The sequence below is a fragment of the Trachurus trachurus genome, assembly GCF_905171665.1.
Source record: "Trachurus trachurus genome assembly, chromosome: 5".
In the NCBI taxonomy this organism is placed as follows: Eukaryota; Metazoa; Chordata; class Actinopteri; order Carangiformes; family Carangidae; genus Trachurus; species Trachurus trachurus.
Window position 1 is genome coordinate 31,458,805 of NC_139896.1, and position 132,979 is coordinate 31,591,783.

The following is a 132,979-nucleotide window of genomic DNA, read 5'->3' on the forward strand; positions in this document are numbered from 1 at the left end:
TTCTAGTCTTTGCTTATGTGAGGCATATGGCCGGAGTAAAATAAAGTTGTTGCATTCTGTGACCATATAAAGCATTTGGATATGGAAGACACAATTGCCCAACAGCCAAACTATAGGCAGATTAAAGAATAAACAGTATTAAGCCAATCACTAAGATTAGTAAATTAGTAACTGGTGCATGGAGCGAGAAAAAAAAATTGTTAGAAAACATTTTCTTTTGCAGTGACACATTAGAAGTAAGTTTTGTATAAGACACTCACAGAGGTTTGGCTGCATGTGGACATGCAGGAGTTGGTGTGATACAATGAGCTTTAACCAGATTATTTCAATGATATATAGTAAAGCAAGGCAAACTTATTTGTATAGCCCATTTTTTATGAACAAGGGCACCACCCTCTGCCCTTAGACCTTCACACTATATATAATTGGTATAGCATTATCACAGTATCGATAGAATAATATCACAGAGGCACCAGCAACACATGCATTGCTCTTAGGGACTAGACTAGCTGATTGGGAGAGATGCAATCCTGAGCTAAGACTATTGAGCTGATTGGATGGACCCAGGAGACTGTCGGCTTTAACGAAAACTGAAGCAGCAATAGTTGGTTCATCTCAGTCAAACACTGAAGTGACAGCTGACAGCAGATACTGAATTGATTTTATATTTTTGACAGCAACGATTGATTTATAGATGTTGTGAATTGCGAGAGATTGTTTTAGCAATAATAGCTTGAATCAGCTGATTTGGCTGGGACTGACAAAAGGAAAAACATAACTGAATTTTTGTTTAGTTCACTGTATAGGAGGATTTTTGAATGAATCAAATGTGCATTTGATATGTTTGACATGTCTGGAAGTAAAGCCCACTCGAAAACAAGGACCCAAAGTGACAGACAAAGGACAACGTCATAACTTCAGCCAGATCTACCATTCAGTGTCCTGCAATGCAAATGCGTCGCCAAGTGTATAAACCTCCAGTTCAATAGAGACACCACCCCACATCTTCATATCAACAGCAATTTGCTTGAGCAATTCAACAAGACGCCCCCAGAACATTTAAACACGGGTCACTTCACTGAGAAAGCTTTAGACTGCATTGATGCACAATTTTCACCACCAACAAAAAGAAACTGCAAGGGAAAGTGAAGAGAAAAGAAGCTAGGGGAAATGCAAGACAAAGAGCCCAGCGCAACAGATCCCAAACTCAGGTTCAACAAACTAGCTGCAGCCAATCCACTGCATCTATTCACTTCACTTGAATTCACCGTTTCTTTCATCCCCATGCAACAATTAGTCTGGCGTCCCACAAAAGGTAATATTTACATTCACAACAATAGTGTGACAGTATCAGATGACAGTAGAAAACATTGAGAGTGCGACAATTAAGCTTGAGTCACAAACATGCGCGTGGGCGTTCATATGTACAGACACACACACACACACTAGTACACACACACACACTCTGACCCCACCTTACTGCTTTCCTTGGAGAGTCCAATAGCTTTCTCTGCTTGGCAAGAGAGGAGCATTGAGTAGCTACCAACCAGGCCACCCAGTAGTGAATGAGACCTGCCAGCTACAGCCCCGGGCACATGCCAATAGACTGAGAGGGCTGATTCTGGTATGCTGAATATTAATATTATCAGAGTCTATAGTGCTCATGTGTGAGAGCATGCATTGAAATAAAGCTGCAACACATGCAGATGCTCTGCAAGGCTTAACTCTTCACTGGATACTCAGTTTTCACTAATTATGTGGTAACAAGAGTAAATCAGTTTATTTTCATAATGACAGTTGAATGCATTTCTCTGCTGTGAATGGATCTCTGTTACATTGTTTTGTTTTGTTTTTTAACATTGTTCAGCTTTTTTTCACATTGTTACCTCACTTCCCAGAGCATTTGGCACTCATAGTGTAAAGACGTTGTAAAATCCAGGAACAGAGGAGAGAGAGAGCTTCATTTGCTCATTTTGTTTGAGTCAAGCAGTCACCTGTTTGTTCTGTTTGAGTTGTTGACAAAGTATCCGCCTGACTCTAAATGACAAGCCCTTCCTTCAGGATGTGGCAGAGGAGGTAAACACTTTGGTATACTCAGTAGAAGCTGCTGAATTAAAGATAAAAACATCACAAATCACAATGTTGTCGCTTCCATTTGACAGGTTGAAAGTGGGTGGAGCTATGATGGGAATGATGTACCATCACCACAAACAATGATACAAATGTTACAGTATGTGTGGCCACCCTGGCAAGTGCGAAAAGGTGAACAAGAGAGTGAGATGGACGTCAATCACTTACCATCTGTGCAAACCCACACATTCCTGAGTTAGAAGATACATGATAAGAGCTGAGTGGGTGTGCAGGGCAACGAGTGTGGTCAACTGAAGTTGAGGAATAATAACACATTTAATTAAACTCCACTAACACAGTAACAGTATCATAGCGATAGTGACTCATTGCATGATCTTTTTTTGCTGGATGGAAACATTTACTATTTTATCTTGGTTCGTAAATATTATATATAAAATATCATCCAGACTAAACCATCCCAGTTGGTGGTGTATGCACAAGCTTGCTGATGATAGTGGATACTATAGTGGATAGTGACTAGCACTCATGGCTCTGAATGCATTGGAGAGGCTAAAAGAAAAAGCTAAATAATTAAGTAAATCAATTACTGACTAGGAAAAAGAGCAGCAGCTGGTAAAAGGGAATGGAAATTGAAAAGGGTATCCAGGTATTATTTATATCCACTATGAATATATGCATTCAAACTGAATGTTTTATGCTATTATTATTCTGAATCAGTTTTTATATCATAAGTTTATTGATTCATCATTCATTTAATAAATTATTTTTGCAGTACCCATTTTTAATACCTCACAATATGAAATGAAGGAAATGCTTGGTTACTCTCCCTGTGACAGCCCCAGTCCTCCATAGTAACAGACAGACGAGGCAGAATCGATGGAGTTAGTTTAGAAGGATTTTGAGGGTCACTTAAATCCTGAGGCCTTTTTTTTTTATCGCAGAAGTGCCAAATGTCAACTACAGTATCAGTATTGATAACTGTCATTTTCAATCCCACAGTCACTGGCCTGATAAGCAGCCAGGTAATCATTTTCATTCAAGCCCTTCACCTTGCAGATTTCTCATGGGAGACTGATAATATTAAACCTGATGTGCAATTATACATTCAGCTATTATTAGTACCAACTGTCACTATACTCACCTGCCAGACTTTTCTTTTTTGCATGAGCTATTATAGTGCAACCTAGAGTGCAATGGACCATGGGTGATGAAGACAAACTGGAGATATCATACAAATAATGGCTGCTGGTGGTCCAGTTCTCTCTCTCTCTCTCTCTCTCTCTCTCTCTCTCTCTCTCTCTCTCTCTCTCTCTCTCTCTCTCTCTCTCTCTCTCTCTCTCTCTCTATCCCTGTCATCCATCTCCTCCCCCTATTCAGCTCGTCCTTACCTCGAGATGAAATGTTGATCACTCGGGGAAATACGACGCCCCCACATCCTCCTCTGAATTTGTCATTTCACTTATCACTGGCTGACATCTCAGTATCGACACAATGAGTGAGGGAATGGGCCCATTATACCTGTGAGGTTTAGAGGTGGGACGGTAATCACAGACCTGTCCATCTGCTGTTCCCAGAGAATAGAGTATGATTGTGTGTGTGTGTGTGTGTGTGTGTGTTTGAGATTGTGAGACAGAAAGGCAACATGCTTGTGTGTGAGTATGTGGTATGTAACTGTGTCAGGTTTTCCCAAGACAACCAATTTGATCCTCACCCAGAGTTAAACAAAGAAACTCTTTGAAGATTTTTTTTTTCATCCAACAGTTGTTTAAATCATCCATCACCCAAACCTGAGAGGCTTTTGTTCCACACAACAATTTCACCATGATCATCAGTTGTAACCCTAAAACAACAACAACAAAAACAGAGGAAATCTTGACATTTTGACCCTTTGTTGAGCCCCAATATCAAAAATAACAGCACCTCTTAGTGATTTTCTTATGGCAAATCTCCTGACCCTATCAGCAGATGGAGCTGCTAGGTTGTGATGGAGATGGATTATAGTTTGACATATGGAAAATAGTCCAAACAATATGGGGTTAAAGCATCCCCATTGGCTTAAAATTGTGTTTATGTTTTGCATTTGGAGATAAATGTATTTGCAACTGCACTCTTTCTGTATGAACATAATAAGGATATGCTGTTAATTTATCCATCTGGCAAGTTGCTAATTACATTGACACTGAAGACATCAATAAAATGTTCACGAACAATGTGTTTTATTTCCACTTGCTGTACAGTTTCTAAGTAAATGCATCATTATTCAGCTTTTTTATGGTCACAATAGGCTCACACTGGTATAGGTACAGTAATTGATGAAGGTTACAGAAATATTGTGGTCTGGTTTAACACATAAAAACTCTGTGTCTTTTTTAAATTTTAATATTGTAACTGTGGACCCCGGGAAAAATAATTGTTGCTGAGGCAGTGACTAATGCCGGGATCTATACAGTAATAAACAAAACCACCATTAGTCCCATGCTTAAACAAAATGCTTTTGGTGCTGAAATGCTAACAGCCTGGGGCCTCATTTATCATTGTGGATACACCTTTTTTTACGCCATTTTCCCCTCGTTTTGTGCGTACGCACTTTTCTCCGCCAAATTTGGGATCTATCAAGCCAAAACCTGACGGGGAAAAGTGCGGACATTTACACCCATTTTGACCCTGGCGTACGCCTTTTTTGAGGAACAGGAGGAATTGGCGACACCGTTGCTGAGTCAGAGAACTGCAGTGTGAGAGGGAGAGAGGAGCGGAGTACATTTAGAAGAGCACAGTAGGATTTTTTGAAGTAGGCTAATTGTGGTAGTGGTGGACCGTTGATGCTGGCAATCCAACCCGCTCTATAATAACACTAGGCTATATTAATTGATAAACAGAGCGGATTGTGGATTTTGCTTTTTTGATTAGGCTATGTGTGACGTCCGACAAGGATCAAACCATCCAAGTTTAAAAACACATCGGCAGCAGCGCACACTGATCTGCAGCTACTGAGACTGTTATTATTCTGTCACCTGAGTTAACGAGGTGCACGTGTGTTTGGAGCTGAGAGAGGAGAGAATAAAGAGTGAGACAACGCGGCCCTGAGGAGGAACTGTGAATGGGAAATGACCCAAACCGAGTCCAGTAGAGCTGTAACTGTGTAGTGGAAAGGCCTGCAAAATAATGGTAGCTATCGTCCTGCTTCCTACATTATTTTAACATCTAGGTAAAAAAAAAAAAAAAAAAGATTTTCTGGGATAAACGGGCAGATTACATAAGATTCTTCTTCTTTCTGCTCCCTTTTGTTGAGATTTGGGAGGTTTTTGTTTTTATTGTAGCTTATTAAAATGCAAGATCATTTTTCTGACTGATTTATTGCCCGTGTATCTGCTTTCGGAGAAGCGGAGAAGTTCCGCTTCTTTCCCCCACCCTCCGCCCGTAGTCTCCGTTGTCACTTTGTTGTCACAAAAGTTGCTGCGCCACAGAGCGCACATGGCTAATTAAATATGCACGTGCTGACCATATATAGTTGTATATAGGCGTTCCGGGGGCAGAGTAAGAGGTGTGTTCACGTGTGCACCATTCTTGAGTCCTGTGTGATTTATTGCGCAGAGTTGTGCTTACGCACAGTTTGATTGATCTGAAAAAGGTGTAAATATTTAGGGTGTACGCCATTTTCGTCTTTTCGCCGTACGCAAATATTTAGTAGCAGTTTTACACCCTCTTTGATAAATGAGGCCCCTGCTCTTTACTGTCGATCTCAGCTGCCTTCTGATAGCACCACTACAGTCCATAAACGTATTATATTGCATTATTCATTGAAACAAAGACACTGAACATAATTGAGCCAATGATTATGTTATACTGCTCTAAACCTCTAAACTGAACCTACTGTAATCTGATTGACAAACGAGCACCTCCATCCACTGAAGACTCAACACGGAAAGCCTTGGAGAAACTTAGTAACTGGACCTTGTGATAAGACTTTTATTTTTATTTTTTTAAGTCAAACTGCAATTTTAAAGGTAACTGCATCTTCACTGAAGTGAATGGTTGAGGTGTCATAGGAATCAGAACAGGAGTTGATAAGTATAATTTAGTATGCCTTTTGTGGACAACAGGAAAACAAAAAAAAAGTTGCAATTCCGATGTATTTTTATAGTAGTTGTCACTTTTGTCTCCTTATTAAGACATGACTTCAGTGAACTGATGAAAATGGATAGCTCAGTGCTTCCCAACACACAACATCATTAAGGCAGTAAGAAGGACAGATGTACATTTATCATACAAAGGATTAGCTTTGTGTATTAAATCTATCAGTTAAATTACTGATTGTAAAATAATGGGTAGATTCCTCACTTACGGCTTCTCAAACTCTGTCACTGTCAGAGCTGCTCACAACCGATTATAAGTGGATATCGATTTGTTTTCGGGGTCTCAAGCCAAAAAGGTTGGGAACAATTGAACTATTAGGTTTCGTGGCATGAAGGCCACAGATGACCCCTACTGGTCAGAATTCATTATTGCAGCACTTGTCCCTCTTGTCCCTCATTCATGTCTAATGACTAATGTCACTTCTTTCATTCTCCTTATATGACTCTTATCTTTGCATTTGTCTGTGAAATAATCGGCATCACCGAAAATATAAAGCACTTCATCACTGTGTATGCACCACAACACTGAGCACATGAGTCACCACAACTTTTTTTTTTTTTGGATCATGTTTGTGTTCTGTTTTGCAAAAAAGAAAAAGAAAAAAAGAAAAGTTTCACCCCGGCCTAAAGGTTTGTCATATCTTTTTTTGGCCAGAGTGCAGTATATTTCCAGCCCTGAGGTGTGTGTGGGAGATAACAAGTCACCACATATCACCTTTGCTTTGAATCAACCAACAACTCAGCTGTTAGTGCCATGAAAGCAACGTGTGTGTGTGTGTTTTCCCATGTCATTCCCACAGTCCCATCCCTCCAACAGGAACCATAGTTTCCCCTTATCCCATTAAGACAATTGCCAAGACTGGCATTCAAACATGTGCACGTGTGTGTGAGTGTCTTTGTATGAGTGTGTAGATGTGCGCAAAACACAAACACACAAACCCACATATACGGACCAATGCACACAAATATACCAACCTATATACAGGCTGGGCAGAGAAAGAGTAATTTCAAAATCAATCCTTTTGGAGAAAAGAAGAGAGGGGGGAAAAAGAATGAGAGCCCAAAACCTCCACCAGTGTTGGCTGATTGTAAAGGACTGTCAGTTACTGCAGCCTTCTATTGGGCCAAAGGGAAGCAGCAGGATTCAACTTGGGGCCCAATAAAGGGCTATTCTTCCTGGAAATCAGCCCTTGCACATGGACTTGAATGCACTCGGGTGCTAATCTTCCGAGCTGTGGGAGCCCACTCTATATTCACAGACTGTGCCACCCCAGAAGGCACAGCCGCGCATGTTGATGCTATCACACACACTGCCAGGCCAGTGCTAAGGCTAACACAGGGTTAATACTAAAGTAGTGGCATCTCTGGATGGGATGTGGGATTTGTCCTGTTCAAACCCTCACACTGGATGAGACAGTATTTCTATTGTCTGTGTCTAGACCTGCAGCAGCAGCATCTAATATAATGATGTTTTACACTGTATACTGTGGGCAAGAGCTTTGTACATCTTATATAACAAGTGTCTCCAAATGTACAAAAATAGAAGTGTTTTATTTTGTGGGTCCAGAATTTTGCAACTTATTTTGTTTTAATTTGTACTGAAAATGTAGTTTGTTTGTTTCTGTTGTCCAATTACATTACATACACACATTTGCTACTAAGCATTAGCACAAGCCTATTTCCTCATGTCTAGTGGAGCGGTGTCTTTTTTCGGTGCCCACGCTTTGAGATTTGTCTTAACTTTCCCACTCCTCTCTCAGCACTGAAAAATTCAACAGGAACACACCAAAATCTCTTGACACTCCAGCTAACTCACTGAACATTGTGTCAACAATTGTCATGGGGATTGTTTCAGTGCCACTGAGAACTAAAGAACACCATGTACTGCAGAGTAACCAGATGTGCTACTGCTACTGATGAAATTTACTTGCTCATGATGTAAGCGCCACAAACGCAATCCCATTCAAAAGTGGAAACCTCACACATAAATATTTCAAATCAAACCAATATGTTTTTTATGGCTTGAGTGGCACAACCATTGACACAGTACATTATTTAATCAGGTTCCCAGACCGCATCATAAAACTTGCCCATATTTGGGTCAGATGCTTGTTGTCCTCTGGCCCACGCTACACCTGGTTCCACAGCCTGACGATGGCCCATTTACAGCATCACTGTAAGATGCTGCTCCCACATCTGGATCAATTCTGGCACACACACCATTCACCATGCTTCTTACTCAGCTAGTTACTGCCTTGCCAAATATAACCAAACGCAAGGACAGTAACAGAGTAACTGGGAGTTGAATAGTAATAGGACAGTCAGTTATCTCCATACAGGGCAGTCACCTGAAACAAATGTAAATCTAGACATAGATTATTTTACAATAAAGATGTGAAGTGTCAACTGTTCTCAAATCTATGTGAGTAAATCTACTTTTGCTCATTTTTGTTTGACTATTTGTACTGTATGCTTATTGATATTCTTGACAAATTCAGATTTGTGAAGTGATATTCGCTGCCAGTTGCAGCCCAGACAGAAGAATGGTCACTTTTCTATCTGGGTTGCTACTGGCATCAGGTATCATGATTAATACCTAACAGAGACTAATAAACCACCACAATTATTGAACCTTTGTTCAACATGTGCTGATGCAACTGGCACAAGAGTGAAAAAAGACACAAAAGAGTTAGTATACAGTATACTCTAAGTATGCAGAACTTTCACAGAAAACATGTCATTACATTGAGACCTTTATTCTTGAAAATACTCGTTCCATCAGTGTAGGGAGCACTACACAACTTTTGATACTGTAGTGAACAACATTAATGTTAAAACTAATCAACTCCTGGACACTATGACTGATGATGAAATTAAATTAAATTAATAAACAGACAAATGAGCTGACAGTTAGAGGATTACCTGCTCCACTGCCTCTTCTTTGTACCACTCAAATGAATATTAAGTTGTCTGAGTGTTTTACACTTCAAACATGTTAAAAATGACCGTTGTCCTTAAATAAAAGAACACTGATGCTGAGGAGACACTTTTCATGGATCTGAACAGGGACACATGGGTGAATTCATTTATCTTTTGTGAAACACTGCCCTCCAGTGGACTTCAACATTTAGCTTGAACTTCCTCTAAAGCCTTTCTGTTATATAACAAACCCCTTCTAAAACCATCCATCCATCGTCTATACCGCTTATCCATGCAGGGTCGCGTTGGGGGGTTGGAGACAATCCCTACTGCCACAGGGCGAGGGGTGGGCTACCTGGAAAGGTCACCAGTCAGGAGGACACTGGTGTTTCTGTAGAGAGAACCCAGGCAGGAACAGGGAGAAAATACAAGCTCCACCCAGAGACCCAGGCCTGAGAGATGAACCCAGAACCTTCCTGCTTGGAGGGGAGGGTGCAAAACCACTGTGCCTCCCCCTCTTATGCCTTACTGATGTCTAAAGGACTAAACTGACAGATTAACAAAATCAAAACAGCTGCACTGTATTCAGCACCAGTGCAGCAGAGCTTGTGGTCATTTTTGGAACATGCAGTCATATTAATATGCTCATCATATTTGTGTTCTTTTGAACAATGCTCATCATACCCGTGGAAAACTCATACAGGTGGACATCGTCCTGTTTTAGAAGATAACTGCAGTATGTCGGCTGTGTGATATTCTCCCCAGTCCCACCAAAGGAGGAAGTCTGTGATTTCAAGTCATGGAAACATTGAGTAGGACAGACAAGTGTGGAGTGATCAGCTTCAGGACTGTCCTTCAACTGACCTTCACTATGATCACTACTGTGTAGAGATGTGCAGCTTGCTACTGGAAATAGGTGAGAAGAACGGTTTGGCCAAACCCATCAGATCAGACTGCTGTTGTATGGGCTGCTGCTAGACAACTGAGGGAATGTGAAATGACTGTTCCTGAAAAAAAAAGAGCTGCTCTAAAAAGAAGGACAAAACAACCAACAACAACAACAAAAACTACACAAAGAATAAAAGTAAAAAAAAAAAAAGACATACAGTATATATTTATATTTATATATCTCTCCCTCTCTGTGTTGATCCATGGACTGTTTCTAAAAGTTTGACATTTTCAGTTTAGAATGAAATTGCATCCAAAACATTAGATGGATTTGATCAAATGTTTCTCAGGATGAGCTGTACTTACTGTGGTAATCCCTGAACTTTTTTCCTCTAGTGCCATCACCTTAATCACATGTGCCCCCCAAATTGTAGCATGCTGACATGGTAAACTGCTGATGAACATCGTGAACATTACAACATTATCAGCTACTCTGTGTGTTTGCTGCACAGCAGCACTGTACAGAGCCGGCTGGAATTTAATTTAAATTTAAAATGCTTCTTCCTTTTTCAGCTTTTTTTTTTATGTCTGCAGTGCAGGCCAGAGAAGAACGTGGGCCAAGCAGCCTCGTCTGAACCTGGGGTATTGCAATTACTGTCATCAGTTTAAAACCCTTGACCAGCAGGATACCACAATATTAAAGTTGTGTTACATCAAGGCCTTATTATGATTATATTTTCATAACCAGTGAAAGCCCGACATGTTTGCTGTGAGCAGAAGCTTTTGAAACAGATCAGTAAAAATGGAAAAACAAGCCGAGTCGGAGTGGATGGTGAGGTACAACGAATCAGAACAGGACATGTGACACGGGGCCAGGACACACCATGCTGGGTCATGCTGCTCTGGGAGATTTATTTAGTGATTTTTCATTTTTTTGTTTTTATTATGTTTTTCACTTGCGCTCCTGTCAGGAGTGTGGTAAATGGGACAGTCAAGCAGCAAGAGTCACAGTTCATCATTATCATCATCATCATCATCATTATCATCATCAGCATCATCATCATCATCACCACTGTCACCACCATTATTATTATCATCCGCCTCATGGTATAATAATAATTTTCATCATCATTTAACTTTTTCCTCAAGCTAGAAAATAATTTACATCACATTGTTTTTACTGACTTTTGAGACCATAAACATTCCAGCAACACACTCAGGATTAAGGGTGGGTAACAATCAGAAAAGCATGACTTTTTGCATAGTATTAAATGAACAAAGACATTGAGTTCTTTATTTACAATTATTGTATAGATAAAAAAAATATCATAAAAACAAGATGAACACTTAAATCACTTACCCATAAATGGAATGCCAAAAAGTTATCTGTTGGCATTTCTCTTTTTCTTTGTTCCACAAACTGCATGCTGCTAAATACAGTACATCGAGGCAGGTGAGAGTATATTGCAAGAAGTATCATTGATATCATCATTATCATTATCATCATCAGCATCATCATCATCATAGTCATCATCATCGTCATCATCATCATCATCATCGGTGTCATCAACATAATTATTGGTTGTTACAACAGGTGTTATCATTTGGATGTAATCACGATGTTTGAGGTTTCTGACAGGAGCAGTGATTGATTACATACAGCCAAACAGCTGTGTCGGCAGTATGACTTCGTTGTGGTGCATGATGGGAGACGTAGTCAGGAAGAGTTCCTGTTTTTCACACCAGTCTGCGTGGAGTTTCTGTCCTCAGCGGACTCATTGCTGTATTTACAAAGATTATTTTTAAACTCCACGTCTTTGCGTCCTCTTAAAGCTGAATGTCCTCCTGGATGTAAAAGTGGTTTGAGAATGTTGTCGGCTTTAAGTCTTTTTTTCTTTTTTTTTTTCTCTTTTTTTTAAATTGAAAATGCTGTTGTTGCTGTTGTGATGTTTTTGTTTTGTTTATTGTTTTTAATTTTTTACAGACAAATAAACAAATAAATTGTCAAGTTAAAACATCGGGAAAAAAAAAACAAAATAAATCAGCAGCTTCTAAGCAGAATATCAGAATCCAGACTGTTCTTTTTTTTTCAACTCAAATAAGACAGATTCATAATTCAAATGGTCCATGTTACGTTTTCAACACGCCTGAGCTGACTGGTAAAGCTTGTGCACCCTCTCCAGATGGATGGATTGAGTGGGAAATGACAGAGGAGGAGGATATAAAAAAGAAAAAAAAAGATAGAACTGCTCAGATAAATGATTGTACATACTGTAATAGTGTATAGGATTTTTTAAAGTAGAAAATTATCAATTTTCTCAAGTTGCATAATGAGCCTATCACGTCATGCTTGCCAATGACTTCGGTTAGTAATAGAAATAACAATAGTACAGGCTAGTTAAGTGGCCTTGTCCTTCTGAGTGCAATAAGACTGGGTAAATGTGCCTTCTGTATTTAACTTCTCTCTGGTAATGTCTGATTGGTCAAAGCACAATAAATAGTTCACAACTAGTGAGTACAGTTGAGATGCTAGAGTACTGTATATTCTGTGACGGCAGGAAGACAAGCTTGGTTAAAACACACAAAAGCACATCTAGAAGTACACCACGGAAGTTTTCATTCATAACCAGATAGTGCAGAAAAGGATCATTTTTTTTTATATATAGAAAAAGAGTCAAAGCAACATTCCATTTTGTTGTATTTCTTTTTTTTTTTGTCAGTTTTCCATTTTTTCAGATGTTAAAAATGCCAACAGCTTTTGCATGTGTCTCTCTGCTAGAGGAAAAGAAACTCTTTTTTTAAACCAAAATAAATCAAAATTAAATAAAAAATAAACAGCACAATATATTCCAAATTTTAACAAAAAAAAAAGAAAAGAAAAAAAAAGTCTGATTTCCGTGCGGTACAGATAAGCCAAATATAACTTTGTAAGTTTCTAATATGACTCGATTGCAGCCATTTGATGGTCACACGTATTTTTAAAACACCAAGTCCTTCGAACAAGCAGGTTTATCTAGTAGACAGTTCACTGTAAAGGTCCTGACATCAGCCATTGGCTCGAGCGCTGAGCTCAGGCCAGCGCTGAAGCACAGAAAAAAAAACAAAAAAAAAAACAGAAACACAATAAAAAAAGAGAGGAAGTAGAGAAAAAAAGATTTAAATATTCCCCCTCTGTCACGAAAAGGAGGCCTCCGTTTAGAAAAACCAAAGGCAAGCCACTCCAAATTGATCCCAACAATCATATAGAGTAATACTAAGATTCCACATTTACTATGTATCCCACCATATTTTGGTTTCTTTTTGTTTGTTCATCTTCTAAAAATATCTACAATATTTGACAAGATAGCAGGCAAATTCCAGCAAATGGTTTTTCAGTAATAACACACCAACACAGCTCTGGACCTTCTGAGTTTCAGCTTCGCCTCCCTCTCTCTAGAAACCAGGAAGTTTATCTCTACGAGGTTGTAAACAAATTACATTCTCTTTAAGACATAAATAAGTCAAAGTATTTTGAGCCATTGAAGCAGGAACAAGGCAACATGCCAACAAACAAAGATAAACTCTCTCTAAATATATTTATATGAATTTATATTTATAGAATATATCCCATAAATGCTATCATCATCAACATTACTTTGTGTTCCTCTTTTCTGACAGGTGCAAAACTACTGTGCAAGTTGAGCCCTGCCACCTCGTTAACACATTTCCGTTTATGGATGAAATAAATTTTTACAGTCGGGTACATGTTCATGCCACACAGAGGAAGGAACTTTGCAGGCCAGGAACTCAGAGAAGCTGTCTTTAAATTAGTAGTTCAGCGCGAGGCCTAGCCCATCAGAACGAAAGAACTCCAATAAAATTAAAACCCTTTTAAATAAAACTTGGGTAATGTACATTCATGCAGGAGCAACAATAATAACAATAATAATCAGAATCAGAATCAGAATAATAACAATGTTTTTCAGTTGATTTTAAACTATCATCAGTATTGACAATGTTATTGTTGAGGAGAGGGAGTGTAAGGGGAGTTTCAGAGTCTGTCCTGTTTTGCAATTTCTACCCCTCAGCAGTGTCTGTCTCCTTATCGTCCTCCTCCCGGTGCCACTGAAGACACAGTTTATACATATGTGCAGTCAGCAGCACGCTCAGACAGTACATGCTAACACACACACACATATAGTCATACACACCACCGCTGCCGCCACCATACACATACAACCATAAAAGCAGGATGGCTGTGTAGGATTTGTGGCTTTGTTTTGCGCTTTTTTGATTGTATGTAAGTTTGTTTTTCTTTTCACCTTGCAGTATTACTTTAGATTTTCTCCATCTGGATAGGAGCGGGGGAGCTTTAAGAGCTCAAGGTTAAGGGGGCAGAGACGGACATGTTGCCACAGGACCTGTCCTGTGTAGGTGGGAAATTGGTGTTTTGGCGGGGAGTGGGAGTGGGGGGAGTAGGGGAGTAGGGGAGTAGGGGGGGCTGGAGGAGAGGAATTCAGCTGGACTGGGTGAAATTTTGGGGTGGACAAGGTGTAAGGTTGCAGTTAAAGGTCCGGAGGGAATCGGAGGAGGCACACCCAGATTGCAAGGAAAGGAGCTTAGAGGTTTAGAGCTGAGGTGAGGTGAGGATCAGGGTTAGAGGCTGGTCTCCAAGCTGTGCAGAGGGCTGGCGGGGCCGGAGGAAGCGGCTGATTTACTGGTGTCGATGGTGAGATTAATGCCACTGTCGATGGCGTTGTTGTTCTTGTTGGGGGACGAGGGCTGGCTGGAGTACTTCCCCCTCCTCCGGGCAGACTCTTCATCCGTGTCGTCGATGAGGGGGATGTTGGGCGTGGAGTCTTCTATCCTAAACTCGGGGTGTGTCATGAAGTTGTGGATGGATGATCTGGAGTCTGGTTTTTCCAGGCCTTCATAGAGGGAACTACGGAATGCATTCACAACGCGGATCTGTCGTGAGAAGGGAGGAAAAACAAAACAAAAAACAATGAGAGAAGAGGTCAGAGATGAAATGGAAGGGTTGGAGAGACCCTCGGGATGAGAGAAAGGAGGGACGTGGAGGAGAGGAGAGGAGGGGGGCGAAGAGGGAACAAGGGAACAAGGGAGCAAGGGAACATCTTAGTGGAGAAGGAGGAGAACGTGAAGGAGCAGCAAGAGAGAAGGCAACTGCAGTCAGTGTTCTGCCTTTCACAAGGTAACTACAGTTCACAAGTCACTCAGTTTCAGCGTGCAAGGAAAACCGTGAGGAAAACAATCGTAAAAATAAATAAAAAATACAACCAAATCATACATTTCAAGAAAAACAAATACCAAAGCAACACAAACGCTCGTTGTAAGTATACGCTTTAGTCCAATGTGCTGTATACCTAGAAACAAGCCACGTTAATAAATGGAATGCTCACAGAAAAAATTAAAGGAGAATATCACATGCAAGTTTGAAGAAATCTGGTGGACGAGGTCAGTAAGAAGGAAGGAGGTTAGATCTGAGAGATCCAATCAGGTGGTTTAAAAAACCTTCTGCAGGTACCAGAGCACGGTCTGGTACATAATCCACACAGACTCTGAATGGGTCACACAAACACACACGTATAGCACAGGGTGGGTAAAGCATGGCTCCAAACAGGGCGATGGAGAGAGTCAAGTCTGCATGAGGAGGCTGGTTCAACACAAGCATCGCAGTGTGTGAAACTCACAACAAAACAACACATTCAAAAAATAAAAATAAAGTGTCATTTAGACAACAAACTAACACAGCATGTTAAGATATAATGAATACAGGGAGTAAAAAAAACAAGAGGTGAACACAAATCACATGCACCAAGACAACAGGGTGGTGAGGGTAGTGGACACCAGCACACAGACTGCTGACACAAAACACATGAGAGTGAATGGTGAAAATTATAATTTCACTATCAGAGGTCTGACGGTCAAAGCATGTTCTCAACTCCATGCACGTCTAAGTAAACACTCAAGTATAGCCCCCAAACATCTACGTGAATCTTATCTGAGGTTAAACAATCGTCTTTGTGTCCTTTGTCTGCTTGAGCAGCGTCATCATCAACGTGTTGAGGAATCATATGAAGCTTTAAAAGATTTGATTTGATGTATTTTCATCAGTGCTCTGGAGGACACAGATGATTCATAAGGGATATCATGTCATTGTGGTTGCATTGATAATGTTCACAAAATCATCTCTACAGGACTATTCTATAGAAATCCCATCGTATTTGTTGTTACTCTGCAGTTCTAGGATTCGCTATAACCACTAAATAATATGTTATGCACCCCAGTGTTTTATTATTGAAATACAATACATTACCAGAGCAGAAAAGCCTCAAAGCTATGTGAATAGTGTAAATACTCTAACTGTGGCAACGTGGGGTATAAGGAGACAGAACAGCAAAAAAGAAATAATAAGAGGAGCCTGCCTGGATGAGTGCAGGTGACAGGATGTCTGACAGGTAACACTGATGGTGGTGTCAGAACAGGGTGGGGGAGGGGGGAGTTGGATTTAAGTCGCTGGTTGGTGCTGCAGAGGATCTATGTATGTCTGTAACTATGGCAACATGACAGTCGACTACACTGACAGTATGGAGCGACAAGACGGGATGAATTATTGGTGCGGTGCTGCTGCGTGGAGTTTCTCCAGTCCCCTCCATTCCTCTGCCCAACACACACTAAGCAGTGATTTTCAGTAATTAAACTGAGACAGAAAAGTGTGTGTGTATGTGTTATAGAGAGAGAGACAGAGAGAGAGAGAAGAGGACAAGAGAGTGTGTCCCCATGTGGATATTTGAGTTCCCTATTTCACTTGTTTGCAAGTTGCAATTTTGTAAAGATGTCACGTCTCCACATCGTGCAGCATCACTGATGTGTTTTCATCATGGCAGGTGAAGTGTCAGCAGCAGAATACATCAATTAGCTTCAGGTCAATTCAGTGTGGTATGCCTCGTCAGAAGCAAACCCACGGGAGAAAATACGACAACAGTGCAACTTATACTTGAATGTTTACCCAGTCCCTTGGTGAGTTGGTGGAAATTAGTTTGTATTAATGTCCGTCAATACATAAAAATGGGAGGACTGAGAGATGGGATGATGGATGGGGGAGGATGAGCAGAGGGAGACAAACTCACAACCTGAAATGTCACGCCGTGGGTATCACCCTTAGTCCTGCGCTCCTAGCACTCTGGGGAAACAAACACACATTCACCAATGAGAGGACAGTACACCCAAGCATGGGACGAGATATCAAGATGAATTTGAAATCCAGTATGAACAGCAAAAAGACAGAAGAGAGAGAGAGAGAGGAAATGAAAAAAGCAGAGAGCAAGAAAGAAAAAAAAAAAGACAAATCTTCAGAGATGCCAACCTCAAATGGTCACAGCGATTGGGTTTAAGAATAATAAAGCAGAAAATGTGTGAAGAAAAATTTACATTTTCTTCCCGACAGGTTGGCACCTCTGAAGCAAAGAGAGAAGAGAAGCAGACTGACAGAGTTCTGACTCACGGCCAGTAGTGGGAGGAGCAGTAGCAGCAGTAGTGCTTGTAGGAGAGGAAAGGGCATTGGACAAGGACACGTGACTAGGACTAGAAACATTGGTTACATCCTGGGTCTGGCTGGTGGTGGATGATTGGCGTCTCAGAGCCCCCGCCCCCTGAAAGGAGGTGCCACTCTTGAAGGTGTTGACTACGTCAATCTGTGGGAGGAGAGCAGGACAGGAGAGGACAAATGGCTGCTCAGAGTGACACAGACCAAATGGCAACACAGGTTGACTGGCTGGGCGCGATGGGGAGGGACAGCTCGCGGTCAGAGTGTAGCATCCCCTTAATCCGAATGGTAAATTTAACTGGAAAGCTCAGTTCACCCAAATTAAAAAAAGAAAGAAATAAAAGAAAAGAAATAAAGAAAGAAAAATCTATTAATTCTACTGCTGCTGAGGTTTGTATTTCTGCACCAACCTTGATTCAATTTAAAACCTTTCATTTCTGACAATGTATTGATGTGAAACCAAAACGCTGTACATACTGAACTGAACAATACTTAAAAAAAAGAAATAGTCAAAATTATCTACGAGACCATAAGCCGCTTGAGGTAGATGAGAAAATTAGCTTTTTGGCAATTTGGGTGATATGAAACTTTAAAGAGTGGCTAGATGATGTGTGATTTCATACTATACAGATGCAGCCATTTATAGCATTGAGAGTCTATTGTTCTGTGGCATCTCCTATGACTTTGCCTCAGGAATTAAAGGAAAACTACAGTTTATTCCATTTTATTTGTGGTTCTTTCCACTGGTCTTATGAAATCTTTCCAGCCTCCAGGCCTTTCTCCTCTGGCTGAACCACAGTGGTTCAGACAAATCAATGAGAAGCTGGTTGTAATTGTTTTATAGCTGTTGAAAATGTTAGCACAGATGCTGCTACCCTGTAGCAGATGATAATACTGTATACTAAGATTTCTTTTTTCACTTTTGTGCACCGTGGCCTTATCTACAGCACACTCTCAAGATCAACACACGCCCTGGGCAATTTAAGACGACCTCTGTGAGCAAATGTTTTCCCTCAGTGTGCTCCTCTACTGAATCTAAATTCTATGTAACAACAAAAGCATCACTGCAGTCGAGGGAAACCTCAATGATTTTCAAGGCTTAAATAAATAAATGAGAAATAAATGAGACGGACAGATGGTTCATGCAATCACCTGCCAAGTATTTTCTGAAAGCGCCTGCCCTTTTCCAAACAGTTTCCAAAGAGGCCTTCCCAGATGGTTCTGGGTTACAAACCATCTGGTATGTCAGGTTATAGGAGAACTGGAAGTGCACAGCTACAGCAAGTGTAGTGAGTCAAAGTTGAACCAGGGAGATGGCCTTTAACTTGTGATGGATATTCACCATGCAGTTTGTGATGTAGCTTTACAGTTTGTCCTTTTCCGCTCTACATAGAATCTAAATAACCTTAGGTGTCCAAATCTCAGCAACATTTGATTAAGCTGAGGTGGTGAGGTGAAATAAAATGTAGTTTTACTTCAATACAGTAGGAAAACTGTTTCTCTTCTCTCTTAACCTTGATTGGCTGCTTCTGTAGGACACGGGTCAACAGTACCGTGTCGTGGGATAGCTCCACCCTGGACCACCAGTGAGATGAGATCGTTGAACACACAGGCAAAACTCTCTTGAATATCACAGTGAATGGTCTGCACAGTTTGTCACACTACAAGTAACATCGGTGACTATTTCCAGTTGGATTTCACTCAGAGGTTTGACGGCCGATCGTCCACAGGTCCGAGCTGGTGCTCACATCGAGTCCGACGAGAGAGAGAGCGGCGTCTTCGTGCACCTGAATGAGTTCTCTTGAAAGAAATAACTTGACTAACATGTACAACATTTAACGCAACCTAGCATTTCTGCTTGGGGGGGGGGGGGGGGGGGGGTAAGGTAACTTCTGTTGTGGTGCAACTTCCTACAGGAAACTGATTATATGACAAAGACAAACAGTGAAACAGCAGATGCATTTTAAAAAAACATCACATAAACTTGTTGGTGTAAAATGTTTCTTAAATAAAATCATACGTTTGATCACAGTAGTGTACTGATACCAGCGTCTTTTTAATCCGTATTCAAAGCAGCAAAATCTTTCCTCCAAATGACACGGACAACTGCATCATGGGAATTGAACCTTGTTGTGTCCTCACCTGAGTCTGAATACGGTTGAGTCCTCTGAACCACAGTATCTGTCCTCTCCTCAGCTCCCTCTCCGCGTGGTCGATCTCCTCATTGTCCTCGTTAACATCCTCTTCTGGTAACTCGTCTTTCTGACTCAGCTGGCCAGCCCTCCGCAGGAAGCGCAGCCTGCTATTGGGTACACTGGCTATGACCTGGCCCACAGAGAAGACACAGCATTGGGTCAAATGGAAAGGTGGGAGGCGGCTTACAGTGGAGATGTAGAATAAAACGCTATGAACTAGAAGAAAAACAAGAAAATACATGCAGTGGGAGAAAATCTAAAGCAGATGAGTTTGCATGTTACCTGCCCCCAGACGAGTTCTCCCAGCCCGAGGAAAACACACCACATCCATTTCTCCAGGTCCAGCGGTTGACAGCTGAATGGCTTCCCCCCGAACTGCACAATCACAATCTATGCAGAACACAGCGCAGATTAAACTCAAACATGATGAAAATATGTAGAGTAGAGAAGATGTTATTCATAGAAAAGTTATCTCTCAGCAGTCTGGATATTAAATTGAACCATTTGCATCAGCTTACCTGCATAGCAAAGGTGCCAAAGACAATAGAGCAGAAGATGGGGTTCCTGAAGATACCATCAAACACGTTCCGCTCACCGTGGATTTTTCGAGCATTTATCTCGTTGAAGAGCTGCATCATGACGAAGGTGTTGAAGATGATGGTGTAGTGCTCGGATGGAGGAGAGTGGAGAGGTGCATCACGGCCGCTGTCAATGTCAAAGATTTTTTCACCTAGAGGAGAGGGAAAGATTTGTTTGAACCAATGTTATGTTGCATCAGTCGGGCGCAGAATCTCTGAGAGCAAAAATGACGGTCCGTACCAGCAAAGAGCAGCGTGAAGATGATAATGAGCTGATAGACTCCGTGTCCGAGGATGTTCTTTGTCATGGTGCTGGAGATGAGAGGCTTGTTCCGGCCGTATGGCTTCCTCTTCAGCAGAGACTCTGTGGGAGGCTCCGTTGCCAAGGCCAGGGATGCAAAAGTATCCATGATCAGGTTTACCCACAACATCTGCACTGCCTTCAGGGGAGAGTCCTGAGGAAATACAAGAGAGATTGCAATAAGAGTCAATCATTTGTGCCATTATTTTGTATGTTCTGCACTGCACAATAGCATTCAGTTAAGGGATGACAATGCAGTTGTGCTAATATAACTCAGTCAGGAGAATGTTTTATTCTGATGCATTAATGTCAAAAATTGTGAAGTTGTTTTGGAAGGCAAGTGAAATCATCCTTTGGCCTCATGGTGAATTTTGCTTTGTAAAAACATGGTCATAGTTACAATTTTCATTACGGCATGTTGAACATGAAAGCAATGACTCTCCTGTGCTGTTCATTTAAGCTCTATCGTGCATTTCATGATTTGGTGCTCTTTTTCCCTGTTCTTTCTAGTTTATTTTGTCAATTTTTAAAAAAAAATATTATCATATCAGATCATATCACTTTTATCTTTCATATTTCAACAATCTTAATATTGTTCTTACCTGCCCAGGGAGTACAGGTGAAAATTAGCTACAACTTGGCTCAAGGCATCTTCTCTTGTCTCAGGAGATTCATGTTTTTGTGCATTGTCCCTGTTTTAAATAAATAAAATTCCTATCCTAACAGCTCAGGTGGAAATTTGAATGGTCTGTTGTTGAGAAAACTAGTGAGGAAAAAATGCTCACAGCTTCAGACGGCACAACTAAACTAGGGAGGGATTTGTTGAAATGGCACAATAACATCAGAATACACGATGGCCTTTTCACTGTGACCGTACTGTGTGACTCAGAGCGTTCCTGAAAAGAGCAACTGTTAGTTATGTAAATTTGTTTTTCTTTTACGAATACATTTACATTTAGTTTTACTAATATTTATTAATGCTGTTTTGTTCACCCCTAGCAAAGATTTTACTAGGGCAGTGTCCAATATTAAATCTTAGTCGATATCTATATTCCATTGTATTTTTCTTGTAGTTGCTCTGTATTTACATACAGGAATATGGTGTTGCATAACTGTTAATGTTAAATCTGTTCATCTAGAGTTCATACTGTACACCCCCACGCTCTGACCTGTGTGATGCAGGCGCCGGTGAACGCCACTATGACAGCCACAACGTTGACAGTGAGCTGGAACTGAAGGAACTTGGAGATGCTGTCGTAGACGTTGCGGCCCCACATGACCGCCTTGACGATGCTGCTGAAGTTATCATCAGTCAGAATGATATCTGATGCCTCCTTGGCCACATCTGTACCGGCGATGCCCTGGAAGAGTGCAGATACGGAGCAGTCAGGAGGGAAACCAGGCTGTGTTACGTAACTATGGTAATTCTATGCTCGCTTATTATACATTGCACCTTGGTGCGTTATTCCTCAACATACCACACGAAGGAAAGAAGGAAATCTGACTCAATGAACTAACAGCACTCGGGTTGGTTTTGATGATACTGTACAAGGCTAATTAAGCAGTCAAGTGTGTGTTGATGTGTAAAACATGGAGCAGTGGCCCAGGAAATTTCAAGAAACAGATACAGTATTATGATTTGTGTTTACAAAGACAATAAACACAGAACTATGATTTGATATTGATGTGATGCTCAGTGTTTTTACTGTCACTATATCTATTTAACAAACAGCTGTGACTAGAGAGGACACACCTATCAGAAGAGAATCCAAATAGATGTACTGAGGAGCAGAGGGATGGTTTGTGAAAGACAGCAGAGACAGAGAACGCAACAACCAAACAGCTAACACACACGAAGCTGTGATTTACATAAAGAACAGAATCTGCTGTCTGCAAAGTGTGAGGAGTCTATGCTGCAGGGAGAGTGTAGAAGCTGGGTTATCCACTAGGGGGAGCATGTAGCCTGCACAGCCTGAGGCAGAGTGGCTGTGATGGAGCCCTAAATACTGCAGAGGTGAAGGAGACATCTGCAGATATTGTCTCGTACGACGGAAAGGGAGACAGAGAAAGACATATGAGGGGGGGAAAAAATAAAAAAAGAGCCGATTCTCACCATGGCAAAGCCAACATCAGCTTTCTTCAGAGCTGGTCCATCGTTGGTCCCGTCTCCTGTCACAGCCACCACCTGCCTCTGATCTGTCATAGTGCTGTCAATAATTCCTGTCAAGCACACATACACATGCAGCAGTCCATGTGGGTTTATTATAGCATTGGGGAAGAAGACAGGCAACATAACTCCATGTGAACTCTGAGTACAGGGACAACAGGCGTGACATCACAATAAACTGATTCGAGGTTTATTTAGTAAAATGCACGTTTTGGTACAATGATGAATATCCTCAAACAATTTGAGTTTAATTTACAACAGTGACTCTGAATTTGAAAGAGTGCGGCTGATTTACCTTTGACGAGTGTGTGTTTGTCAGTCGGGGAGGATCTGGCCAGAACTCGGAGTTTAGGCCAAACCTTGTCAATACGTTCCTGCTCCACCTGGACACGCACACATACAGACGCACAGACAGACATGGAAATACACAGGACATGTGGTTGTGGTTTAGGCGTTTTCTTTCTCTTTTCTAGTCTCAAGTCTCTCCTCCTCTCAGCCTGACAGTGGTTACAGTACAGTACCTCTCCTTTCTCGTTGCGGATCCTCCTGTTGAACTCTTTGCCGTCGATGCAGATGAAGTCCTCTCCGGGGTGGATGATCCCACACTTGATGGCGATGGCCCTCGCTGTGTTAATGTTGTCTCCCGTCACCATGCGCACTGTGATGCCCGCACGCTGGCACCTTACGATGGCATCAGGCACCTAACATGTGATTACAAGAACACGTGCTTTGGTTTTTTTTTTTTTTTTTTTACCAACTGTGAGCAGTGGAAACAACTGACACTGTAGCATCTTTTAAATTGATATGACACACACCATCTCAACATTATCTCCACTTGAGGTTTAGGCCAGCTGATGAATTCACATTCAGTTTTTGGTTGCAGTTAACTATTTTGGTTAATATGGGTCATTTAAGCTGCTAAATGCATCAATGCTAACTAGTGAGAGTGAACCCAAAAAGCACAGGCAGTTAAACAATCACTTTTTGCAGCACAAAGAAGAACTGCAGACTCGACAACTGTCTTCATCAGTTAGGGCAAGTTTCCCATAAAATTAGTTACAAACATGTATCATAGTTAGTTGCATTAAAAACATACTGATAGCAACAGTTATAGCTGCTTTTCCCCGTAGTCTCGCAGATTAACAGGGAGGTATTACTGCATGGAGATTGATCTGTGGTAGAACAAGTGAGCAAAGCCAGAGTATGAATTCAGAAACATGTCTTCTTCCTGACAAAGGTCAGTGTGGGCGAGCTCTGCTCTCCAAACCCACACATAAACAAATGTGTGCACATACAGTCACAGAAACTCACATCTACTGGCCTGCACTTTCTCTGACACACACACACCACACACTCAGAGGCAGGAATATGCATACTTTCCACTTCACACTCGCAGACACTTGGGCATATTGCACATACACAGGGGAGCATGTGTGTACTCATAAACACACGCAAACAAACAGTATTACATAGATTGGAAGACTAAACGAATCCACCACCGCAGTGTGTGCGCATGCTGAAATTGTACAATAAACTACCAAATCAAGCTGCTCACGCATGTAAACATGAAGCGTTCGACTCGTTTAAAGGATTATGAAAGTGTGCAGTGGGTGAGGGCAGGTCGTTAATGAGCTGGAGGTCAAACCAGCAGAAACATATAATTTCGTCCGACTTGTAATTTTATCACAATTAGTTATCAGTGTCTTTAAAGTTTGCTTGCATTAGCTAGAAGCAAGGATGCAGCTGTAAAACCCCTGCAAATATGTAGTTCAGACAGAGCTGCATCTATTTATTTATAATTGTGTCAGAGTAAAAAGAAAGAACATGGACATAATGGACACATCTGATTTGCCTAATATAGTTATAAAAGAAATTAAATCCTGCCTGTAATTTCCCAGCAATCTCCAAATAAGGCAAAGGTCAAGTAGGTTTAACTAGACAACGATGTTATTCATGAATATAAAAGGTGTTTAATCATCGGTGCTTGGTGCTGAGCTGATAATGTGTGAAAATATTTGTACAACAACGCAAAAGCACAAAAAGAAATTAATTCATCTGTGGTAATTTCAAAATAATATCATCTGACAAGGTAAATAAGTTCTCACAGTAAATAATGAAACAGGTTTGTGTGATGTTCTGCCTTCTCTGATCGCGCTGATTCATTTTTCTCAAGATACTGTACCAGCTTCCACTCTGCCTCACTGTCTGTTTAACTCTCCTTTCTTTTGGATTCCCAAAGCTCTTGTTGACTGGTCATCAAAAAGAGGAGGTGGAGAGAAGAGGAGGAGAGGAGAGGAGGAGAGCGAACGCTTATTAAAAATACAGCCTGGCCCCGACAGAGGTGGAGGGTAAGAGGCTAGTAGGTGAGACTGAAAAACAAGCCTCTTGTGTCCCTAATGTGGATCTGGTTACACTCTCACTTTTCCTCCGTTTCTCTCCTTACCCGTCTTCCTCCTCCTGCTCTCGTTGTGCCTCTGACATGAACCTGATTTTCAATCTCTTTATCTTTATATCTCGTTCCCTTTCTCAGTCTCTCTCTCTCTCTCTCTCTCTCTCTCTCTCTCTCTCTCTCTCTCTCTGTCTTCTCTCCTTGTTCTTTCTATTTCACTCCTGTCTCCTCCGGTCTCTCTGGGGGCAACCCCACAGAGCAGCCGGTTATTAAAAGAGCATTGCATTCTGCAGGAAGAAATTAGAGACTAATAAACAAACCAAAAACATGTTTATCACTCTGTGTGACCTTTTTAGCAGAGGGGAGAGTCATCTAATTTCCAATATTAGCCAGTCTTATAAAGAAGCCGGGAAAGATATTATTGGAGAGCAGCTGCAGTGTTCGGCGCACAGCTTTTCTCTATTGGTTATTGGAAATGTCAGATGTTACAGTAAATGAGTCCTTTTGTGGAAATAAAAGGGAAATTCTGCAACCTTCCAGAATCTGCATAAACCACATTTATTGCAACGTGCAATAGTTGGTTCTTATTTTCTTGTTATTTTAGAATAACTCTAGAGTTGGTTCTTAAAAATATGGCAACCTGAAATAACACTGTGATACATCATTTTATTCTCTTTAACTTGTCGGGTTGTTTAGAAGATGTTTGCTCGTTTTGAGGATGACAGCGTCGCTTTTTCTGCTTCTTCCCTCCGTACGTCTTTTTTTTTTTTCTTCATCTACCTCGGTTCTGATGCTTACATAACTCGGCTCCAGACGCAAAAGACAGAGAAGGCATAGTGAGTGAGAGAAAGGAGTGTGAAGAGAAAGGCAAAAGAAAAGGAGCCATCAGAAAGGTGAAATTCAAAATATGGCAAGAGAGAGGTAGAGGAGAAAATATGATGGGTGAACTTGTTAGAGAGTGAGGAGGGGGGTGTGGAAAAAAAAGATGAAAGGAGGAAGTTGAATAATGCAGCAGTGAGTTTCCTGCTTCCCTATACCTGCGCTGTGGCTGTCAAGTGAGGTCAGTTTTCCTACTGTACTCAGATGCTTCTTTCCACCAAGTTCTCTCTCCCAATTATAGCCTCTTTTCTTTGAAGTGAAATTGATCATCGAAAATGTGTGGCACTGAAAAAATAATTTGTTGACGAATAACTTATGCAAATGCAAAAGACACAGAAGTGAGACATTCAGCTCCGAGTGTTATTTGGCTTGTGTGTGTGTGGAGTTTTGACTCAATGAGCCAATCCTGAAATAAATGTGAGAAGTTCCAATTGCAGAAACTGGAATAATGAAAACCCTATCTATAAAATACAGGATATACAATAATCTGTAACACTGTAACCTGTATGTTGATCAAATCCAATATCAGTATGGTAACTGAGCAGTGCACAATCGGCCAGAAATCTCTAGCAGGTTCAAGCTGATTGGCCCGGTCTTGAGTGTGCGTTTCATGAATCAATAATCATTTAGTGAGCCACTCATCAGTGAAGCAATTGATCATGCAAACACCCTAATGTCAGGCCTCTCAAATGACACATGATCCCTCCCTGTCCTCTCGTTGTTCAGGCTGCTACTGTGACCAGGTCCCCGCTGCTTTGTTCACCATCTGCCTCCACAGCCACACCATTAGACCATGTCTTGATCAAGACAGACATATTGTATTATATTTATTCTAAAGCACATAAACAGAATAAACTAACAACGTGCCAACTCTAAATCGGCACATAAATAAATAAACATGATTTTATAGGTGTTATTCCAGGATCTCAGCTTTCTAGGAAGACCTGATCTAACCTGCTCAACTGAATATTAGCAAATCCAGAAAAAATAGTAGTTGGCAACATGGCAGCTTAATAACAGTTAACATCAGTCAAACTACCATATTTAGTATATGCACAACACAGTTTGGCAAGAAAGTCTGCAAACACTTATTTAATTAAAAATAACAAAAAAAACATATTTGTAGTTTTGTTCCAGCCTGAGGCCATTTCTGAACTTAACTTATCAATATAAACATTTCACCCACGCCATAAATTAATATACTGTCTATCTATTTCTACTGAATTAGAGGGGGCATCTTTATACACTGCTCAAAAAAATAAAGGGAACACTTAAACAACACATTGTAACTCCAAGTATATCTCACCCGTGTGAAATCAACCTGAGATGATAATTTTGATTTACATTGATCATTTTTATGTCATTTTGTTCTCAACACACTCTACTATATATTGAATAACGATTTTAAACTGCAATATTTCATTAATTGAGATCTAAGATGTGTTGTTAAGTGTTCCCTTTATTTTTTTAAGCAGTGTATATACCAGTTTAATACCACAATATTTATACATGTCTCAATATGTCTCCTCTAACAGAGGCCAGATATCCTCTCTGCTAACCACTCTTCCACCATCATTTATTAGCACCCTTGTCGTGCTGATAAGGACACACATACAGTATAGACTGTACAACACGGCACAGTGTTGACATAGGTGTAATTAGATTGTTCTTTGGGTTGGCCATTTTCTTTATACTTCTTTTTCTGCCTACTTTCCGCTATTTCAACAATTCAAATATCAAAACGTGTAGCTTTTTCTGGAAATTATCAGATGTATTCAACTTTTTCATACTATTTATACTTTTTAAAATGTTCAGATTTTTTTTGTCCCATAGGAAATACAGTGAAACAGTCTTCAAACTCCTCAAATCTTGTGCTTCTTTGAACCTCTAAAACTTCAGCATAGTTTCTGCTACAGACTTCATTCGACTTCTAAGCTGTAGACGAACTTAATTTATTCCTCTTTTACTCAGCTTATTTATATCTTAAACAGTTCTATACAACTGGCACGTAAAAGATACTGACAAATAAAAACAATAACGATCGAAGGGACTCGATTTTGCGAGAGTCTGGCGCTCTCCTACCTCTGGCCTGACGGGGTCCTCGATCCCAACGACACAGATGGCTGTGAGGTCACTGAGGATGTTGTTCTCATCGTCCCACAATGGCTCGGGATCGCCGGAGAAGTCACGGTACGCCACGCAGATGGTCCTCAGGCCGTCACACGCCATGGGCTCAATCACCTTCTTCACCATCTCGTCCTTGTCCCGTGGGCGGAACACCCTTGACTCCCCCACCTCGTTCAGAACATGGCTGCACCTGTGGTGAAGAGTGGCGTTGAGTGGTGGGAAATCGAGGTGTTTGCGTGTGTGTCCTGGTGCTCTTCTTTTTTTCTATTACATTTTTTAAATCATGACCCTGATGATCCCAGGCACAAGCCATGAGATATTTACATATGAACTACATCGAATGGATTTCTAAGGGTAAGCTGAATGAACATACAGTACAAATGGGATATTACAGTAAAGGGATAGTTCAACATTTTGGCAAATTGGCCCATTGCCATCAAATACACAATCCAACAACTCCAAAACGCTCTGGTGGACAAGTTGTGACCTGCACATTCACCACGCTATGAGATAATAATGTAATGTTACGAGACAGAGTTGTTTTCGAGGTAAATTCATGCAAAACCGCTGATGCACATTCCTGTCGAGAGCAGTTTTTCTGCAAGCAGTCTCTGCATTTGCCTAGAAAATAACTCTGTCTCGTAACATTCAGTTATTATCTCATATCTCAGAGCGTTTTGGAGTTGTTGAATTGTGTACTGTATTTGATGAGAGAAACCAAGAAATCTCATTAGCCTCCGTAGCGTAGCTCTGAGCAGCTCGCGGCTCTGTTCTGCCATTCTAAAAATAGCTTGCACCGACAATTAAAGGTAACAAACCTACTCCTTAAACTATAGGGGCCAATTTTCCAAAATGTTGAACTATCCCTTTTAACCGTGTGGGACCTGACGTAATCATGTCTGCTCTTAGTCATTTGTGTAAATGCAATTTGGACTCATCGGTTTGTATTCGTGTTTTCATTATAATTTGTATTTTACCTTATGTTCACCCATAAAGAAGGATATATGTACCAGCTTCCTCCGTACTAAATGTTGGATATTAAAGATGTTGGCAGTCTATCAGCATACAAAGCTAATTATGTTACTTTAATGCTTTGATTTTAATGTTGTTCCATCTCTAAAGAGAATTTCTGCCTCCTCCTTAAGTGGGTGAAGGAAGCTTCAGAATTGCCTCTCATGTTTTTTTTTCTCAGAGTTACTCATTTGTTGCTGTAATGTCACAGTAATGTACTGTAAAATGTCACAATTAAGTGACCTTCTAGTGGAAACTCCCACTCTCACTGCTTGGAGAATGTGCAGTAGGTCGTGCCCTCAGATACATTATGCTCTTCAGAATGGAATCGCTGTATATTTGGTGGAAAAATACAGAATGTGATTATATAACTACATATATATGTACAGTATGTGTGTGTGTTGCCATATAATAACGTGTGTGCTATGATCACAAGACCAGACTCACTTTTTGAGGACGATCTCAGAGGCTCCTTTGCTGTACATGCGGAAGCTCCCATCAGGCAGTTTGATGACGGTGCTCATGGACTTCCTGACAGAGTTGAAGGTGTAGACTTTGTAAAGCTTCTCCTCAGGGATCTGGTTTCTTATTGGCTGGTAATCCCGCTTCAGGTCCAAAACCAACCCCAGCAGGCCGCACTCTGTCTTGTTGCCCACCTGCTTTGGCAGACCGCCTTCCTTATCTGGGGGCTGGAGAGAAGCAGAGGAAGAGATTTTTTTTTTCATTTCTCAGTTCTATATTCAGACCAATATTTCCAGTAATAAAGACAAATTTGTGCTTCTTATTGATCTGTGGTTGTTTTATTTCAGACTACATCACCTACAAACATCAACTCACTCAACTTCTTCCTTCTTCTTTTTTTTTTTTTTTTTTACTGAACTTACTGTTGTGCTTTCACATGGAGACTTTTCATGGAGTCTCTCGTTGAGCAAAATCTAGGAACAGACATCACTGTTTGTTCCGTGATCTACTCTATTCAATGATATTCTCTTTTCTTCTGTGCAGTACGACTAATGTAAGGCTTGAAATAGCTGCTAGTGATAATTAACCAGCTAGCAGGTGAAAGGGTTGCTCTGTGTGGGAGGGTAGGAGATGAGATGGATGGAATCAGATTTGGATGTTCTTCTTTCAGGCAAGAGGCTCAATCCTTTCCAATCTATAACTGTGGATTTAAAACTGTGTTTTTCTATGGTTCAGTAAACACCTCAAGATCCATATGATACAACATGACTACATGGATTGTGAACGATAAACACAGCATGTGTGTGTGTGTGTGTGTGTTTTTGTATGGTTTAAAACGGTGTGATTGTTAGTAGTTTGTTTCTTAGGGCCACAACAATTTTCCTCCATTTTGTGATGATTAATTTACTTTGCAGAAAACATATTGCTGATGAATGTAGTCATGACTAATTAACATGTTTACCTCTTAGTAACAGGGAAATATTATATGATGTACTGTAAGAGAAGCAATTCCTGTGTGTGTTTACTGTCAAAATGTTGAGCCTTTTATCATATTGTATGTGTGTGCGATCTGTTCCAATATGTAGACATGACTGTTCAGGTGCCGTAGCTTGTGTGCTCAATTGTGCACACACTTATTATGAGTAAGCGTGCATGTGGTCAGACTCAGCGTTGCCATCGCAACACTGGGCAAAGCACACAGATCTGGGAAAAAGACAGGGTGCTCTCTCTGACACTTGGGAATTCTTGCTCTGTGGTTGTGATTCTCACTCACAACTCTCACTCATCTCAATGTTCTTGAATCTTGCCGCATTTCCCTTTTCATCTTTTTTCTAATCCATATTTATTAGCATTTCCCAAGCCACACTTCATTTACTCAGTATTCCCACACGCCTAGTATCCCACAGAAATACAAGCAATAAGGCGTGCAGCATGACGATCCATCTCTCTCTGAAAATGCACTGTTTTCTGTTTCTCTCAGTGTGACAGAACAAATCTCATTACCATCAATATCCTACAGACACATCCTATCCGCACACACACACACTGACCATTGTAGTGACACTGATGCTCATGAGTCCAGACACATTTGAGAGAGTGCAATCCTTACTGTCATTATTCATAACATGCCTCCTCACATAATCACACATTTCTCGAGCTGATGGTCATTTCAGTCCGATAATAGACGAGTGGGGACATAAAAGATGTTCAGAAATGCTGATCAAGGAAGTAAGTGCTGCGACGTACAGTTCTTTTCATTATTGGTGATTCTGCCAGTTGTTTTCCTGATTTACTCTGATTGCTCAGGAAATGTGACAAAATATGCTGAATAGGATTCCTCAGAGCTCGAGGTAGACCAGTGTTTGTCAACCTTGGGGTTGGGACCCCACATGGGGTCGCCTGGAATTCAAATGGGGTCGCCTGAAATGTCTTGTAATTGATAGAAAAAAAATGAATGATAAAAATGTTATTTTATCTAATTATTATTCTTTTTAAAATTATGATTAAAAACACCACACACAATCTTAAACAACCTTATCTATACTTTCACTTTCTCAAATATAAATAAAATACAAATAAAATGCAGCTATATCTGAACTGACGCATGATTGACATGATTGGATCGCCAGAAATTTGTGATGTCAAAATGGGGTCACGAGCCAAAAAAGGTTGGGAACCACTGAAGTAGATGCTTGAAATTCTCAAGATATTCATTTTTACCAGCATTTATATCAATAATCACAATTCTGGTTTAAATAAATCACTTGATTAGATGTAAAACTGTGTAAGAACAATGACAAGTGAGTGTTACTGTGTGCTCAGTATAATCAAACCAGTGCTGTTTGGTTGTACAACATATTAAATTTGGTCCATTGGAGTTGTTATTAGCTGGCACTCAGGCGACAGCCGGGCTCCCTGGGGTCTTACTGTATGGTACCTACAGTACATTTGACACCTACACTCACAGCTAAAGAACAGCTTGTTTTCAGGTTCACTCGCTGTCGCTAAAATGCACACATGAGCACATGTGAACACACACACACACACACACACACACACACAAAACAACACTGTATGTCAAAAGCACACAGAACATAATGCTTCTGACTTGCCACTAAGCAGACACCTTCAGTCTGTGCTATTTGCCCCCAAAATAGATTGACTGCAGGCTTGCTGTTCTGCTTCTAACAAGCCTCCAACCAAGATTAGATTTAAAAGGATATCTTGACATTTTGACATTTTCAGTTTTACTTTCTTGCTGTTGCTTTATTTTCCCCACTTGGCACTTACTGCCACGTGTTGAGAAAGACTCTGTATTGGCAGCACAGTTAATTACATTAACGGCTTGCTGTAGTTGGTAAGCAAACATTTTCTTCATAATGACTGTTCTTGTCCACCTGCTGCTAACAAGGTTTTGAGAGTGGATGCTAATAAAATGTGTTAATGTTCTTTATTTTGGTGACAGGTGAAAACAAGCTCTGTTCTTTTTCTGTCTTATCTATACTTGTATGTAGAATCCAGTATGTCTGTCTGTTTTAAAAGAAAGATCGCTCTGTGTTTCTTTGCTTGAACTGAGCATCTAAGGATAGACGCTGTTGCCATACAGACATAAAATTTCTTGAGCCTCACTTTGGTTTGTGATTTTAGACTAAATAATGTTAACCTGACTTGACCAATCTTAGATTCTTGCTTATGATCAACTGCAACAAAGTTTAATTTTCATTTTCCTGTTTGGAAGCGTTTGATTCCGTGAGTCTGACATCAAACTGGTAGAAATCTGATCAATCTGTGGAAGTTTGCTTTATAATTATAATCTGTCTTGAGAGCTATCAATGTTTGCTTATTTTGAAACCATAATTTCTTTAGAAACAATGAACAGCAACTCATTCTGTCTCAGACATATTTTACATATCTCCTTAGCTGCAGCTGCATGGTCGTGGGTTTCCAGTTGAGAGGTTTACAGAGAAAGTCATCAGAAATGTCATTAATCATTAAAACCCAATCAGAGTGCTGGCCCATGTCCACCTAGTAATTGGACATATCTGGTTAATGTTCAGCTGTGTGTCTCATAGACACACAGAAGAGCATAAATACTTTATACTGAGTTTGTGGTAAATAACAGAATTAATGCCTTTTCCTAATGACCAATGATTACATCAGGAAGACACGGCCTGTCATTGGCTAATGAGGGGATGGGACAAATGGCCTCATCAGCACTGTTCTCTAAATGTTTGGGAGAAATAGCTCCCGGCAACAGACCAACAACATGCTAAACACGTTAATGTAAATGAGCACCTGAAAACCATACAGGAAGTGTCATTGATTTAAATAAGAATTCTAAACGCACAATGTAGTTAATAATTTATGTTTGCATTACAAAACATTTATTTTGTCTTACTACAGTAAAGCTAACTATCTTACATCTTTCAGTCTCATATTCAGCCTTCAAGCCTTAAAGCAGATATCAGCTTCACGGCCGTTTCGGCTAATGCTGCGTTCAAGGCAGGCTTTTGAAACCGTAAGTTACAGCTTCAAGTCACAACTACGACTTGGTAGCGTTCCAGGCAACCCGTAGCTCGTGTTTTTACCATCCTGTTGTCTGTGAAAGTTCCCTATAACGGCCACTCGTAACTTCCGACCCGTGAACTCGTACCAGATCGAACTGGTATGACTTCACAGGAAGGAAAAACACAAAGTACGAGTTTCTTTGAACGCACCATGAGTTAGCAGCCCCCGCCCTTGTCAGGCATCAATTGGTCCTCGTGCTACGTCACCACATTCACGCTCATCCCTTGGCTGCACACACAGCCCTTCATGCCGTTCTCTCTCCTCATTGGATAACACTTGTATCCCACAAGGAAAATTTTCTCCTCGGGTTACAGCAGAGCAGAGTGACGGAGAGACTCGTGTTTAGGCTGAAATACTTCATGTAAGTGATTGCTGACGGAAAATAGGACTATTTAGGACTTATATTAACAAAAACATTCCACTGATATCTGCTTTAATTTGATGAAAATTCTTCAACTTTATAACAATAAATGTTATATTATTTCAATGTTTAGAAATCAACATCATTTGCAGCATTTAAATGTAAAAAGCTAGTAAAAGTTATTTTAATTTTGTATTAGAAACAAACACAGCTAAATCTCATTTGGCCAGGTTTCAACACTGAAGAGAAATACAGACACCGGCTGCTCCAAAAACTGAACAAGGACAGAAGAGTGATGAATCAACAGAAGACGAACAAAGGGCAGACAGCATCACCACTGCCTTTTATTGTCCCGAGATTCCGCAGAGGTTCAGCTTGACGTGGGTTTCTACGCACAAGGACAGTTGCTGGCATGGGAAGCCCGGCGTTGGCACGACTCGGCCACTGTTGGCATGTCCTTGCCTGGACGTGGCTGAGGACCAGCTGCCCTCTCCCTGGTCCTTGGGTGTTCCCGCAGGCAAGGACATATGCCAGAGGGAGAGCTGGCAACTTTACTTCCTATACCACCTGGGGCTCTCCTTAATCCATCCCTCCTGTTCCTTCCCTTCCTCTTCCCTGCCTCTCCATTTTCTTCCTTGGTTTCTTCGCACCCCACCCTATCATTTCACCACACTCAACAGTTTCCCCTCATTTTTCTCTATTCTGTTCTTCCTCACTCCTGATGATGACCCCTGAGGACTTTCTCCTCTTCCTCACAATCAAATTCACCAGTCTTTCACCCCCCCCACCCCCACCCCCACACACCTTTGCCATCCCTTCTATTCCCTCTTTTCATGTAGGAGTGGATGATATTCTAGCTCTCCACATGACTGTAACAGCCAACTGGGCTAAGGCCCGGAGCCGTGCTGCAGGGCAATAATACAGTCCTCCAGTCCATGATGAGGACACTTGTCACGCGAGTATTCTCTCTCCTCTTCTTGTATAATTTTCCCATCTTCTTTCATCCTTTTTTTTTTGCAGCAATCATTGCTTTACCTCCCTCTCCTTCTTTGATACATCTTTTTTTTTACCTCCACCAACCCCCCACTTCCATTTGCTTTCAGCCTCCACCTCTAACCCTATTTCTTTTATTTATATCCTTTTGTCTGGTAATGCCATTTACTTTCCCTTCAATTGCAGACATTCGATTTTTCCAAAAACAATAAGATGTACTGTAAGCAGGCTACGTCTCCATGGAGCTGTGAGAACTTCTCAATATAAAAAATTGTATCTATATAGATGGTAACAGTGCTGCTGCTCTTGGTTCACTGATGCTTTTTTGGATTAGTATATTTTTTCCCTTGTTTTGCAAATTGTTTTGTCACATACAAAGCTCCTGATATGAAATATTGCTTTAACCTATAGGTGTGCCACTGGCAGGTTTATACAAGCTCTTCAACACTGAGGACAGCTTTGATTTGGTGCTCGTGACTTGGTCTCATATCATGGCTGTATTGAGAGTGCAGCTATCAACAATGTTATATTTTGGCTCTAAGGTGAAGTTTTAGATCAGGTGTTCTCAGTAAAGGCTCATCCCACAGTCCTTGACATTTCACATGGGCAACATCATTCTTCTTTAACCTTGGTAAGTCAACTTTTTTTATTTACTCTTGAGTATTGGTCAAAATGCTGCAACAAAATCAAGCTTACAGTAAACCACACATACTGACTAAGCACTGGAGAAAAAAAAAGGAAACTGGTAATACAACTGTCACAAAATAGCGGTGATCTTAAGTGCTAATGTCATTGTTGGCTGAAATAATCTTGAATGTGATCAGTTGCATTATCATTGACCTCACACTCCAAATACATCTTTGTTGTGTTTAATTGATGCTGGTCTCTCAAACCAACAAAAACACGGTCAATCAAAGCATGAAATCTACTAAGTCATGTGTGACGGAAATGCAGGGAACCCATTAAGCTTTGTGCCTTTGAAACATCAAAGCATTGTCATTCTAATGTGATGACAAGTTCTCTTCTCACTGCATCTCGACAGCACTGTCAAGACTGTATAGCAGGAGCTTAAACACGAGAGAAGAGAAGAGAAGAGAAGAGAAGAGAAGAGAAGAGAAGAGAAGAGAAGAGAAGAGAAGAGAAGAGAAGAGAAGAGAAGAGAAGATCAATGCATTAGCTTGTTGTGGATGTCCAAAACTTTTCCAAACATTGGGACACTGGGTGCTTCAAGCTACGGACACCCAACATACTCTCATCTTGTCTCCATGTTGTGCAAACAAACACGCAACGTCCAGATGACAAAAGCACTGTGAGCCAAAGCCAATTACATCACAACTTCACTGCTCACGACACAACAGAAATGAGGCTGTTCATTTTAATTACAGTACTTGTTATAAACCAACATAGGAAAAAAAATATATATATATATTTAACATGATCAGAATCTTGTTTTTCTCTAACAAATGAGCCTGTTGAATCCTTGTTATTGTAAATGTGTATTTACTTCCATAAGCCATGAAGCCATCTATGAGTGTGTCTGTGCATGTGTGTGCGGGGTGTGTTTGTCATCTACCTCTCTGGTCCCTGACCGGAATAATGACCTGAGCAGGTGGTTGAAGCAACATGAGGCTGAGCTCCCAGGACACTCACACAGCCATGCTAAACACACACCACTGTGCTGTGAGAACATGCACCTGTGATCTGAATACCTCATACAGTGTCAGTGTGCCTGCTACGACGACAGATGTGTGCGTCTGAGTGACATTTGCGTGTGTGCACCTGCATATAGGGTTAGACACACCACGCACACACACATACATACACTGCTCTTATGGACAATGTTAATAAAAACATATTGAAAGATGATTAAAAGAGAAAGAAAAGAAAGAACTGTATGGAGATGCTTCTTGCCACTGGGGATGACGCACGTTCCTCTGATATGACGTCACTGTACGACGTTCTTGTTGGCTAACAAGCATGATATGACTGCAGAGACTAAGCGATGTGTTGTGGATACAGTGCATGTATGCTAATTTGTATGCACATGTGCACGTGTCCTTTTCAGAATAATCAATGTGTGTGCGCATGGAGTGTCTATGAGCATGTGCGGGTGGCGAGTGTCCATACGCTATATGGGTTTCACTGTATAAACGTATGTGGATTTCCCCCTCAAGGATGAAGCCTCTCTACTTTAGAGTGTGTATGTGCTGACAGAAGAAGCGGAGCTATACCAGTGGCTGCATTATGAAGCCAGAGAGGCAGTAGAGGGACTGATACGGGTATCAAAGCCTGCCTCTTTGCCTTTGTGTCTTTGTGTGGTGGCCATCAAAGACTTCCATAGCCATCCTGGCATCCCACAGGATTGGCCTCTTATATAAGAACACACCAGCCAGCATACTGCAGGAGTGGCGCCGAGGGAGTGGGGGTGGTTGGTGGAGGAAGGAAGAGATGCACTAAATATTCCTCAGATATTTCCCTTTTTGCATCTTCCTTTCTGAGTTCATTTCATGCCTTAATTATATCTGTCTTTCTTCATCCTGAGTTCTCCCTGTTCCTTTACTTCATTCTAGTAAATAAATAAATAAATAAATAAATGGAAACATGTCCTGGACTATCCGCTATTTATGTACTAGATTTCGTGTTCCATCCTTTATTTATGTAAGTAAGTACTTTGCGTATTGATGCATGGATGAACTGATGAATGCGTATGAGAGTGTATGTTCATGTCAGTTGGCTAAACGGTTAATTAACATTTACTGGAGGTGGAAGCTCACAGAAAGTACAGTTAGGAGCTTTATAACCATTTGAAGTGTTACCTTCTACTTCGGTGCATGAGGTAACCTCTTTTATGAATGAAGAGATTAAGAAGCGGACTAAAAGTGCCATTTAATCCACCAAGTCTAAGCTGCACTGTGCCGCTGCTTCATTCCGTTGAGCTAAGCAGCTATGGAGGTACAACAGTCTGATGTAATGCTGCGAAGCATTCCTCCAGGTCTTTAAAAAGGGATAACATCTCGTTAATGTAGCACATCTTGGTGGAGAAAGACTGTGACGAGGTGAAACTGGGGAGGAGCGACAACAATACTAATTGACAATTTCTACTGAGTGGGAATAGACAACAGTCACTAATTCTCAGGTTGGTCTCTGCACTGTGTTACAGTACATTGTCATTGGCATAGGCAGGTACAGTAATTATTCATTTTAGACACACAATTCTTTATCACCCCTGAACAAATCATTCACTCAGTGTATTTTCACATGAATGTGAATTTTTAACTTTCCTAAATCAGTCGCTATCAGTTCAGCACATACCGGATCTACTGTAATTAGCAGGACAACACCACAAATTTTCCAGTTCCTATCTAATTTTAAACTCTGCTAGAGCCAAAGGACTATATTGAGTGACTGAAGCTTTATCACAGTTGAGTCTCACTGTGAACAACAGTTCATCACAGCGTGAAGAATATTACATGGAAACTGCTTTCTTCATTTTCTAACTGGCTGTAATAATAAAACCTCGGTCTAAACAGAAACAGGACATGTTGATGCTGACGCCCGGCTAAACGCAGGGACATTAATACGCCGTGTGCATTGCTGCTGAGGAATCTAATTTTAACTCGGCTGACATTAAAAAGATAGAAACTCAGTGGCATTAAAATGGAAGCACAATTATACTGCCTGCGAGCCAGAGGTAACTGCATTGCCTAAATGTATTCACTAACCAGATTTAAACTACAGTGTGTGGCTCTTCATCTTAGAAACCCAGTGACCAACACTCTGTTTCCACCCAGACTGTGATTGTGCCTTGAGGGGGATGAAGTGAATTCTGCCGGCTCCGTCTTTCACACATGTCCTGCTCAGCTCATTCTCCATGCAAGCGCCATAAGGGCTTTTACCAGTTGGTCAGCCACCAATGAACAGACACGACAGGGGTTTACAAGGGTAGTGATACACTGACAGGCACAAATGATGTGTGTGTGTGTGTGTGAAGGTGAGTCTACGTGGTCATGCCAGGAGGAAGATTACTCAGCCATGCAGCTCTGACTGTCTGAAGTCCTTATCTTGGCAATCTTTCTTTTTAGGATATGTTTGCTGTCTGTGATTACAATGCACAGCTGTCTGTATGTCAGTCACTCTGTCTGTCTGTGTGCATATCCATCTATCTATTTCTTATTGCATGCAGATTTAATTGGCTTGGGGTATATTTCTCCTCGCTGCATTCACTGTAAACAACGGACCATCTCCAGCACTTAGACAGATTGGATTCAATTACAGTCTGCTACGCTCTGAATATCAGATAAGACAAAATTACACAACCGTTCTCAAGGTGACAAGTTGAGTGAATGCCTGATGAATCCAAAGCAGCAGCCAAGGACACCGACTGCCTGCTTCGCCAAGAAGAAAGCACTGCAGAACTGTCTCGCTGTATGAGAGCTGCTCTCGAGTCCAGGTCTGAAATATACATCTTAACTAAACAGGCTTTAGCATAATAGAGTATCTTAAATATTGCGTGGAAGGGTTCGTAGAGGGTTCTGCATATGTTTTATGCAATAATATTACGTCAGTTTCTTTTTCATGTTTCTCCAGGGATTTTACCAGTGGTTTATATTATCACAGATGGCTTACCAGTATCTTGGTGGTATAGGCGCTGTTGAGGGAGATGGCATTGATCAGTAACTCCAGTGATTTGGGTGGCAGGACTCCAGGATCTGGGATTTCTTTGTAGTGCGTGTCTGCAACGTAACACTGTACAGCTGTCATGCGGTTGGTGGTTAGCGTGCCTGTCTTGTCGGAGCAGATCGCGGTGGCGTTGCCCATTGTCTCGCACGCATCCAGGTGACGCACCAGGTTGTTGTCTTTCATCATTTTCTGTTGGATAGGAAACAACATGATGATGAGAGGTCGTGGTGCATATTTGCACCTGAATTAGCACTTGCACTGCTTGACATTTATTGACTATAATAGGTACCAATAGAAAAAGAGGGTTGCCTGTGCTTATATAATATGTGAAACTGCTTATACAATTCACAGCAACAGTAAAAGAAACAAAATGCTTTTTCAGAATTTGCTTTTTTGTAATTATGTTAACACCATGCAGGAAATAACTACAGCAAATCCTCATGAGTGCAAGGAAATTCACCCTGTGGGAGGGACAGAAGTTTACACAATTTATTGGAAATAACTCAAAGCGGCACACATTAAAAATTTTGTCAAACTGTCTTTTTAAATGTAAAAAGTGAATGTTCTCTGCAGGAGTGAAGAAAAACTCTCCAAAGGCAAATAAATACATTACTGAATAGTGTAAATGGACAGCCCATAAAGCAGAGATGGCACAGTGCCACAGTCTAAACACAGTATGTGTCAGTGCTCACCTTGACAGAATATGCCAGAGATATAGTGACAGCCAGTGGCAGTCCCTCTGGTACGGCCACCACCAACACAGTCACACCAATGATGAAGAACTTGACAAAGTACTGGATGTAGATGGGAGTGCACTCAGGCATCCAGGGGCGCTTCTGCAACACAAAGGTGTCGATGGCGAAATACAGGACCAGGATGATGACGGTGATGGCCGACATGAGCAGACCTAAAGAAGACAGAGCAGGAGTCAGCAGAGGACAGGGATGACATGGAATGAGACATGAATTGGCAGAAACTGACCAGGGGTCAGTGTGCTATCCAGAAGTACTCATTTTTTTCAATCACCTCCAAATTAAAAGCACCACAAGTACATCCTCTAAAAGGATCATAAAATTGAATTAACACCTCTCTAAAACATCAACACATTAACCTTCATGAAGGGACAGTTTATTCCAGTGCATTACTTTGAGCTTAAGATTCTTGTCATGTACAATGCTAATTCTTCTGTGACTGCTAATGAAGCATGGCTGGTATCAGGTAGATATCAAGAACATACAGAACAGATATGGCTTATTAGAAGTGTGTAGGGACAAGATAAGTCAGCACATTATATACAGATACAGATGCCACAGTGTGTATTGAGTCGACACAATTTCTGCCAGACCCACAGAAAGACCATATGATGGCCCAGCACTGCTTGTATAGTAATACATCCACTGGGTTTCAACAGTCTGATATAAGAGCAGACTGGAAAAACAGGGACTTCTTTGAGGGACTCTAATGTGAAATAAGATACTGTAATAGCTGCTTTAATAATGCAGAAGTGCTCAGGTTCTCTGAACTTCCTCAGTAGTTACCAGGGGATATTTTGAGGTATTTTTGGAGATTCTACTTTCAAGAAACCTTTATTCTCTAGACTGGTCCGGAAACCTTCGCATTTCATAGCTAACGCTTGCTAAACAGTAATCCTACTATGGTGCTGCGGAGAGGACACCCACAATGTGGGCACACTGGCATGTGGGCATCTGTTACTAAAAATGCATAAGGCGGTAAAGATCTACTGCAGGAGTGTTAGACATCCGCTTCTTGGAGCCATAAATCGCTTTAAATTCAATTACAAACAATTGTAAAAGTGAAAGAGATGCATCTACATTGCTCCCACAACAATGATGGAGTGAGTCACTGGAGGACAGGTCGTTTAGAAAAATGAAGTGCACACGCTTCTCTGCTATTCTGTAATTCTCATAGTGAAGCACTTAAGCATTCTTCCAAACTGCTTTGATTGCTTTAAGCGACCAAGATGTGTGTCTTGTCTTGGTGTAACATCTTGTTCTGATGGACAGGACGATGCTTCAGTACCTTGCTGTCCCTGATGTAACAGCGTAAATGAGTGGGCTTGTCTGTGAGGGATCTGCTGTACCTGCTTTGCCAATCTGGACGGCCAGTTTGGTCAGCTTCCCCTGTAGCACAGACTTCTCCTTCTTTGAACCCGACACCTTCTTCTTTTCTTTTTCATCGGCCTCTCCGCCTTCAGCACTCTTGAGAGGCTGCATCTCCATGGCAGCTGCTCCGTCCTGCTTCTTTACTGTAAATACCACAAAAAAACAAAACAAAAAACAAACAAACAGAAAGTGGAGTGTTAGAAATGGAGAATAAACCAAGGAAATGAGGAGGATGAGGGAGCCAGGCTTTAGCACCCAGGTGTTACTCTAGCTCCTGGGACTCAAGTTTAGACTTAAAAACAAAAAAAAGATCATACATGTATAAACCTTTCATATACCAATATAATGATCGCTTAATGTTTGTCCCTGCATCATCTTCTTGGGAAGATCAAATGGGCTGTGAACCACCGTACTGTTCTTGATATTGAAGTTTTCTATACAAACATATTTACAGTAAGTCATTAATACTGTAATAATCCAATGGTGCTAGAGGTAGACACCTAAGCCTGTTAGGTATTTGAGGAAAGTCAGGAAAAGGAAACCGTTTTACATTTCACACACACATGAAAAACTCAATGTGCTTCACATAAAAAAAAAACAACAACCAGAAAAGAATTTAAAACTAATAGAGTTGGAAAAACACCATGAAAAACAATAAAGATAAAAAAAAATGTATGAATCGAAATGAAGGATAAATCATTTTTTATCAGTATTGAGATTTGTTTCCATGTATAGCATAATACAGTACCTACACATTGGTTTGTAGTTGTTTGTTTTATTTTTTACCCTGAGAAGATATTGCAGACCAATTTATGCAGGTTGAAATATCAATATCTAGACTTGTATACTGGCAAAAATGTAACTGCATTGCATTGAAGTTTGTTACTGTACATTATCTATAAGCTCTTCTCTGGTAATCACAATGACAAGAAACACAAGTAGTACAGTAAAACCATATGGTTATACTTTTTACTGAAATAAAGACACGATTACCCTATATATACTGTAATAAGATACATTTAAAATGAGTGCATTAATAAATGAAATAAAACTGGAATAAAATATCTTCCCCAAGTCAAAAAATTCCAAATTGAAAATGGTTTCACATTTTCTAAAACATACAGCACTGTGCAAAAGTTTTAGGCACTTCAGATGTTTAGATTCTTATCCATTATGCAATACATCCTCTGAGAGGCCTCTGATTGGTCAGACTGTATAGAACTGGTAAGCATGGTTACACAACATTATGATCTGATTTAGGTTTCTGTCTTCTGTTGACTGAACGTTGTATGATGTTCATCCATAAATAAAGACTATTCATGCCATTATTTTTTAAAGCATCTACACAGTACTTATACTGCTTAAAACCTTTGCACAGCACTGTATATTGACCCAGGCAATGTACAGAACATATTATGTGATCACTGTCCCCACTTGGACAGGAGTGGATTGTGCTGAAAAAAAATCTCTGTCCGAACACACACACATGCACACACATACCCACACACACACGCACACCAAGTGCAGTGCTTCTCTGTTAATGTAACCCATTACTAAGAATAATTTCATCCCCACTTTCCCAATCACGATGAAGGATGTGTTTGATTCTTACAAAAACCCTTTAATGTTGAACATTTGTCATTCTCCGGTTGTGAATTTTGTTTTCCCACCTCCATGTCACTGGACCGACAGTGTATTGTATTGTCTGTATGCAGCAACAACTTTTTCAGCATGTCATCATGTTGTTGTTTTTTTTGCATTTAAGAGGCAGCAAGGCTCCTGGTCAGCAGTGGTGAGCACCTGCCAGCTCTGAAACAGGGGGTTGGGGCTTGTGCTGGAGCAAGTCTGATCTGCAGTGACACCTCACAACTTACAAGACAAGGATCTGCTGCTAACGTCTTGATGCTAGATACCACAGGACATCTTCAGAGGTTTTGTTAAGCCTGCAACATTACTGTGCTTGACAAGAAAGGAATATTTAGCCTTACAGTAGATACACATGCAGATAAACCAATTAAGAGCCTTGAATCCTAATGATTTCTGAATCTAATCTTTTAAATCACCAAAAACAGTGTCATTTATGCCACTTTTCACATTTCATTCGTTTGATGGAGTTCAGGTGGATGTTCAGGGTGACAAAAAAAAAAGAAGAAAAAAGCCAAGTTAGCCCTTAGCTATTGCTAATGACTGAGTAGCAATGTCAAACAACATTTTTCCAGCCGATATGAAATATAATACAAAACAAGCCAAAGAACATTATCAGTTTCCCACAAACTGCAAATTCAACACTTCTCAGCAAAAGGCAGAACAAGATGGTATCACTAGGCCTGACCGGGCGAGGCCTCTCTTCCTCTGAGCAGCTGCCTCCATCTCCACAGCTGCCTGCACCAGTCACAGGCACAACTTCACTTACTGGAAGGATTTTACCCCGGAGAGCAGCGTGAAAGCGATCAGCACTCACTCTGCAGCTACACTCAACTTGAAGAATCTCAGTCAGCTGAGACGTCGCTGACTCGTGATTTGAATCTTTGACTTTCATGGGGCAACCTGGATAAAATCTTCTGATATGTACTTAAAATGTTATTTCTTTCTGTTTTATATTGTTGTGAATTAAACTGAGATGAGGTTTTGAGTTTGTCTGGCACAATACTGTAGGTCATTTGAAGGGATCATTTGGTTACTTTTTAATAGCTAAACTAACAGATTAACCATGAAATTAAATAATATATTTACAAGGTAAAAAATAAATAAAATAAAATAAATAAAATGACACAGTATGCTTTCAATTTCAATTTCATGTGACACTGCCTAAACAAAATGTCTTATAACAGCGGAAGGGGAAAAGAAGGCTGTGGTATAAAACCTTGGGGAAATACAAAGAGGACAGCTTGGGGTGTTGTTGGTGGATAAAGGTGGCCTATGTGAGGCACTACTGAGGAACAGGCTGCTGTTCTCTGATAGAGAACAAGACAAATCAACAACACAAGAACAACAACAGAACAACAGACCAAGGACAACACGCCAGTGACAGACAAGAGTGAAGAGGAAGGATTTTCTATCCTAATATGACTGCAGGTAAAACCTGGGTCAAGGAAAAGGTCAATTCCCTCTGCAATTCACAGTATCAGTGTTGGACTGTCTCTTAGTACTGTGCAATCCTGCATTTTGAACAATATGAGATACAATAAATTGAGCAACAGAGAATTTTCTATCTGCATTTGACCCAGAGCTTACTCCACACACCATAGAAGGAAAAAAGTGAGAAAAAGGAGGAGAAAGAAATGAGGCAGGGAAGGAGAGAGTGAAAGATATGGTTTGGTTACCTTTAATCTGGTTGCTCTCCATATTGCCATCTTGCATTTTACCTATGATGGAGACATACAAGACAATAACAACAAAAATAACCAAGGCAGACAAGTCAACAAATTATCACCACAGAGACAACACACGCAGTGAGAACCAAAAATCACAAACAAGGAGACAGGAAAATGACTTTTAATACAACCTCTCTGTGACAGTCACATAGAAAGGCTTGTGATGTGTAAGTGGTATGATGTAACTAGCAGCTACACCTACTGTCAAAGGGCTCATAAAATTTAATTTAATTGAGAGTTACTCTAAAACCAAACAGTGAATGATACTGTAGTGTGCAGACTTCCCCATAATGAAGTGGGAGGAAATTAGGCTTTAATAGATTTGATTTTATTGCATAGGCAAATAATCAGGTAATTAAAATACTAATGGGCCTTTCAGAAATATAAATATTTTGCAATCAAAGTATATTAAGTGTGACAAAGTATGATGCAGAACATTAAAAACTGCAAATACTCTTGGTCTTAAATATTGTTTTTAGTGTCATACAGTATAGGTAATTCCATACACATTATCAAACACACGTGTCATATAGTCAGGCTATAAAATGGGATATCAAGACATAGATAGAGCATTTACACTGGACACCGAGAGTGAGGAAGAGTACATTACAAAAACACACACACACACACGTACAGTGCACGCAAACAAGAGACAGCATGCATGGGAGGGAAATTCAGACAATACATGCAAGATCACACACTCAGTGGGAAGCAGACTGAAGATGTGAACAATGCAGAGAGAGAGAGAGAGAGAGAGAGAGAGAGAGAGAGAGAGAGAGAGAGAGCCTGAAGGGAAAGCCTCCCACATGGTGAAGTTACATAAGAACAACTGGAGGAAAATCGAAATCTAAGTTTGGGGACAGTGCATTTATTATGCTGTGGGATTCTGCTTACACAAGGATCGAACATATTAATGTGCATTTAACTAAAAAAAAAAAAAGATTGTTATAAATTACAGAATCATCTTGCTTATGTTCATCGTTTCTCTTTCTGATGAAACTGAGAAGATAACATAATCTTGTGCTTTCAAATCAAATGTATAGACGTGTTTACAAAATAACACATTATAATTATTAGAGCATTTATTATATCTACTGCAGCACTGATCTCATTATCTACACAGGCTGTAATTACACAGATATGCATTGTTTGTCTCAGTGGTAAAAAGGCTATAAATTGCACTAAATCTGCAGAGCTTTATGTTCAAATGCCAGTAGGAACATTTATCAGGCACAGTAGAGCCGAGAAGACCAGATTTTTGCAGAGTGCTCTGCATGGATGTGGAGAAAATAAATGGCTCATTTCACCCCCACGTCCACATTAGCCTGTTCCCCGGAGTCACAATATAGCTGAAGATGACAAATCACCCTGTTCCAGCCCAGGACAGCACAAGGTCACCATTATAGTGCAAATCACGCCCCTCCAGCCTTGAGTACAAACACTTTGGGGCTGCTCTCCAAGGAGATGAAGATAAGAGAGAATCCAGTGCAACAGTGAATGAAGTTAATCTTTTTGCATTCCGTCCAGCTAAGATAGAAATGGAGGATTTGCACTAAGTGATCTCAGAGGACGTTCATATAAAGAAGATGGCCCTACAGTAGGATTTGCCACCACTATTCACCTAGTGTTATGTTTCCTATGAGAAATCTGAACTCATAACACTGTCCCAATAACATGATTTATAGGAGCAGCTCTGTAATTTAGTAAATGTGCTCATTCTCTTTCTCATTAAAAGTTAGATGAGAGGACTGATACCACTGTCATATCTGTGTAGTCGATACAAGCCTACAGTCAGTAGCCAGTTAGCTTAGCTTAGCTTATCTTAGCACAAAGAAAGGTAACCTGTCCAGTGATAACGAAATCCACCTGCTGACATCTCATTTGTTTGTGTTTAATACATAAACTGAAATCTAAAAACAACATTAGGTTTATGGGCTAGCCTATTCTTCTTTTCTAAAGGTCACATCATTTCAAACTGTGTTTTCCTTATTCTTCATAAAATCTTTCAATGAATGAATATTAAGGGATTTTTTAGGTGTCCACCAACCGTTTCATCTAAAAAATGGTTGTATTTGTTTAATTTTAGTTTGCATTAAATGATTAAGAAAAAAACAACCTTCCTCAGTCATTATAAATGTTTCCCACACATGATTAGAAGCATCAAAAGGCCAACAATAGCATAAAGAGAGGAAAAAGACACCACAGACTAATTTCTACAAATAGAGAAGACATGCATTGAGAGCATGGATACAAAGGGGTCCAACACAACTGAGACAGAAGGTACAGTATAGAGCAGAGGGTGAGCACCCATTGTGTGAAGCAGTTGGGAGAATGGAGAAGGTAGAAGGAGTCAAAAGTCACAACAGAAAGAGGTCAGAGATCAGATGTTTTGTCAACCTACCATTAATTAGGCTGGCACTGCCAGGGGCATTAATGCCTGCAGCCCCATCCGTGGCTATAGTTGCGATAGGGTGGATAGGGGGATGGGAGCAGTCTAGCCATGAGGACCGAACATGAATGAACAAAACAAACACATGCACGCACCCATACAAAAACACACACGCACACGTGCACACACAAGAAAATGAACAGAAATAACATGGTTATAGCACATTTAAGAGATTCAGCATATGTAGATTGTGTGTGAGCTAAAATGTGACCATTGTGGATTATGAATGCATTTATTTGTACATGTAATAATTATGACATGTAACTAACTAGTGTGAATTAGCAGAGGTAAAAGTGAAAATGTTCATAAACAAACATTGGACAAACATGAAACATGAAATCTGAACGTAACATGTGGAAAACAAGAGCCACAAAAAAGATAACTCTACTGTAAGATGATTTCATAAAATACATATTTGTTTTGCATGTACTCTAATTCTTTATGTAAAGTGATTATTAATTAGTATATTGTATCTTACCCCTCTGATGTTATATTTTTGATTGTGTATATTGTACATTATTTGTATGTTTTATCTTTTCAGTTTTTGCAGTGTAAATTTCACTTCAACCATGTTATTCATGTAATAGCTTTCAGCATCACAAAATAATAATTTGAGCGGGAAATCTAAAAGAAATAAGCTAAAAGGTGTTGCATAAATAACTTAAAATCAAACCTTCCAATGTTAAAGTAAATAAAATGTAAAAGGGCCCCCATACTAGCCAGGCATTTGACACATGTTCCAACCAGTTCAGTGATGTGGCTGCTTTCTTATCTTTTATTCAATTTTTATTTTACAGGTGACCAAATGTTTTGCCTCAGCCCCTTGTTAAAATTATGGTTTTTCAAAACATTAAACAGATCTCACAACATTGCTTTAATCTTTTGACAGCAGCCACATAAACTGTAATTAATATAAAATGGAAGCATTCCTTGTTATGACAAAACTCACTGAATAATGGCACTGGAAAGGTTCACTACAACTCTACACTATATTTATCATCTCACTCAAAAACATTCAATTCTTTGATGAAATGGTCCAACAGCAATTATGGGCCAAATTTCTTAACATATTTGCAATTAGCTGTGGTTTTATCAACAAATTCACCTGAGTATTACCACTGATTTCTCCTTAAAAAAAAAGTCACAGCTGCCTTGAGGTAACCCTAACTTAACAACTTTCATGGTGTAGCTTCAATTTCAATGAAATTGTTTAAACTGTACTAACAAAGACACCAATACGTGATATTGGTTGATAAACTACAAATCTTCTAGGAGTATAAACAGACATACTATTAATCAGTGAAACCAATTTGAATAAAATCTACCAATTTAACTCCAACATTCAGCTGTTCAGGTGTATTAACATAAATAAAACTTTAAACAGTAAGTATATCTGATCTAATTATATCTTCGCTGGGCCCAGATTACTATGTTGTTGCTTGATCAGAAATGCAAGATTATTTTCCCTGATTTGATCAAACAGGTCTGATTGATCACACTTGGGACAATCATGCATTTTAGCAACACCATCACATTGTTGAAGAACTATAATTGTATGTCGTGACAAGAAGACATGTAATGTTTGTTCGTATTCAGATCAGAGGAAGAAACTACTATTCATAGAGGATGACATGTTTACTGTTACTCTTGCATAATGTGACAATTTTGAGACAGTCGGGATGAAATAATACAGTATGCTACTGGTGCAAGCCACTGGGCTTCCTGCTCTTTGAAACTACAGAGCTGTTCAAAGAGGCACAGGTAACAGTGGCAACAGATCACTATTGATATCAAATATGAGATCTAAAAATAGCATCTTAAAAAAAAAACAAAAAAAAACATATCCCTTCTACTTTACTCCCTACTGCTGGTACATGTGCTATACACCTGCAAGGCTGTCACTCTCATGTCATCGTTCTGTTGTACGGCAATAAGATGAGTCTGACAGCCTTTCTCTATTCATGGCATTCAACACGTCTGAAACGGGGCTGATGTTGAATGCTAGCTAGTTAGTTTGATGAGCGCGGTGCCTGTTGTAGTGGGAGAGGTTTATGCTTTGTGGAATGTGTCATCTGTCAGCACTTAAAAAGATGCAGTGTTGCGGCGATGAGGCTTCTCTTTTTAAGTGAGGAAGTAAAAAAAACTGGGGCAAAGGTGCGAGGCTACAGAAAAAAGAGTGACGGGCAACGGTGTGGGGGTGGGGGGTGGGGGGTCATCGGGGGTTAAAGACCAAAAGGATCAAGTACCACTCCCAGGGGTCAGAGAAAGGTGATACTCTACCTGTGTTCTGGTGTCCATCTTCCACTGCCCCTTCTTCAAGGCGAATTTGGAACGATAAGAGAGTAAGGACAATGATGCACCTGAACCCACACAACCTGGATACTGCAACTCACAACTGTACCACCAACACTCATTTCATACAGTAGTACATATATAAATATATATATACGATTGTGCACAGGCTTATTGTCAGGTACTGTACTTCAGATACCTACAAAAATGTCATACAGTTCACGTGAGTTAAACAGGAGGACAACTGTTCATTTCAGTCCATTGTTCATTACCTGATAACAAGGACAGTTAAATACACTACTATTATGTAATGAGAGTACGCTTTCAGATTTCCGGCACATAATGTAATGAAATGACAATGAAGCTTTTTCAAGGGTATGTTGCTGGGCAACGCTGACAAAAAAACAAATTACCTCAGTGCTCTTGAAGTAACGGCAAAAAACTCTTAATGGACATGTTCAGAAAATGCTAAACTCGTGATATAACGGTCTTACCTTTCTTTTCTTTCTTCTCTTCTTCTTCTGTGCCGGCCCCCAGCAGGGTGAAGATGATTCCGGTCTGCGAGTTGACACCGATAGCAGTCACCACCATGCGCCCCGACCCCTCCATCACGTGAGTCCCTGGATAAAAAGACAGGAGAATCATTTATTAGAGCTGAATTAGAAAAATGATTAATGTTGTTTGACAGCTTTTGTTGCCTCTGTCACTATTGTGCATATTTGCATTGCCCACATCTGTTTTCTCACTCTTCCACGTCAAGAAATTCTGAGATTCCTCTTGCAACAACACGTCTGAGTGACTGATCAAGAATATTCAGTTGCTTGCTCGAGAAAATCTATTGCATCACTTTGGTTCAATTGTTACAGCAGCATTTTTTCATGTCCTTTCCCTGTCTGTTCTGTCTGTCTCTGTCCCCTGTAGATTTTCCATGAGATGCATCAGGCCTGGGAAGGAAGCTACAAGCTGTGGTGCCAGCATCAGAAAGAGAAGCTTCTATCGGGGGGACTGCTGGGCTCTCAGCCTGGTGTTTTTGTTGTTGTCTTCTGATTTGTATCTTTTCTGTTCTTAATTTGATGTCTGGGTCATTTTTCATATCTATATTAAACAAACCCTGTGTTATTTTAGAAGTCTCTTGGTAGTCTGATTTAGGTCGCTGGTTAAGTGTTGTGTGCCACCCTTGGGTGGGGCATCATCACACTGCACTGGTTTTATACTTAAGATGGCTGTTCCTCTAGTCTGCACTGACCTAAAATTGGGAGGTGCTGTATACATGAGAAGGCCTACAACTTCAAACATTATTAATTTACTGTTTCATTCTAAATCTAATGCGCTGGAGCAGACAGAAAAAACTAAACAGAAAATATTGTGTCAGTGTGCAAATACTGGCAGGCTGTATGACACTTTTATATATGAGACTATGTACAGCACACGCTTAGAAAATGATTAACCTTTGTCAGAGTAAGTCGATGTGCGTGAATAAGAGGTTAATTAAAAGAGGCGGCAAAAAGACACAGCTAATTATACACAGGAAAAGATGTGAGAAGAGATTCACCCACGTTTCAGTGATATTCTTCATTTCTAAGAATCACATGCGGCAAATTCTGGTGTCTCTTCTGCAGCAAATACTCAACAATCAAGAGGAAAACTAGACCTAAAAGCTGCCAGACAGTCGCCAGCGTCTTCTGCACTGATGTACAGAGAGTAATTAACAGCCTTGTGTTTCCTGTCTGAGGTAATACCATGACTGTGACTTCATTTGGTTTTATTCACAACAGATCCCGCAAATGGAGTTACTTTGACCAAACCTTTGCCAAATAAGTAATGTCAGGCTAACCTGAATATTACAGTAAAACAACTTCTCTGAGGCTTTGGAGTTGACTGTCAGTTATTGCGATTGTAATCAGTTATAATTATTTTGTAGAACTGTATTTCTTTGATTTATTTGAAGGCAGGGAATGGGAATAAAATGCTGTGGCATTAGGCCAGTCTGTATAACAAATCAAACTTTATTTACTCATGCTCAGGTCTGATGCAGAATGACACATTGGCACTAGTCCACTGGATGGGAAAAAAAAAACCCAACATTTGTGGGCTCGTTTGAGTAAATAATTAATTCCACAATGCTCTTTATTCTGTAAAGATGAGGAACAAATGGACAATTACTGCTGTGCAAATAAACCCAACAGTCATTTCAAGTCAAGTCACCACCTCTGTTTTTGTCCCTCTGAACAACATCACTTACAGGAAGACCTGACTGTGATATACTTTACAGTAGGGATGTCACGATTACTATTAATCGCGGTACTAAACGCCACAATTAATTGATCGCAAAGATTCCTAAATACCGTCATATTCCAAAAAAAGATTATGTATGAACCGTGTCGGCAGATGTGCGCCAAAGTAAAAGGTAAATGCACAGATACTGGTCCATTTACCTAACGTAGCATTGAATTGGTAGGAATTCAAATGCTAGAGTCATTTGTAATTTAAAAAAATGATTAAAATTAACTTAATCATTTGGTATCGATGACAATTAATGACTTGAATATTTCAAACACTTCCCCTGGCGGATTAATAATCCGTCAATAGATATTTAAAATATTTTATAATTAGTAATGTATATTTTAACTATATTTGATTTTACACATTAATAGTGTTGTGAAATTAATTAATGCATAATAATTGTGATAATCGCAATACCGTGAGTATTTCTCTCGTACCAAAAAAATCTATCATCGTGACATACCTACGTACTTTACAGTATACAGTATACATGTATCCATTTGCGTAGTGTGCGTCAGTGTGAGTGTATGTCATACCAGATAACAGCATGGGATCCTTGTCTGTGTTCTTCTTGACATGGTCGGACTCTCCAGTCAGTGATGACTCATCAATCTTCAGGTCGTTGCCCTGGATCAACACTCCATCAGCAGGGAGCAGATCACCTATGACAACAGAGATGGATAATGGATGAATATGTAGTGCTAGATTTTACTGTTATTTACAAACGATGAACAGAAGTCTGAGCTGATGTGATCCTGCATTTCCATTAAAATATTTGTAATGAAATGAGTAAACTCCTACACACACCCGACCAATCGGACAATCTCCTCACACCTACCGTATTTGATCTGCGCTATGTCCCCCACTACTATGTCGGCCACAGGCAGCTGTATGACCTGGCTGCCGCGGACCACCTGGAACTTCTGCTCCTGCTCGATGCGGCTCTGCAGCCCGCGGAACTGCTTCTCCTTCGACCAGTCGTTGAAGGCCGTGACCAGCACTACGCACACCACAGACAACAGGATGGCTGCACCTTCGATCCAGCCGGCGTCCGCCTCACCCTCGTCCTCCACTCCGCCTCCCGCCGCGCCACAGGCTGCAGTTTGGTAACCGTGACAGCAAGGAGAAGAGTGAAATTATATAAATGTCATACATTTGCAAGCATACGGTTTTATACTGTACATGCTTAGAGACTGCGTTGTTCTATAGTAGTTTAATATACATGTATACATTTTCTATTACTTATGCACAGTAGTAGCACTTTATACTGGGACGCAACTAACATTCTTGTTCAGTGGGGACTGAAAGGCTTCGGACAAAAATTTTCATTTCGTGTGTGCTGTGTGTGTGTGGAAACATAGAGGGAAAAACACATTGTCCCATTTCTCTGCATATGCACGGTTTTTGCAATATTAAAGGCAACACGTGAAATACATGCAAGCCTTTTCATTAATTTGCTTCACTTCATACAAAGGCCTTGCTATCTGCTGGCCGTGCACTGACAGACTGGAGTATTTCATTGAGAATGAAACAAGGCCGACTCCCAGTCCTCCACATGCAGCTTCTTGTAATTCTCTGGGAGCTATTGTGCTCTACGCTCTGGGCTAGCTGATTTCAAAAGCCCCCGGTTGGGCAATTTGCTTTGGACTATGTAACACTTGCAACTCACGACTGAGCAAGTACACACCCCTTGTTATAGACATGTAGGGTCCGATTTGTCAGATTTAACTAACAACTAGAGTTTAAGAGCAATTTTTTTCTTATTGGTGCAGTAAAGAGAGGCTCCATATCGAACCAATATGAGTAGAAATAAATATTCTCCTTGATCTATAAGACTGCTGGTATCAATTAGTTATTTTCATTCTGTCCTATAAGGGAGATTTTATTCCACAGAACATTTTCTGATTCTGCTTGGTGGGGGAAAATGAGCTCCTGATTTTAATTAGTGGAAACTCAGTTTTAGAGAAGCAGAACAATTCTCCTACAGATTATGCAAAATTATAATGTGTTTTGATTGAAGCCAGTTACTGTCCTGTAGGAAACAATGATTACCAAGAAGCAACTGTCAAAAAAGGCTAATGATGTGGAACAAAAAGCTCTTCAAGTATGTAGTTGAATAATAAAATACAATAGTTAGTGGATACAGTATGTGCAGATAGTGGCTCTCCATGGTTCTGGTGATATCCAGACACGTTTGAGCACAAACTGTTCTTTTGTCCCTCTTTCGAGTCACAGTCAGTGTAATGCAGTGTGTCTGTAGCTGTCCATGGTGCTGAAGTGCCAAAGAGCCAGACAAAGTAAGCTGACTTTGCAGCTGTTGGCAGCAGCATGTCAATGAATAAAAACATGGCTATATGAGCTACAAAAGCAGTCATACTAATTGGTTCGGATATTACTACCAAAGAATGTTGGTCTCAGTATCTATTTCGTTTTACACAGTTGTGCTTTGTTGCATGTTGTGTGTTTGATACAGACACAATTAAGTGCCTACTCATTCAACTGCCACCAAGCCATTTCATATGTAAATGAGAATTAAATCATCCCACCACCTTCTATTTTCGGATTGCAGATCTTTTTTTTTTAACTTATTAATAAAAAAAACCATAAACCAACAGTGAGAGAAATGTGCTTATAAACCACATCTAAAAAAAATGTTTAAAAAAATCCTGAACCTAACTGTTCAATATACAGTACATCATCAGTGTATTTTCTCTTGTATGATTTTCAAAATATTTAATTGTATTTTTGTTGTATTACAATAAAGGATCTATACCGCACACTATTATAATTGTTGAATTACAGTTGGATTCATTGTTGTAAATCTACTGTCATTTTATATCAAATCAGGTGAAATGTATCAGGACTCCATCTCATTTTTAAAGCAATAAAGTCAGCTGTAAGTGTCCCATCTTTGTATCTTTGTCACAACTCTATAAACAAACAAATGTGATATTATATTTGATGTATTTGTGTAGAAGGAATACTGGTCAATATATCATCCTACACTGGCAATTATTATGATCCTATTATTACACGCAAAAATTGTTCATTAAAAATAACATTATTATTACAAAAATGACATTGCATATTATCTGGGCTCGGCACCTGATACTTTTACGGCTACGTGTCCATCTCTCTGCTATAGCACCAACTGCTGTTCACAACCATTCATTTCCTCAGGAGTTTATGTGCTGATTTAGATTCATATGTATTCATATCTCTCAAATATGAGGCACCTTTTTTTTGCCGCAAGTTAAAAGGAAGCTTGATTATACTGCAGATGGATGCAGTTATTAGCATAATCATTCCTTTGGTATTTCTCTGCTTTATTTGGACTTGGTGATGCTTGGAGCTCATTCATTAAGTGATGAACCTCAAAGGAGTCACAGAAAACAGGACGCATATGTAGGTAAAAGCAGCAATTTTGATTGATGAAACTCCAGTTGATCATTAATTAAAATTACAAACTGCAAATGAATTAATACAGAAATGATTTGATTAACTAACCTGGTACTTCTACCTCCATGACAGTGTTTAAACCCCTTAAAATGATGACTGGTCACTTTGGCAGGGTAACTGAATTCCATTACTGTGATAATGCTGGGAGCAATGAGTGATGTTGCTGACTCAGCACCTCGATACGGCCTCTGTCTTCATTTCCTGTTTCACGGCTCACAGGGCTGATGTATGGGCCCTGGGAGCTCAAGGTTATTTCTCTACTCAACACTTCATTAACCTTCCTGGTACCTTTCATATGCACATTTAACACATTCACAAAGTGCACACACACACACATGCGCGTGCGCACACACAAATTAGCCCTATGCTCGATAAGTCACTTGACCTCTTGAGGCTGGTCACAAACAAAGTGTGACCTGGCACACCAATTAAAAATTGTGCGTGCATACATGTTGGTGTAAGTGTGTCAGTGAGTGCCGGGATGTCAGAGGAAGTGATGCCAGTGGGCCAACGCAATTATAGTCCTTTGTGGCCAATAGCGAAGATACCACCGTCGTGTGTGTGTGTGTGTGTGTGTGTGTGTGTGTGTGTGTCTGTCTCGAGGACTGGAAACAAAATGACACAGAGAAGATCTGACAGGAAGTGATGTCACGGGAGCGGCTTCACTCACACTCTCCGCCGCCGCTCTCTCCAGGAGGGTGGTAGAAGGAAAGTCCCAGGGAGATCAGTGCGGCGATCTCCAGGATGATGAGGGTGACATCCTGCAGGGCCTCCCATACCAGCTGCAGGAAGGTTTTTGGCTTCTTTGGAGGTATCAGGTTTTTCCCATATATTTCTTTTCTCTTGTCCAGGTCAGGCAGGGCACCTGCGAGTCCTGGTGGAGACAAAAACAGAAGGGAAGGGAAAAAGAATTAGAGATCTGTTGTACACCATTTTACAATGATCAGGGTGTGAAGGACAGTCTCACTGCTTTATTGCAGTCAGTGTTACAGTATATAGACCAACGGTTACAAATACAGTCATCGTTTTTGATTCAAGATAAGTTATACATTTTTTTCCCCACACACAAAGATTCACAGTTCAGCAAAATGAACAGCAAATCAAGCCACAGCCGTTTTGAAAAGCAGTGATCTAAAGTCTTTTGTCTTGCTTTCTTTTTTATTTCTACCATTGCTCTTATCTTTCTCCCTCTCGCACCACACAAACACACCATATCTAATTACCAGTTTGAGTCATGGCGGGCCATGGCTCTGTGTTCCTTATGTAATTCTGCTCAGGAGATGAGGGCCTTGTGCTTTGACCTCATCCACCTCCTCATCCACCATGAACAACTCTACATAAATATCTTCTGCTCTTTTATCTGAAACAACTTCACACTGGCTCGAGGCACAATTTACTTTTAGACTGTTGTCCAGAAGATTATTCTCATACGGCAGCTGAAATAACAGCAGAAGGACTAATTACATCACATGCAATGTTTTGGCAAGAGATCATTTAAACTTCAAAATACAAACAACATTACAAAGGAGAGTAGCATCTTGTGTGCCATGGTACATCATTATTTCCTTTTCGTTTTTTTTTATTTTGGATCACAGAACACTGTTCTGTTCTCTGAATGCTATGTATTATATTCTACTGTATATTATGTGTAACTATAATTTATGGACGTAATTATTCTACTTACAATAACCTTTCAAGTAAAGAGGTTCATATTATATTATCTCCCCCTGGTGTATCAGGAACTGTATCACACCATCAGGGATGGAAATGTGTGCTCTGTGAATTCATTTCAAATTACTCATAAAATATTTCTATTCAGCTTTATTATCAGTCTGTATATGGCTGCTTTTCAATGAGGTTCCATTATCTGGTTGCCGAGCACAGTGTGCATTCATCGTATCTCTCTATATCCATGTCTCACTCCTTCCCAACCACAGACATCACCACAGCATTATGTCACACATGATACGTCACTGGGTCTCCCAGTAGTGGCCCTGGATTGCACCTGATAACATCAGTGCATGCTTGACACTGTTTCACATGTCAATGCGTATGAGTGTGAGATGGCTAATCAAGGGTTATCTGCAGAAAATAACCAATGATGCATCTGCATTTGACGCTAACGAAAGAGGGGTGGAAAAAAAAGACAATGGCAGTGTTTTCCATCCAGTCTGAAAAACAAATATTTTAAGAAACTGCTAAAAAAAAAATCAAGGAGAAGATGGAGAAAACAGAGCAGTCTCACTCGCTTGAAAAAGGGAGAAGGAGTTGGAGGGAGGGAGAAGGAGAGGACAGAAGGAGGGCAGACTGAAAAGAGAACAATTCCCAGCTCCTACGTAGGAGAATGCCCTGGTTACAAATAGATCAGTCTATAAATAGCCTCATTATCCATTCTCTTTTAATTGTCTCTGTGTGAGGACCTCGCATGGTCCTCCATTGATCTGCACAGCACCCTGCCTCACATCACACACAAACATGACTGTGTGTGCAACTGTGTTTGTTCGTGTGTGTGTTATGTGTGTGGATCTGTGAGTCGTGACCGCCTGCACGTGCTTTGTGTGCATGTGTGTGTGTGTGTGTGAGATAAGGCTGGCCAAGCATGCCTGTGGTTGCTTGTACTATCACACTGTTAAACTAAAGCTCATATTATCAGGCTTTAGCCAGTTCCCATGGGTTAGACACACACACACACACCTAAACATATACACACTTATACATACATAAGTAGAGATGAGATTCAGCTTGTGCTAAACCCTCCATCTTTTTTAGCTAGGTTGGGACATTTAGCTAAATCTGCACACAACATTATAGCTCATATTTCTATTCCATACTGCTTCCACAAAATCTTTTTCTGTGGTGGTAAAAACAACAAATACATATGCTAATCCACCCACTCCACATTTCTAGCGTGCAAATGCACCATTCTGCGTCTGAGAAGCAATCATTTCACAATAAATATTACATGCTGCATACTGTTAGTTATTTATGTGAGAGGTACTAACTGTATGAGATGGTGCATCATTTCAGAGTGACATTTAACCTCATTAAATGTTTTAACTGTGTTCTCCTTAAAGGCCCTTTAGATGCAAGCTATGCTACAATCAATCTCCCTAATCATTAAATACTCATTGCTTCCTGGAAAATCCTCTGCTGCATTATCATTCCTTCCTGGATCGCTGATTGCAGTGCTGCTTACAGCTAAAGATTAATTTGCCAGATTTTGAAATATTGTAGGCTAAATACTGTCAGCCCACCTAACTGCTCTGGCAGTGGATTTTGAGGAGGCAGTGAGAGGGCAGAAAAACTCTGGCGATACACAGATGAGTCACTACATTCTCAGAAAGGATTAAGGCTGATTGCAAATGAATCTTTGTGCTAGAGCTTATTACCAAGTACTGAGGCCTGAGCAGATAATGATATACTGACTGGATACGAAATGTATATGATCGATCAATGTGAAACTACCTGTGTAATGGGCAATTCAGGTTTAGTAAAACACATTCTACAGTAAGTATTCTTATGAAGGCTCAAACTGTGAAAGCTTCTTCGGAAAGCAAAGTTGAAAAATATGAAATGAGATGGGAGTTGATGCACTTTTATTAGCATTGGATTGCAGTTGCTTTTTAGCCTGTCAGCTGATGGATCTCACAAATAGTGGACATCCTGGTGACTCAGCAGACTAAGGCAAAACCCCATTTACTGGACTGTACCAGGAGGAATGCATCCTGCACTCAAATCAAATTTATGTATTTATTAACATTTCATCAAGCTGAGCTCCATTATTTCCAGCCTCATGTTTTAAACAGATCTGGCCACATTTTAAAATGATCAAATTTAAAATTTTCAACGCCCATGAGAGAAGTTAAATATCATGACATTCATCATAAAAGATTACTACAACATGAATGATCAGTGTGAGTTTCTTTGGTGCTCTGGGTTCAGGGTGCTGAGAGGAGCCTCTAAGAATCCTGACCATGCAGTTTGGCATACTGCCAACACTAACACATTATAATGAAATACTATACCATTAAAAACACAATGATTAAACCTTTTTTTCCCTATTATCAGTCAATTACTTATCACATTTATTATTACTATTTAGTCTAAAGAAATGTCAGAAATGCTTTATGTCACTGACCAAAATTTAAACGTACAGTACCACACTTGAAGGTGGTCAATCTATAATGATGGAATATGACAAATGATCTGCAGATATTTGGCAGGTGTCTTTCTAATACCTCACTAAGGGCCGGATCTACTAAAGGATTGCATCTATTTAGTGTACAGTAATATGGGCGTTTCTGCCAGAACGTGCAAAATATTGGGAGGGGTAGATGTAAATAGATTTCATTCAGTGCGGTTCGCGCATGTTGTCATTTAGCGAGTTACCCATAGTAGGTCATTTTGCATGCGCTAACCAAACACTAGGAGCACGCAATTAGGTGCCCCTTATCTTAGTAGATCCGGCCCTACAGTATATGACTTGTGTTGTTGTTGTCAACTCGCAGCCTGATTGTCTTGGTTACAGTGGTATTATTATTCATGAGCAAGACTTACGGATATTTTTCAAAACTCAACGAGGATGAAACTTTGAATTTTCTCTAACCCTCGTCTTCACCATTCCTACTCTATAATTTATGGCTAGTAATGCACTGATCTGTCAAACGCAGCAGGATCTGTGATTCAAATCCGCTTTGACAAACGGTACCTACCTAACACCCTGGTTCCAAATAGACAAGACATGGGACATGGAGAGAAAAGAAAAAAAAAAACTTAATGCCATCCTTTCTGGATGAGAGGAAATGGAATTTTTTCACTCAGAGCGAACATGATGGCATATTTTAACAGTTGGCCCTTTTTTGTCACTGGCTAAAAATAGATCTCCATGGAAACACTATGCATCCCACTCCTTCGGTGGAAATACCCGTGACTCTGAACCTTGGAGAATATGTGAATATGTAAGTAAGTGTGTGTGTGTGTGTGTGTGTCTGTGTATATGAGTGTGTGTCCTCTCCATGTGTTCAGTGTCCAAGAGCATGCATGTACGTGTATGTGTGTGAAAAGGTACATTCCAACAAAGGAAAGAGAGGAAAAGATGTGATGACCTTCAAATGTCCTTGTGTAATAAGTATGTCATAACAGAGCAGCAAACATCCTGTATTCAAAAATAAAAAAATACATTTGCATGACATATTCAATTATGTCATTTCCAACACGTCTTCTTTTGTCTCAGCAGCATACGTTTGTCCCCCCTGTCTTCCTTTTTACGTTTTCCTCCCTGTCTCCATCAACTTCCCCCCCCCCTCTTCACAGTACTGCGAGCCACAGTGTCCAAAACAAGTCACCATGGCAACAGGGTTGTGCAGTGATCATCATCATCATTATAACGACGCAAAATATTGATGCTTTTTTTCTGCAAAGAATCAATAGCTTCAACGTGCATTTTTTCAGCTTTCAACCATTTTAAAGAGAGAGAGAGAGAAGGGGGGGGGGGGTGAAGAGAGAAGACAGAGAGGGTTGAAGTGTGACTCACAAAGCACAAGAGAGTGAGGAAAAAGAGGGAGACAGGGACGGAAACAGACAATGAGAGTAGGCTGGATGTGGAGTAACTCTATGAATAATAACCCATCAGTGGCTAAAAGGTGGATAATTATCATGCTCTTATTAGAAGATGGAGTGATGGAGAAATGTGTCACAGTATCCTTGAGAATGACCTCTATAATAATGACACCATTTTATGCCATAAAAGAGGAGAGGTTTGTTACTGTGCATACAGAGGCAGAATCCAGTGGAAATAGCCTCAGAGGGCAGATGTTCATACGGATGACATTAAGAGAGGAATGGAGAATTTTATGTTTCAGTCAATGACAGAGACAGGAGGAGGGACTTTAGTGTGTTATGTTGGACAAATTGGAAGATATTACAGCATGAAGTACATATTATTATTAGTGTGAGTTCAGGTGACGGAATCTCTGCATGCTATACAGTATGACATAATGTTTCTGCTTTTACTTCCTGATCTGTTACTGATTCTCTGTATCCTTAAAAAAAACTTGATTGTGTCGGATTGGGATGGTGTCAGAGGTTGTGAGTTCAAGCCTCAGCTTAGGCAGACTAGACATAATGCTGATGTTCTTGTTGTCTTCCTATTCTGTCTCTTGTTGCTCAGAATTGCCTAAATTTGTGTAACCATTGTAACCATTTATGTGTACAAACAGTGTTATATAATTAATAATTCACGGTTTACTGACAATATTTCATATGTATTTACTTCAAGCTCAGTCTCTAAGGTGATACATTTCCACATTGTAAACAGGTGCTTTCAATGAATGTAATAAATACAAAACAAGGCATTAAGATAGATTATGAGCAATTACTGTAGAGAAAATAATATGAGAGACGAGATATAAATAGATGATATTCTAATTTAAGGTGTGCACAGTTTTGCAATCTGCATGGGTTTATACTGTAACTGGATATGGAAATGGATTATGTGCATGCTTCTAGGTGATAGAGTCACCTGGTATCTCATCCACATGTGACCAGCTGCTGCAGTTTAAAGGTATAATATGTAGGAATTACCCCCATCTAGCGGTGCGGTTGCATATCTGAACGTATTCTTGATGTTGCATTCACGTGAAATCGGGCAGACGTCAGACAGACAACAGACGCTGCATGTAACAGGATAAACAAGCGTCTATGTAAACAAGTGGACCGCCTGCACGAGGCAAAACAATATAGGCGTGACAATATGTTGTCATGGTGATGTGGTATTGTTTACCCGACCCACGTTTTACCGTCTTTCTCTCGTTGAGTAAAATGACATCCGGTTGGTTTGCCGACGGCCGTCTGCCTGACTGCACCTAAATGCAACATCAGTGCCTCTGTCCTTCCTCACACTACACAGTGGTGACAGTTTTAACAGGCCGAGCCGATAGCTCCGCTGAGTTTCCGTGGTTACCTACGGTCACGCTGCCACTGAACGTAAAAAATGGCGATGCAACATGGCCGCCTCGGTTCGGTGCGTCGCCCACTTATGTATTTGTAACGACTTGTAACAACTCATTCTAAGGACCGAGAAAGCTTTCATTTGTATGCGGGTGTTGATTCGACTTCAGTGAAATATTGTACGTAGTTATGAAAGCAATATTTGATTTTTGCTAATAAAAAGCCAAATAAGTTACATACTGGAGCTTTAAGAATAAAACTGTCAATGTGACCCAGCAGCACAACAGGTCCACCCACTGCTGAACGGGGATGCAGTCAAAGAAATGAAGCCTCTTTTCTCTCTCCAGCATGTTAGGGCAGGGTGTTTTGGGGTGAAACATCAGGAGACTGATGTTAGTGATGCATTTAAAACAGCAGGAAGATGTGTCTCAGACCCCTGTTCCCAGTTTGAACAACTGTTTGTCTTGTTTCCTGGCCTCTTTGCTCAGCGTACAGCGTGGATTTCGCGTGCAGTGATTTCCTGTATATGCGTCACACACAGTCGGGATTGAGAGCGCGAGAGGGCACGGCAGGGGGGCTAGCTCCAGCTCCGCGAGGATGAGATGATGTGACATGTCGTCAGTGTGGCAACACACATGCAATCTTGCACTTTTATGTACAGACCATTGAGCAGTCACATTCTCGCAGGCCAAACATGCAAGCAGACACAGTCTAGTGTATGTAAACAAACAACTGAGAAAATGTAATCTCTCGTTTCATGCGGAGTCACGGGGTCACATGAACACGAATACATGCCTGCACGCACAAACACACACGCACACACGCAGGGTCTCTCATTTATTCCCCTATGGACAGCTGCGTCTCAAAGGTAATGGACTGGAAAGTGACACAGAGCAGTATCTTACTCAATGCTTTTTTTCCCCCCATCATGAGTTTACTGTATGTATGCGTGTCTGTTGGAGTCTTATGACACCATACTGTACTACTACAACCCTTATGGTATGGTTCTGCTTGTGTGGACAATATGATAGATCAGTCTAATATGGCAGATGTCCTGTGCTACGCCTACACAGAGAAACAAACTCTGAGATCAGGAGCAGATTTTCCTGGTCGTCAAGCGACACAGAGCTCAGAGGAGGTCATGTACTGTAATGACTGCTGCTTTAACAGGAAAAGTATAATAGAATAATTTGATCAAATAAACCTGCTTGGAGTTGAGAAGAATTATACTACTGTCACTGTGTAGGATGTTTAGCTGGAACCAGCAGCTGTTTAACTGAAGGTACCATTTATTTCATTGCAAATTAATATATTGTGTTTTGTTTATGTGATCTGTAAATCCAAGAAGGTACACTGCCTGTCCAAAAAAAAGTCACCACTTGGATTTAATTAAGCTAATACAGTAGGTAAGAGCCTCCCATTGGATAATTACTGTATGGATGATTATGTCTCAGCTGGCAACAACTTATTTAACCCTAACAACAACCATGTCGGAAGACACATCCTGCAGTCGTGGAAAAGATGTTAATCTGTTTCAGAAAGGTCAAATTATTGGCATTAAGCAAATAAAACATCCAATGAGATTGCTGAGATTACTAAAACTGGGTTAAGAACTGTCCAACACATTATTAAAAACTGGAAGAGAGAGAGAAAACATCATCTTCAAGGAAGAAATGTGGTCCAATGTGACCACAGAGTCCAGACCTTAAGCCCATTGAGAATCTTTGAAAAATGAATGCAACTCTGGATGGAAATAAATATTGTGACATTGCAGAAGCTTATCGAAGCGATGCCACAGTGAATGCGTGAGTGTGTGACTTTTTTTTGGACGGGCAGTGTATCTGGTGCATAATCTCTAGCAAACTGTTTTTGTTCTTAAAGGTATTGAATGAGCCCACTGTGGGTCTTAACATTAGTGTAATCACTCATCTATCAGACGATGTAGACCAAACTTTGTGCAAAATTCTATTTTCGAGTAAATCCGGGATGAAAGTGGGGTAGTTTTTTTTCCGCATTGGATAATGCAGGCACACGAATTATGCGTCACATTGCTCACGATTCATCAGCCAGTGATATTGGATCCGTCATCCGTCAATCAAACGTCTGAGAGACACACACACCGAGCTTGGTTTCGTCCCAAACATTGAATATCCCGCCCGCTCAATAACGACCAATCAAATTCATTTTCCTTACTCGGGTAAACTCGTGCGGCAACTCGTGGAAACTCGTAGAAGGAGACGCGACAAACAGGACAAACTTTCAATCTTTTTCCAACTGGGCCAACTGCTAGAGCGAGTGGTCCACATGAGGTAAATGCAAAATAGGAAAGAAAGCGAGAAAGTGTACTTCACAACATGTGGAACTATTGTTTGAGTTATTGTTCAAAACATGGTGCACATCTGTTGGAGCCAAATTATCTTTGATTTTGACAACAGGGCAAGCTGACCACTAAGAAGCTTTTTGGTCTTGCAAAGGGACACACAAGACAACACGACCGACGGGTTTCACAGTGTTGCAGCTGTCCTGTTTCCATCCAGTGTCCATGCTGAATGAGTAGCCAATAAAACCTGTGCACATCTGAGGGCCCGTGAGGTGTGGTCAGGTGCATTGTGGGCCAATTGATATGTTAAGGCAGCAGAAAGCAGATTCAATGGCAAAACAAAACAAAACAAAATGATCAAGAGAGTATATACACAGACTGTTGCACAATGTTCCTGTTATGCATAAGCAGAGTGTGCAGAAAGTTCACTTTAGACATTTGGATAAATCAAATGAAACATTAGAACACAGGCCACATAGGGTTGGAGTATTCATTGTGGCATATTGTGTGTTGCACAACATTGCCATGCATCATGGATGCGACACCCATGACGTATGAGGCTCTGCATAGGAGCGCTCTTTTTTTACTACCTGGTAAATCTTCTGCAGCGTTTCATAACGAACCAAAGACGTATTCACAGGTCACACGATACGCACTAATTTACGTAACATAAAAGATGTCTAACGCTGTGAAGCGTGCCATTAGTTCTTGGTGGAGCGCTGCGCTGCGCATTGATTCACTCTGCGCTTCCTTTGCCCTCAGGGCACCACAGAGATGCCGCGCGCGTGTGCTGGGACTGTGCTCACTGGTCACTTGCAATATGTGATCAACTCACCCCAAATAGGATCTAATTCTGTGTGAAACACTGTGGCACTAAAATAGCAAATCCGCCAAGGTGCAGGAACGCCTGGCTTCTATGGAATGAGACACGGCACTGTGATTGGTTTATTCCATGTTAGACTAAAAACATTTCTACGATTTATTAAGAGACTAAGCCCCTGTGAACCATGTGCCCAGAGCAATAAATAGAAAAAGTGATGTGGACATGCTCCAAGTGTGTTTTGTCTTGGTGTCTTAGATGTTTCATGAATCCACTGCAGCTATTGAACATCTTCTTTGATGCAACATCATTTGTGTTTTCTACAACAACAAAAAAAACACTAAAATGAATACCAGAGCAGTTTTTAACAGTTACCCAACAACCCAAATTAAATATATGTTGAAATGCTGAAAAAAATGTAAATGTGCGGCAGTGTGCGAGTGTTTGCGAGTATGTGTGCAAGTGTGTGTGTGTGAGTCTGTGGGGGCAGCTGTACAAGTGGGTGAGTTTTGCTGTCAGGCACTGTGCTCTGAGTCTGACTCATGCGAGAGATGTTAGAGTGGGGTGAGAGAACACAGCTCACAGCTCTCTCTTTCTCTCTCTCTCTCTCACACACACACACACACACACACACACACATATAGCCTACTAAATAAATCAATCTAAATACATATACAAGAACACACAGCGCTCTCTGCACAAGATTACTTAGCAGTCCTATCTTGTAGGATATGTTGACAGAAATGTTCGGAGTAACTGGATGAAGGTGCGTGAACAAAACTTTCCAGTTAGACTCATGCACCTCACATTAATTTTAAAGCTAATAATGCTCTGAACCAAAATAAACAATCTTTTCCTTTTTAAAAGGGGGTGATGAAAAAGTTGATTATGTAATGTTATGCAAGAAAAAACAGGCCACTACAATTACAGAACAAAAAAGAAAATAAAACAATAACTGTGATTGGTGTATGCTGCTCATATCACAGAATTTGAAATACCCAGAGGTTTAATTTGCACCTCTTAGAACATTTTTCTGGAGGCCTGAAAAGTAGCACATGAAGAGCAGCACAGAGGGGAAAAACAGAAACAAGCTGATAGTGACTCATGTGGGATGAAGGCTTCAGTGCATATGGTCCTTTTCAAAATTCATGAAACAGTCATTGTGTGAAAATTCTGTGCATGGGTGAGGTCCAGTTTATATCAGAGCCCTGTGGGTCCGTGCATATGACCGAGATAAAAGGGTGAAAAAAAAGACACATTAATCGTATTAAGATTACGCCTCTATGTGATCTGGTTCTTATTGCTATACGACTGGTGTGCTGTGGGAAGATCCACGGCATCAAATCAAATGTCCCTATTTTTTTTCCTTAAGCTGCATCAAAAATGACAAGTCTGTGGGTAGCAGCACATCACTGTAGAGTTACAGCCTCGCAGTCGTATGCTTCCACCAACCAGATCAGATAAATAAATACAAATCTGCAGGTTTCTGCCAGTGGAGGGTCTATAAGGAGAGAGATAAGGACGTCATTTGCTGTAAAAACTGTGAAGCTCCTTGAGGCCAGTTTGTGATTAATGATTTAGGGATATATAAATAAATTTGATTTGACTTGACTTTGTTATGCTTGGTTGTTGTTGTCCTGCTATATGTCTACTGTATTAGTGTGTGAGTTCATTAACAGTGAAGTCGCAGCCGTGGCAGCAGAAGATACTTCAAATGTCAATGTTGCTACAAGATGCTTCACACGCATCCTCAACCCACCAGCACAGAGGATCTGATCATCATGATTTCAAGGTGGGCAAACAATAGTGAAATTGACCTCATGACATGTCATCACTTCTTCATTTTATCCTTTCAGACCTTTGTGTTGTTGGAGGAGCTACATTCAAGATAGTGGAAACCACATGTTCTTTTGTTCCACGGATGAAAAAGGGTTTCTTCAGAAAACAGCTGTCAGACTTTGAAAAAGCCTTGAAAATCAAGTACCGGTATCTAATTAGAAAAAAAAAAGAAAAAAAAAAGAGAAATCTTGGAAAAACTTAATTCTGACCACAACTGCACTCCCCCACTGTGCCTGCATGCACGTGTGTGAACAACTGCAAGTGGTCAAAAGTGAAAAAGAAACAAGTCTCTCACTGAATTTATTGGTCATTTAGTGTCTGTCGCACCATGTGAGCCTCAAACACTGTAATCGTAGCTGGCCTGACTGACCTAGATGTGGGCACCACATTAATGAGACATCTGTTTACAGCTTCTCTTTGTGAGGAGAGGTGTGTGTGTGTGTATGTGTGTGTGAGAGAGAGAGAGTGCGTGTGCATGTGAGCCTGTTTAGACACAACTGCTCAGCGGTAAGGGCAAAGTGTAACCGGGTGTGTAACTTCAGCCTGTAATTCCAGACTGGTCAACCATTCCTTCAGTCCACCAGTCCATCCATCCACCTAACCATCCATCCATCCATCCCTCCATCCATCCATGCATATTTATCTGTATTTTCCTCCACGCTAAATGTCAATTAAGTCACTTTATGTATCTCTTTAAACACACTATTCATATTTATTGATGAAATGTCACATAATGTTTCCATCAATTTCTGTCTCACATTGACACATGCATGGAAAAAACACACTTGTTATTTCTCATGCGTGACCGGGTTGTCAGTGTAACTCTATAGAGGGGTTGTTGCCTGCATGAATGCTGAAACATGAGAACTTTTTGACAGCAGAATATTCTATATCTTATACGTTATTGTAGTAGAAATAATAGACTTTGAATAAATATTTAATTTTGAATAATTCCCAAATTACTAAGGTGATGGTAATGGTTTTCTGTTATACTACAATGGAAATCATCTGGATCTATCTCTGTAATTCTGTTACTGTGGTTTAAGGCCAACCATGCCAATTAAAACCCTAACCTTGTTTTCATGCCTGCGCACCTATACACGCAAACACATGCATGCGATGCACGCACAAACACGCATGCACATGCTTACACATCCAGTTGCACAGAAACACAATGCTTGCACACTTGCACAGTTCAGCAACCCTCCCTCCTTTGGGAGCAAAGAGGGTGAGCATCCAGGGCCAAGAGGCTGAAAGGGAGAGTGACAGTGGTCTATCTGCTGTCTCCCATCTGGGTGTCAGTCTCTGGTTTCGCCCAGGGGCTCAGATGAGCTCTGGACACAATAAGGGCAGCTATTAAAATTCAAACTACCAGAGAGAGTCATAAAATAGTCATGACATGTAAGGGAAATCTACATACTCTAATGTCCTCCTTATTGTCTGTCTACCTCGAGCTGCAGGAAAAACATACAAACGCCAAATGAAGTAAGTAAATACTAATGATCATAACAAAAAATTGGCATTATAAGTATCAATGTCTACTGACATAATATAGATTAAAACATACTATTTTTAATAATTCAGCACACTCTTACAAAAGAGCTTACAAACACCGACAGGGTACGGAAATTACAGTGCAGAGCTGAAAGACTATTGATCTGTGCCTGGGCTATGCAGTAACATTTTGATTGAATTGTGATGTGACTGAGCCAATGAAATCCCATCCAAAAGTTCCATCTGGTGCACAAATGGATGAATGCATCTTCTTTAATATCCCTGACATGAAACACATGTACTTACACTGTATTCAGCACAATTGATTTTTCCACATGCCACTAATGTAAGGCTAGTCATCTGTCGCTGGCAAGGTTATATTTTATGTACTGTAAAGAGCAGTGCAACACTAACACTGACTGCAGTAGTGGAATATTTGTTTTTGGTTTTATGACAAACTGTATTAGAGAAAAGGAGAGCAGCTGTTGTTAATTGTTGAATTAGATTTTTGAAAGAAGACAGACAGAGGAAAATGTCCATGGCAAGTTCCCAGAGCATAAGGTGATGCTGTTGTTGTTGATGATGATTATTATGATGCGTTTGCCCAGCTAACAGTCCAGAAGCAAAAGATTTTAATGATATGAAATTGAAAAAAAGAAATTGAAAATGATTTTTTTTTAACACATCACATTTGAGACAATAACTGAGAAATATTTTGAAGTTTCTCTTGACAAATGACTCTCACAGTTCTTAGATCATCAACATGATTGACATCAAATTTTCTAATCAATTCATAGTTTCAACACTATTAAATACTTAATTATTTCAACTTTTTGGCTAATTCGCCCATTGCCATAATCCCCATAGTGTAGGAATAGGTTTGTTACCTTTATTTGTCGGTGCAAGCTATTTTCAGAACGGTGGAGCAGAGCCGCGAGCTGCTCAGAGCTACGCTACGGAGGCTAATGGGATTTCTTGGTTTCCCTCATCAAACTCAAGAAATACACAATCCAACAACTCCAAAACGCTCTCGTGGACAAATTGTGATGCTATGAGATAATAATAATAACGTTACGAGAAGGAGTTGTTTTTGAAGTAAATTCATGCAAAGCCGCTGATGCGCGTTCCCGTCATTTTTCGGCACGATATAGGCTTTGCATTTGCCTCTAAAACAACTCCGTTAGGGAATATGGCAATAGGCAAATTTGACAAAATGTTCAAGTATCCCTTTAACATTTACTGGCATTCTCTACTTGTGTAGATTTTTGAGGTATTCTTCTACCACTGAAGGTTTGGTCAAAGTCAAAACCTAGTATATACATCTATATGTTGACTGTATTTTGGATGAAACTGCATAACACTGTCACAAGAGAGGAGGCAGGCTGGTACACTGTGGAGGTTGAAATGATGCGTTTGCATAATAGACAGAGTCTGATTTTGGTGCTTTGATCTGTGCCCTTGGTAAAAGTGACAGTATCTTTGCTCCATTCAGCAAAACTAAACAAGCTCCTTTTAGCCAGTGTGTGAGGCATCGAAATATGAATATAAAGGTTCACAGAACATAAAAGTTGGTGTAAGACAGGAGCCTACCAATGTTTCTGCTCCTGTGTTATGGAGTTTGTGGATTATTCTCTTTATGGATTATTCTCTACAATATCCTTAAAATTAAAGTTAAGAAATAGCTGCTCTGTGCCCTTGAGCAAGGCATCGCTGGATCTGGTCCAAGACTGTCTGTCCATGTGCCCTTGAGAAGGAAAAGCTGTCTGTTTATGTTGGCAGCAGTGGTACCACCCTTGTTCTGCCCCACAGCAGGAGAGGAGAGAGGAGAGAGGTCAACTCAGGAAAAGAGCTGACGTGGAGAGAATCAAGCCGGTTATAGCCCCGGACTCTGCATATCCAGCTAAAAGCATCACCACGCCTGTCAGCTCGCTATCTATACTCCTGGCCTCCAGCAGGAAGTTCAGATTCAGGACATCTGAGAGGACGAGAGCCCGGTGTACATACAGTATATGAGGGCAGAGAAGCATTTTTAAGACAAATCTGGACCCTGTGCCTTCGCTCACTGAGACCTGATGCGCCCGATGTTCAACGACAACAGGTGTTGTTCCTCGAGTGCCCTTGAGCAAGACACTACCTCCTCTCACCTGTGCATTCAAGACAGTCAACACGACATCCAAGAGATCCAAGAGAACGTGAAAAAGGTCATTAAGCTTCTAGCCTTGATAACACACAATATCATATTTCAAACCCAAGACAGCATGGCAGATAAAAAAAAGCCATTTTCAGTATTGTGTGTAAAAGATGACCACAAGAACAAAATTAGATTATATTGAAGACAGTTACAATAGATCCCAAACGCCATACGCCAGTGTCATGTTACATTTAACAGTTACATTCATTTTTATTTTTCCAGTTACGTCCACTCTATACCAATCTGTACATGATGTCATGGTCTTTGGCATCTGTCCTCTTAATTCAGTCAGGCATCTCTTGGGAAATCTGACTTCACTGCCAGTCATGCCCAGCATCTGTGTACAGTATGTGTGTGTCTATATGTACTATACTGTATGTATCCGTTTCTCTCTATTTGTCATGTATCATGTGTGCCACACTACTGATGAAAAAAAGTAGGCTACAGTATCCTGATAATTTGCACATACAAGGCCAACATCTGGAACATGGATCCATACTTCCTGTTACACGTCAAAGCATCAAAGCTGCAGTTAAATATTAAACTGTGAGCCAGTCGCTGATGAAGGGTGGAGGGCTTTTCCATTTACAGTAAGCTACCAAGCTTGCAGATGCTGTCGCTACAGTAAATACACCATGAAAGGTTCTTTTCTCTGACATTTTTAAGCAATGTTCCTGCTGATAAGTCTGGACAATGGACCCTTTATAAGTAATTAGAGATTAAATGTACCTTCCTTTTTAACCCAATGTTGTATATTGTTTAATGATTAATTAATTCATAATTAATAAAATTTTAATTAACCATTAATAAAATCAGGATTTTTAATGTTGAGCTGCTCCTTAAGACTGCAGCACATTTCTCTCCCCAGTAATCTTTATGATATTGCGTATAGAGTGATAGAGTGTTAATGTGGAGTGACTGACTGACCACTGAGCCACAACACTGCTGCAGCCTGCCTCAAGGTCATTGCTACTACACATTGCAGAAGAACACCTGTGCGAGTAGTGGTGTGTGTGCGTGCGTGTGTGTGTGTGTCTGCCCACGATGTGGTTTAGCTCCCTCACAGTGCAAAATGGCTGTGTATCATTTATAATCTGTCCTCTGAGAGTCATCTCTCTCTCTCTCCCTCTTCTTCACGGCCTCCTATTTCATTCTCTCTCTTTTTCTACCTCTCCTTCCCCTTTTACAGAGTCACTAGGGAGAGGAGAGGAGAGGGGAGGGCAGAGAGGAGAGGAGAGGACTGGTGGAGGGGGAGAGATGTTGCAGCGCAGGAGAAATTGTCCTTATTAAAGAGACGGCGGCTCCATGTGAGAGATCCCTTGTGGGACAGAGATTAAATAGACTGCGTCAAAGGGGAACGCACTCGTGGTGCTGCGACTGGAGGACGCGATTAGTATGATCATCAGGGAGGGATGGAGAGAGGGTGGAAAAGAACGACAGCGAGGAGGAGAGGTGGGATGAGGGGACGAACAGACAGGAGAAAAGGAGGAGAAGGGTTAAGAATAGAAAAGGAGAGTGTGAAGAAATGTAGAAGCGCACAGACAGAACTGTGGACTTTATTTCAAGGGAGGGATAAAAAAAGATTAGACGAACGAAAAACAGGGGGAAAGATGGGTGTGAATGAAGGAAAATGAGGAGGCAAGGAGATGAAATGGAAGAGCAGATGGAGTGTTTCGACCAAACTCTGCAGTCACAGAGAGGAGAGGGGAGGATGGAGAGCTGTGGGATGACAGATGAGTGGAGAGAACAGTTTCCTGAGTTGTGCATAGAAGTCATAGAGGCCTCATCACAGGAGGAGAACATAGCCAGTCAGATATGAGGGAGGAATAGTAGCACAGCAGCGGATATTACACTGGTAAACTACAACAATACATGGGAGATGGATTGTACCTGCAGATGGAGAAAGCACCAGGTACCAGCAGAATAGAGGAAAAGAAAAGGAAAGAAATTCACAGTAGAGAAATGAGGTGTAAGTTTACACATCTGACATGTTTAACTTCCATTCCTCTATTCAATGTCTTTCTTTCTTCTCCTAAATCTCTGTCTACATTTTCTAATATGTACACATGTCATTACACCTGTGTCCTTGACATCGAGGCAATGCTGCTGAAGGAAAATGGATGCCAAAAACCAATCACTGTTCACAGATCAGCCTTTGGAGACTAGTGTTGCCGTTGTGTATGGTTATGAATCACATTCTGATTAGCAAGTCAAGCGTGGACTGTTTACACAAGAACCTGTAACAACCTCCTCCCATGAGAAATACAGGCAACATGTATGATGTATCTGGCCACCATCCACCACTGTCATTACTGCCACAATGAGAAATTCATGGCTTCTCCCATCGGGGATCAACAGATAGTCACTTGTATTTCTACCAGCCATTTTTTTTTCTATGTGTCAAGCAGAAAAAAAGGCTCCATCTTACTAAAAGTGCAACAACTCAATACATATCTGTCTGGCCTGTGTTGATGGTGAGAAATAATAATTAACCTCAACCACTAGTTAAAGAGGAACTATGCAAATCCGATCGCTTTTCCGCTGTTTTGCTAACCCTCCTAGTCTTAACTGTCATGAACAAAAGATTACGGGTTATGGAGCGTGTTTGTGTCACCGTGCCGCAGAGACAAGAGGTGGGACACCGGGGTGGCGGCCAAGTACTACACTGATGTTGTAGGTTGGTTTTCAGCCATGAGATGCCAGGTGGAAGGCAGAGACAGTCACAAGTCATGTAGTTATCACAATTACTCCGGGACTGTTTAATTAAAATGTAGCATAGCCACGGGAAAAATTCTGCTCAGTTCCTCTTTAAATTAAGTTCCATGCAGAAAGGTTGTGCTACTTTTCCAGCACTATTACACTGTTACTAACTCAGTTAAAGAAGTGAGAGCAGAAGAGAGCGATGGTGAAGGTTATAGATGTAGAGCAGGTCTATTTAGGCTACGCTGTACACTGGCCCACTGGGATACCAGCGACCGACCAGCACACCAAAATAGAAATGGGAGCAGGGGAGAGGAAGAAAAGAGGAGAGGTAAGGTGTGGTGAGAGATAATAATGGGAGACAGAGAGAGAGAGAGAGAGAGAGAGAGAGGAGGAAGAAAGAGATAGAGAGGGAGAAAGGGCAGGTGGATGGGTGGATGAGGAGGATGTCTAGAGGGGACAGGAGAGAGAGATATAGAAAAAGAATTGTTGGTAGTAGGGCGAAAGAAGATTTAAGTAAGCGGATAGAAGAGTTGCAACGTGGGAAGAAATAGTTTGGCATTTTGTGAAATATAGTCATTTGCTCTCTTACTATAGTCCGATGGGAAGGCTGAGAATGCTTTCATCTCTGTACAGTAAATATGTAGCTGCAGCCAACAGCCAGTTAGCTTAGCATGAAGGCTGGGAATGGGGAGACAGCTAACCTGATAAACAAAATCCACTTACCAGCGCCTGTAACAATCAGTAATTAACACGCTATATCTCATTTGTTTAATCCTTACAAAAACAATAATTTACCATTTTATGGGGGTTTATCTGACGGACTATTTATTGGCCGGGAGCAGTTGCCAAGCAACGAAGACTCCAGAAAGTCGCTGCTGCCGAGAAGAAACAGAATAAGATTGGTATCAAGCTTCTCATCTTGTTCTCAGGAAGTAGCTGCAACTGTTTTATATACAATTATTTAATACGACGGGCATTGATTTCATCACATCATCAGTCGAGTTCGGCATGGAAAACACCACTGGTCTCAGCCTCTGTTGCTACTTGCAACAGAGAAGAGGCCAATCAATTGTGAATCACAAAAACAGCAAATTCAAAATGAGTAGCAAATGCATGAATGAAAGACCAAATTCTCCAAAGATCTGAAGGCAAAGTCTGATTTAAGATGCTAAATGCGCAAATGGGTTTAATTCATTTGGGACATTTACATAAACATCAATGTTCACCAAATCAGTCATGTGTCACTGCCGATGGAAAAAATGAGATAACATTTTATTTTGAAAATCTCCTATAGACTGCCTGTAATAACGTCTCCATGTTCACAACTCTGTAATGTGAGGGGGACAAGTGAAGCTCGTATACATTTTTATATTACATTAAAATGATTACGTTTAAGATGTGGTTTTGCTATGGTTGATGTATCATCAGCTATATTCTGCTGGTGTCTCTGGAGGTTGGGTGAAGGTGGCATTGAGTGAGATTTATAGGTGATGAAGGAGGTCTTTACTATAAATGTGAAGTGAAAGTAAAATCAGGGGACTGGGGGGCAATACGGATTGAGAGGAGACGGTGCTGGTGAGGAGAGTGAAATGAGGTGTGGTGATATTGTAGAGGGCAAAGAAAAAATATTAGACGCACAAGAGGTGAGGGTGAGGATATGAAATTGGGGGATTTTGGTTGGTTGGAAATAAAATGGCTTATTCCAAGGCTGGGTATAAATTATTAAAAAAAAAAATTGGATTGAATTCCATCTGAAAAAAAAGTTCCTGCTCTATTAATTAGTATTTAGCACTATCTCCCCCCAGCATGCATGAGATAACAGCAGACAGTGACCTGAAACTTATGGAAAAGGTGACTATGACGCTCGTGAGGCCCATAATCCCATTTCCGACTTGGCATATTATACTAACAGGACAACCTGTTTACAGAACTGAAAATAGACAAATAATCCAGTCTGTAGTATTTTTTTGTAGTGATGTAGAGATTTCCATCATTTACTGCTTCATTCCCTAGAAGATGACATTTCATCTAAATCTGCAGACTAAATACTGTACTACAGTATATCTGCTGTTTTGTGGGGTGACTGTGTCTGTGTATACGATGTTTGTATCTATATTTATTTCTCCCCTCCTGTAAGGCCTGGCTAAGTACCCTCCTACCCTCTGTTTCCCACCGCATCAAAGACTATCAACGCTCTGAGCACCTCTTCATCCTCCTGACGCTTGAGGAAGGGCTATGCCCTAAGCACTCTCACAATACCCTGCTCCCTAGCCAGGAGGACTCGCCAATGTGCTGCAGCTCTCTACTGATCTCTTGAGAAAATAGTTGTACACTGTGAGCACCCACCAACTGTCTTTTCCTCTGTCTCCTGAGAAACAGGTCGCAGTTCGAGCAGCTTCCTGCCATCCCTCCTTGGAAACTAAGCTGCAGCCTGACATCCCATCTGCTCTCTAGAATGACTCATGCCCTTCACCTGCCGGCTGCCTGAGGTAAATGCTAGCTTCTTCACCCCGCAGTCACCTACAGTACAAGGCAACAACAGGTAACTACATCCTGTGAACTGGTATACTGTGGCACAAGGAAGCAAGCTACTGGGAAAAACTGAAGGGTAAAACTCAAGACATAGACAAGAATATATTATTTAATCACTGACATAATCGTGTATTTTGATCTGAACGTCAGGACCTCTAGTTTATGTTTTACCTGCAGTTACATACCTTCCTCCAACTTACAGTACATTTAGGCCAATTTTGTACCCATCGAATGCATTGAAATGAATAAATGAAATAAAATAAATAATAATAAAAAAGAAAGGAAGCTTCTTTTAGGTCCTAAAAATACTAATTATACTGCAGTGTTTGTCTACTGTGTTTAGAAATGGAGTGAGCCCTGTAAGCTCTAACCCTATGGCATTCATAACTCATACTCCTTATTAGATGAATAAATAAACAGGCTCTCAAATGACTGGCTGTTGGACCTAAGTGCTGTGCCTTTTATTAAGATTGTATAGTTGCATGTTCTGTAGCAACAGTGCTGCAGTACTGTAGCTCAGTGGCTGGTGCAGCTATGTAAATGTATGCGGTCAAGAGCACACCACTTCACTGGTTGCATTTCTACACTTAACGGAGCCATTACGCATTTATGCTGCATAATGGAGTACAGCCAATCATGAACTGTTAGTATCATGTGAAAGGAGTGGTATATAGGCTACAGTACGCAAGGCTAATGGGTCAACTCTGCTTAGGGCATCTACCCATCAAACGTGGGCCCCTGGGACATATACACGTTACACACAGCACACATGATGACAGCCAGCAATACAGAATACCTTCAAGGATAATTACCATGATCATATTTCTGAAGTAACATATGTTCTGTGGAGCAACCACACACACGGCACACAGGGGGACACATGCGGCATAAACACAGACACACCTGGGATCACTAATGCAAATATAGATGCACCAGATACCATCGCTCAGTTTCCACTTAGTGTTCCAGTGAGAGATAAAATAATTCATTATAACAATTAATAACTATAACCAATGATGAGAGAAGAGAGCCGTTCTGCTTGTAGTAGAGTAGACCTACTAAGATCTTAAAACATGGGGGCTTCCTAAATGGATTTAGCAAAGTTAGTTCATCAAAACTGCATAAGATACTTTATCCGATAACGGAGCGCTCACACCTCCGTGTTGCGTTGACACTTGGCCGTGGGCACGCCGCTGGAGCAATCGTCATAGCAACAACAACCAATCGCACTTTCCTGCTCGGGACGCACAACGTAATCGGCTGTCTGCGCAACGCTTAAGGGAAGTACTGAGGAAATAAGCCCCCACGACCATATGAACACATACAGTAACAGATTCACCAGCTGCCTCTGCCTTCTCTCCCCAGGCTTCATTTCTCTGGGTTGTGGCCCAGTACATAAATAAACTCTAATTATAGAGAAAAAGGCGATCCCCTATCACAGTAATCAAGTTCTTCTCCATTTTGACGTTGCATGACACCTGCATCCATCTTGGGATATTTGCATAGACGGGATTTGATTGGCTGCCGCCTGCACTTTAACTTCTCTTAACTTCTACCACAGGCAATAGAAGCAAAATGCAATGACACAGCAGAGAGGTGTCTGTTGAAGCCACCGTTGATGCGCAAATGTGACGTATTTGAAAATAATTCACACTCCAAATAATTAACACATTTGAGATTGCATTATTTCAAACAATCTGGATGGAAAGGTTTGTATGGCAGGTGTATTTTCACCTCAGTGTCAGTGAAAGGGTTGTAGACAACAACTATGAAGCGATACGTATTGCATTAATTACAATTTATCTATTTCTATTTGGGAAGTTTAAATATTCTAATTTTGGCTTTATTACAAGTCTGCAGGCTGTGCTGGCACGCTGATAAAATGTGATGTTCATGTATCTAATCAGAAAGCTCACGAGAACGGGAAAATGAAATTATAATTTTATATCTGTTATGATAATTTTATTGCTAGTCCAAATTCAGTTTCATTTCAGTACTGCTGTATAACTGCAGGCATTGTTTCGCTATGATGCAGCCAGTATGGTTATGAGAAATAGTGAAACTCATCCCGTATCAGACATTAGAGAGTTCACCAGTGCTTTCACTTTAATCTTTATTCAACTCTGTGACTGGAGAGATTTTCTGAACTGATCTCATTTACTCTGCTCTTGTCTTGCCGCAGGTTTTACCACCAGCTGACACCGGCGCTACGGGATGAGAAGACCAGGAAACACAAGCTTGTGTCACTATCGCTCTATAAGATTACAGGTTACCTCTGATGTCACACAGGTGACACTACATGAATACTAATCAACGATCCCAACATATGGGGAGGTGGATGATTTCAACACCATTATAAATATTCAACACACGGAGGCAGCTTCCAGTGAGCTTCATTTCTCCAGTGTTTGCTGCACTGCTGCTGAACTGTTGCTCTGTCCTAAGAGGAAGCAACTAAAAAATCCTACGAATGCAATACATGGACAGAGTATATGACGCATTTTAATAAGTGCATGACTAAATATTTAAATTGCTCTCTGATATTAAATGCATAAAGGAATTATGGTGTACGCGTTTCTCGTTTAGATGTAGAAAAATGACTGTACTACAGTAACCTGCGCTTGTTAGGATAAAAAAAATAGAACTGGAAATATAGATTTGTACTGAAGATATTATAATATTACTGTATTTATTACTAAAATGAAATGACATACATAGCCAACAGATAAAGAGTTATGTTTTTCTGCTTTCTCATTTCTCAATATCACCCGGTCCATATTTGCAGACGCCTCAGCACATTCAACGTGGCCCAAGCCTCTACTGTGTTGCCCCAGAGACCTGCTCCTTAACAAGGCTAAGGCTGATTGGCTGACGGGATGGGAGAATGACAAGGGAGGTGGGGGTTGCGGGGTGGTGGGTGCTTGTGCGGGGGAGGGGGAGGGGGAGGGGGAGTGAGGGGGCTAAACTGTCCAGAGAGATTTCTATGCATACTAAACAGGTCTAACACTAGCTGGCTGAGAAGAATTTTCATTAGTCCCCCTCAAACGGGACTCCCTCCCCTGTCTGCTGCTGCAATGCTGTGCTCACGCATTTCTCCAGGTGCTTTTCAAGGTTTCAGGCATGTCTGTGCTTTTACACAGCAGCAGGTGCACTGAGTAAATGATGATCAATATCCAAACCAGCAGGGAATCTATCATCAATGTCAGTGTTAAAGAAGTACAACACATTCCTCAAGATGAAGTCTGTCATACAATAATCCATCAGTGCATATACACCTACACACATACACACGGACATCATGGGGACTCACCTTCTGTGGGTGAGGTTTTCAGTCGTTTGCACAGTCCCTCTACGCCCCCGTAGTCCTCTTGGAGCTTGACCACCCCCTCTGTGCCACGCAGCTCCATGAGCGAGCGCAGCTCCATGACCGAGCAGCCGAAGCCCGCCGCATGGTTGTCCTCGTTTCTTTGGTTCTTGGCATAAAAATCGCTGTTGGACATGTCCCCCATGATGTCAGCTAGTCAAGTCTGTTAGATTAGTGTTTGTTATTGCTTATTGATCAATTAAAAAGCTTGCACAAGAGAGAGAGGTGAGCTCAGTCTCATCCAAAAAAAAAAAAAAAATCCAAAATAGGTATCAAGCAGGCAACAATAACCAAAAAAGAAAGGGGGGAAGAAGAAAACGCCACTTGTAGGTAAAGTAGGCAGATAGAGAGATTCGAAAGGGGAAAAAAATTCCAAGGGGATCAATCAATCGATGAGCAACTTCTCTGTTTCAGGAGAGGACTGTCAGAATTCAGCAGACCAAAAACCATCAAAGAGAAGAAACAGAAGAAGAGGAGGAATAGCAGCAGAGAGCGAGGAGAGGAGGGGATGATGAAACACAAGTGGGGAGCATCCAGGTGAGCGTTCGGACAGCCCCAGTGGTCAGGTCCTGAGAAGGGCAATGATGGTGATTGCAAGTCCTGTTGGTCTCAGTCTCACCACGGCTGCAGTCCAGACCCGCTCCATGTGTGGCTTCCCATTGCTGCTTTTCTGTTGCCGCCGCTGCCGCTCTGTCTCTACATGGTGGTCTTCCCCATCACTGCTACAGAGAGAGAGAGGGAGAGGGAGGGAGAGAGAGAGAGAGAGAGAGAGAGAGAGAGAGAGAGAGAGAGAGAGAGCCGAATTCACGAGATGAATTCAAAGAGGACAGAGGGGAGGAGGAGGGAGAGAGAGACACAGAGAGCGCACAAGGATGAGTGTTGTGTTCTCAGGGCAGGGGTGAGTGCAGCGGTAGATGATGCACAGCTGAAGAACAGCCTCTCCTGGCTGCTGCAGTGACTGTGGCTCTGCTGTCTCGATCTACTGCTGCTGCTGCTGCTACTGATGCTGCTAACCTCATTCTGAGGACACCGCTACTGACAGAGAGACGGAGAGAGGAAGAGAGAGAGAGAAAAAGAGAGAGAGAGAGAGAGAGAGAGAGAGAGAGAGAGAGAGAGAGAGAGAGAGAGAGAGAGAGAGAGAGAGAGAGGGAGGGAGGGCGGAGAGAAAAGGATGCTCCTTTCTGGTGCAGAGCGGAGAGGAGTTGTGTGCGGGTGGGAGGCTGGGGCTGCTCTGACGACAAAGCGGAGAGGCAGCACGTAACGCTGCACTGTCACAGGGAGGATGGGCTGAGCCGTGGAGCTGCTGCTGCTGCTGCTATCTCTCCACTAGTTCCCTCCAACTCTACAGTAAGTGACCTCTCTTCTTATGCAGACACTCTGTGGGGACACATGCCTCTCTGCCTGTTGCCTTCAAATGCCTCGCGTTAATGACTTTACCCCGTGAATCCTGCCCTCGCACTCACACTGAAAAAAGGAAAAGCTGTGCAGTGTGCAGTGTGCAGTGTTGGGGGTGGTATAGACTGCAAATGACTGGATTAAGGTGATTTCAGAGTTTGTAAATGGATTACATTGACTACACGCTTACTTACTGGTGTAATAAAATAAAAATAAAGGTGTTATTCTATATTTGTATTACAGACAAGTCTCCGAAAAAAGATGGATCAATAACCAGCATCTGGCTCCCTCTCCTGTCATAATAGTATTTGGAAAACAAGAGACATCTGTATTACGCAACACAAGCAATACTTATTAATAGGATCAGTTCATTGATATTTTCAATCTTTCCATGAGATCTGTGGACAATAGGCACAACAAACATAGAACACAGTCAAACAGTGAACAAAAGGCTATTGATTTATATGTCTGCCTCCAATTTATTCAGTGACATCGGTGACCCAGCATGTCACGCACATTCTCAGCCGACGGCTCGAAATAAGGGTTCGTTATTAATCGTATTATCCTAAGAAAACCTCTGGCTCGCAGCTGCCCTTCATCAGCGCCCGGCCACTCATGGGGAGACCTGGGATCCAAGTGCCACTGCACTGCATCACACCGTGCGCATCAGTGAAGCAGCAGCACAGTGTGAAGCCGCTCTGACTTCACTGTCTCTTCATTGTTGTGAGTTTGTTATGTTACATTAAAAAGCAAAAGTGGCGGAGCATGTAACTTTCTACAGAATAAAGATTGCGGAGGTGATGTGTTAGAACTGGTTTCAGCCTGTTGTATGTCATGATTAGTGATTAAATGTATTATAGATGTGGGAGATGACTTCCCATTGCAAAAAACATAAAAGATGTTTGACACAGAGGCTTCACTAGCTCTTTTCTTAGACACTATGGCTTACTCAGCACAGCGACTGATAATCTAATATTTATGGAGAAAATAGGAAGTATTTGCTACTGTATTTCACAGTTGTGATTTTCTTAATGACTTCATCAGAGGGGGCCCCTGCAGGATGCTCCGCCCCGTCTACGCTGAGAGTCTGGCTCCGCCCCTGTGCAGAGTCGCAACAGAAGCGGTTGTGTGCTCGGGAGCAGCGGGCGGCGACCTTGTCGCTGCAGGCCGGTGAGAGATCCTGCCAACACGTGAATACACATCTGTAACTCCACAGGTACCAGGCCGCTCTGGTAATGAGAGCCAGCCCTCACTAAAGTGACAAAGTTAAGCAACGCAGCCAATGTCACGTACAGTAGACGGGTGTGACCTACTGAACATATAGTAAACACTTCTGTAAAGCAGATTAAGAGGAATGTTTCCTGGCAGCTACATATCATATCAATAGTGAAACCTCACATATTCAGGCTTAGTGGGATTTGGATAGTTCCTCCATTTCTTAAACAAAAAAGAACAGCATGGGGCAGAACTACTTCTTCCTCTCTATTTTTTCTCCAACCCTTCATGCTGTCCCCCTCCTCCTCCTGCCGATCAGGTCCAATCAATGTTGGCGGTATTCTCTGCATGCCAAGGCAGACATCTGTGCCGGCCAGATCCTCCAAAAGCGTCAAATGAAAGCAAACAAATGCTCTCCCAGGAAATTCTATGTGTGTTTGTGCGTGGAAGTGTGTGTGTTTGTGTGTATTTGTGTGCCTGAATGGTTAATCAAGTGGCTGGCTGAGGACAGCGACTACATCACACAGGTAATTCTGTGTTGCACCAGATGGACCACCTGCGAGAGACAGACACCAGCACCATCACCACTTACCCTGTGTACATGCACTGTGTTTTGACACTGAGGGTTACACTGCCTTTCTACCACACTGTCCAACAGAAATCTCAATACTGAACTGAAAACAGCTGCCTGATGGTGGTTGCTGTTGCAAATCTGGGCTGACGTGACGGAAGTGCAGCTTGTCAGCATATCTGCACACCAATAATGCCTCAACACAAAATACGTGCATAATTAGATGCCAAAACACATCACCGTTATTCCAAACATGACAAAATACATTCATATCTCCCATAATCTACAATGTCAAGCAAAGACATGGATTAATTAAAGACAAATCAGGAAAAGCAGCAACGCAAGCGATCTGTGTAATTCATTCAAGTTCGATTCAGACCTTTTCTGTGTCACCCCTCGGTTCTCTCCAAAGCCGCTCTCATTTGAAATAAGAATATATTGAGCAATGCAGCATTACATGACTAATTTAATGCCGAATGCCAGCGCAGCTCCCTCCACAACATCTGTTCGTCATCGACCACGTAGGACTGTGTATTTCCAGCTTCACATTATCATGTTGATGATGTAAATGACTGCTGGTGGTGTTACATTCTGCCCCGCATGCAGCTGCCTATGTTTAAATTACGGTGACATGCGCAGGAGTGGGAGAAGATTGAGATGTGGGAGGGAGGAAATGAGGAGAGGAGACGAGAGGAAGGGGAGAGAGGGAGGACGTGGATGGCAACAGATACAGACTGAAGAGATGGAACTTAGTAAGAGCAGGAAAGAGGGCAAGAACAAGGAACTTCAAAGCAAATGGTGTCCTTTTTATAGAGTGTACACACACACACACACACACACACACACACACACACACACAGCCATGCATACACTGTGTACACAGAATTGATTTCCTCTTTCCTGGAAAAGGAGGGCAGCTATAGAGCTATTGTTGATGGTTTGTATGCATTCATATAAATCCCAACAATGGAAGTGTGTCCAAAGCGTTCTTCTTTGCTGTTAAATAATTTGAACATCAAAGGAGGTTTTTTTTTCTTTTTTCTCCCTTACACACTTGTGACAGAAAGATTTCCCATCCACATCCACTCTGTCTCCAGCCACCGCTCCCGGCCCTGCTGCCTGTCTTCATACTGTCCCCTGGATCTCTGAGCTGTCTCCTTGCTACCTGTCTGTCTGTGTCTGACTAATCACTTTCCTCTCCCCCAAATCCACCTATAATTGTTGGCATTGCTCACTGTGGCTTGACAGTGAGTAATGAGCAACACATCACTCAAGGAGAAAGTGCAGCTTTTGAAATAATTAACAGCTTTTTACCTAAAGTGCGAGGACGCTTAATTGAACTTGAGCACCATATGGAATCCACATTAAAATCATGAAGCTCCGTGGCCAGATGCTCAGACCATCTGACCGGCCTACTGTACAGAGTTTGCCTCGCTACCAACTACTGCAAAACCACAGAGGGATCTATTACAGCTACTAATACACAACACAAGAACACCGCCGCCAAGCAGCAAGTAGCTTTACAGACAAGAACCCTGGAGAATGTAGTAGTTCTTTTTTTTTTGGAGGACCGGCAGTGTTGCACCATCTGTTACCTTTCTTCTTCCAATTGTTGCTTTTTTCATTTGAATGGTTAATTTTTAGGAAATGCACATAAAAAAAACACATATTACACTTTAACACCACTTAGAAACCCTGCAGTTCTGATTCTATCACACTGTTATTGCCAGGGCTTTATATTTTCTTAAGTGTATCACATACAGAAATACACTCTGTGTATTACTAAACAATGCCTTCCTATCTCATCAGTATTCTCCATTGATTTTGTGCTTTAAAACATTGGAGATTTGATTTTGCATTAAACTTTGTGGCTGTAGTTTGTATTATGCTTAAATCCCATCAAAGAAGTTCATATACTGCAAAACGGTCTCTTTGTTAATTAACCTTCAGGAAACACTTGCTCAAATTTACATATTAAAACTGTTAAGTTCAATATACTATTGTGTATTCTATTTCAGTGTGGATTTTATTCTTACCTCATTTAAAATTTTCACGACTAATGATTTATCTGCTGGGACTCTCCGCCCTGTGACTGTAAATAGTAAGTGATAATGATGAGTCGGTGCTTAGAGTAACCTCAATGAAAGGTTCCTGATCTGACCAGTACTGGGGGAGTTTACTGTCCTCCGCTGTAAAGCCATGCGCATTCCCTGTGAATGTCTGTCTCAAAATGTCCTTGAGCACAGTGAGGCAGGGCTGAGGTATGAGCTGTGCCCACTGCACCATCACCATCACCAGCAGCAGCAGCAGCACTGGCATATGGCCCCCCCTGCCTGTCACAAAGAGAAGTGCAGGAGATTTCAATGACGACGGTACTGCTCTGCTCACCTGCACAATCAAATCTGTCAAATTATAATTCCAGACGACAGGTTTACAAATGCTCATATCGGTTCATATCATGTCGATCAAGTCAGGATTCTTTATTGATTGAAACAAGGTGTTTGTGTAAAGGCGACTGTGTAACTGATCAAAATGTGATGCAATCGATGCAACACCAGCAGGACAACTTCAGCCTCGAAAAGGTAAAATGTTCCAGATGTGCAGATGACAGTGTGATGATAGTGAATCCACTTCCTGTTGATTACAGCAACTACTGAGGACGGGAGGCGCTGATATAATAAGTGAGGTATCTGATTGGTTCTTGCCTTCTCAGTTTGCCTTTATGGAGGATTTTAATGACAACATGAAACTCAGTGAAGTCTTAAAACAACAGTTTTACAATGTAAACATGGTTTGTTTAGAACCTGCACTACACCGACGGCAGTTAATCAGTTGTGAAACTGGTCGGTGAACAATGTACAGGGAATCCCCTGACACACGTATTAGACAGCAGCTGCGATACCGCATTGCAATACACACACACACACACACACACACACATTACCAGAGAGCGAGCGAGAGGAAGACGCGTTAACTGACATTGTCTCTGAGGTGAATTGTTATATAACAACCTCAGAAAGAGCCTCCTTTCAGCCACCATGCTCTCTAATTGGGTTGAAAGCAGCTGTCATGCTAACTAAGTGCAGCAGACACAGTCTGACGAAGAAAAGGGTTATTTTGGAGAGCGATGCAGGAGCTGGGAAAGAACTGCAGCTCCAACTCCGTCTCCTATCAGGCTGGAGAGAAGATAAAGCCAAGAGGAAAAAAAACATAGAGAGATGAGTCAGAGAAAGGACGAGACCCCCCACACATACACACATACATACTTGCATGTACTGTATGTGTGCTTAGCCTATGTCAGGGCATAAATCACTAAGGGGTGGGGGGTGCTTTTGAGGAAAAGCAGTTGGCCAGGCAACCCTGATAGCTGCAGGGGTTGCAGTGTGTTACTGCAGAGTGAGATTGAGAGGAGAGAAAGTGAGAGCTGGTGATGACTGGGTTAGAGGACAGAGCAGTGCACAGTAATATAAGCCTTTGGTGCAAAACAGAGGAACCCTAATGGAGCCCATTATTCACATCTATGGAAAACGTCGCTAAAGGCTCAAGCAGTGGCTCGATAACTGGTGACTCCATCTCTCCCTCACTCGCTGCCTGACTTCCACCTGCCTCTTCTTGCTGCTCCGCTTCTGCAGCGCACACACACACACACACACACACATACACACACCTATTCAGGCTGGTGTGCCGATGTCACCTTTCCTCTCACCTTGGTCCATGCTTTCATGTGAAACTGCCTGCTCATTCTCACTCGCTGGGCATCTTTTCATGAACATCGCTTCATTATTTGATCATTTGTAAGAAATGACTGGCTTCTTTGTCCTGGCTGTCTTTCTGTTGTGCAATCTGAATACTTTATTCAGGTTTGTACTGAGTGTGCACACAGCAGGGAGGTACTGTAGATATGGGAGATATGGAGACGTAAAGTGTAATCCTGCCTGGAGCAGCGGTGTGAGTGCACGTGGACAACTGTAATCAGTCAATACTGGCCTTTTAAAATGAAAAATGTTTAGAACTATAAATCTTCCATCAAATTAAACGCTCACTGTTTATTGAATCATAAACTCTTGGCGATTTTTTTTTACCACGTTCGACACAGAAGTTGCAGATCTCATTTCACATTATCACTCACTAAAACCTACTCAAGACTTTTCACATGGTTTTTTTTTTTGCTGATGATGTGATGAAATCAACACAAATCCTTTCAGATGAAGGTTTAAAGCAGAAGTAAGTGGAATGTTTGTGTTAATATAAGTCTTAAATAGTTCTATCTTCCGACAGCAATCACTTATATAGAGTGTTTGGTCTGAAACACGGGTCTGTCAGTCACTCTGCTCTGCTGTAAGCCGAGGAGAAAACTTTCCTTGTATCCTACAACCTTTATCCAATGAGGAGAGAGAACGGCATAAAGGGGCGGTCCTCTCTGTGTGTGCAGCCAAGGGATGCGCGTGAATGTGGTGACGTAGGGACGAGGGCGGGGACTGCTAACTCCATCGGCTGACAGGAAGTTAGCCAAAACAAGCGGATCGCTTACTTCTGCTTTAAGAGAGCAGGAAAATAACCTAAGGATGGCACAGGAGAAAAGAGTGATGAAGAACGAGACTGTAATGTAGATGTATGTGAATTTGATCAACATAACTGACCATGTTGTTGATCCTGGACAGTGAGGGAAGCAGGGAGCAGATGCCAGCCCTCAGGAGGTGCAGAGAAGAGAATTGGTGTGTAGACTGTGTATCACATCTTGATTTTGTTTTAGCAGTTATTTTACAGTGTAGTTTGCTTTTCATTTGTCTTTGTCCTCTTTGCCTTTTCCTGTATTGACTATACTGAGGTTTTACTGTTTGTAAGGGCTGAATCCAGACATTCAATACTTTATTGCTCCCACTACTTCCAGTAGGTGATACCATATCCCTTACTGAGTAGTGAATATTTTTTTTAGAACATATAAAATGCCTTTTTACTCTGTTGCAAAGAGTAGTAACTATTACTGGCTCTACACGCTCTGAACAAGGTGTTTTCCATCTGTATGTGTTTTGTAATGCCTGGTTATTTATTCTGATTGGGTTCTGTGTGAGCTGAAGACATTGTTTGATTTTACAAAGAGAGTCACAGGTTTGGTGAATGTATTTGACAACTGGGGTTTGTGTTTACTGGTTTGACAAAAGCACAAAGGGTTTTGATTGTATTAGTAATTGTGGAAAAAAAAGTCTAACAGATTGTGGTTTTGCGTCTGCATGAGATCATCCTGTAAAATAGGAGCTATTTTATCCTCAACTGATAAATTCTCCAATTATACCAGACTCCTGGCCTGATCCGGAGCATGCCTTGCTGTCAATCACCTTGCATAGGAACTCAGGGGAGTGGAACCATGGTAAATTATAAGGTAGGAGGTGTGAACTGAAACACATTTTACTCTATTTAATTTTTATTATCTCTTTGTATAATTACATTTTTCTTTAATTAAGAGAGACTGATGTAGATTGAAATAGAAAGGCATAGAATAAACAGCAATGAGAGGAATTACACATTCAAAGGCTAAGGAGTGTCTGTCTTCTCAGAAACGCTATGATTAACGTTGACCTCATGTTCTTCCTGAAGGAACAGAACGCATCTACAGTATCAGTCACTCTACTCGGTGATGTCTGTCCTGTAACTTACGCAAAGCTATAAACACGGCACAATCACACACCAAACACCTCAGCCGAGCGTTCATATCAGAGCTGAACACACGAAACGCACAGGGAAATAAGCAAGATATTTAACTTGTGCTCCAAGAAGCTGAACAGATGGGGCTCTGTGCTGTCTCCTCCAACAGAATGCAATGTAATGAAATATATATGAGGGTATATTTTTTATTTAATGTGGACAAGCCGTAGCTACTGTATGTTTTTTTTTTTAGCCACACTAGGGGCATAGCTGGCAGTCAGCTGGTCCACTACTTATATCCAGATTGAAATATTTCAACATTGCATGAATTGAAAGAAAGAAAGAAAGAAAGAAAGAAAGAAAGAAAGAAAGAAAGAAAGAAAGAAAGAAAGAAAGAAAGAAAGAAAGACGGATTGGCACGACATTTTATAATTGATCCAATGACTTTTCCATGGGTTCAAAATTTTCAATTGTCCACTGCTTTAGTTTGACCTGCACAAATGCTGACATTACTATTTTGCTCCTAGCACTACACTCTGCTGAAGTAGCCTCTGCACACACAAGTGCTGCTGTGGACTGTAAATCTTGTTTCTTTATTACAGGTTAAATTAAACTGCCTCACCCATGCCTGCAGGACATTAATATAATATTAAACAGTCTTGATGAGCATTCCCAGAAAAAATGTCAACAACACAATGCCTGTGTGTTGACTCAATTAAAGGCTTTACAAAGAAAACTGTAGTAGGGTCAACCTCTTCACTTGTGCCAGCTGTGATAGTTACAACTTTCACAGCCTTTTTTTTCTCTCTCGTTTTGCAACCTTACCTATTTGAACCTAGCTGAACCTAGAACCAGTCGGTTTTAATCTGTTTCACCAGCAGATTCACTACCTTCAGAGAATAATGCATCAAACAAGTGGATGACAAATGTGCTTGTGGGGATTTTGCTAATCCACGCACAGTATGACACATGGCGCAGTCCACATGTAATATGGCTCACTGAATAGTAGTGGCACCGAGTCTGACACTTGCCTCAGAGGGTTTCTAACCAGGAAAGGTCCTGAAAAAAACATACTGAATCATCGTCATTTTCAAGGTTGAATGCTTAAAGCTCGTGTGTAATGAGGCATGGACTGCATATTTAAAGCTGTAAATTCAGGTGTTAGGGTTAAGTCTTTGACATAATGGCAAAGTTATGGCTCTGACAACTCAAATGAGCATGTGAGTGGACAAAGGGACTCTTGTATTTTTTTAATCAATAATGCCACTAAAGCTTGGACTAATCCTGACATTAATGAAAATAGGTTTATGTAAGAAGCTAATTTGGTTTCAGTTGGTCTACTTCTGCAACGTACGGTTTGTTGTTCAGCTGCCAGAGGAGGTAATCTACAGAAGATGAGAGGACAGCGAAGACGTTCAGTGATGTTCTCGTTATGGTAGATATTTGCATAGTCATACGTGAGAGAATTAACATTTACATAGACATAAAACTCAATGGTTAAAAACTAAAATGAGTCTGACACCCATCCTCTTCCATTGAATTCCCTGCTGGCCAAGTTCTTGACCAGAGCTTACTCATGTATTCCTCGATATTCTCTGTTGCTTCTCAGCTCGACAAGATGGTTAATCTCTCTGTGTCCTTAAAAGCCACACGGATCTAATCAAAGACAAGATCTTTGCAGCTACGACTTCCAATGCAAATGCAAATACTCTCTCTGTTCTCTTTGTCAATTGGGATTTTGTATTATTGTATTTCAAGTCTTCAGATTCAGGTTGCAACAAAATCAAATGTTTGAAATAATTCTGATGGTCCCAGATTAACTGTAAAGCAGCAGACTGAAGCCCTTAATCCTCAAAATTTCTGGTTAATTTGTGCCGATTATCTACTATTGTTCCAACCTCATGCAATCTAGGTCTAATGATCAGTCGTTAGAGGACGAAATATAAATATATTATATAAAAATATTGATATTATCTATTTTGTGTTGTAGCATCAATAACTTCATGGCCATTAAATTAGCAAAATCCTGTTATCATTCCTCCTAAATGATTTGTAGCATTTATTCCCAGTGATCTCTTTATTTCTGTCTCGCTCACTGTCTTTACAGCTCCTTTACATGTAGTGTTTTTATTTCCACCACTTTTCCCGTTATGCATTTAAATAAAACACCTTGTCTTTCTGCCATTTCTGTTTTGGAAATTCCCCTATACAGGAGGACATTTTGAATCTCTTAGGATCCTGGTGGAGGTGTTGGTGAAACTGGTATCTGTAAACAATCTGTGCGGGGCTAAAATCATGTGTCAACAGCTAGTAAAGCATCTGGTTGTGGCGATGCATTTGTGCCATGGTTTCAGGAGAAAAAAAAAAAAAAACGTTGGTTCAGGCACATGAAGAAAATGACTCACATCCCTGGTTTCACAGGAAAATAGGACGGCAGGCATAAGGTCTAGAAAGATAGACTAGAAATAGAAAGAGACACAGGGATGTAACTCTGACTTTGAATTCAGTGGAGATATTACATTGATAGATATTGGCGGTAGTATGCACGCAGTAAAACACAATAGCAGCTGTTAAAATGACAACAAAAGACTCACAGGAGCCATTTAGCCTCAGCAAAAAATATGTATCTAGTAGTAGTAGTTCAAATCTGTCAAGATATTCAAAATCTGGAACCTCGCACAGCGTGAAGTCCTCACTGACCACATCCACATCACTTCCTTAAAAACGCCCTCATTCAATCATCATCATCACACCAAGAATATGATAACTGACAGGACAGGAATAAAGATAGATAACAGCCTTTCATCACATACACTAGTGTATCAGCACAAACACACACTTTGCTGTCAGATTCTCATATGACGGGAGACTAGAAATCAAAGTCCTTCCACCTGGATGAGATCTGTTAGAAAAATGCTGAAGCTTAGTGCTGGATCCAATGCACAATGTGACATTACACTCAACACCAGTGGGTACCAGCATCATGTGACTCCCTCTGAGTGCCCACATCCTGCCTTACAACATGTTCTAACACTGAACACTGAACACTTGCTATTTGTGGGATATTTAGTTTCTCTCTAAAACCTCTAATGTCAAAATGATTCATTATTATTTCGACCAATCTCTCACTTACTTCTCCTCTCCTCTCCTCTCCTCTCCTCTCCTCTCCTCTCCTCTCCTCTCCTCTCCTACCATTGGTAGAAAGGCTTACAAACTCAAAAGGAGCTATTTATAAAATTACAGAGCACCATCTATTATCCTGTGTCATTTGTTATTACCAACAAGGTACTTACAATAACAGCTTCTGTCCTTGGCTCAAGCCTCCTATTCAAGATGTCTTTCTTTTGTAGAAAAAGGACTGTCAAGTCTCTTTACCCCTGCATTTGTCGCTATGCTACACAGAGGTGATGGTGACACAGCAAAATTTAATGCACTGCGACGCTAACAGATTGTCTCCTGGCTATATGAGATATGACAGAGCAGTGCAAGGTATGGATTTTCACTGAAGGCTGTTTCTCTTGTACTTATCTGGTGACTTCAAATAAAAGGAAACAAGAACAAATATTCGTATATGTATTAAGTACTTTCACACTGAAAGGGGGACCTTGGTATTTGCTCAGAGCATATGCTCACAATTGTCTTTTCTCGCGACTGCCTCATCACCTGCGTGTTTGTATCCTATCCTATTAAATGTGAAGAAAGAAAGAAAGAAAGAAAGAAAGAAAGAAAGAAAGAAAGAAAGAAAGAAAGAAAGAAAGAAAGAAAGAAAGAAAGAAAGAAAGAAAGAAAGAAAGAAAGGACTGACACTGCCTCTGAGCTGTCTGGCTGTCTTGGTGCAGTGGAGCTGATGGTTGAGGTCACACAGTCATCCCAGCCCCAGAAGAGGCACAATCAATTTCCTATGACAGCCTGTCTAACAGTGTGGCTGACTGACTGAATGAATGACTGAACAACTGATTTGCTGACTGAATGGATGCACGAGTGACTGAATGACTTTGTGGCTAGGGGAATGGGTGACTGGTTGTTTGACTATACCTGGCAGTGATGATATTTCTCTGAATGATTTCATGTGCACATACTGACTAACTGGCTTCCCATTGGACCGACTGGAAAGTCGAGCAACCGCACGACAAGCCACTGAACCTGTCAGTTTGATAAGATGAGTAGAGAAATGTTTCACCTAACCACCGGTAGTCAGTGAAATCCCCAATTCAGCGGCCGGTGACAGCAGTCAGCCACAGAGCCGGCCACACAGCCAGTCAGCCAGGGAGCAGACAGCCGACAGATCAAGGAGGAGAGGTGATAATGTTCCCTATTAATTCAGCCACCATGCCAAAACAGTCAGTTAACTAACGCAATGAAGACAGCTAGCAGGCCAACACACATGATGAGTTACGGCAGGAAAGCCTGCTGCTATGACACTACCAGTCAATAAGTGTGACAGAGAGGAGAGACTGCAGACTTCATGCTGACAACAGATGGCCTGACAGTGAAGAGGTGTGCATCAAACATTGTCATCTAGAGAAATGACAGGACTATCTATCTATCTATCTATCTATCTATCTATCTATCTATCTATCTATCTATCTATCTATCTATCTATCTATCTATCTATCTATCTATCTATCACATATGTATAAATAAATAGATGGATAGGGGTATACTATAAAATCCCTAAATGGATAATTAAAGCTTTAAATATGATATATAATATATACAACATATATAAAAGTATACTATAATTACAACTAATACAAATATGTATAATATGACATGGGGTACAGTCCTGGCACAGCACGCTCTCATGCGCACCCTGAATGACAGTCTCACAGTACGGGCCAGGAAAGAAAGAGCCAAGGTTGGTAAAAGGTTGGTAAAAAAAAAGTTCTCAAATGATGCAGCAGGATTTCTCTTGGTTTAGAGAGAGAGGGGGGGCAGAGGAGGAGGAAAAGAGGTGTTTCCTACTATCATTGTGGAGAGTTCAGTTTCAAGTTTAAACCACGTTGACCTGGTGATGGGTTTGGGCTGCGATGGAGCGGATCGCACTGCCTCCAATACACACACAGAATAGCAATCCCCTTGTGCTGCAATGACGGATACTGCGCTAGCTAATATGGTTTTTCGTACGTTTTTTTTTTCCTTTTTCTTTTTTTTGTCCCTGACTTGGCTGGTCTCTCCCTGCCTGCACCTGCTCTCTCATCACCAGAGTGTGTCAGGATCACTGGTTTGTCCTACAGCCTCCTTCTGCTCCCTGTTTTCTTTCACTTATAGCCCTGGACCATGGTAACAGCTAAATGGACCTTTGGTGGGGAGCGTGCAGGTAGAGGAAGACTGATTGAGCCACTGATAAAGAAAGAGCACTACTTTCTACTTCGATGCAGCACCCCATCACAACAGCCTAATGATTATCATGTACTCGCACAAATGAGACTGTGTGAAATTTGAACTGGCACGCTCTCAAAGAAAAGGATGCTCACAGCCTGGAGCCTTAGATAGATACACACGTATCAAATAGATTGCAAGACATGACTTCATTCTGCAGGAGAATTACTGTATTCTTCATCTCCATCTCTGCTCTCCCTCTCTGACTGAACACCTGTCTGTCACCCCCTCGCCTGCCGACACAGGGCTTCAATTTTACCCATGTTGTGCGTAACCCGCTACAAACAACAGACTGGCATGATGTTAATGAGTACAGGTGGTATTCTGCCTCTAAACATGCAGGTGATTTGCACCGAAAAGAGTAAAAAAAGAAAAGAAAAAGCAGTAAAGAAAAACAGCAAACTCTCACACACTGTTCTGTCTTTCACATTTCACACAAGGACAGTGTATACTTACATGGCAGCAAGGTTGTCACCACCATCACCGTGACGTGAAAATCCTCCCCCCCAAAAAAATGATGCAGCAGCAGCAGCAGACTAACCACTAACCACTAACCACTAACCACTAACCACCACGGTGCCGTTCGGTATGTGTGTGTGTGTGCGTGTATGTGTGAGTGAGTGTAGGTGTGCGTGTGTGTGTAGAGACTCGCTAAGCTGCACTCTCACTGCTCCTGCCTCAGCTGGGGCTGTCTCAATGCACAGCCTGTACCATGTCTGCAGGCAGCAGGGGTGGACTGGACGTGTGTGGGTGTGGGTGTGTGTGCGGGTGCTTCTATCTTTGTGAGGACTGAGAGTGAGGACCGTTTGGGAAAAGTGAGGACATTTCGGTCCTCGCAAGTTCAAAGGGGTGTTGGAGGGTTGGTGCTGGTTAGAATTAGGTTTAGGTTAGGGAGTTTGACAGAAAGCTGGGGTTTGGCATTTTGTTGCAGTGGTTGAGGTCGTGGTAAGGGAACGCATTAGGTCGATGAATGTCCGCTCTAAAATAGAAGTACAAGTAGCTGTGTGTGTGTCTGTGTGTGTGCTGTTCTTCTCTTGACAGGGGGATCACAATAGATGGCTGGGAAGATAAATTGATGAAGAGGGTGGGAGAAGAGAGGAGGAAGGGTTGGAGGAAGATGGAAACAGATGTGGCAGTCAATCCTTGTCCACATCTTTCATCCTCTGTAGCTTCCTCTCACTCCCCGTCTTTGACATTCAGCCCCCCAGAGCAGAGCGGAGCAGAAGGTCCGCTGCAGACGCGCTCGCAGCCTCATTTCAGAAATGACTTTGGAAGGAAAAGAGATGGAGACAAAAAAAAATGGAGAGAAACAGGGGAAGACAGAGGGAATAGATACAAAGAAGAGAAGCACTGGAGCAAGAGAGGGAGGGATAGACAAGAGGTCAGAAATAACAGAGCGATTGAGAGGAAACTGGAGAGACGAGTCAGAGACAAGGATGAAAGATGTAGAGGTTAAGAAGGAGCAAGTGCATGAGTGAAAAACAGAGAGGGAAGAGGAGGGGAGGGTAACATTCAAGGACACGCATCCTTGTCAGTCTCAGTCTCATCTTATGCAGGCCAGGATTCCCATAACACACACACACACACTCGCACAGCAGACATGACGGCTGCAGGACATAATGCTTTTGTGTGTGTGTGTGTGGGTGTGTGTGTGTCTGGCTCATCCTACAGTGACACACACTCACACACCTGTCTATCCAGCAAGCCGCCTGGCCACGACAGGAGAGGATAACAGCTTTTGCGTCAGGTTGCCGTCACGTCACTATCTCACATCCCATCCTGTCACAACTCTCAACTATTTTTCTCTGTGTTTTGTCTTTTTTTTTTTTTCTTCCTCTCTCTCACTGTGTAATAAACTTGCAGTGATGCTGAGCCTCAGGAGCATTATGTAGATATCAGATGCTGGACACCACTTGCAGCATCCCCCCCCCCGCCTTAGGTTATTCCCAATAATACATGTAACGCAGCATGTACACTGACATATCCACAATATCACAGAGGCAAATCTTGCTGATGGAAAGACGCCAAGGTTTGTTATAAAAGTCACTAGACAGGCAGTGCGTTATGAAAAATCAATTACTACCATAACCAATAATGGACATAGACCAAGGACAAATGAATGAAGCAATGCATGAATAAATAAATTATCAATATAAACATGCAACATAGCTTCTTTTTTTAATCACACGTTACATAAACAACATGAGCAGTGTACAGCAGCTGCCACAGAAACTGCAGTAATGCAGGTGAAGACAGGTGCAATGGAATCATGCTGCTGTTTGGCAAGTCTAAACTAGAGCTAGAATATTGTGACCAGATAACTCAATTTATACAACAATTATGCTGCGTTCGATTGCACTCGGAACTCGGAAATATCCGGCCTCCGAATCAGAAAAATGCAATAGAACGGCCCTTGAAGTCGGAACTCCGACTCGGGAACTCGGGTAGCATCCAAGCAGCCCGAGTTGGTCGGAATTACGTCACAGCAATATGGCGTCGCACACCGCGAGGGGTATTTATTTATTTAGGCTATTTATTTTCCAACCTAGACATTTAAGCAAGGGAGAAGTTATGGAAAAGGGAATATAGCCTAGTTCCACGCGTACTGCAGCAAGAGTTGACATCTGCACGGCTCGCTATGACGCATGCAGGATTCCACTCGCTGCTGCGTTCAAGACTGTGTGTTGCAGAAGTGGCGTTTCTCTTTCCCTCTCTCCCCCAAGCAGCTAATGTTCTTCCCCAGCAGTACTTTTGGATGCTCGAAAGACATCAGCTTACTGTGGGCGGCCATGTTTTCCGAGGTTGCAATGAAACGCATTTACCTCGGAAGTCGGAATTTCCAACCCGGATCTTTCCGAGTTCCGAGTGCAATCGAACGCAGCATTAGTTCCTACCGGTTCCGACCGAGTAATTTGATTGGACAAGAGACGTTCCATGAGTGCTGATATACAGTAGGCCCATAACAGCACTGGGACTTTTTACAGACATTATCACTCTGCTGTTCAGCTGGACAGGAGCTAAGTCAGAGCCAGGCTCCCCATACAGGAGCTGCCCCATCTCTCCGCTGCTACTACAGATAGAAACAGACTCAGCCTAAACCCGGCTGAAAAAAAAAATTGCTGCGGCGGCAACTATGTTTCGACGGCGATGTGTTTTGATATGAGTGTTAGCTGTTGTTAGCCACGTAGCTCAGCTACTTATCTGAGCGGGTGTGAGCGCCCGTGCTGATATACAGTACAACAGCACTCCCTCTCATGTGATATTGCTTAAATAAAGTTGGAGTAGACAAAGTTTTTGTTTAGTACAGAAGTCAATGGATGAATGGATGGAAAACTGTCACAATACTGGGGACAACAAAGTGTATATGGAGTACACCACTGATAGGACCTCTTATCTTGGTCAAGACATGGAAAGGGAGAATTTCTTGAAGAGGGAAGACTTACAGAGAGAGGGAAAGAACGGGAGGAAAAAGGAGAAAGAGAGAGACAGGGGGGGAGCAGTGATGGGGATCAGAAACAGGGCCTGAATATCAATGCAGCACGTCTGAGAGATTTCAGGGCTGCAGTGCACCAAAACCTGGGAGAAAGAGCAACAATAATATCATAGGCTGCCAAAAGTGGAAGTACCAACAGAGCCAGGACCCCCCCCCCCCCCCCCCCCCAATACAAGGTGATCACTGCTCCACTCACATGCATCGTACAACATCATGAGATTCCCTTCATTTGAATTTCCTTTGTGACTGATGAGGTTTTCACCTCAGATGCAGGTGTACAGTCTCCACAGCGCAACACAACACCACACCTCCGTCTTTAGTGGAGAAAAAAAAGAATTTTGTCTCATTAATGGGAAAGTCAGTTTCTCCTCATGATAATCCTGCAGCTAGACCAGTTTTAGGACGACACTGCAGGCATGTCCCACCACAGAAAACACACACACACAAACTTCACTTCAGAGAGATTCATGTCATCCGTCTTAATTAAATGACAGTCATTCAAGAAGCCTATTAGACACATTAGTATAATGCTCCTCATCCTCTTTGTCCTTCTCTTTATAAATGGCCTCTTCACTCCCTCCCATAAAAGATCCATTTCCATCCAGAAGAAATCTGTTAACCCATAAAGTGCCGTGTTTACCTCGGGTCAATCAGACATCTCATATCCTGGTCACTAGCACCAGCCAATAACCATTAGCCTTATTAATTGCGGAAGCTTGAGGCCATCTCCTGAGTGCTGTAGTAAAATAAGACCATGCACTGTGTCTGCGGACACACACACACACACAAGCATGCAGTAATGAGATGACTCCCAAAGGTCTCTAACCTTTCTCTGGGAGAGGTCACCATCGCACACACTCTGTCTAATCTAATATATTACTCACACGCTGCATGTCTGCACTTCCTTGCAGCAGTAGTCTCAGACAGTTATGAAGAGTGAAAGACCAGTTCTACATTTGTTTAGAGTCCGGTGCCTGTTTTACCAAACCTCCGAGATGCAAGCTGTAACTGCAACATTTCTCTCACACTCATTCTGAGACGTATCACTAGTGACTGATACATGAGCGTGTGAGGGCGCAGAAGAACATTTATCGTCGCTTTGTGCAACAGGCCTGTGACACATGAAGGCTTGATCATTTTCAAATGATAATCTGAGAGTGTGATGCTTTATTCCAAACTGAACACAAATCATAGGAAGGATAAGGAAGGAATCAAAATCCATGTGTGTTGTTGAGCATCACAAACAGAATCTAACAGTAAGCTCCCTCAAAACGGAGCTATCTTCAGCACCGACAATCCCTACAGGATGCAAACTATACTTCCTCGACGTGATTTATTGCACCTTTTCTATGTAAATCACTAATCCAATCATATTTTTCACCGCCATTCTCTAACCTGCACGGCGCCGGTATCGGTCTGATTTGTGCTCCACCACCAGCCATCCTCCACAATACCTTTTGATGAGCTATATGTAGTATAAAAAATAATTATTAGAATAAATAAAAAGATAAATAGCCTTAACTGTTCACCAAAGACCATATTTAATTTACTATAGGTAGCTTTCACCACCATCTATCGACGCACCATCGATCTAATCAGGGCTGCAACTAAATGTTTATTTTTCTCTTGATTATATTAATTATTGTTTGATTTACTTTATTATAACATAAAGACGAACAAAAACATGAAATTTGCCATTTTTCTTTAAAAATATGAATGATTGATCAATCATTGTGGTGGCTACTCTTGTGATCCAAAAAAAAGTGATGGTCAAAAACATCAGAGCAGTGTGTGTTGGAGGAGGTCTAAGACTCACTAAATAAAAAGCCCTCGCGGAGAGATAGTTTCAATCAAAAGTATAACGATTTATTTACAGAAACAAAAACGATCTCATATCCGGGTTGACTTCAAGCAAATAAAATAAAATAAACTGTAATTTAGTGGTCAAAAAACTATTTCACTCCTCACTCCTTCCACAGACAAAAGAAAATCACTTCCAGAACCAGCTGTGCTCACTCCCAAATCACGGGAGGAGGGTCGCCTGACAAGGAGGAGGGCCCTGACTGTGGCATAATCAATCAAAAGCAATCAAAAAGAATAATATTGTCTAAATAGGCTCCAACAATCATCTTTAGAGGTGTCGAATGAAAACCTAATGGTACGTTCAAACCTAAAGGGTTGGGAGCATCGGCGGCGGTGAGCATCCAGAGTGTCAAACTGAAGTTGAGAGAAGCTCAACTTTATGTAATGAGGAGCGTCGCTGCCGAAACAGCAGCCAATTGCAGACTGGGATTCTCACGGCGGGAGAAACTGAGAGAGCCTGAATGGACACACCACCTGCAGCGCTGCTTGAAAGTCCCGCCCCTTTGGCCGCTAGAGCTGGCAGACGGCGAGATGCCAGTGACCATGGCGGCTGCAGACGTTAAAGATGCTTTGGGTGTGAACGTACAGTAAGAGCACCAACCCACCCACACCTGGATGTATTTCCTGTTTGTTCTGACAGAAGGAAATCAACCAATCAATCAATCTATAATCTGGGTATTTAATATGTAGGCATAAATCTGTGACTCATACAATCACAACCAGCATGGCAGGCAATAACAACTCTCATTCCATCCTGTTTTCCTCTGTTAGACCTTTCTCTGCACTGCTGTGTCTCTTTCCTCTCCTTTCAGTCCTTGTTCCAAGAGTGATGGAAAGCTTCATCTGACTCCCCAAGGACAGCCATAAGCCATAAGACTAATGGAAACACACACACACACACACACACACACATACAAGAAAGTCGCACAAAAACCATCCCACCTACATCCACGTACACACGCCGACACACAGAGCCAGCAGACGGGGAGACATTGTCCGCGACAGGGCGAACTCAGTCAAATTCTCCTCACCTGAATACCAAACCAAGAGGCAAGGGTAGGCTAAGGAGAAGCGTTACGAGATGACAGATGGCGCCGGAAGAACATAAAACAGCGGCAGACACTCACTCCGACTTTTTCTACTGAGGGTGTACCCTTGGTTGTCAAATATAGAAGTTCTGTCAGAATTATGAAGTTAAAAATTGCCAGTACATAAGGACCAGCACCGTGCAACTTGTTGTGTAAGCATCACATCCCTGCTCCCAGTCCCATGGGACCCGGCCCTCTCTCTGGTGCTTCTGCTGCTCTTGCTCTTATCCAACTGTCCTCAGACTATGAAGTCTATTAGTAAATGAACTAATTAAGCTTCCTAATGCATTAATCAGTTAATATTTCTATGTCAGTAGTCTTGCATTCATTGACTGCACAAGTGGATTTAAACAACAGCCACTTGTAGCCACAGTGCACACAGAGAAGCACAGCAATGCAATGTAAACACATTTCATTTCAATGATTTTGAACACTATATATAATGATGTTCTTACACTCTACGTTGGTTAATGATTTTTATTTTTATTTCACACCAGTTTAACATGTTTTATGTCTTTTCACAACAGAACTTTTCCTTGTTTTTTGGACTGGTTGTCTGCATTTCTAGATACTTGAAGGAGAAATATTTTTCCTTTAATGTCCACTGTCCTGTTAATATTCTGTTTCTTGTCTTGTCTTCTTCTGTTTGACTTGTTGAGCGGAGATCTACTTGTTCTTACAGGTTAGAAAAGAGGATGATTTTCTTTTTTTTTTCCAGAGCAGGTTTGAAAGTCTAATTACAGGCCCACAATTGTTGCAGGGGAAAGCCATCACCACCTTTCTGGTGGTGGTCATTGTTCCTCATTGGCTGACCCCTGGGAGCAGCACTACACATTGTTGTACTGATAATCTAACAAAGCTGCCTGCCTCTGATTCAGTGAGGTGCAGACAGGAAAGCTGGGTGTCCAAAGCCATTAATCTACTTGAGCTTCCTCATTTTTTTCTTTCTTAATTTATCTCCTCTCCCTCCCTCACTCCCTCTCCCTCTCTCTCCCTGTCTCGGACTCTGTCTCTCTCGACAGATACACTCCCTCCTAAATAGCCATATATTCAGTTCTTATTCCCCCATTTCCAGGGGAAATTAATGCCTGGTCGAGATGAGGTGTGAGGATTAAACTGTGGCAGAGGATTAATCACTCCTGCATGCCTGTAAGCTGGACAATTCCAGATAGTTTATAAAAAGACTGGAACATGAATAGATACAGCCAACTGTGATTGAATATAGTTCATTCTCAGTTGAATACAATACACTTTCCAGCAAGACTGCACATGTATTTAAATACATTTTGTTGCTTTTGTACATTACTTTCCGTAACAGGAGTAATTGCATAATTTCCTCATTAAATTAATATTAAACCAGAGAGATCACAAGGATATCAACACGCATAAAACTAAGCCCTGGGGCTTCTTGGAAGAACCTTGTGCTGCTTGGAAAAAAAACAAAACAGCCAACCCTTTGTTTAAAGGTGTCAGGTGAGAGGTAATGCAAAGCAGCTATGCAAAACAGTTATATTCAGGGGCACCCCAGTGGCTCACCTGGTAGATCACAAAACATGTAGGCTCAGTCACCAGTCCCCGATCCTAACCCCAAACCTGATCAACCGCCAGCCCTCTGTAGCATCCCTTCCCTCCTGTAATAGTATCTTAAATTAAAATTTAAATTAAATTAAAACATGCATGTATACACAACACAGCTCTGTTCAGCCCAGGCTTTCTGAGCCTTCGGCAGAAGGGGAACTGAATGGACTCCGAACACACTACAATAAACAGTCAATATTGTTACAAAGGCTGTCAGTTTAGCTGGAGGCAAGGAACATCCAATTAGCAAACACCGGGCAGAGTAAATTCTTAGTCACTTCCTTCATCATAGGAAAAAATAAACCCGCAAGTATGCCTTCAGCTGAACCTCTCCACCTACACAATATCATTTAGAAATCTATAGACAGCTGCACGTTCATCTTTAACCCTTCGGTGATTGCTGGATGTCCTTCAACACCTCCAGTAAAGGAGCTTCCATCCAAATACTTCACTAATTTTACCAAAGTTGAAGTAATATCTCTCTCTAAAAAAGGAGAACAAATGATTATTTTATTGCTAATTTATTTTACATTCACTGCTGTCATGTGAATATTAGGAGCTGGTTAATCAGCAGCTGGAGGCAGTAACTGTTCAGTCGAGTGCCTTCTCGGAAGAAGAGCAATAACATGATGGTGTAAATGAAAAGCACCAATCAAATTTGAAAAAATGTAGTGTCTAAAATATGGGATGATTTATGTTGGTTTCATACTTTAATTTAAGGAATTAAAAGCCTCATTAACACTCCACAGATATCTGATCAGTGGACTTTGCTTCCTGTGCATCATAATCCCTTTACTAAGCCGGTTTTCATTGTATTTTTAACAGTTTGCTTTGGTCAATAAACCAACTCTGACATCTGACCATCTGACTACCCAAACACCTCTTGTAGAAAACATGATTCCTTCACTTTTTATCTGTCACCATCTTTGGGTTTTCAACTGTTAAACGACAACTACTACATGCAAACCGGTTATCTAAACTGTCATGTTGTTATGTACTTATGTAGGATTACTAATTGCCATGTTTGTCGCAACCGTTTGTCTGTCAAATTGTTATGTACTTATGTAAGACAGGACTACAGATGGAAATTAGCGGCTCCGCTAAATCTGGTGCAGCCATCTTTTTATTGTCTCAATAATTAATGTCACTGCACACTGTCCTTTTTAAATAAATAAATAAAAAATAAGAAAAATCTTTGTGTTTTGTGCTAATTAGCAAATGTTAGCATCCTGGCATTAAGACAATGCACATAGCAAACATTGTACTAACATCAGCATTATAATGGTGAGCAGCATGTTAGCACGGTGATGCTATCAGCTTCACAAAGGCTAGCGTCAGAGTGTCTAGTAGGCTATGACTTAAGTCCTGGCCAGTGAGATAAAGTTTGCCTTAATTGTCTTGGAAAATGAGAACTTCATCTCCTGTGCTGGGAACCACGCCAATGGCAGACAACATTTTTTAAGTAAACACATGCTTTATTTATGAGGAGACCTGTCTTGAAAATAATGTATTTAAATTAGAAGCTGTTGTTTAACTGACACCAGAGTGGTTGAAGTTTGTTTTAATGGAGAACAGCATCTCTAGAGTGTCCTAATGCTGCACACAGATGACAGCCAGGAGGTTTGAAAGAGTATTGTTCAGTGCAGGCAGAGTACAACAATTTGGAAATGCCTCAACCTGTCTGTCCAATACAATTAACAGGAGAACTCACTGTGTTCACTATCCATGAATATAAACACTAATGCACTTTCACACTTCAAACTCCATCTAAAATTAGTTGTTGCTTTAAAGTAAGGGGAACTTTTCAAGGATCTTTTTTTTTTCCTAAGCAGCCAATTAATCAGAGCCAAGTTACGCTGAACGATTGCCAGCATAAGCACAGGACAGCAGAGGCAGAGAAGAAGAGGGAGAGGGAGAGAAGACAAGACAAGACAGGAGTGCTGACAGAGAGGCAGTCCTGTCCTCTACAGTCTCTTACCTTGAATGAGAAAGAAGCTGGAGACAGATTATCTGGAGAAGACAAGTCCAACACGCCCAATGCTTGTCAGATGCTTACAGTATTGTCTATTAGTCTATTGGTTGCTGTCTGTCATTGTGCCTGAGCCAATACCACCTCACACTCAGAGACCATCTGCGTGTTTTTCAGATCCTCCCAGCCCTTGAAATGAATGTAGAAGTAAATCAAAGGCAATTGACAAGATAGCTCGGGATCGATCGATAAATTATCGGCTCGGCTGATTATTAGATGCAATATACAGCGTTGTTCTCCTTTTTTTAAAAGTGATAAACAACATGGATTTTAAAATGTGCTACCTTGGCTCTGATGCATCCTCCTGTTGCCTGTCTGTAGTCTGGGGAAGTGTCCCGCCCACAGCACCATCTGATTGGTTACATATCGTAAGTAACAGCCTATCATCTGAAGGCCTGTGGGTAAACAGTCAGGACACAGACGTGTGTCAAAGGTCAACACCACAACCATCTACACTGAAGAGCCTCACATCATGTGTTGAAACTCACTGCTAAACTAAAGTAACTACATACTGTAGATGAGGAGCATCCAAAATACTGAGCGTGACATGTAAGCCCCTTATAAACAGAGATGCCACTGCACTATGTTGCCATTGAGTAGATCCCTCATTATTCCGCCTTTGCTTGTTTACACTGAACCAAACAAAGCTGACACGATTACACCCCTGCATGTGATTTTAGATAGCATGACATGTATAACACTGTTTCCCCTATAGGTTTACTGCTTTTGGGTCGTTGGCTTTGTATTTGAGTTTTTAGAGGAATTTATAACAAGAAAAAAAAAGGAAAAAGAAAAGAAATAAAAAATCTTATGTAACAAGTTGTTACCCCATCTCTTCTCCTTATTTGTTTATTTATTTTTGGCCATTTGGTGGAATAGGGGTGGGGTGGGGCGCCCCCTCCCCTAAGGCAATGGAGAAACACAGATATGCAAAGAAGATAGTCTTTTTACGCCCTGTGGGCCCAAAGCTTTGACCATGCCAATGAGACAAGGGACAGTGCAGAACAGTGAAGAGATGAGAAGAAGAGGAGGATAGACTGTAGGATGGAGGGAGGTAATCTCCAGCGAGGAGCAACTACATTGTGCTCTGACCTCTGGCACCATTTAAGCACACACACACGCACACACACACACACACACACACACAACACACACACACACACACATAGATTGGTGTCCTGCTGGGTAAGCACTCTACAGAGTCATTAATACCACTTCACACCGCAGTCACTTCTGCAGCCTTACAGTACAGGACATGACTTTAATGCTGCTGCTACAGTAAGTGTGTGATCACACATCCTCTATACGTGTACATGCATATCTGATACATTATTTGTGTGACTTCTGTTGCCATGAATTCAACAACCTTTAGGTCTGTCTGAGTGTGTCTCTCTTCAAATATATGTTTGAGTGGATGCTGCATGTAAGAAGAAAGTGCCTGAATAACTATGCCCTGAATGTTCACTAATATGCTAAGAGACTATATTAAACTAAATATTTTAAAATATTTCCATCAGTTTTATTATTCGGTATTGCATTCAGCTGCTGATACCCTCTGTATTAACTTTTAGTGCAGAAAACTGTGACATTTAGACAACCGTTGCTGCAGTCCTGAGTGGCATTGTTCTTTCTCTCGATGATGGTGCAATTGTCCAGTCATTTAGTAAAGGCCTTGTATAAAAGAAAATGTCATGTATGTCAAAGCTGTGCAAAATCAAGACCCTCTGCTGTATTACAGCCCACATCCATAGATTATTAGCCGTTACATTATTATTTCTTCAATATCAAGCCTATTACATGCATATGGGCATTTGGGCTATGTACAGTGTGTATCTTTCTCTTTCCTTTTGTACTGTTCCTGTGCTTGACACATTCCACTGGTAAAAGATTTCCTGCCCTCAAAAAGTTCTTGTTGCTATGCAACTGATCTGCCTGGCACTGAGAATAATGCTAGCTTACATAGGCTACACAGAGTACAACCCTACACACACACACACACACACACACACTCACACACACTCACTCATACACACACCAAGCAGCTCTTAGCCTACATCCTGTGCTTGTTAAAAAAGATTGGGCTATTAAGCTAGCATGAACAAAACATCTTTAATCTGTTTTTTTTTTCTTTTGGACTAAATAAGCCTTTTGCATTACAGCTCTTTTCACTCCCTCCTGCTAAGTGCGCTAACATTTAGACAGGGGAGAGCAAAACCTATTACTTAGAAATACAAACTGGTACATCACAACATGCCAGTGACGTTTCTAATTTACATATTTCACACTGACCCAATTAAACATGCATAAACATACCATCAGTATTGGTATTTACACATTTTAATATAATAAATACTAAATCGTATTTTACTAAATTCAATTCAAGCACAGCAGGTTAAAAGTTCAAATAATTCTGACACTGTTGTAATTATACTTTCATCCACAAAAACAACTTTGCAACACTCAATAAATTGTTAATGTTAAGCACAAAGCAATTGCTGGTATTAGGATTACAGGTGACAATGACATTTTCTAACAAAAGACTACAATTAATTTTGCTATTTGCTTACAAAATAAGGTGTTTCTTTTGACTGGTTTCATCAGAGTTCTAATTTGAGTGTTTTTCCACCAAAATCACAGTTTGAACAAGAACAAGAGAGTCACACTCTAACAGTCATTTCAAACAATACCATGTTTGACTATGCTAATCCGTCAAGCTAAACTCCTTACAAGACAACAAGGACGTTTTAATGCTTTTGTGTACAGTGCAACACATTTCTGATCCTCATGATCTCTTTGTTATGACAGACAGTCCTGGGCCAAGCAGGGGGGGACACACGGAGACAGACAGAGACAAATCTGGTGAAAAGGACGGATAGAGGCAGGGAGGGAAAGAAGGGAGGGGGCTAATCTTAAATTATACCTTGAAGGAAGTAATCAGACAAGAGCCTCAATCCTTTTAAGTAATACAATTTATCACTCCGTCATTAGCCATTTCTATTCTAATGGGAGTCCTCAAGATGACACTCCAAAAACTGCAGCTGGAGAGGACTGTCCCTGATCTAACACCTTAATATAATGTATGTATGTTCCCTTTCAGTTCTTCTGTGACATCTGCTAATTTAAAAAAGTCCTTCCTCATCTACATTCTGCAATTTTGATACTAATGCTAATTTCTTCATGACTCAAAACTGTAGGCGGACATGGACTCGCACGGTGAAGCCATGTACGTGAGCAACATAAGAAAAGTCTCAGTAATGGTGACAAAAGGTTGCAAATGAGGGGAGATTAGCCTCTAAAACCCTTGAAGGGAGGAGAGGAGAGTCAGATTAGGTGACCAGGAAGTGTGTGATGAAGAGTGATGGAGGGAAGAGGCTGGTTTGGGAATGGTGGGCCGGCAGTCTGGGCTGCATGTTAAACCAGAGCTGCCTGGTTTGAGTGGCATTACGCAAATAATACAGACCGGCTCTAACCCAGAACAGACGGGAAAAACAAATATGCACACACACGTGTATGCGCACATGTACAGAGTGCACGCACACACACTCTCCCACAGTGCTTCTTTCAGCCTCTATCTCACACACTCACATACAGTGAAAACAACTTGCTTACTCACTCACTGGCTTGCTACTGCAGAGCTTTAGCCCATCTCTCTCACGGTCACACCAAGGGCACCCACTCCCTTGTAACAGTACAGTGCAGCTCATCACACAGAGGAGAGGAGATGAGAGGAGAGGAGAGGAGAGGAGAGGAGAGGAGAGGAGAGGAGAGGAGAGGAGAGGAGAGGAGAGGAGAGGAGAGGAGAGGAGAGGAGAGGAGAGGAGAGGAGAGGAGAGGAGAGGAGAGGAGAGGAGAGGAGGTTGTCTGTTATATGGTGATTATTACATGCATAAGGGGAAAAATGAGCACCATAAAAATACAAATGGGTGAGATGGCAGAAAATAGACAAATGACGAAAACTACAAAAAAGAAAATACTATGACAGTAGGGAAGGAACAGGCAGAGAAAGTTAAAAAAAGAGGGGAAGGAATGTGGTAAAAGGCAGTGAATCTTTCTCAGGACGTTGCTGGGTAATGGCGATGAGATGTTAATGTGGCTGCTGGTGATGCACTGCAGCAAACTGAGGAAAGAAGGAGAAAGAGAAGAACAAGCAAGAGCAGGTGGTAGAGGACGTGAGTAGACATGGGGAAGATTAGAGGGAGAGGGAAGTGAGAATAGAGAAAGAATAGAGGATGAAGAAGGAGAAAAGAAAAAGGAGATAAAGATGGGGAGGAGATAAAGGAGAGAAGGGGGGAAGGGGAAAGAGAAAGGGGAGAAGATGTGAACTTTGATAAGGCTGATGATGCAGCAGGACGACGCCTGCATAAACTGATACTGATGTCTCTGATGAATCTATAATGATGCTATTAGGACTGGATTTCAAGGCCGGCACTGTGTTTCCAACCAAAGCAACTTTGATTTTCACACAAAGCAGAATTACAGACTCCCATCCATCTTCTGGGGATACTTAAATTGTTTGCAATGGCTCCTGTGTGCTCACATTCGCATATTAATCTGCTGCATGAAATTCATTTAAACCTCAAACACACATACTGGGACTTCATAATGAATGTATTAAGTATGTCTCAAATGGCGTGCTTCCAAGCCACATGCCATGTACTTGCAACATTGTCAGCGTGATTCCAGCTAGTAAACTGTTCCCGCCCCCATTACTACTGCTCACTGTCCAATTAAACAAAAATGCTCAAACAATCTTCAAAAAAGGAAAAAGGCTTGACACAGAGCTTCCTACATGAACACATCTTTGATCTTACAGTTTAACTACTGCTGAACCAGCAAAGCAGCAAATCATCTCACATGTGGTTGTTCTCCAAAGACTGACAAAACTGAGAGAGAGAGAGAGAGAGAGAGAGAGAGAGAGAGAGAGAGAGAGAGAGAGAGAGAGAGAGAGAGAGAGAGAGAGAGAAACCTAAAAAAAAACAAAGATGGAACTGAGGAAAAGGCAGATCAGAAGGAAAGTGAAAAACATAACCATTACCATGGGCTAAAACACTTCTGAAGAAAACTGCCATGTGCCAGCTAAACTCTGAACACAGTGCACATATATGACAACCCCCGCTTCTCAATGGGGAATATGAATAATCCTGAGAAAGCAACACAGTGTCATAAGTTGTTTCATCTCTTTGATGAAAAGTCAGCATGCAGCCCAGGCTTCAGTGTGTTAGGCGTGTTACTCTCTGTATTAAAAAAGTATTATGAAATATCCGACAAAGCACCCAAACTGGAGTAAAGCCGCCACAAGAATCAGGTGAACTGTGTCCTTTGTTAGGTAAGACACTGATGATTACTGCTCTAATGATTCCATCATTAATACTGTCAAATGCAAGTTAATTTATTAAAACGTTTGACATGAAGCCTTAAGTGGTATTTAGCTTCTTATCATTTAGCTACAAACATCTGGTGAGCTCCTTCATGAGAGCTTCACCTTACCTATGGTGTCTAGATACAGTAGTTATGTAATTTAATTTACCAGCAGAGTCACAGTCTGAGTCCATGTCTGGTCTAAAAACGTATCCCTTGGATTTAGTGGTACTTATAAGGGCCAGAAATTGAATTCCGCGTAATGAAGACAACACTATCAATAATATACATCATTCGAAAGCAGCGAGTGTCCCATTGCGTGACACATCATTCATGACCTCATAAAACCAGCACATCATTTCATACCTCAACGAACAGCCCCCACAATACTTCAAAAGAATGCACACCACCCTCTAACACCATGTCTATATTTATCTTTAGCGTAGCAAGTACAGTGCAGAGAATATGGGGCACATTCAGCTTACTGGATGGTGGATTCAAGTCTGGCCCAAAGCAAGCCAGACTCTTCATTCACAGCTTTTTGTGTGAGAATGACATAAGATGTAAAGTCTTTGTATCATGTATTACTCACATAAAACATGAATGACTAACATCTAAACATGCCTTTGGCTATGAGCTGGTCTTCATATGGTAAATGTGAATCTTACAGAGGGTGAGTTCAGGTAGAAGGATGGCCAGTAGCTCATGAAAGAGGAAACATAACAATTGAATAACATTTTTTTTTCGCTGTACGAACGCCAACGTGATCTTAGGACGAAGACTGAAGGTGATAAAAGGAATTAAGGCACCAGAGGGAGGGCTTTTTAAAGCAGACAACAAAGCTGCTAAATACTGGATGTAAGGACCATGTTTTCTTTTACTCTTTTACAATGCAGTGTGTTGCTCCAACTAGGATAATACAACAGCTGTCAGTATTTGTACAAGCATCATAGGAACCAAGGAGGGTTTGTTTGTTTTTATTCCCACAATGTCTCCAAGCTTAATGGAGTGAAGGTGTAAATGCGTCATTTCCAGATTTACCAGAATAAAAATATACATTAAAGCCAAACATTCCTGAGTCATGAAACCAAAGTTACACTTTGTAAACGTAGAAAAAATAAGTTAAAAGACGCACGTCTTTCAAACGCATCTCCTATGCAGATCCTGGTTTCGTTTCTGCTTTGGTCAAGGTTTTTTGAGAGTCACAGCGAGGTCTTTTAATGTTAGTAACGTCAGTGTTACAACTGTGAGGGAGGAGCAACAACAAGGCAACCAGGACATTATCTACAATGCTTGTAGCTGCAGCTGGATGCTGAAATGCTACTGACTTTGTGATTGGGAGATAGCAGCGGGTGGAGCAACAGGCAAAAACACTAAATCAAAACATAAACATGATTTATGTGCTGCGAATAAAATTTTTAAATGCAAATATTCTGGCTGTACTATTTCCGTCAGTTAGATCAGTACAAATTAACATGATTCCTTAGTCTCTGGTGACATATTGGGTGATTTTATGATTACTTGCCATACATTTTTTACATATAGCTCCTTTAATGATTTTCCATTTTCAGTCTGTTTACCAGTTCTTTCAGCTAAGCTGAAAGTGAATTCCCTGTGGCATTATCTCTGTACAAAAAGAGATGAAAATGTATTTACTTTTTCTCATTTGACTGTGGCTATGATGCATGTTCCCAAGTATTACTTTAATAAGAGGATGCTGATTGTTCTCACACACTTCACACTCCAGTGGAGCTGAGGCACTGCATCACGCCACATCATATATCAAATATCACATGAGGTGTGGCAATGTGTTCTGTCTGATTTCAGCCACATGCATTTCATCTTTGTGTGCATGATTTACAGTATGTTTGAGCTTTAAGTCTACACCACACTGATCGCATCCTCCAGGTGATTTACAAAGGAGAAGTTCAAAGACAAAAGGAAAACATGGGGAGAAAAGGGAGGAAGATTATGGTGCAATACAGTGAGGGAGAAAACTTAAAAAAAAAAAGAAGATAAAACAGAGGGATGGATGAATGAGAATGAGTGATTACAGAGGTGAAAGAATCAATAAGTGAAAGTACAAACGATGGAATGTAAGATCAAATGAAGGGATTTCAGATAGATAGATAGATAGATAGATAGATAGATAGATAGATAGATAGATAGATAGATAGATAGATAGATAGATAGATAGATAGATAGATAGATAGATAGATAGATAGATAGATAGATAGATAGATAGATAGATAGATGTTGAGTTGTACTCTCTTGGCACTATAATATGACAGTGGACCATCAATGATATATATATCATCCGTCTCAAATTTCTCACTTATTCTCAAAACAATCTGCAAGTGGAAGTTTAACTTCCTAGAAATGTGATTACTAGGGAGTAGGTGTGTGAAAGTTGGAGCCGCTGCACCAGTGTTTAAACAATGGTGCATGAAGAGGACTGGGCAGCCATCCAGGCATCCTCTGCAGCAGAACACTGACACATAACTCTCTCATACTCCCCTCTTTCAAACACACATACACAGCAAGATCATGCTATTTAAGAACCAATGGCCTGTGCTGCAAATCACAGCAAATGCACACGGCCTTAGGAGGAATACATCATAAATACTGTATATCTGTGATTGGCCTCATTTTAGTCACCATTCAGATCATTTCTTCTTTTTTCCTTCAACAAGAGTGTGCACTTGGGGTGGTGTGGCAATCTGATGCTTGAAGGGAACAGTCTGACAAAAAAAAAAAAAACACTCACTGAGGAAAACCAATGTCCTTCCACAAATGGAGTGTGCTGCACCATAAATAAGCTGCCTATGGGTAAATGATGAAGTTGCTCGGGAGCCAAAAGCACACTGATTAAATCTGTGTCAGGTTTGGTCTTGTGCATGTCATCAAACTTTATTGTATTTGGATGTAACTAAATCAAAAAAACCATTCAATTAACAAAGACAATAAATGTGTCTATAAACATGTAAACTAATTAATTTCATATTAGGGATTTGTTTTAATGTTACATCAGAATTTATTTTTGGTGCAGAATTTTCCTCAGGGGCATGGCCCAATTCATTCACACTCAATATTCAAATGATGTTAGGTCCCAATTAATTGCAGGGTGTATTTGGGAATAAGGTCCTGCAATATCTCAGAGAGGCTCATTTCTATATCTGCACAGAGGACTGTTACTGTACCACCGACTGCAGCTCAACACTGTGCAATAGAAGACACCATACCAACACTGAGTCCCACGCTGACAGTGAGGGAACAATGTCTCTTGGACATGGGAGTTATTCCAGATAAGACTGGATTGTTTGTAAGGCAGTAACGAGAAGAAGTAAACTGTGTAATATAGTCAACAGTTGTAAACCCTCTTTGCATCATCTTATAATTAATTGTTAATTCTGTATTCTGATTAGATTAACTCTGCTTCCAATTAGGATTTATTTCCAATGTAAACCAAAGATCACTTTTGTTTGACTTTGGCCTAAATAAAGTGGAAACAATGTTTTGTAGGGCTATTTACAGTTTGTGAGCATTTTACTGACCCTGTTCTTTGTGATATTCAAAGACCTCACATCCTGTGCAGTCAGTGTCAAAAGTCAGTTTGGGCCAATTACACTGGATTGGTGACAAGTCTGATTAGCTACGTGGCTACGTTCACATCCAGCTGACATTAACCAACATCAGTCCACTGACCTTTTAGCTCTACATTGGTCCAACAATTCTGTGTCTTTAACTTTTTCTACTGCCAACTTATCTCAGCAGCCACCGGTTGACACGCTCTGTTGGTCTGTAGTTTGGTGGACCAGCCTATGGACACACACACAAACACACTTTGACCACAAACCCATCTGTCATATAGTCTGACTGGGCATCTGAAGAATTCTTACCGATGAACCATACAAAGTCAATCAAAGTTTAAATGACCCTGTCTATCACATTACCAGTCCTCTCCCTGACTCCAACAAGAGTGTGCTGCATGAGCACTTGCTGGAACTTGGCTTTCTGAAAACACTATGCTACGTTAACCCTCAAGCCCTACAGCCAAGACTGGTAAAAATGGGCAACAGTGTGGCTTTTCATAATAAAGTTCCCTGACTGTAAGAGAAATTACTGCACACATTTACTTCACCCCTCCAAGCTAAGTCACTATTAGCTGCGATTCCAATGAAATATAATTCTCTGAAGGTTTAGCATAACAAGGGACTTTTGTGGATGCAGTAAACCCAAACAGAACTTTAACTTTTAATGCAACTATGTCTAGAGAAAGGTTGAATTAAATGAGTTGAGATGTATCTATGCCAAAAAGTCGATACAGGTTGAGATTACTGGATTGTTTGAAGAGCTTTGTTTAGGGAGTGTACGTCCTTATCAACTAACAGTTTAGACCTCAGGCTGTTGTCAAAGGCAAAAGGAGAGTGCTCCCCTGAAGACACAGTGCTGATGCAGACCTCACACTCAGGTAAGATAGGTAATGGGTACACTTATATGATAGACAATGTAGCTGAAGCTGTAGCTGAAATTAGCCGACAAAAAAACAAAATTTTAATCAGCGACAAGGTCAAAATCTCACATATTTCATCACGGTAGTTGCACAAAACATGTTAAATGGACAGCTCTTCAAAACTATGACGGAGGGAGTACTCAATGCCCTGTCACTCTCTTACTGACTATAATGATAAATTCCCAAAAAGCCATTTAAAAGAAATTATAAAGGAGGATTTTGCGTCACTTTTTTCAGACAGATTACAAGCCAAACAATGAACAAGGTGATGAAGGTCATTATTTTGGACATAATCACCAAACAGGTACTGGCATCCATTGCTTGTTCACTCTCATACAAGTTTCATAACATGATTTAATACCAATGTAATGTCAGGTTTATTTGAATCGTTGCACATTTTATCTCACCTTCTATTTGTTGGAATTTGATGGAATGATCGTCTTTATATATAATTCCACCAGTTCTGCTGCCAGTAAAACTACATTAAAGGTGCAATCAACGACATGAATTTACACAGTGACTTTACTGTGGATGTAACACACTCACTCACACACATACACACAAACCCGACTTTGTGGGGACCCATGATGGACATATACATTTCCGAGCCCCTCACTTTAACCTTTACCATTACCATTTAATGACTCAACCCAACCCTGACTATTATACTTAGGTCCGATTTTAGTACCACCAATAAAACCAAGTCTTAATCCTCAAGAGCCCTTTATACTTGTGAGGTCCAGCATTTTGCTCATACCAGTCCACTCCCTCTGCATATCTGCTCTTTCTCCTTCAAGCTGCAATCATTACAAGAAGCTAATTAACTAAGACCGATGACTGAACTGAGTAACCCCACAAGTGGACTGGGGCAGCTGCTATTTTCGGAAAAGTTTGCTGGCTTGGCAGTGTAGAGATATTCTGCCTAGAATGGACCCAATCCCTCATCCCCATCAGAAACCGACTCGGCTAGCAGGAAGGAATATCTGTGTGCTTCTATTTCTGTGGAACAGGAACTCTGTGTGAGCACAGGCATGCAGGTAGCTCCTCACTGTGCTCTTCGGTGCACTGAGTGCGTGGGTTTGTTGATTGTTATCTCTCTCTTGGCACTTAAATGGCCGTGGTACACTCGTCTCTGCACCCAGCATTAGCATGGTCAAGTTATTTCCTCTCAGGGGCTATTTCCACTGACCGGACAGGATTTTTCCGTTCACCCCTTCAAACTTGTGTAAGAAAACGGCATGCTGTGTTTTTTCCGTTATTGCCTATACACTGCCTGGTGATGGGCAAAAAATGTCTTCGCTATGATGTGATATTAGGTAAGGTAACAGGCTGTAGCATATGGATTTAAAAAAAAAAAAAAAAAGGATCTACCATATTCTCCACCTTAAAGCAGTAAATCCTCTAGTTGGCTCTAACTGATTCCCTCATCAAAGGCAAGTTTTGTATCACCCCTGAAACCTACACACATACACACATGCACACTGTGTCTATTGTAGTTCTTCTAGCAATGTTTCTGAGAGTGAAATAGATTATCATAAATCATTCTAGATACAGTTAGCTCCTAAATGTTTCTTTTCTAAACTAATCATGTGTGAACTGCATCTCTATATCACTGAGTGACTGTGCAAATTGTGCACTGACAGACAGAGAGATGTTGAGTGGTATTGCAGTTTCACATGGAGGCTAACTGTACATACATGTCTTAGCACAGCTTCAAATCTCAGCCACTTCTCATAACATCTATAATTTAAAAAAAAAAAAAACAATCCTACAAGATGATCTGGGAACTTTCAAGTGACCATACTGTATAGTTAATGTTGAGGACTTATTGCAGAGGAAATGCTTCCAAGAACAAGCTTCAAGCTCACCATTGACTTACATTGTAACTGATTTACAGTATGGAATCATCATCACTACAGATCAGACATCCAAAATTCAAAAATTAATTTCTTAGAGCAATAAATATAGCCTCAAGGTATGAAATCCTACACATTATACTGGGGGTTGGACCATTAGGAGTAAAGGTACCTACAAAACACATCAACCTTTAGAGATGACTGTATCCCATGACTGAATACATGTGGTGAGGCAGGGAGCAAAAGAAAAAAAAAAGCCGTACAGTAGAGAGCAAGGTGGAGGTTAGGTTAGTGAAACAAGAAGGAAAAGATGTAGAAAGGAAAATCCAGGTGGGAGTGTTCCATCAAGTCGTGAAGGAGTGAGGGGAACACGTAGTGGGGGTGGGGGGCTGTACAGACACTAAAGACAGCAGATAATTGTTGTCAGAATAACTAGTTTGTCAGTCCACCATAAGGTAGATGTGATCTCCTCCACCCCATCCCCACGTGGGGTACATCATCTCCCAGCCTCCATCCCCATCCCTCAGGTCTCCCAGGTGCTGCACTGTCTGTGCTCTCGGCACTTGTACTCCACAATTCTGTCATTAATCATTGATTCTTATATGAAAGGATGGCGGGATCCCAAAATAACAAACCTGGCTGCCTACTGGCAATGACTTTGAAGTGTTTCAAATGTCAGATTACTGTATGGGGCGAGGTTTTACTGTTAGGAAATTGTAGTGGCACAGAAACTGAATCACATTCCTGATTTCCAGTCAATTTGCAATCGCCTTCATGTGGGCAATGTGCAGCAGCGCAACACAGAGCCAGCTTACTGGCACCAGCCGGTGTAATAGCTAAGGGCATTCTATAACCAGGGTCCACTTTGCACTTAGACATACGTATATGCACAATGTGTGTGACTGTGTGAGAGTGTGTGTGTTCAAGCCTGTCTCAGGAGACTTTCCAGTTCCTTCATGTTGTCACAGGGTTTGGCACTGGTCTTGTTTCCCCAGATGTTCCCACCATCCTGTTTCTCTCTCTTTTTTTTCTTATGTCTGCCTACTCTCTAAATTTCCATTTTCAGGGATGAGAAACACACTTTTTTAACTTTCCATGTCTTGCTGTCTGGTTCCTCTGTCAAATGTGAGCATAACTGTCTCCCAAACCCCACCCCCCCTCACTTCCCTCTGTAACTGATGAGTAAGAGAAATGTTTCCCCTGCAGACAAATATGTCCCCAACTGTAGCATTTCCCTATCTAAACACATGGCAGAGATGGGACAGAAGATAAACTCTGTCATGAGTGAGGGTTTAAGTAAGAGCAAAAGAGACGAGAGACCAAAATTAAAATTACACAGATTTGATTATGTTACATCATAGTATTAGTCTCAATGGAGCACATTTGTGCCTTAAACCAAGGCGGCCAAGGACAAACATGATGCCTCTGTCAAGAGTGAATCTTTACTCCCATACAACGACTACACCATTGAAACTGAAACTTCTCGATAAACACTGCCACAAATATTCACTTCAACTGGATCTGCTCTCTTTGTGTGAAACAACAAATAGAGAACTAATATACTATTCAACCAGGTTTCTTTCCTTTCCAACTGCTTGGTCTAGAGCAGTGCGGATTACAGAGCCCATTTCAAAGACAGTCTGGTGCACTGACATCTACAGTCAAGTTGAATGTTACCACTGCAGTTACAGGAAATATGAAGTGGCGCCTAAAGGATTATAAAAACTTAAGTAGTTCACTACAATTCAAGTGTAGTTTTACTTCTCCTAAGTAATCCCTTGGTGCTCTCTCCATAGCAGCAAACCTCTCTCAAAAACGACAGAAATGCCATTGTTTTAAAAGGATTTACTTACAGTGAAACAGCAGAGGGAGGAAAATGTGGTGGCGGCGCAAGGTACAGTTTCCCCAGATATCCCTTTTGGTAGTGATGATGGTTGTAGTAGCAGGCTGGCCTGTTCAGGAGTAAATCTATATATAACCTTGAGAGCTTGTAGCAGGAGCAGACAGCAGGTCAGATCGAGCTTTTCCACGTTGCACAGACACTGTATTTGCCATAAGCGAACTCATTCTGAACGGCTGGAGAGCTGCACAGCACAGAAAGTACAAGAACAAGAAGCTTCACACTAGGGCTCTGTCCCTAGAACAAATGAAAGGAGGGAGGGAGGGAGGGAGGGAGGGAGAGAGAGAGAGATGGAGGGAGAGAAAAAGAGAGAGAGTGAGAGAGAGAGTGAGAGGGACACAGGAAGGGAGAGAGTTGGTGTCGTGTATATACAGGACCTGCTCGCATGACCTCCTGTAATGAGAGCACACACACACTGACACACACTAAACCAAAGACTCTGGTCAATCTTGGGAAAGAAACTTTTAGGGTGAATTGACAATAATTAACTTTGCACTCAAAGGAATTCCTTTCACTTTGAAAAAGATGAGTGTTCACTTGTTTTTACACTATTTGTGTTTCTTTTTTCATCGACCGCAGAGACAAATATTAAGATCAAAAGTACATAACAATCAATTTAAATTGCACTAAGATACTTTACTGCAGGATTTTAGTTGTCATAATTACATTTTTGGGTGCTTTGAAGCTTGAAGTACGGCTTCATCACTAAATAAAAGTCTTGTCTTTTTCTTGAAAAAAATATCATTTAGACAAGGGGGTGGAGCTAAATATGCATGTAAACAGTGTAAATGGTGTAAACAGTAAACCCCACAGAAATGTGCAATAGTACAAAGGACTTGTCAGTCAAGTTAAACAAGCTCTAAGATGTGTTTAATGTGTGAAAGGGGTGTTAGAGGGTCTGTCATCTTAGGGCGCTCCAACACCGTTTATAACCTTGACCCACACAGGTTGTCAGTAGGTTGTAAAGGAGCAGTGGAAATGGAGTGCATCGGTTTCAAATGTTGTGCCATAACTCAATTGCTGTTTATACTGCAAAGCAACGTAGTATTAAAAATGCAGAAAACAACTAATAAAAAAATAAAAGTGCGGGAGATCTACACACATCTGACACTACAACTGTCCAGGCTGCCTCAGCAGGTAAACCATGAGGAAGCCTAGTGGCCGACAGCAGAAGGACGCTGTTGTTACAGGCAGATGAATGAGTTTACACACAAAACTGATCCTCAAGCAAAATTAGAGCAATTCCACTGCCTGGTGTAAAGTCTGTGATGAAACAGCTGCTAGTTTTTTGTTTATCTTCTGTCATTCAAATAAGCGAGTTAAAGAATAAATCAAGCTTCAATCGTAATTTTCCATCTACTAACTCAACTTAAACTCGTTCAGCGTGAAAGTTCAATTTTGGTCATTTCACAAAAATAACTAGGAATTCCCAGAGCTTTCAGCATAACATCAAGCCATCTCCATGGCAACTGAAGAAACTACATCCCCTGATGGTCTATGAAAGTAGTAGTTGTGGTCAAAGAGATCACTGAGTGGTCCTTTAAGGAAATACTTTCACATTTTGTAAAGTAAAATAAAGTTAGATTGAAGTGTGTTTCTCTATTTCTGTTTCTTTCCATCTCTCACTCCCTGAAAATAATGCATCATGATCATTTAGCAGCTGTGGGCCGAGCCACAAGGAAAGTCCTATTAGATAATTCTCCCCAAACAACTGTGAGTGTGCATGAACATGTCAGTGTCGTATTCTTTTACTAATGCACTGGAGACTTCAACATCAACACACAGTGCTGCTGATGTTGAGCACACACCCATGTGCATATACAACAACAATACACACACACAACAACCCGCACGCACGCGCACACACACACACACACACACACTGCTTAGAGTCTTAACAGAAAAGGATCACACATGTGGAAAAGTGGAGGTCTTCCCATGCCCCCCTGCCCTTTCTGCTGGACTTGGACATCTCCCACAGGCTGAGCTGTAAATAGACAGTACCCCCAAAACCCACACGCACACACACAGTCACACACAAGCACAACCGAGGACACACACACAGAACTATACTTAGATGCCATCTCTGACTTGCCACTGCGCACAGAAACTTCCAACTGACTGATATGAGCAACATCAGTTACACTCCTAAACAGAGATGAAGCCACATCTTCCCATGTTGTGATTTGTGTGTGTCTAGTCTAAAGTGAGATATTTTTGAAGTGCAACTTCAGAAAGTCCAGCACACATTACCCTCTTTGCTTTGACAAAGAAGAGAGATTGTGCTGGTGCTGTATGTAAGCAGCAAAGTGCTGGCTAAACTGCAGAAGAAAGGGACTTTCCTCCAAAGAGCACCTATTTTCCCTACAACAGAAAATGTGACAATTGGCAGCATTTCATGACTGTTTGGCTACAGATTAATATTTCACATCCAAACATGTCAAGCCTCTAAGATTTCCAAAAATCAGGTGTTGGCGAGGAGGTAGAAAATCACAATTAACTATTAATTATTAACTTCGCATTCATCTTCCTCCCTTTTGCCCAAGATATTTCAAACATCAAACCCTCCTGAGAGTTGGAGGAATTAGTTTGTGTAATTCAGATGTTTTTACATGAAGACAGTGAAGTCAACATTTCTGAAAAACAAAACAGTGCTTGTCTGTCATCAGCTGTCAAATAATCAGCATTGTGAAAGAAGGACAGAAGCACAACATTCAATATTCAGCTGGTACAGCACTGACAGTGACTTTGTGAATGTGACAGCAAAGGTTTGCTGTGGAGAAATGCTGCTTGTAAAGAGTGTTTGCATAAGCCAATTGAAAATATAGTGAATGTATGTGTGTGTTCATCATCAGAATGATACCAGCTCATTCTGAGCCAGCAAACACCCTGAATGCAGCACAGCTTCTATAGCCTCTGTGGCAAGTTCGTGGAACATCTGTAACCATTAATGTCTAAAAAGATCACAGTCATAATTTACGATATGTCAAGAGACATCTAATTACCATACCACAGGACAGAAACAAGGCTTTATTGAACTGTTTGTCAGGAGCGGGCCACTTAAAAGATTGCACAGTAAATTACTGTGTTAACACTGTGGTGGTCAACCTACAGTAAAGTACAGCTAATGAATGCAGTCTTGCAGATATTGCTCCTCACAGGGATGTAACTGTTACCACTGGCTATTGACAAGGTCATGTGGTAAAATGTGTGTAAACAGAGTAACTCAAACAGACACTTGGCTTCAGATCAGATGGCTGCAGCTAAAAACGCAAATGTGAAGTAACAGTACGCTGCCTTGACAAGATAAAGGGGCAAAGTCGAAAGAAATGTATCTGCTCTAAGTTGGGGCAGCAATTGGCTACCCATCTTTATCTGTATCATCTACATACTGGTCGTCCTAAAGCATTTTCTGCAGCCTTAAAGGGATAGTTCAACATTTTTCAAATTGACCCATTGCCATAATCCCTATAGTCTTGGGAGTAGGTTTGTTACCTTTAATTGTCGGTGCAAACTATTATTATAACGCAGAGCAGATCCGCGAGCTGCTCAGAGCTACGCTATGGACGCTCATGGGATTTCTTGGTTTCCCTCATCAAACTCATCAAATACACAATCCAACAACTCCAAAACGTCCTTGTGGACAAGTTGTGACCTGCACATTCACCACGCTATGAGATAGTAACGGAACATTATGAGACTGAGTTGTTTTCGAGGCAAATGCAGAGACTGCTTGCCGACAGGAACGCACATCAAGGTACGTTCACACCGGACCTTTTATTTTTGTAGCGGTCGCTCGTATCGCTCCTTTGTCATCGCTCTGTCGCTCAGCTGCAGTCGCTCGTCAGTTTGGCACAGACTCGCCTTTTTGCTTTGATGGCGTCATGCCCACTGCCATGTCTCTCTGTATACACCGGCACCACCAGGATTACGGCAGCCAATCAGCGTTGAGCGGCAAGCGACTGACGACCAGAGAAATAACGTCAATTTAGGATTTCTCATCTCGAGCGACAAGCAATTTTTCGCTCTGTCGCTCAGAAACGCTCAGTCGCCCGTTTGCATTGACTTAATATGTGAACTCGTCACCAGAGACAAAAACGAAAAGGTCCGGTGTGAACGCACCTTCAGCATTTTTGCACAATTTACCTTGAAAACAACTCTGTCTCATAACGTTCTGTTATTATCTCATAGCGTGGTGAATGTGCAGGTCACAACTTGTCCACCAGAGCGTTTTGGAGTTGTTGGATTGTGTATTTGATGAGGGAAACCAAGAAATCCCATGAGCCTCGATAGTGTAGCTCTGAGCAGCTTGCTGCTCTGCTCCGCCATTCTAAAAATAGCTTGCACTGACAATTAAAGGTAAAGAACCTACTCCTAAAACTATAGGGATTATGGCAATGGGTGAATGTTGAACTATCCCTTTAAACCCCAAAAAATTTAAATTAATCTCACAGTGACAAGAAATGCTCAGTGTGTAACGAAATCTGACAAAACAAGTGCTGAGTGTCACATAATTTCAGACACTCTCTCTGAAAGACTGCATGCTGCACAGTGCTGTCAGTAGTCGTCAGTGAGTATTAGCACGGTGACACACTTTTACTTTGTTCATTCTGTACTCCAGCACATTGCATTTTAAACAATAACTAGGTTTAATTTACACGTGTTGAAAATACACTTATGATCAGTGTCCCAGGTTGAATGGCAAAGACAGAAAATCTAACATACAAATAGAATCATATTTGGTAACAAGTTATTTTCATTCAGTCTGTGCATATTTGGTTTCAAGTTTTGCCTGAGATCTACATCCTGTAGACATGAACCAACACTCGGTACTTTCCCTGATGATAGTGGCAGAATTCAGCCTGGTCTAATTACAAATGAAACATGTTCAGTTGGCTGGTCAAGCATATTATACTGTTTGGCCTATATGTATGTATGTTTATGTATGCTTTGAGTTAGTGTCATGCTGAACTGCCTTAGAAGAGCATGAAGTGTGAAAAAAATATGGACGTCTAACAGCCACAAACATTTTGAAAAAAATGCCTCAATCAAAATGATAAGAAGCCATTAACAGTAACAACAGGGAAATTATTAGAGAAGCAAAACTTGCAGCAATGCATGACAGTAGTAAATGCAGTGCTGTTATGACTGCTACATTGTGTGTGTGTTTCATAAGCACTTGACCCGGAAACAGAGTGACAAAGAATACAACACAAGGATGACCTCATTGCCATAGTTCCCATCCAATGACAAATGATTTAGATTGCTGAATGACCTTGCTGTGGTATATTACTGAGACCATCAATGCACACCCACAAAGCACATTTTTGTTGTTTCAATCAGGACCTCTGTTGATATCTTTGCAGGAGATCAAGGTTCTTCACACCCCTAGTTCTACCAAATGACCTTTAAATGGTGACGCCACAAACTGCAGCATAACTCTCACCAAAAAGCCATTTCATATGTCTTTATCACTAACATTCATCAGCCAGTGTCACAAAAATCTCATATCCCCATTCCAGTTTGTACTAAATGACCTCAACCAATAACAGCATGAACAGCTGATCATAACATATGAATCTGCAGTGGAGATGAATGACTTCTATCATAACACACTGGACCACAGATATTAAATCCTCCAACCTTGCTGTCCACACATCTTTAAGATTAAAAATACCATACAGTGTTCCCCTTAGATTGACTGGTGTCATGGCAAACCAATTCACTGGCTAAATGCACTAGAAGGAGACATTTACTCAATGTTTTATTGTGATGTTTTCACATTCAGACTCTGATTTCTGTTTGAACCAAGTGTCACATTTATTTTACAGTGTGTTGTAAAGCCTAGACTTCTTTATCAGATAGGTATTTATTTATTCCCTTTGTCTTTACCATACATTAATTTCAAGTTATTGTTTCCGATCAACTGAAAGCACGCCTCATATCATTTCCAATGATGTGTTCAAAGCAGTTTGATCCAGTTTTTGCTCACACCCTAGCTCAGAATCAGCACCCATCTCTCTCACTTTAGCAACATCCACCCAAACCTCAGCACACACTTTCATCTGACATCTAGACGACCTTGAATCCTCCCTCAACATCTCCACTGCTGCCCTCTCCTTGTTAGGGTCATATCTGACAAATAAACACACAAACATTTCTTCAACATCAATAACTGTATCTTCTCTGCTGTTCCTCTGTGGCAATGAAACATCCAGGGTCCTGTGCTTAGTCCTTTGGTAACACTATACACTGTCATGTTCTCGGTGTCCGCTATTTTGCTGATGACATCAAGTTCTATCTTCACCAGATCCATCCATGATAACTGTCCCTAACCACCATCCACTCACAGCTGCTGTCTCGTATCTATAACTCAGCAATCTCTCTTCAAAACCAATGTCAGTTAAATCACCAGGACTGACTTTTTCCACCCAAAAACATGGCTTGTTCCCATCCATATCCAAAGATAATTGTATATACTGTATACTGTATATCTACTTCTGCATGTTGACCTGCATGTTGTGGTTTTCTTTCGATTAAGAGAAAATAATCCTAATCCTTTTAGAACATTAACAGTTAATACTGTGAATCGTTTTACCAAGAAGAACTCCAAGGAACAGATTTAATTCCTTTTTTTCTTCTATGATTCCGTTCTTGATCATACTAAATACAATAACTAAGATTATTTTTGTTAACAGATAGCCTACTCTACTTTGAACAATTAAATTCACTCATCCTCTAAACATTTAGCAATAGCTACTAACCCATTTCATGAACACAATGTTAACTCTCACTCACAAAACAGTCTTTTCTAATGCCACGAGAGCATGCACATTGAAATCTGTTTCAGGGTGACTGTAACACAAACACCAAGTCAGCAGGAAGGAACTTAGGTGACCACTCAGGAGGTGCCTGCTGTGCTTTATACATGGCAGGAATTTTAAGCCTTGGAGGTAAAAGGAAAAAAGCCCTAAATACAATACATGTATAAAATATATACAGATATACAGTGCTAAACAATACATTTCAGGGTATTATATAAACCAATTTCGAGTTAGTTGTCTACAAGTTTGTCACTTACATTGCAATACGTAATTCTCCCCAAAATGCTGCAAGTTCCTTTAGTCTCACAGAAGGCTTTGTTGAGCAAAGGGTTTGACCTGAATGCTCCCAAAACAAACAGCCCACTGTAAGCCCTCTAATGTGCAGTTTACCCAGGAGTCTAGATTATTTAACTGAAAGTGCTGAAAGTCTGCTTTTGCCAAGACTCAGAAATCAGGCAAGTTGACACAGCATGGCTTACAATGGCATAATATAACATTCTTACATAATATGGTAAAACCAAAACAAAGCTGAATTGGGCAATAAATTGGACTATAGTGAAAATGTGGCTGCTTATTTAAGGGTAAAATGCAACCTGAGTGCTGCAATTAAACAATTAAAACACATTGCACCTGTAGGGTACAATTGGAAAGCAAGGCTATCAAACTTTCCAGATGGCTAAGCATAATGGCAATCGGGCCGCTATCTGAAACAAATATATAACAGTTGCTTAGTCTAACTTGTAAGCAAAAGCCTCAGTGTGCACCACCCCTAAATATGTTTTACAGAGGAAAATATGGTAACCAGCTACCATCAGTCCAACAACCAACAACTGCAGACATGTTTGCCCAGGTATGTGACCATGACACAACACTTCCAGAAAATGCAATCATTGAAGAGCTTGTTGTGAAAAACAATACAAAATCACTTATTAAATATGAATCGACTGGATTATCAGCCTGGATGCTTATCGGATGCAACATTCATCATGTTTTTTTGATGAATGGTGTGTAAACAGCTGCTGAATTAACAAGCAAGTCACTTGAAGAAGTAAAGAGCTGTCAGAGCTAGAGCAGGACTAGTGTATGTTAAAATGTGTACCCAGTGTTTGAAGTGGAAAAAAGGTTTGTTAGGGTATATATGTATGCATGTACTGCTCTGTGTGTGGTAAATAGACCTTATGGACAAACCAGCATCAAATAACTTTCAATTGGAAGTTCAAGTAGCTGTAAAATTGTGTACTCAGACAAAAGTATATAAGTCAAAATGAATTGTTGTTTCATTTTAACAGAAGGAATTGGAGAAAAAACACATTTAACATGTTACATGTGGCTGTAATAAGAGCTGCTTTTTGTTACCACACATATGTAGGTGTATAGTATTGGTATTTCAATGCATATAGTTGGTGAAATAAGTCTGAACAGCAGCCAATTATTTCCTGTCAGGTACCTACTCTCACAACTGGTATTATGAAAATTAATTCAACTGGCAATTTATTAGGAACATCTAGCTCAAAATTCCTGTCATGTTGTTTATTCAAATGAATGATGATTTTGGAAGGTTTAGTGTGTGGTGCTGTTAAGCTGTACTGTATTATACAAAGAGGTGTTTCTCTGTTATTTGGCTTACCTTCATTTACATTAAAGTAGAAGTAAGCGATCTGGTGGTTTTGGCTAACTTCCTGTCAGCAGATGGAGTTATCAGTCCCCGCCCTCGTCCCTACGTCACCACATTCACGCGCATCCCTTGGCTGCACACACAGAAAGGACCGCCCCTTTATGCCGTTCTCTCTCCTCATTGGATAAAGGTTGTAGGATACAAGGAAAGTTTTCTCCTCGGCTTACAGCAGAGCAGAGTGACTGACAGACCCGTGTTTCAGACCAAACACTCTATAAGTGATTGCTGTCGGAAGATATAACTATTTAAGACTTATATTAACACAAACATTCCGCTTACTTCTGCTTTAATGAGGGTGGACAAAATATTAGAAACACTTGACTGTTATGTGGCAGTTCCTTTGTGTCGGCCGATCAGTTACAAATATTGGTTATCAATCTACTTAATTAGCTATTATCAGTACTAAAATCAGCCATGAAAAAAACATCATGTCTGTACCTATTATTTGAGATTATTTTAATTTACAAACCTGCATGCCAACAGTCCTAAATGGAACAATTTGTGATGTCTGCAAACATAAAGTACCAACAAAAGATTTTAACAAGACCATTCTGTTGAGCTCACTACACTATCACTGAGACCAGCAGTCCCTTCATCCCCTATCTACTGTACCACTGGACAAGCTCCACCTGATAGAGTCTCATATGCACACTCGTTCAAAATCTAACACTAAAAATGTTCAGAATTTGATATGCAGCTGCTCTGATCTCACATTTCTATTTGGACTATATGGACAACATGCATTCAATCGAGCTACTGAGTGAGATGGGGGTAGGTGAAGTGAGATATGAGAAGAGAGAGAGAGAGAAGCACACAGAAAACATGATCAGAGACGGATTTCTTCATCCATCTGTCCAGAGATTCTGTGATGACCATGCTGCCTCCAAGAGTGTTTCTGATTGTTGCAGTGAGAATTGGTCATTAATTCAAACACTCTGCCACGATATGCAAATGACAGACAGAAGGCAGAATGAATCTGTGGCAGTAATTAACATGCTCCTAAATGACTCATTAGAATCCATTTTATTAGCTAATCGAGTATTTTATGAGTGAATGTGTAAACTGTTCTGTTTGTTTTTACCTAAATGTTGAATCTGCTGCTGTTCTGTTTGTACAGTAGCAGTTTGGCAAAATTTCTACCACTGGATCAATCACACAAGATGTCAGCTTTTACTACATTCTAAAACATAAACAGCGTCATTATGTATGCATTATTCACCAACGGCGTCAGACAAGCAGCACCAAAGGAGCTGGTGTTTGTGAGGAAGATTAATGCTAATGGCAGTCTGTCTTTGAAGCTCAGGATTTGTATGTACAAAAGCAAACACAAGTCAGATATCTATTACAGCTGACCACTGCATTATAGATCGGCCACACGTACAAAAAGGAGGTAGGTCAAAGTTGAATTATTTGTGGTCTAGCAGTTGTTTACATCAGACTGTGAACATGTCTTTTTGCTTCAGAGGTAGTGGTTTAATAATTCATGTATGTGATGTGGTTAAAGATTTGTGGGATCACCCCACATCGTCCACTGTAAAGTTGTGTCTCTACTGGGGTCACTGTGTCCCTGAATGTCAGGAAAACATCTCCATCACTGCAGAGAAGGGCAAAACAACAGCAGCACAGTACAAGACAGGTTGTGAAAAAGGCAATTTTCCTTTTTAAAACTGAAACGTGCAACAATAGCAAAACACCAGCAGCCTCAGTGCAACATCTCAAATCTCCACACAACTACTGAAACTAGAAGGTAAAGAAACAATCTCTCACCTAAAAGCCTTTAAATGATATCAGGCTCTTATAATATTTCTACTTATGCAGGCTCATTTTAGGTATCATTGATGTGGAATTTCATTTTGATTTGTATGACTTCACCTTGGACCGCATGAGTGCAGGTGTTAGAATTAAACTTCCGTACATCACAAAACCCAAATAATGAACTACAATGTGTTTTCAACACGTACATGTACAGTGTTTAGTCATGGCATACGCTTAAAGCTGAAGTAAGCGATCCGGTTATTTTGGCTAACTTCTTGTTAGCCGATGGAGTTAGCAGTCCCCGCCCTCGTCATGGATCTACTGGCCCTCGTCCCTACGTCACCACATTCACGCGCATCCCTTGAATGCACACACAGAGAGGACCGCCCCTTTATGCCGTTCTCTCTCCTCATTGGATAAAGGTTGTAGGATACAAGGAAAGTTTTCTACTCGGCTTACAGCAGAGCAGAGTGACTGACAGACCTGTGTTTCAGACCAAACACTCTATATAAGTGATTGCTGTCGGAAGATATAACTATTTAAGGCTTATATTAACACAAACATTTTGCTTACTTCTGCTTTAAAGGTCCAGTGTGTAAAATGAGGGGAAAACAGTGACATCCAGCATTCCGATTCTATTCTATTATTGATCTATTAAATAATTATGTTGTTTATTTATGAATGTGAAACTCTTGAAACGTGCTCTCTGGTTGGCTGGATTTTCCATTCTAAGCAAGGCCCTTGCTATCCACCTTTTTCCGAACGTCAAAAACGTAGCCTGTTTTGCCGGTTTTGCTCTTCCGGTGGAATTTTATGTTTATGTTTCCATGGTTTCAGTAGGCTAGTCGCGGTAAATGCATTAATTTTTTTTTTTTCTTTTTCCAATGAAAATCTGTAAAACGCATGGATCATCACACCAGCTTTTAACAGTGGATATCACACAAATTGACATCCGTGTTAAAAGCCAGCGTTAATAGACCGAATCGCCTTGTTGTTTACATTCTACTTCCGGGTAGAAAACCAGCACGTAATTTGAATGAGATCAATAGTAACGAACGAGAGTTTAGCTATATATATCATATTTTTCACGCCGTATCACTGTTTAGACAAATCTGAAATGATGGAAGAAACATTACTACTTATCTGTGTGTGTTTTGTGTTGCTATGTGTTGTATTTATTCAGTTGGGGGGAATCACGGTGTGTAGAAAGCATCAGTGGCTGCAGCTGACAGGGACAGCTGACGGCGGTAGCTAAGCTAACGGCGGTAGCTAAGCTAACACCAGGACGTCAGCTGTTAAAACCCTCCCGTTGTCGGACACGACATGAAACTACTCCAGTTTGCTCAATAATGTTGTAACTAAGATATCCGCTGGTGAAAATATTTTTTCATGGACCGTTTATTGAGTCACTGAGTTATTAAAGTTAAGTTAATCAGGTAGCCTAACCGTTAGCCCTGCTAATCTCTGATAACCATGACTAATTACAAAAATGTGCACACGTAAATAGTAATGTTTGTCTAATCATTGGTTTTATAGACTTTACAAACATCAGATTAGTCTAAACGGCGATATAGTGACATGAAAAAGTAGATATATATAGCGAAACTCTCGTCCGTCACTATTGTTCGAATGCTGGTTTTCTACCCGGAAGTAGTTGTAAACAACAAGGCGATTCGTCCTATAGATCCATGCGTTTACCGCAACTATGACAACGACTGAAAACCATGGAAACGTAACTGTACAATTCCACCAAACCGGCAAAACCGACTTCCGGGTTTGCCCATAGATGACGTTCGGAAACTTGTGGATATGTATACGTATATAAAAGAAGAATTATAACAGATTTTATTTTATAGTCATTATACACTTATACAATGGTAGTATATTCAGATTTTGCCAATAAACCTTGACAAATATTACACACTTGGACCTGAGGTTAACTAGTAGTGCGAAGCTGGCCATGTTAGGAAAGTCTACAACGATCACAAAAATTGAATATACACATCAGATCACAACAGACGCCACACCTGTCAACATGTTGAGTATACCCACGAGTACTCAGTAGTTATTCCTACATTATCATGTGAGTAACTAGTCAAACAGAAGACAAACGTAGAAACGCCTGTCAAAGTACCGAAAACCGCCTCTGTCGTGGTTTTGTTTCCGCCACAATAGGTGTCTCCAGGACCACATTCTGTCAGGATCACTCACACACAAACTGAGAAGGTGAAAACAACACCTGCCAACTCACAGTCGCAGCTAGTAACAAGGTAAATGTCAGCCAAAAAGAGCTGAGCCTCCAAATGTAAATACCTGGTGAACACTCACTGCTGTTGCCAAGAAGCTCTGCTAAATTAAAAATATTTCTCCATCAATGCAGCAACTATCCTGATAGAGGCCTACATATGTTGTTGTTCACCAGAAAATATTAAGAAATTATTTTTCTAATAAAAAACTGGAAATCTAATAAAAGTGACATAATTGGTGTTTTTTATTCATACCATGTAAACCAAGCAAGGACGTATGTAAGTTGCAGCAGCTATATTTGTTTGTGTAAGGAAAAACAGATGCAACATGTGTAACAGGTTACAACATTTTTTCTTTTCAGTGATGCAACATTAAATATCTCATCCAGAGCTTTTGAGGATTTTTGGACACCTTGAAAACAGCAACTGGTAACACACTAGAGCCACAAACTGTAGCCTATCTACTTTGAATTGCGATGCTGTCAGTGTAAAGAACATAAAATAGGTCGTCCAATTATAGCAACGAGTAGTAATTATGTCTTCAGACCGCTTAATGTGAGGACAGAATAGGTATGCAGCATCCATCCGCAGAAATAGAGGTAGAAGATGAGGAACTAATTGGTCGCATCCATCCCCTCAGCTGAGCTGCATACCTGCGGCACCAAGCGCGTCTCTGTGGCAACGACAGCAGACTGCCCGGGTAGCAACAGTGTGTCATTCCTGCCAGTGCATCTCACTACGGATGCCAGGGCATCTCCCTCTTATCACCGAGTCCTCGTGTGTCAGCGGGCGCCAAACAAGCACGACATGAACAAACTAAAAAAGTGAACCACCCCTCTCCCAAAATAAGAATAGAAAAAAAAAATGTATTGCTAAGGACCTTCTCCCACCTCCACCACACACACACACCCACCTCCAACCTAACTGGATACGTGGGCTGATGTTTTTTACCCCGGAATCGGACGCGTGTCCTACCTGTTTCTGCTGATCCAGGAGAGAGGGGAGGACGAGGAGGAAGAGGAGGAGCAGGCGCATCAGGATGAAGATGTGGGCGCTGGGTTTTGTAGATTCGGCAGACGAGGGGGGAGGAGGAGGATGGGGGAGATCGAGCCTGTAGCAGGGGTCTCTCTCTGAAGGTCTGGTGCTCCCGCGCGCAGTCACGACGCAGCCCCAAATGCGTTAATCCACTTCACTGTGCAGTTAGCGTGTGCGCGCAGAGCCTCTTGATTAGAAACAGGTGAATCGGGAGTTCAGCTGTGGAGAGCAATGTTATCAGAATCTAATCTGAGGGTTTAATGGAGCATGTGCTACATGGTTGGCTTTTTTTTTTTTTTTTTTTTACCAGAGAAGCTAATTAAAGGAGGGTTAACTATGATTTACAACGAGCTGAAGTTTTCTGTGCTTACTCACAATATAACTTAGATGACATTAACCGCCTGTACTGTAAGAACAAGTTTCCCAATCAGTTTTATGAGCAACAGATGTGTTTAGTGGAGCAGCACTAATCCACTAGGGCAGCTATCAACTAGCCTATTAGTCCTACTGCTCAAACAGTTATGAGAATAAAGGCGTTAAATAGTTAAAGGCACTAATTTTTTCCACGCGTAATCAAAAAAGTTACTCACCGACCGTTAACTGACTCAAGAAGTCCTATAGTCACAAACTAGTACACCCGTTTAATTGTACGTTATATCGGCTAGCCTACACATTAGTCCATCAACTGGTACCAAAAAAGGAGAGGCCGCTCACTGCAGAGCCAAATGGGTGGAGCTGGACCTGGTCCAGCCCTACGTTCCCTGGTAATTAGTTACCTTTGCAATTAACTCTTTTGAGGGAAAGTAAGGAGTAACTATACATCTTTACACTGATGAAAAAAACAACAACAATGCCTCATATGGTTTGGAAAAAATATTTCATATTTTTTGCTTTAAGGGACTAGGTTATTAAATCATAATTTATACAATTATTAGGCTAATTGATAATTAAGTAGGCTACAGTATGTTGTTTGTTCTCTCGCAGCGTTGTCAACCACTCAGTCATATGATACGTTCAGCTTGCATAGTAAACACATGCACACAACATGCCATGGCCCCTGCTTTGACAGGAGACTCACCTGTAGACGTCATAATTATAAGACTGCTGGATGGGGATTAGTGTTTTCACCAAGATTTAAAAATGTGATTTTTTTAAATTTTCTTTTCAAAACACAGTTGTCATCAGGAGAAGTAGTAAAGTAAATTTGGGGAAAAAATCTGAATATGCATGAACTTCACTTTGACAACTAGCCTACACATACAGTAAAAATGTAGTATTGATTTGCATCCAAATGCATAAATTACAAAATATTTTTAAATTCAATATTATTTTTGTGCACTAAAGATACCACAGTCCACTATGCTTGCAGAACTCTGGGTCACGCACCCTGCTCAGCCAATATAACAAACATGCCTACTTTTATTCATCCTCTTACCCATTGTGCTCACTTGTATGAGGTTGTATTTGCTGCTGTCATTCTACAGTGGGCAACATGCAGGGTGCTGAAAATTGATTTACTGGCAGAGATTTAGATTTTTCCGTTCCGCAGCACACATATTGCCAGGGTGGGCCGGCTGGGAG

The 132,979-nt window shown here is 41.1% G+C and overlaps 1 protein-coding gene across 7 annotated transcripts; it reads right to left on the reverse strand.

Moving 5' to 3' along the window:
* Window positions 1-14,613: 14,613 nt before the first annotated feature.
* On the reverse strand, window positions 14,614-80,124 carry atp2b2 (ATPase plasma membrane Ca2+ transporting 2; the record flags this gene model as incomplete). Of its 7 annotated transcripts, XM_083970989.1 has the most annotated exons (23): window positions 14,614-14,978; window positions 17,633-17,725; window positions 19,720-19,902; window positions 20,055-20,162; window positions 20,291-20,502; window positions 20,592-20,805; window positions 21,821-22,012; window positions 22,765-22,871; window positions 23,114-23,201; window positions 23,340-23,519; window positions 28,169-28,403; window positions 29,672-29,913; window positions 39,735-39,977; window positions 40,481-40,695; window positions 41,890-42,054; window positions 45,235-45,276; window positions 47,687-47,779; window positions 50,015-50,047; window positions 50,521-50,646; window positions 52,846-52,971; window positions 53,148-53,405; window positions 56,439-56,642; window positions 79,926-80,124. In XM_083970989.1, 23 exons carry the CDS (start codon window positions 80,122-80,124, stop codon window positions 14,667-14,669), a joined length of 3,870 nt encoding a protein of 1,289 aa, XP_083827115.1. In that variant the 3' UTR covers window positions 14,614-14,666. The 7 variants fall into 7 exon arrangements, with proteins under 7 accessions (XP_083827115.1, XP_083827117.1, XP_083827116.1 ...); XM_083970991.1 differs by lacking the exon at window positions 17,633-17,725 and having other exon boundaries at window positions 50,015-50,038; XM_083970990.1 differs by lacking the exon at window positions 17,633-17,725.
* Between the last annotated feature and the right edge of the window lie 52,855 nt (window positions 80,125-132,979).